Consider the following 134,222-nt stretch of genomic DNA (forward strand, 5'->3'; position numbering starts at 1 on the left):
ATCTGATTTCCTTTTGCAGGACTCTCTGCCCACTGGAACCAGCAGTTTCAGCCACCTGTTGTAACAAGACAATAACCTCGGCAAGACAATTTTCAATAAGAGTACCAATGGTCATCATGGGGTTACATTCACGTTGGTCAATATCAACAATCACCATTCCTTGGGCCTTTAATTCCACCTGCCCCACTTTAATGGTGACCTCCTTGTATCCCACCTGTGGCAAAGGCTGACCATTACTGGCAACTATGGTTAAATCACTATCTGGACCACGGGTAATGTCTGTGTCAGCCCAATAACGCTCATAAAGAATGTAAGGCATAGTTGTAACCTGAGAATCAGTGTCCAACAAAGTATTCATATGGATGCTGTCAATCACAATGGGGAGGACAGGTCATCCTCCGATGTACTTGGCTCGCCGGTTTTGTGGGCCTGGTCGTCCTGTTCCTGGGGGTTGGCCCTCTGCCCCAGGGGTCGCTTGTTTAAATGACAATACCTTGCAATGTGTCCTGCCTGGTTGCAGTTGCGGTAAATGGGTCGTCCATCCTGGTGATGGCAGTCGTCGTCTCTCCCTCTGGTCGGCAAGATCCTCTTCTGCCGTCGACAGGGGACGTCCTCCGGTCTGGAAGCCAGCTTGATCTTCTCCTTAGGGGATTCCTGTAGAGACTGTATGGTCCGGGCTAATGCAGCAACACTTTTGGTCAGCTCTTGCACCTGGAGGCGTAGTCCTGTGAAAGAATTGTCATCTAGGACCTGTGCATCGGCCTCAACAGGGACCTGTGGATATGATGCCACCTCCTGGTGGTGCACGATGGCTGGATGCTTAGGGGGCACTGTGCGGCTGGGCTGAGGTTCGTGCAGCACCCTTATGGCTCTGTCCTTAAATTGTGCAAAGTCCAGGTCAGGGTTTTGCAAGGCCAGGATGCGTAGCTGGGTCCTGTGGGTGCTGGACAGGAGTCCCTCAATGAACGGCTCCATCCTGCACGCTGTTAGGGTCAGCTTGTTTGACAGCCCGGAGTGCATCTTGCAAATTAAGGGCATAGTCCCGTATGCTGTCTTGTGCTCTCTGCTTGCACCCGAAAAATCTGCTGCACAGTCCTGTTTTCCACATCTGGCCAGGATTTTACCTCTCTTAGGGCCGCACCAATCAGTTGGCCAGTTAAGATGTTACTTTTCTGATGCTCTGTCAGGGGATAAACTTCAAATAGGCTGCAGAGCCTTTCCTTAAAGTCATTTAATGTATGGGACTCTCCAGAATACTGTGGAAGCCATGCTGCTCCAGGTATATACGGCACGGACAGGGGAAAGATGGGCGCTGTAGCTGTGGGAGTGTTCGGCCAGCTTTTTGGCGCTGCGGGCATTGCAGGGCCTGGTAGCTGTATAGGGCCTGCAGCTGCATCCACTGCGGGGCCTGGGGGCATCACTGGGCCTACAGGTACTTCCGCTGTGGGGCCTGGAGATGCTATGGGGCCTTCGGCTGCGTCCACCGCCAATCCTCCCCCAAAGTCAGACATTGCTCTTTCCCCTTGGTGCCCTGGTAAAACCCGGGGCCTCCACTCCGGAGTCTGCAGTGGTTCCTCTGGTGCTCCGTCCAGCACTTTGTGGCGCCCTCACCTCTGGTTACGCTGTACGACGTCTTCACTTCCGACGTTCCAGGCAGCACGGCACCCGATTCTCCTGCTTCACGCTCTCTTCTGCTGGCTCCGCCCATGAAGGTACGTATCCTTCCCTTGTGCTTCACGCGGCGCGGCAATGGCGGTTTTCAAACAAACTGTCACAGTCTCTGGCACACAGCTCCTGGCGATGCCAGGGCACGACATCCTGTTCGTGATGCCAAAGTTGAGTCACCCAGCCAGGGCAGTGGAGTACTCATTACTGGGTGCGGTCTTAAAGGGGAATGTCATGGTGGCTGCGACCCGGTCCGTGGCCCTGGGGCTCAACTTTAAAGGGGAACGGTCTTTAAAGGGAAAATATTCAAAGTCTGTCATGACGCCTCCTGTGGTGTTCGGTCAGTAGTGGGACCGACGCTGCATTGTAGGGGTCCCCTGGGGGATGTTGTGGCAGCACGGGTGTTGCACTTCCCACAGGTGAAGTGGGGTCCCTAGGGGTCCTATGGTATGTGGCCAAGATGATGGTATGTGCAGATGAATAAATGGAGGAGACAAGTTGTAAGTCTTTACCTGGTTTACTGCAGATGGTAGGCCACAGTCCAGGGCACAGGCAACAGGTACATCAGGAGTCCAGGCAGTCCAGAGACAAGTGGAATCCCCTTGGCAAGTCTGGTTGGGGGCATTCCACTCTGCGCTTGCTGTGTCTGAGGTTCCTGCTGCCACTAAGTGCTCCAAACAAGGTCTTAGTTGTTTCCCCTGTCTCCTGGGACAGGTACCTATATGGTAGGCAGCTTGAGCCGTCCCTTCTGGGGGTCTCTGCACGGTCACTCCAGGGTGCTGCTGTACCACAGGTGCAAATGGGCAATGTCCATGTAATCCTATGCCCTCCGGTTCTGCTCTGTGTCTTGGAATTCCACAAAAGCCTCGGGCTCCCGGTACCCGGTTTCTGCGCACTGACTCCTTGGAGGCCTACTCATAGCCTCCTTGAGTCCTGTATCTCCTCTCTGCTCCCTTCCTGTCTGTCCTCGCTCACAGACTGTCTGTACAAACTGAACTGGTCTCCTGGGACCAACTGTCTAGCTCCTCCTCCACACCAGATCTTTATCCAGTGAAGCTGCCCTAAAACAGGGTTTTGAGCTCTCCCTCCTGGCCTGGATTTGGAAGGTGTTGTGTGTGTGTGATAACCAGCCAAAGGGAATCTCACTTGCCTCCAGGCATAGCACTACCCTCCCCGAGAGGAAGGCAGCACTACTGTGGTACCCGAACTCCTGGGGTGCCACACGTGCATCATGCCGAGATGTGCGCCAATTTTTGCATGCAGATAAGACATTATTTAAATAATTTCCACATATTAAATAAGCCATGTCTTCCGATATAGCCAAATGTTGGTGAAACACATGTCAAGGTGCTTCTGCGTCACTTATCCTGCTTTGCGTTTTCTGCTGGCATACCATGTCTCTACGTATATATACGTACTATTTATGCAGAACCATGTAGTTTGTATTCAGGCATATGTGGGTTCTTTTGATATTTTGGGCATCCCTTAGGTTTATATTTTTGTGGGACTTGTCCTTACCATATTCTTTTGGGGTAATATTTAAGGCCTTTATACAATTATGGCATATGTGCTGCCCCAGCTGGGCCTCTTCTGTAACAGTACTGGGTCACGGCCAAGTGCTGGTCGAGTCCGAACAGGGGCACATGCCAGTCTTTGTCAATTGTGGGGTTAATGATAAAAATAATTAAAAGGTTTGCGACGTCAGTTGGGTTGTTCAGGCTGGTATGGCAGATGTTCAGGCTGGTATGTCCGGGCACTGATGAGGGTCCCTGGGAGTCAAGTGGTGATAGACAGTGCCAGATGATTAACCCCTAAAGGTACCTTCACACATAACGATATCGTTAACGATATCGTTGCTTTTTGTGACGTAGCAACGATATCGTTAAGGAAATCGTTATGTGTGACAGCGACCAACGATCAGGCCCCTGCTGTGCCATCGTTGGTCGCTGAACAAAGTCCAGAACTTTATTTCGTCGCTGGATCTCCCGCTGACATCGCTGGATCGGCGTGTGTGACACCGATCCAGCGATGTCTTCACTGGTAACCAGGGTAAACATCAGTTAACTAAGCGCAGGGCCGCGCTTAGTAACCGGACGTTTACCCTGGTTACCAGCGTAAAAGTAAAAAAAACAAACACTACATACTTACCTAACGCTGTCTGTCCCTGGCGCTGTGCTCTGCACTCCTCCTGCACTGGCTGTGAGCGTCGGTTAGCCGGAAAGCAGAGCGGTGACGTCACCGCTCTGCTTTCCGGCCGCTGTGCTCAGTCAGTGCAGGAGGAGTGCAGAGAAGCAGAGCGCCGGGGACAGACAGCGTTAGGTAAGTATGTAGTGTTTGGTTTTTTTACTTTTAGGATGGTAACCAGGGTAAACATCGGGTTACTAAGCGCGGCCCTGCGCTTAGTAGCCCGATGTTTACCCTGGTTACCGGCATCGTTGGTCGCTGGAGAGCGGTCTGTGTGACAGCTCTCCAGCGACCAAACAGCGACGCTGCAGCGATCCGGATCGTTGTCGGTATCGCTGCAGCGTCGCTTAATGTGAAGGGGCCTTAACAACTAGGGCTGACTCCCAGGGGAGTTGGAGTCAGCCCTGGTGCAGCAGAGAATAATCAGCGTTAGACAGGGTAATGATCAGTTTGTACCTTGTACTGAAGTTCTGAAAACAGTTCCAGAAGCTTCCATACAATTCACATACATGGTTTTGGTCAGGCCTGCATAGTGAGAGTTCAGTTTCTCTTCTGTGACATAGTGTAGCCTTCTTGCTGCTAATTATACCTCTGGTAAATGATTCCATGGGCCCCCAGGGGTCCAATGTAAGCAGTTGCTGGATACCTGATCCCTTCCAGTGATCAGGCAGATTGAATCCTGTGGCAAACACTTTCTCTTGCAGCAGTGTCCCTGATTCTATGCGCTGCTGAGCTCCTGGGCAAAGCAAATCACTGCTCGTTATGTGAAAACTGAGCAGTTGTTCAGTTTAGCATGGACCCCGGAAGTCTCTGTGCCCTAGGGACTGATACCCTGCGTCCTGTAGCTTGTTCTGGCAGGGAGAGCACATTTCTCTCCTCTGCCTGCGGTCCTCCATCATGATACATCTTCACTGCTCAGCAGTGCACATTCATTTGCAACCTCTCAGAAGCACCTCCTCCCCCTTGAGGGATCCTGCACGCTTCCTGGTTCAGGGAAAAGTGCACAATCTTCCTGTAAGGCTATGTGCACACTTTGCAGATTCCACTGCGGATTTTTCCGCAGCAGAATTCCTAAATCCGCAGTGAAAACCCGTCGCGGTTTTTACTGCGGATTTATCGCGGTTTTTACTGCGGTTTCTTCTGCGGATTTTGATATGCAGTTTTCTATTGGAGCAGGTGAAAATCCGCAGAAAAGAAGTGACATGCTGCGGAATATAATCCGCAGCGTTTCCGCGCGGTTTTTTCCGCAGCATGTGCACTGCGTTTTTTGTTACCCATAGGTTTACATTGTTCTGTAAACTCATGGGAAACTGCTGCGCATCCGCAGCGGTCAAATCCGCTGCGGATCCGCAGCAAAATCCGCAAAGTGTGAATATAGCCTTAGGGATCGGGTAAAATGCGTGGTTGCAATTTTTCCCAACAGAGAAAGCAGCCCTGACCATAGCTGGCAATACATACAATATATCAGTATATGACACATGCAGGCATTTTGTGGTGCTACAGACACGGGCGCCACACATACAGATAGGTATTTAGTCTTAATTTTGGACTTTATTTTTGCCAATGTTTTTCCATTTCTAGTTTATTCCTATGTTTCTTATACGATTAATATTTATTTGATTATTACAAAGGGGGTTGGGGGTTTCTTGTTTTGCCTTTTACATCAGTAACTTTGGGTCTAATTATAGATCATAATTACTATCTATATTTTATGATATTAATCTTTTAGTCTGATCTTTCCCTTCTACTGTGCATTTATCTTTTGCATATATTCATAAATTAACTTTAGTTATTTGTGTTTTATACTTGTTTGCCCCTGTTTTCTTTTTTCTATTAAGTACATCACTTATATCATTGTCATTGTCCCAATTGCAAAATGATTTTGCTCTTATACACAAACTCATTGTTTTTGTTTTTTTAAGTGTTTTTTTTTTAATATAACAATTCCATATATTAACATTGTAAAGTTATCATACTGCACAGTACATTTTAATTAATGTTGTTTTTATTCACGCATCCTGAAATGGAATAAAAAAACAGCATTTTTTCCATAAAAATAAATTACAAATTATAGACAAAATACAAAACGGTAAAAAAATTATAAACTGTTACCTAATATAAAATAATAATATTAAATATAGCTTTAGACAACATATGAACTCTTCAGGGAGTTACTGATCTCTTCTCTGACTGAGAAATTAAACTTTATGAAAGTGTTTATTAATACAACAGATTCTGTTATTTCTAAGAATGCTTTCTATGGTTTTTCTCGATGAGCGAGACACTAAGATGTTGGGTGAAATTTACAAATGTCTCAAAATTGTGGCCAGAAGTGTTGGTATATACAGATCGAAAGAATTAATGACAATATGTACACGGTACATATACACAATGGTGGATCGCAAACTATAAATTTGGATTCATTATGAAGTCTCGCAGGAAGGTTTGATTGTTCTCTGGCATTAATTGCACTGGCTGCCGCTCTTGCTGAGATGTGCTGATATAGTAGCCCGGGAAGGCGGCGGATTCAAAGGAGTTGTATATAGTACTGCTCGCTTTCTTGTAGAAGATGAAGGGTAACAAGTCATCGTTCTGTTTTTGTTTAATGTCGGCCACTTCCTAAAGGAAAGACACAAAAGAGAAATTTAGGAAATTCCAGGAATAAAGGCATTCATCAAATATAGAAAAAATGAAATTGAAGTGATCCATAATTCATATAACCATGCGGCAAGTGTAAAGCCCGCCATACACATCAGTTGGTTCGGCCGATCATCCGTCCAAACACGGGAGCGCTTGTTCGGTTAAGAGCTCCTGTGTTCTTTATGAGAGTTTCGCCACTAGACATGACTGGTGGAGACTTATCTCCAGTAGAACTAGAGGATCGTCAGTTCAGATTCTGACAAGCTGGATCTGTAGCTTCCCCATCAATGATCAATAAATTGTCTAAGACTACCGTATATATTAGACTGTTGACTACACCCATTGCTATCGACAGAATAGGCTAATGTGTATGGGGAGGCTCAACACCTTCGGCTTTTATTCTTACCAATCTTTGACTTTGAAGCAGACATAACCAAACACCCAACCTAAGAGATCAAACCTCCAATCTAAATTAAGTTGAAATTTTATGGATTTATATTTTGCATGCCAGTCTTGAATTTAAAGCCTGCCGGAGTAAGATGTGCCAAATTTATTAAGAAGTACATTTTTGGGCTGCCCATGTGCCATAAAATAAAACTTTGACAATCCCAATCTGGCATTGATTTCAGCTACAATGTATGTTAATTTATGGCATCCATTATAGTAAAGTTGTTGTGCGGCGATAGGCCATGATGCCTTTTTGAACAAGTTTCAGGGCTGGAGCAAAAGAGCAAAAAGCCACCAGAGATCAAGTGTGACAAATTTTACATTATGGACATTATTTTTGCCCCATAAGTGTCCAGTTTGTAACTCCAGAATATTTGTTACAATATTTATTAAAGTATTTTTCCCAACAGTGAATGTTATCATCTATCTACAGATAAAGTAATAATCTGCTGATCATTCTGGATCTGACAACTGGGACCTACACTGATCCCAAGAACATGGATTTGAAATGCTCCTTTATAATGGAACCGTGACTGGATTTTCCCATAGACAATGAATGGAGGGATGTACTGACCTTTAGGCTTAGGACTGGATCTGTCGTCCCCTCTTCAGGAGTGCAACACAAATAAAGTTGGCGTCCCGCAATACCCAACGTGACTGGACGCTTCTCTATATCAGGTTTTGCTGAAAAGTAGGTGCCCACATTTATTTTTGCTGCAAGAGAAGCCAAAGTGTTAACACCACGTAATATTTTAGACGTAAATGTCTTGTGAAATACATTTTTTAGAATATAGAATTATTATCTCTAAGTAAAGCCTTACCTTCTTGCTGAATGTTCTGCCCTTGCAAAAACAATGCCAAAAGACGGGCATTGCCTTGGAATTCTTGGAGAGTTAAGCATTTCTGTCTTTGGTCACGAATAACGTGCACTGTCGTCTTATTGTACATAAACTGAGTGCTGACTGCATTTTGCGTTTCAACTGAATTGCAAGTGATGTCTTCTGTTATAAAAAAAAATGAAGCAAAGAAGTTTTTAATTTTATCAGTAATAGACGCATGGATATATCGACGACATCTCTCTCTGATAAGAGTTACAACTTGGTAGTGGAGAACATGCAACATATCAAAATGATGGTGAACTAAATACATAGCAATTATTAATATCATATATATGTATTTTCCTTATTATATGTTAATGAACTAGAATTTTAAAAATTAATACTTTTACATAGGGTGCAGTGAAATCAATTGGCAATATGTCATTTTAAGAAATAAGATTATTATTGTTCTACATTAATAAGACCCTTATTTATTAAAAGGGACTTGTCATTTGCCTTAAATATGATTTTTTTTTAAAAACTGGAATAAATTGTGCTGTTCTCCTGAATCTGGCGATGTTACTCTTTTGTTTCTGCGCCTGTCTATTCCTGAGATATGGCACTCTCTTCCTTGTAGGTAAATTTAGTCTTGTTAGCTAACTGGGCGTGGTCTCCCACAGAGAAGGGTTCCTGACCACACCCACTTTGATAACAAGGCTCGATTTACATACAAAGAAGAAGGGGCTGTATCTCAGGAATGAAGCAGCACAGGAACAAAGGGAAAACAACTCGGGATTCAGGGGAAAAGTGATATTCACAACAAGCTAAGAAAAATGACATATTATCGGTAAGGTCATTTTTTTAATAATTGTGAATGATCTTACCATGTACAAGGATGTGATTCAACAGGTCGTCATCATTGAAAAAGCTCAGCTTATCAATTCCTTTTATTCCTTTCAGCTTTTCCACGACTACCACGAGCATTACAACTTTCTTGAAGCAGCTCATTGGTTTTTCGGGCTTTCTTATCTCAGGCTTTATTTGAGGAAGATAAGTTGACCAACATTCCTCATGGTGTTTCCATTGTAGATGCTTCTTATTGGTCTGTAGAGCAAAAATTACAGGTTTGTTATTGGATTTTCCTTAAAGATCTGCTGTCCGCATAGAAGCTCTTTCAGCTTTTGAACATTCAACACCGGCAAAATGAAAAATTTATGATGATTTAAGGATGGTCTATCAATAAAAAAATGTAGTGGCCAAACCCTTAAATCACCTAAAGCCTTAAAAAAAAATGCTGCAAAAATGGAAAAATCCTTCTTTTAGTATCAACTTTTAATTTTGAACACTTTTTGCTAAATAAAAAATAATCATTTAACTAAAATATAAAATCAAATGTCATTTACCTTGATTTTGATGGACACTTCATCAGTGTAAAAGTCTTCTACATGTTCACTGCAAGGAAAAGAAAAGACATTCAGGAGATAAGGAAATAAAATACTGCGACGTAAGACCTAATTATTCTGTAGCCTGAAGCCTCTCAAATTCTTTAGTACTCAGCTAATATTTCTCTATGTAACACGTAGGTTGGGTATAAGATCTTTTACATCTTTTCATCCTGTACAAATGACTGACTTTCTATTTTTTTTATATATATTTTTTTTTTTACATTTTTTTTTATTATGTAAAGAATGTGTGTTATGTTACATCATGGTGATATTCTCCCCTATAGTTATTACGGCAGCACACTGAGCGCTGTGCATAGCCCCGCGGATATCCTAGTACAAGCCCCAACCTTCTTTATAGAGATGAATGTAAATTATTACCTGTACTCCATTGAAATGTCATTATATTCTGGAACTTCTGCCATTATGTCTGTAGAGAGAAAATATACAACATAAATATACAGGGAATAAATCCAGACCGACACAAATATGTCAATAACACACAAAGCACGTATTAACAGAAAATCATAAAATACCTTAAATAAAAAACTGTAGAAAATAAGAAGTCCTGGAGACGACCTGATCCCGGCAGTGGAGGTGCTACTGATCTGTCTGCTGATGGGCGGCTGCTTTTATAGACAGGCGACTGCTCAGGGTCTTACGCAATACCGGGGATTTTCCTGGCTTCCTCTTTTTTTTTTTGTCATTGTGCTGTTCATTCTTCTGCCTTGTATTAGAAAACTGGATTTTCAAGATTTCACATGTACATGTAGATTTCACCAGTGGGGTTTCCTTAGTTTCAGGATAATGCCCTTTAGAATAAAGCAGGCACAGGTAGAATAATAGAGACTGACCCCCTTCACAATAAACCCTCACCCTCCCTGACCTCCAGCAACTCCTAATCTGAGGCTTCCCAGATCTCTGCTGGTATTTACTTCCTAGCATCATCTCAAAAGACTATGGGCTTCTTCACACAGATTTTTTGCAACTTTTTTTTATGTTTTTATTTTTTTGTGTTTTTTCAGTGTGTTTTTATCAGTGTGGTTTTTTTTCAGTGTTTTTTTGTGTGTGTTTTTTTTCAGTGTTTTTTTTTTTTCAGGGTGTTTTTCCAGTTTGTTTTTTTAGTGTGTTTTTTTTCAGTGTGTTTTTGTGCTTAAAAAACCCCCCAACAAAACAGCGTTTTACAGTACCAGGAAAAATGACTGAGATTTTCTGAAACCTCACGCACACTGTGCTTTTTTTCTTTTTACCTTGCGTATTTTCACCATGCGTTTTTTTTTTCAAATCTGCAGCGTGTCGATTCTTTCAGCGTTTTTAACCCGTTCAAATGAATTGGTTAAAAAAAAGCGTAATAAAAACGGATAAAAAATGGCATTAAAAAAACGTGCGCATTATACTCTGCGTTTTGCCTGCCAGTAGACGTGTTTTTTGAATGCAGAAATTTCCACTGCAAAGACTCAACGTCTGCACATGCCCTATTAGTGGCCAGGAATTTACTTTAAAGCCTTTTTTTTTTGCTTTCAGAAAATCCCTGCCTCTCGTCTGCAGTTATTAAAAAAAAAAAGCGCTTTACTCACCCCTCCCTGGTCCAGTGACTAGTTTCCGCTGCTGCTCCTAATATTGTTATTGTCTGCAGTGTTCACATCACGTTTGACGGCGCTGCAGCCAATCACTGAGCTCAGCAGCTCTAAGGGCTCGTGCCTGTGGGCAGAGCTCAGTTATTGTCTGCAGCGCCATTGATGTGATATTATTGCATAATCTAAATTACGGAGGAATAATAGGACCAAGGCTTCATTCAGACTTTCCATGAATATCTACTTGTTCTATCAGTGTTGTTTTTTTCTTTTTCTCTTTTTTTCCTTTTTTTTAGCCTACTTACTGTGGTTTTTGGGTGCATTGAGATAGGACCAAAAAGCAGAGAATGGTGGGAATCAGGTATGCATTGGACTGGGGATCAGTAACTATTGCTTCTTTTAGTTTTTTACACCAGTTTGGTCCTTTAAAGAGAATAAAAATAAATAAAAAAAAATAGTAAAAAATCTAAAGTAAAATTTGTATTAATCTTCCATTCATTATTCCAGAATTCTACTTTGACCAGAAGTGTCAAAATAATCCAATAAAGGATCAATCTGCGAATTGCCTGTTAATCTGACAGCAGATTCTGAGTGACCCAGGACGACACCATAGTACAGGTTTGTACGTAGTATTGGTATACAGTATATGTACATTCCAAAGGGTTTTTGTAGCCTCAAAAAACTTTCACTGGAACTTCACAGAAACTTTCCCACAGTGTATGAAATAACTCTTGTAGTCTTTGTGTCATTTGAACGCCTGAAGAACGAAAGGAAGAGGAAGAGCAGTGAGTGATTAACCAGATTATACTGTACAGCAGGACGGTATTTTGCCCCAGGCAATAGAGATGTAAGCCTTAGGCTACGTTCACATTAGCGTTACGCTAATGTGCGTCGCTGTTGCGTCGGCGACGCAGCGGCGACGCAGCGGCGACGCGCCCCTATGTTTAACATAGGGGACGCGTGCGTTTTTTTGGTCGCGTTTTTCGACACGTGCGTCGTTTCCGACGCTAGCGTCGGACGCAAGAAAATGCAACAAGTTGCATTTTTCGTGTGTCCGATTTTCGTCAAAAAACGACGCACGCGTCGCAAAACGCAGCGTTTTTGTGCGCGTTTTGCGCGCGTTTTTTGTGCGTCGTGCGTTGCGTCGCCGACGCACCGGCGCGCAACGCTAATGTGAACGTAGCCTTAGTGCAGCACTTCAGCGAGGACACCGCTTTATATTGGGCACTAAATATGGAGCACTATATTATACTACTATTTATGGCACCGCATTATATGGAGCACTATATTATGCTACTATTTATGGCACCGCTGTATATGGAGCACTATATTATATACTATTTATGGCACCGCTTTATATGGAGCACTATATTATACTACTACTTATGGCACCACTTTATATGGAGCACTATAGTATACTACTATTTATGGCCCCGCTTTATATGGAGAACTATATAATACTACTATTTATGCACCACTTTATAAGGAGCACTATATTATACTACTATTTATGGCACCGCTGTATATGGAGCACTATATTATACTACTATTTATGGCACCGCTGTATATGGAGCACTATATTATACTACTATTTATGGCACCACTTTATATGGAGCACTATAGTATACTACTATTTATGGCACCACTTTATATGGAGCACTATAGTATACTACTATTTATGGCACCGCTTTATATGGAGCACTATAGTATACTACTATTTATAGCACCGCTTTATATGGAGCACTATATAATACTACTATTTATGACACCGCTTTATATGGAGCACTATATTATACTACTATTTATGGCACCGCTTTATATGGAGCATTATATAATACTACTATTTATGACACCGCTTTATATGGAGCACTATAGTATACTACTATTTATGGCACCGCTTTATATGGAGCACTATATAATACTACTATTTATGACACCGCTTTATATGGAGCACTATATTATACTACTATTTATGACACCGCTTTATATGGAGCACTATATTATACTACTATTTATGACACCGCTTTATATGGAGCACTATATTATACTACTATTTATGACACCGCTTTATATGGAGCACTATATTATACTACTATTTATGGCACCGTTTTATATGAAGCACTATATTATACTGCTATTTATGGCACCGCTTTATATGGAGCACTATATAATACTACTATTTATGGCACTGCTGTATATGGAGCACTATATTATACTACTATTTCTGGCACCGCTTTATTTGGAGCACTATAGTATACTACTATTTATGGCACCACTTTATATGGAGCACTATATTATACTACTATTTATGGCACCACGTTATATGGAGCACTAGAGTATACTACTATTTAAGGCACCGCTTTATATGGAGCACTATAGTATACTACTATTTATGGCACCGTTTTATATGAAGCACTATATTATACTGCTATTTATGGCACCGCTTCATATGGAGCACTATATTATACTACTATTTATGGCACCGTTTTATATGAAGCACTATATTATACTGCTATTTATGGCACCACATTATATGGAGAACTATATTATACTACTATTTATGGCACTGTATCAAATCAGAAAAAACAACGGAAGCTTATTGCCAATAAAAACACTAAAGTTTATTAATGATACATATAAAATCTAAACAAGTCCAATAGTACTCAATGGTGATATAGTGACAGAATCTACTGTCTGCATAGGATAAATACACCACAAAAACAACCTATAGTTAATCAAATGATCCCAGAAGATACAAATAAGTAGGCAGGAGTAAACCTAAATGTGCATGACATAAATCGGCATAAACTTACACAGGCCCAATAGGAAGATCAAAAGTGCTCGTCAGTAGATTACCATACATGTGGTTTATATAGCCCATACATATATCATAATAAATCAAAGTTAAAGATACATGGGCTAAAGGTAGCATGCCTACAAGTGAATGCACAACAATTACACGCCTAGATTATAAAAAATATGCTACAAAAACCATAAGTAAATAGAGAATGCATGGCAGAGAAACTACCTATAACAAAGTCTATAGCGGTTCTAATGATCCAAAGTGGAATTACTACACTCACTTATCTGGTAGCTGTAAAGTGCATATTAGTGGTAAGGTGCACGGCATGGGGACAGGTCAAGGTGTATTTTACCTGAAATGCAGATCAATAGGAGGACCCCGACGTGCGGTTCGCGGTTAGGCTTCGTCCAGGGGGATAATCACACCAGTAGTGGCTCTGTAGGGGTTTATATAGCAGTTTGTATGCAGTGGTGGCAGCGGTTTGTAATGGCGCTCCCTTCAACACGCCGGCCCTGCACCTTAGCACTAATATGCACTTTACAGCTACCAGATAAGTGAGTGTAGTAATTCCACTTTGGATCATTAGAACCACGGCCTAGCGGCCTCGACAAATCATAGACGCAGGATTTCTACATCGATACTGTGCCCGTCGCTGATTGGTCGAGGTCGCCAGGATTTCCAGGACAGACAGACAGACGGACAGACAGACGGAAAAACCCTTAGCCAATTATATATATAGACTATTTATGGCACTGCTTTATATAGAACACTTTATTATACTACTATTTATGGCACCACTTTATAAGGAGAACTATATTATACTACTATTTATGGCACTGCTTTATATGGAACACTATATTATACTACTATTTATGGCACCACGTTTTATGGAACACTATATTATACTGCTATTTATGGCACAACATTATATGGAGCACTATATAATACTACTATTTATAGCACCCCTTTATATGGAGCACTATATAATACTACTATTTATGGCACCACTTTATAAGGAGAACTATATTATACTGGTATTTATGGCACTACTTTATAAGGAGAACTATATTATACTGGTATTTATGGCACTGCTTTATATGGAGCACAATATAATACTCCTATTTATGACACCGCTTTATATGGAACACTATATTATACTACTGTTTATGGCACCACATTATATGGAGCACTATATTATACTATTATTTATGGCACCCCTTCATATGGAGCACTATATTATACTACTATTTATGGCAGCCCTTTGTAAAGAGCACTAAATTATGCTACTATTTATGGCACCACTTTATATGGATCACTATATTATGCTACTATTTATGGCACCACTTTATTTGGAGCACTATATTATACTACTGTTTATGACACCGCTTTATTAGGAGCACTATATTATACTACTATCTATATCTATATTTTTCTTTTCAGGCCAGCAAGAGTTTATATGAGTTTTCCTTGCTGGCAGCTGCGGTGTTGCTGGTCTGCTGATGTGGATGGTGACCACTCCCTCCATAATTTAACAGTCACCTGTCGCATCAACTTACTGCTGGTGATAGAGTTTCTCTGGAGATCAGCCGATGAGTGTAAAGCTCTCTGGTGTCGGCATTTATCAGTTGTTTGAGGTCCTGGTTCCGTATTCTCTGCTGAGTGGAGTTTGCAGCAGCAGTTTGGAAGTTAAGTTTCCTTATTCCCTGTCTTTACCTGTCTCGTGCTTGTTACTACCCCCGTGTATGCACCATCTGCCGGCCAGTGCACTATCCAAGGTATAGTGAGGTGACAGCTAGAGACAAAGTTTGTGACGGCGACAGGGGGAAGAACCCGCATAGGGTGTTAGGGGAGCTTAGGAATAGGCATAGGCTGAGCTAGGAGGTGCCCCATCCCTTGTTCCCTATTGTGAGAGCCTTTCTTCCACTTTTTCCCTCCCCGCTGTTGGTGTTCGTTGTGTTGTCTGTTGGACTTAACTGAGTCAGTTCGTGACAATAATCAAATTTGCAGACTATGGAAAAGAGAAGAACGACCAGAATGTTGAATGGACTGCAAAGTATGTCCAACGAGGAACGGTGAAAGGATCTGGGAATGTTTAGCTTGCAAAAAAGAAGGCTAAGAGGAGACTTAATAGCTGTCTACAAATATCTGATGGGATGTCACAGTGTACAGGGATCATCCTTATTATCATTTTCACAAGGAAACACGAGAAGCAATAGAATAAAACTGAATGGGAGAAGATACAGATTAGGTATTAGAAAAAAACTTTTTGGCAGTGAGGGTGATCAATGAGTGGAACAGGCTGCCACGAGAGGTGGTGAGTTCTCCTTCAATGGAAGTCTTCAAACAGAAGCTGGACAGACATCTGTATGAGATGGTTTAGTGAATCCTGCATTGAGCAGAGAGTTGGACACAAAGACCCTAGAGATCCCTTCCAACTCTAACATTCTAGGATTCTATGATAATACTATTTGGATACAGAACAGTGGTGTTATTTATTAACAGTACACTATGTAGTTATAGTATGTAGTAACCGTATGGTAGTATTATTTAGCTTACATACAATATGGTTGTAGAAGCAGTATGGTATTATTCAGTTACAGTTTGGTGGTATTATTTAGTAACAGTATGATAGTATTACTCAGTTGTAGTATGGTGATATTAGTTAGTAACCAAATGATAATATTATTATACACTATAGTTGCTGTATGTATTAACAGTATGTTACTATTATTCGATTACAGTATTGTGGTATTATTTAGAAACAACATGGTATTATTCAAGTTATGGTATGGTGATAATATTTAGAAACTTTATGGTAGTATTATTTCATCACAGTATTGTGGTATTATATAGTAACATATTGGTGGTATTCACTCACAGCATGGCGGTGGTATTTGAAATCGGTATTTTTATATTCAGTTACAGTATGGTGGCATTATGTAGTAAAAATATTGTGGAGTTATTAAATTACAGCATAATAATATTATTTTGCAACAATATGGTAGTATTATTCTGTTTATTAGAGATGGATGGATTGATTCCCAGGACTCTGTTGCAGCATCCAGGTCAGAGGTATGTGATGGCTAGACTGGAGGCCCGTAAATCTCTTACCTTTTGGTGTCCCCGATGCTGCATTTGATTTGTCAGGGCCGGTGCGCCATCATCTGTGCTACCCAAATCAATCCGCTCATCTCTACACAGTATATTGGTAGTATTTCACATGTACGGGGGTATTATTCGGTCAAATTATTGTGGTAGTATACAGTATTGTTGTGGTATTATTTTGTAACGTAAAGGTGGTAGTATTCACTTACAAAATGGTGGTAGTATTTTGTAATTGTATGGTAGTATTATTAAGCTACAGAATGGTGGTATTATTTAGTAACAGTGTGGTAGTATTTCAACTACGCAGATCTGCAACCCCTATTTTATTCTACCACCAGTAACAAAAAGTACATTAGAATAAAATTGTGCTGCACTAGCATCCCCATTACATGTCCCCCTGCTAAGTCTCGCAAGTGTTACATACCCCGGATGTTGCTTTCAACACCTTTGACGTACTGTACATATATTCTTAAAATTTTTGTACGATCACTATGTGACTAGTATTATTACGCTATAATAAGTGTTAACGGAATTAAGACATTCAGTACGGTATTATTTAGAAGCAGTATGGTAGTATTATTTAGTTACAGTATGGAGGTATTTTTTATTCACTGTATGTTAGTATTCATTTACAGTATGGAGAAAATTTTAGTCATTGTAGGATAATTAATTACAGTAAATGGGGTATTTTTTAATCACAACACAAAGAAATATAGTATAATTGAGTTATGGTATGGAGGTATTGTTTGATTACAATATGGTGACTGATATTTATTATTCAGTGTTGTAACGCCATTTAGTATTATGGTGGTGGTAATTTTTCATTACTGTAATTTTTGGGACTAAACTTATGTATGTCTATAGATTTTTAATTAATTTGCAAAAAATACTACGTTTCTGTTTTTTTCAGTCAAGATGTGGTGCAGAATGTACATTAATGAGAAAAAAATGAACTTTTTTGAATTTACCAAATGGCTGCAATGAAACAAATAGTGAAAAATTTAAAGGGGTCTGAATACTTTCGTACCCACTGTACACCACTAACTTACAGTGTATATATAGAATTTAATAAAAAGATGCCAGTGGCAAAGACACTGACAAAATATCACAAAAGACAAGGAAGACGCTTTATGAAAAACACTGCCGGGATTTTCCAGACAGGTGTTCTGTTTCAAAAATGATGCTGGTTTGCAGGTGTTTTTAAGGTTCCATGTGCACAGACCCTTACAGGTTCTCTACCTAAACAAGTTTTTGATGGTTTGAATCGGGCACTTAAATTGTATTGTACTGCCACTGCCATACAGTGCATTTAAAACCGTATTGTGCTCATCTAGCATTCCCCTATAATAATTTTAATATAGTAGAAGCATTTGTGGAAAGCTGCAGGAATTGGCCACCAGACAGTTTTTGTTATGTACAGGCATAAATTGCCACTGGAAACAGATGATACAAGGGATCAAATGCGGAGGCAAAATGTAGGAAGGGAGAAGTGAGAAAAGTTTGATTAGTGAGGTGATATGATAAGCCTGGGAAAGCGCATTCCAGAGAACTGGTGCAGCACAAGAAAAGTCTTGGAGATGAGAGCGGGAAGTTTGGATTATTGAGGATCATTAGCACAACAAGGAGCATGCACAGGGTTGTAAACTGAAATGAAGGAGGAGATTTAGGGCGGTGAAGCACTGTGGAGAGTTTTGTGACTGCGATAAGATTATGTTGTGTTCTCTAGCGGATGGAGAACCAGTGCAATGACTGGCACAGAGTGGAGGCATTGGTGTAGCAGTTGGATAGAAATATGACTCTGGCTGCTGCATTTAGGATAGATTGTATAGGGGCAAGTTTATGAAGACCGGTTAGTAGTGAGTTGCAGTAATTAAGACAAGAATGAATCAAACTAGTTTTTACAGTTTAACGACAGAATGAGTTATTAGAGGTTCAAAGGTAAGAAAAGGTCAGATTCTGGAGATGTTTTTGAGGTGCAGGTAATATCAGCGTGCAAGTGATTCGATATATTGGGTGAAGTACAGTCATGGCCAAAAGTATTGACACCCCTGCAATTCTGTCAGATAATACTCAGTTTCTTCCTGAAAATGATTGCAAACACAAATTCTTTGTTATTATTATCTTCATTTAATTTGTCTTAAATGAAAAAACACAAAAAGAATTGTCCTAAAGCCAAATTGGATATAATTCCACACCAAACATAAAAAAGGGGGTGGACAAAAGTATTGGCACTGTTCGAAAAATCATGTGATGCTTCTCTAATTTGTGTAATTAACAGCACCTGTAACTTACCTGTGGCACCTAACAGGTATTGGCAATAACTAAATCACACTTGCAGCCAGTTGACATGGAATAAAGTTGACTCAACCTCTGTCCTTGTGTCCTTGTGTGTACCACATTGAGCATGGAGAAAAGAAAGAAGACCAACGAACTGTCTGAGGACTTGAGAAACCAAATTGTGAGGAAGCATGAGCAATCTCAAGGCTACAAGTCCATCTCCAAAGACTTGAATGTTCCTGTGTCTACCATGCACAGTGTCGTCAAGAGGTTTAAAGCCCATGGCACTGTGGCTAACCTCCCTAGATGTGGACGGAAAATAAAAATTGATAAGAGATTTCAACGCAAGATTGTGCGGATGTTGGATAAATAACCTCGACTAATATCCAAACAAGTTCAAGCTGCCCTGCAGTCCGAGGGTACAACAGTGTCAACCTGTACTATACGTCGGTGTCTGAATGAAAAGGGACTGTATGGTAGGAGACCCAGGAAGACCCCACTTCTTACCCCGAGACATATAAAAGCCAGGCTGGAGTTTGCCAAAACTTACCTAAAAAAGCCTAAAACGTTTTGGAAGAATGCTCTCTGGTCAAATGAGACAAAAGTAGAGCTTTTTGGGCAAAGGCATCAACATAGAGTTTACAGGAGAAAAAAAGAGGCATTCAAAGATAAGAACACGGTCCCTACAGTCAAACATGGGGGAGGTCCCCTGATGTTTTGGGGTTGCTTTGCTGCCTCTGGCACAGGACTGCTTGACCGTGTGCATGGCATTATGAAGTCTGAAGACTACCAACAAATTTTGCAGCATAATGTAGGGCCCAGTGTGAGAAAGCTGGGTCTCCCTCAGAGGTCATGGGTCTTCCAGCAGGACAATGACCCAAAACAAACTTCAAAAAGCACTAGAAAATGGTTTGAGAGAAAGCACTGGAGACTTCTAAGGTGGCCAGCAATGAGTCCAGACCTGAATCCCATAGAACACCTGTGGAGAGATCTAAAAATGGCAGTTTGGAGAAGGCACCCTTCAAATATCAGGGACCTGGAGCAGTTTGCCAAAGAAGAATGGTCTAAAATTCCAGCAGAGCATTGTGAGAAACTCATTGATGGTTACCGGAAGCGGTTGGTCGCAGTTATTTTGGCTAAAGGTTGTGCAACCAAGTATTAGGCTGAGGGTGCCAATACTTTTGTCTGGCCCATTTTTGGAGTTTTGTGTGAAATGATCAATGCTTTGCTTTTTGCTTCATTCTCTTTTGTGTTTTTTCATTTAAGACAAATTAAATTAAGATAATAATACCAAAGAATTTGTGATTGCAATCATTTTCAGGAAGAAACTCTGTATTATCTGACAGAATTGCAGGGGTGTCAATACTTTTGACCATGACTGTAAGTCCCTTTACATGTTTTGCTGCAAAGTCTGACGAGTTACATACCCTTGATCACTCTTGTGTAAAACGTATTTGACTTGTATAATATACTCGTCTTTCCATTGTGCAAAAGGGCTGTTAATGACCAACCTATGGCTAGATTAAAAGGTTATCTGTAACCCATCCTACATCCTTCAAAATAAACATTTTTTCTTTAAAAGAGTTTTGTAAGAATAAGTTGTTAACGCGGTATCCTTCTCTTGTAACCTGTAGCATTAAGGTGTAATGACTGTGGTGACAAAATAAAGGAAATCAGTGGCCAGATATACTGTAGAAATAAAATTCTGGATTGTATCACATCCTTAGTCATAGCATTTTTTTCTTTGTTTTTGGTCATTTAATTCTCCAGCAGTTCCAAAACAGGACATTAACTGTGCAATGTGCAGAAATAAAAGGTGCTTTAGTTATATGTTATGAGAGAAGATGATCTGTTCACAAGTAGGTTGTTTGAAAATGGGTTTTATCGAAACGAGACAACCCTGTTAGGAGGAAGATAAGAGAAGGGTCTGGTGTTTTTATGGTCGCAAGAAGTTGGAATGTTATGCTTCCTCTTTCCAAATCCAACTCAGTCTTCTCTTTTCTGTAGAAATGTTATAATATCAATTAATTGCATGCCCTTACTTCTGCTTTTTTTTAAATTATACATTCTTGGAATAAAAACCCATTTAAAAAGGAATTGTAAAGAGTCCGTACATTTGGTCACCAGTAAATTAATTATCAAAAGATGCCGCAAAGCTTATTGATGTAACGGGCCGTGTGGTGGAACCACTGTGCCGGAGCCCAAGAAAGACCTGGAGGTGCGTGACTCGGAGCCTCATCCAATCTGAGCAGCATATGATACCGAGATCCGAGGAGAGGCAAGGGAGGTGGTCCAGGTGCTTCTCCAGTACTGACTTTGGGTAGGTGGCAGCTGAACCCCTAGAAAGAGGTAGCTGAGGTGGCCCGAGGAAATGTCCAATAAACACAGGCAGATGGAGTAAGATGACAGAAACCACAGACGACTGGAACGTCTGATGGAGAGATGGGCACTAGCATGTTCAACTGGACCAGGTGATGTAGGGGTGAGAACTGGCAGGTGCAGCGGGACTAGATGACATTGAAATAAACACTTGCGGGTGCCACGGGACCGGCTGACATTGAGATGAACTCTGGCAGGTGCTGCGGGACCGGCTAACATTGAGTTGAGAACTGGCATGTGCCACAGGACTAGCTGACACTGAGATCAGGTCTGGTAGGTGCAGCGGGACCGGCTGACGTGGAGATAAGCAATGGCAGATGCAGCATACAGGGACCTGAGAACTAACAAGAGTGTTAGGAAACAAACTCACAACATAGCATAGGCACCTCCATGTTGGAGGAGGTGCCTTTAATAGTAAGTGTCCTCCAGCAGTTGGCTGGAGCACTTTAGGGGAATGCGAACAGCTCCTTTAAGAAATGGGAAGTGTGAGCGCGAGCCCTAAGCACAGTGCCAGGGGATCTACATGTGGTGCATGCACCCCAGGCACCTGCAGACACGGAAGAAGGAAACAGAGCAGAAGGGAGGACACGACAATGAATACGCTGGCATATCTGCAGGGAGAGATGGACCTCCAGCGCTACAAAAGACTTGGCCACCATAAAACATCAAATGGTTGGCTTGTTTGGTTGACGTTCATCTAATCTGTAGGAGGAACTTATGGGATCAGGCAATTGAAATATTTACGACCAATCCTTTTCTTTTTAGGGAAGATAAGCTTCTTCCATAGGTATCTGACAGCTGATTTCTTCCCTTTTCCGATTAAAAGCACAAGATCGCTTGGCCAAGCCAAACGTTCATGTGACTGCCTGAGTCGAGAGATAGTTGATGGAGGAACAAGTGATCAGTTGACACTAACTGTATGTAAGGTGTATGGCATGCTTTAGGTTATAGCGTTCGAGGTGAGCCGCCATGTAGAGAGATGGAAAAAGATCCTAATAACAGGTGAGACATATAATTTCTGACTGTACTGTAGCTAATACACATCTAGAGTTTTCTTTTGAATAAGTGTGGTTCTTTTCGTAATTGTATAGATAGGTATAACCCGTTTGTTATACCCATACCTTGTCTTCAGGGCCTAGAACCTTTGTTGATTTGATTTCAGAGTCCACTGTATGCAATTTTCATCTTCAGAGAGGAAGAGGACCTGAACTCTAGTGACAGGTATTGGAAGTAGCAATCCTAAAAGTCAATATCGACCTTTTAAAGGTAATTAAGTCTCCTTACGCTGGCATGTCAAGAATGTCACTCTCCATAAGGAGACATGTTACACCTTAGAACCTAGAGTCTACTATATGCATTTTGGCAACCTGTGGCTGTAGGCGTCATACCCCCAGCAAAGTTTAATAATATAGTTTGTACCCTGTAATATTTTTCCCTTTATGGAAGAAACAGCCTTAAGCAATTGTTACGCATATTTGTTTAGTGATGCAATAAGGCAATTTAGTGTGGGTATTAGAGGCTGGGTCCGATTGGCTCTCCACCCATCTACTCTACAGGTGTGGATAACACTTCACCCGTGATGTTTTTTTTTCTACAACTTCCTTGATCAATACAGATAATTATATAGTTTATTCTAGTTTTTTTTTTGCATATGTTCTATTTACAGTAAATGAAGGAGGTGGTAAATTGGAATGTGTCATTGTAATTTTTAATTAGGCAGTCTAATCTAATGAATACTTTTTTAGCGTTGTAGAGACTCAAATTTTTTGGGAGGTATAGTGTAGCAACAAACAAATCAACCCAAAACTCTCATATTTTTAAGAAGATCCCCCATGGACATTCATATTGAGTAGAAGTGCCGGATAGGTAGACCATTTATATTTGGTGGAATGGCCAACAAAAAACTCACCATTAGTCACATTTGTTGTTTTTTTATTTTTTTATTTTAAACATCCCTTGTAACTGGACCACAAAGTCTGAAAGGTTTCGACTAATTTGTCCTGACAGAAGCCACAAGTCTGTATCTGATAGAGAGGAGCTAATTGATTCAATTTGAATTTAAAGGAAACCTGTCACCCCCAAAATTGAGGGTGAGCTAAGCCCACCGTCATCAGGGGCTTATCTACAGCATTCCGGAATGCTGTAGATAAGCCCCCAATGTAACCTGAAAGAGGAGAAAAAGAGGTTATATTATACTCACCCAGGGGCGTTCCCGCTGCGGTGCGGTCCGATGGGCATTGCGGTCCGGTCCAGCGCCTCCCATCTTCTTACGATGATGTCCTCTTCTTGTCCTCACGCTGCGGCTCCGGCGTACTTTGTCTGCCCTGTTGAGGGCAGAGCAAAGTACTGCAGTGCGCAGGTGCCGGTAAAGGTCAGAGAGGCCCGGCACCTGCGCCAGAGCCGCAGCGTGTTGACAAGAAGACGACGTCATCGTAAGAAGATGAGAGGCCATGGACCAGACCGTGACCCCCATCGGACCGCCCACCCAGGTGAGTATAATCTAACCTCTTTTTCTCATCTTTCAGGTTACAGTGGGGGCTTATCTACAGCATTACAGAATGCTGTAGATAAGCCCCTGATGCCGGTGGGTTTAGCTCACCTTCGATTTTGGGGGTTCCCTTTAATTCATGTTTAATTTATAGGAATTTATTGAAAATGGTGAATTAGAAAAATTTGCAATTAGATTGCCTAAAATAAGTTCTGCCATTTTAAATATGGGCCTGGCATAATTCCTGCAAGAGAGGACCCTCATGGGTACACTTACCACCCCTTGGAAACTTATCTGTACATTGCTAGACTATGTACACTTACTCCGGACATCTGTTATGCATTAGGTTGCAGCTCTAAAATTTCCAGGACCATTTTATAGGCGCAGTTTTTATTTCACTATAGTTTCTTGGGTCCAATTGATTTATTTATATGGCTGCTACAATACTTATACTAATGTTGAGTGTCCTGTATTAGTTCCTTATATATTCTTCTTTTCCTCTTTTGCTGTTCATGATGTCATCTCAAACTATCGGACTTGTGCTTTTATCTTAAAATATTTATGTAATAAAGATTGTGTTTTTCTTAGATATTGTCTGTATTTGTCGGCTTATTGTCAGGTTTTGCTTCCCTCATTTTTTGCATTTTAAACATTACAAAAGATTGCATAAGCCAGAGTAACCTTACATTTCTTTGAATGTGACTAGTTGGGGTCTTCAAAATGCATTGTAGATATCAAATCACATGTCATAGCTCAGCCAATCAAGAGGGACTATCGTAGCCTGTATAAAAGCTGAGGCAGGGAATTCAGGAAATTTGGACAGTGAGACGACATTACAACTCGCAGCTTAGCCATAGAGATTGGAACAGAATGTTATAAAACACTAAAAAACTGTTCAGAGAATGAGACAGGACATTATTGAAGAATTAGTACCAATGGATTGAACCGATTTATAATAAGACGCTTATGTGTATCTTCACATGGGGGGATTTTCTGCAAAACCACGGCAAAGCATCACATTTTGCATACATGTTTTTGTTGCAAAATTGCCACAGAATTTACCCTATGATATCTACAGTGAAAATTTTCCAGCGTAAACTGACATGGAATGGATTCAAAATCTGCTCTGCATGTAAGTTCCCCTTAGGCTCTATAGTTCTTATCAGTAGATCTTTGGAGTGTAGGAAGAAACTCACACAAACACTGAGAGAACATACAAATTCCACGCAGGACTCTAGCGCTGCAAAGTTGTCCTCTAGTTCATCACAGATTTTCCACCCACACATCAGTGTGGAAAATCCTTAGGATATCCGCCCAATGTGAAGAAACCCTTGGGGTTCCATTAAGTTTTTTGCCATTTTGATAGTAGGATAGCACCACCAGATGGACTATTTTTGCTGTCAGAAGTAATGGAACTACTAACGGAAGCACGGACAGAGCCAAAAGGCAGATGAGGACCTAAGTATGTTTCATGGCCAGCAACAATTTGGCAAAAAGCAGAATTTTAAGTATGAGAAAGGACAGAAAATTGTAGATAAGGAATCCGGTTGTCTTGTCAATGGGGTCGGATCCATAAAGGTGAGGTCTTTATAGTTTCAGACAGTCAAAAGCTGGTACCACCAGAATGTCCTTTCTGGTTGAACGTGAGATTGTGCTTCCATATTACTATTATTAATTCCAATCCCACTCTATTGTAATCAAGATCATGACAAAGTTCGGTGACAGGTACTTCTGGTTTTTATTTTGTTTCGCAATGACAGTGATTCAAAGAAACTTGAAACATCTCCAAAAATAAAAATAATGGAAACTTGACCGTGTTTCCGAATTTTCATATTAAATTAGCTTAATCTTACTTCTGTAAATTCCCCCATTTGTGCATCACACCAGTTGCACAATAATAGAATTTGTGTTCACTGTCGGGCCTATGAGGTAAACGCCCAAAAGTGGCCACAGTCACTCTAGAAGGATACCATGACATCCATCCACCATAGAAAACCACTGTATGTTTTTTACGTTTTTTGGTGTCCTGCTGTATATTTAAGCACCGCCTGTTGTGATCTCTCACACAGGTAACAAATTGCATTTAGATGTATACCTATCAGACACATGTCAGGAATCCATCTGAATGTGAATGTAGGACTTTGAGATGCATGGGCCTTTAGGAACATTAGATAATGTGCACACTGAGTTCTTTTTATGAGCTTTTGGAGCAGAAAATTAGTGGAAATTCTCCAAATCCTCCCTTAAAAACTCAAAACTCCTCAAAAACTCAGAGGTTTTTCTTAGTTGGTACGTGCACACACTATCCAATAGTGGCGCAGCTGCAGAAATTTTCTAAGTGAAGGCATTTCAGGAGGTTTTCCTGAGGCAGCTTAGCAGGTGACTTTGCTGTCATTCTAGAAACCACCAGAGACTAGACGGAGGTGGACATGACTTGGGGATGGGTGGACCGAGAACTCCTGCAGCTTTTATTTGTATTGCGGTGTAGATTTTAAACAAGAGTGTTGTTGCTTTAAGAGGAAGGAGTTTAGATGTTTGTGCCTGGTGTATTACTGTGAGGAGGTTGGGGCTTATATAGGGGAGGCAACTCTGGCTCTCTCTCTTTCTCTCACAGGATGGACAGGAGGAAACATTACCCACCCTCCCGCCCTGTTTATAATCTCTGTCCTAAAACTTTTTAATTTTTGCTTGTATAATGATAGATGCTTTATTGTATTTTTAAATTTGTCATTGTATATCTTGTACCAGGTTCAATTGTACATTGGCTATAAAGAGTTATTATTTGCGGTAACCTTCTAAGCCCAAGGGAAGGGCAATCCTTCAGCCATGGTTCCCTGGTTTCCTCTGAGCGCTGTAGGATGACTCTTTGGGAGTCGGAGGTTTGCCATGTTTAGTCCCATTAATGCTTTTGCAGAGACTTCTAGTTTTTAAGTTTACAAAAATGATTTAATTATAAAAAAAAATTGGAATTTATAACCCATCACGGCTTTGCGGTTTAGGTGTCAGGTGGAAGTTGCAGACAAGTGAAGGTGGACTCATTTTAACTAATAGAGGATGTAAAACCTCATGGTGGTGAGCAGTCTTAGCTTTGGTGGCCAGCCTCAAGGACGTTGTAATGGTAACATCAACCAGGGGCGGGCACAGTGGTTAAGCACAGGAGTGAGAATAGGGTCATTGGTGCCCTGAAAGTTTACTGGCTCTGCTTGAATGGCAAGCCAGTGCGTGCCGCCCCTTTATGGCTGTCTGTCTTGATGCTGTATGTCAGACAGCTGGGGATATCGCAGTACTTGTGAATCCCAATGTACTAACACTCCACGTGACTCCTACTGTGATTATTTAATCCTGTGATTTGAACAAAAAGCTGTGGCCATTTTGACAACCAAAATAATGTGTTTTGTGAATTTATTTAAGTACCTAGGTTTACAGTAGTTATGGTGGTTTTAAGATGGAGTGGAGTCCATCCCATATCCAAAAGTCATGTGGCAGTGGAGTCACCGGCATCTTTCTCTCTTTACTGCCATTCTGAAACTACCCAAAAAATGAATATTTTATTTCTTTTATCCACTCCGGCATTTCCAAGTTATGCGGCCGTCTTCGCTTTCAGTTAATATTTCCTGCTACCATCAGCCAGTCTCACACAAAGCAATAAACGTGTACATATCTGGTATCCCTCCTACACTGTTGACAACATCGGTAATAAAAGCCATTGATTAGCTTAAGTGTTCCCATGGCCATAGAAAGTACGGTGTCCATTTCCCTCAGTGCCACCTTCTTTTTCAGTCCAGTCAGCACATTGTTTGGTGAAGGCATCTACAACAGCTTTCACCTGAGAGTAAATAGGAGGCAGTGGGGGGTGGGATGACTAATGAAAACCAGGATGCTTGAATGTGGCCAACAGACTGAAACTTCACTTCTCTGTTTTACAACCGGTATGACCAGCTATGGATGAATGTGTACTGTTTTCTACGTCACCTATCTAGAAGTCTTTATGGTTAGGGGTCAGCAGGGGTGACAGATTCCTTTTAAAACTCAGTTTTCTCAGATGTGTAAAATAGATATGTGAATTGCGAAACTGAGAAAACAGGAAAATCTGATAAGGAACAATACCACTACTGACAGATCTTTGTCTACAGATAAGCATGTATGGTAGCTTTCATTGTGTTTGTTTGGGTTATGTGCCTTAAAAGCTCCTTACATATGCATTAATTATATCCATAGGCCCCATTTCACCCAGAGAGTGTCCTTTCATGTCTCTGTGGCAGCTATATGTTCCTTTACCTTAAGGTACCTTCACATTAAGCGACGCTGCAGCGATACCGACAACGATCCGGATCGCTGCAGCGTCGCTGTTTGGTCGCTGGAGAGCTGTCACACAGACCGCTCTCCAGCGACCAACGATGCAGGTAACCAGGGTAAACATCGGGTAACTAAGCGCAGGGCCGCGCTTAGTAACCCGATGTTTACCCTGGTTACCATCCTAACAGTAAAAAAAACAACCACTACATACTTACCTAACGCTGTCTGTCCTCCAGCGCTGTGCTTCTCTGCTCTCCTCCTGCACTGGCTGTGAGCACAGCGGCCGGAAAGCAGAGCGGTGACGTCACAGCTCTGCTTTCCGGCTGACCGACGCTCACAGCCAGTACAGGAGGAGTGCAGAGCACAGCGCTGGAGGACAGACAGCGGTAGGTAAGTATGTACTGTTTGTTTTTTTTACTGTTAGGATGGTAACCAGGGTAAACATCGGGTTACTAAGCGCGGCCCTGCGCTTAGTTACCCGATGTTTACCCTGGTTACCAGCGAAGATATCGCTGAATCGGTGTCACACACGCCGATTCAGCGATGTCAGCGGGAGAGCCAGCGACCAAAGAAAGGTCTGGCCCTCTAGCCCCGACCAGCGACAGCACAGCAGGATTCTGATCGCTGCTGTGTGTCAAACTAAACGATATCGCTAGCGAGGACGCTGCAACGTCCCAGATTGCTAGCGATATCGTTTAGTGTGAAGGTACCTTTATTCTCCTGCTATCTGAAATATCTCAGTCTACTATTATGTCACGAGATTTGTACAGAAGGTCATGAATGAATGAATGGACCTCACCGGGTGGATTACGTCTTTTAGCGCCACGTATGTGATGTACCGCTAGAATTGTCAAACCCTATATACAAATACCAGCAGAACAGATAATACGGCGAGCGCACATATCAAGGAGTTATCTACAGCAGAATAATTCACCCATACGAAAAGCAGAGGTTTGTTGTGAATTCTGTGGTCGAGCTCCCTCCTGTGGTCATGAGTGGTACTTCGGCTGGTTCTGTCTATGAGCTTCCTCTGGTGGATGTGAGTGGGGCTGCGGCTTCTGAGTTCCCTTCCTCAGGTGACGAGGTTAAGTCGTTAGGTGCTGCTCTATTTAACTCCACCTAGTTCTTTGTTCCTGGCCTCCAGTCAATGTTCCAGTATTGGTCTTGCTCTCTCCTGGATCGTCTTGTGGCCTGTCTGCCCTGCATAAGCTAAGTTCTGCTTGTGTTACTTTTGTTTGCTATTTTTTCTGTCCAGCTTGCTATATTGGTTTTTCTTGCTTGCTGGAAGCTCTGGGACGCAGAGGGAGCACCTCCGTGCCGTTAGTCGGTACGGAGGGTCTTTTTGCGCCCTCTGTGTGGTTGTTTGTAGGTTTTTGTGCTGACCGCAAAGCTATCTTTACTATCCTCGGTCTATTCAGTAAGTCGGGCCTCACTTTGCTAAAACCTATTTCATCTCTGTGTTTGTATTTTCATCTTTACTCACAGTCATTATATGTGGGGGGCTGCCTTTTCCTTTGGGGAATTTCTCTGAGGCAAGGTAGGCTTATTTTTCTATCTTCAGGGCTAGCTAGTTTCTCAGGCTGTGCCCGAGGCGCCTAGGTCTGGTCAGGAGCGCTCCACGGCTACCTCTAGTGTGGTGTTATAGGATTAGGGATTGCGGTCAGCAGAGTTTCCACGTCTCAGAGCTTGTCCTATGATATTAGTAACTATCAGGTCACTTTGTGTGCTCTTAACCACCAGGTCCATTGTGTCTCTGAATCACCAGTTCATAACAGAGGTTCTTCTAAAATGTTGAAAAAAAAAAGAATAATTTTCATGGTCTCTTCCTGACCACAATTTCCAAGAGTGTGCTTGACATTTGTAGGCTATTGATAGTATTAACCATACACCACACACAATAAAAGTTCATTTCCAATACCAATAAAAAGCAGATGCATTTTGGACACATCTGGTCACACACATCACAGGTGCCTGATGCACCATTGGCGTGGCCAAGCAGGTCAGCTTACCTTCCCAGTTTTTTCTTTTCCATTTATCTCTACTCTTCGATGTCTCCTGTAAAGCCAGAGCTTTCAGACAAGGGGGAACCAAATGCATGTGCTTGGTTTGAACAGTTATTTTGTGGTGAAAGACTCCCCTTAAAGGGAACTTGACAGCGGATACATGTGACCTGATCCATGGGCAGCTTATATCAGACACTTGTAACACCCCAGGAAAACATAGTAACATAGTAACATAGTTAGTAAGGCCGAAAAAAGACATTTGTCCATCCAGTTCAGCCTATATTCCATCATAATAAATACCCAGATCTACGTCCTTCTACAGAACCTAATAATTGTATGATACAATATTGTTCTGCTCCAGGAAGACATCCAGGCCTCTCTTGAACCCCTCGCCTGAGTTCGCCATCACCACCTCCTCAGGCAAGCAATTCCAGATTCTCACTGCCCTAACAGTAAAGAATCCTCTTCTATGTTGGTGGAAAAACCTTCTCTCCTCCAGACGCAAAGAATGCCCCCTTGTGCCCGTCACCTTCCTTGGTATAAACAGATCCTCAGTGAGATATTTGTATTGTCCCCTTATATACTTATACATGGTTATTAGATCGCCCCTCAGTCGTCTTTTTTCTAGACTAAATAATCCTAATTTCACTAATCTATCTGGGTATTGTAGTTCTCCCATCCCCTTTATTAATTTTGTTGCCCTCCTTTGTACTCTCTCTAGTTCCATTATATCCTTCCTGAGCACCGGTGCCCAAAACTGGACACAGTACTCCATGTGCGGTCTAACTAGGGATTTGTACAGAGGCAGTATAATGCTCTCATCATGTGTATCCAGACCTCTTTTAATGCACCCCATGATCCTGTTTGCCTTGGCAGCTGCTGCCTGGCACTGGCTGCTCCAGGTAAGTTTATCATTAACTAGGATCCCCAAGTCCTTCTCCCTGTCAGATTTACCCAGTGGTTTCCCATTCAGTGTGTAATGGTGATATTGATTCCTTCTTCCCATGTGTATAACCTTACATTTATCATTGTTAAACCTCATCTGCCACCTTTCAGCCCAAGTTTCCAACTTATCCAGATCCATCTGTAGCAGAATACTATCTTCTCTTGTATTAACTGCTTTACATCGTTTTGTATCATCTGCAAATATCGATATTTTACTGTGTAAACCTTCTACCAGATCATTAATGAATATGTTGAAGAGAACAGGTCCCAATACTGACCCCTGCGGTACCCCACTGGTCACAGCAACCCAGTTAGAGACTATACCATTTATAACCACCCTTTGCTTTCTATCACTAAGCCAGTTACTAACCCATTTACACACATTTTCCCCCAGACCAAGCATTCTCATTTTGTGTACCAACCTCTTGTGCGGCACGGTATCAAACGCTTTGGAAAAATCGACTCACCGTGGTCCAGCCTATAGCTTACCTCTTCATAAAAACTGATTAGATTTGTTTGACAGGAGCGATTTCTCATAAACCCATGCTGATATGGAGTTAAACAGTTATTCTCATTGAGATAATCCAGAATAACATCCTTCAGAAACCCTTCAAATATTTTACCAACAATAGAGGTTAGACTTACTGGCCTATAATTTCCAGGTTCACTTTTAGAGCCCTTTTTGAATATTGGCACCACATTTGCTATGCGCCAGTCCTGCGGAACAGACCCCGTCGCTATAGAGTCCCTAAAAATAAGAAATAATGGTTTATCTATTACATTACTTAGTTCTCTTAGTACTCGTGGGTGTATGCCATCCGGACCCGGAGATTTATCTATTTTAATCTTATTTAGCCGGTTTCGCACCTCTTCTTGGGTTAAATTGGTGACCCTTAATATAGGGTTTTCATTGTTTCTTGGGATTTCACCTAGCATTTCATTTTCCACCGTGAATACCGTGGAGAAGAAGGTGTTTAATATGTTAGCTTTTTCCTCGTCATCTACAACCATTCTTTCCTCACTATTTTTTAAGGGGCCTACATTTTCAGTTTTTATTCTTTTACTATTGATATAGTTGAATAACAGTTTGGGATTAGTTTTACTCTCCTTAGCAATGTGCTTCTCTGTTTCCTTTTTGGCAGCTTTAATTAGTTTTTTAGATAAAGTATTTTTCTCCCTATAGTTTTTTAGAGCTTCAATGGTGCCCTCCTGCTTTAGTAGTGCAAATGCTTTCTTTTTACTGTTAATTGCCTGTCTTACTTCTTTGTTTAGCCACATTGGGTTTTTCCTATTTCTAGTCCTTTTATTCCCACAAGGTATAAACCGCTTACACTGCCTATTTAGGATGTTCTTAAACATTTCCCATTTATTATCTGTATTCTTATTTCTGAGGATATTGTCCCAGTCTACCAGATTAAGGGCATCTCTAAGCTGGTCAAACTTTGCCTTCCTAAAGTTCAGTGTTTTTGTGACTCCCTGACAAGTCCCCCTAGTGAAAGACAGGTGAAACTGTACAATATTGTGGTCGCTATTTCCTAGATGCCCGACCACCTGCAGATTTGTTATTCTGTCAGGTCTATTAGATAGTATTAGGTCTAAAAGTGCTGCTCCTCTGCTTGGATTCTGCACCAATTGTGAAAGATAATTTTTCTTGGTTATTAGCAGAAACCTGTTGCCTTTATGGGTTTCACAGGTTTCTGTTTCCCAGTTAATATCCGGGTAGTTAAAGTCCCCCATAACCAGGACCTCATTATGGGTTGCAGCTTCATCTATCTGCTAACCGGTTGTTACAGTGGTATCGCCTTCCTCATGGGGAGGGTGATGTCATGCCTGGAAGCGACAAGGATCTCTTTAACAAGTAACACGTACACACAACACTGTTCTGACTCCAGGCCAGAAGGGGGAGCTTTAGACCCAGATTCAGGGGATCTTCCCTAGATATTCTGGCCTGGGGGAGGAGTTAGGAGTTCAGTCTGTGAGGAGAGCTGGAGCTGAGCAGACATGCGGCTCTGCAGCTCCTGACAGGAGAGTCAGTCAGTCTGTAGGAGACAGTAAGGGGAGAAGGAGCAAAGGAGAGGAGAGATACTGGGAGTGGAGCTGCGAGTGGGCTCACTCCAGGATGAAGCGCAGAAACCGGAGGCTGGAATTCCGAGGTTGTGGGGGGTAACTGTATGCTCCACAGCAGAATCCGGCGGGCAGAAGATTCCAAGTCACCTGACCACCATTACACCTGAAGGCACAGCAGCACATAGAGCCCGGAGTCACCACGAGAAGGGACAACTGTAAAAAGGCTCAAGTTGCCTGCCATGCGGGTAGTGTCCACCTGAAAGGACAGAGAGAAAGAGAGGACCTTGTATGAAGCCTCAGGCAGCAAGGGACAGAGAATACAGCTCAGTAAGGAAGGCTTCCAACCCCACCTGGCTAAGGGGATTCCGAATCGCTTCCAGGCTGCCCGGTCCTCACCATCACCTGTTACCTGTACCCTGGACTGTGCCTGCATTCTACCAGTAAAAGGTAAAGAGACTGCAACCTTGTGTCCTCAAATAATTCTTTCCTGCACCTCACCATCTATCATTATTACCAACTACACTGGGAGCCCTGGGGACTAAGTTCTACTTGTGGGGAACTAGATCATCAATGCTGCAATACCATCATCCCCAGAGGACCCCTTTAAGCAGCGTTGGCCACCCCTGGCGGCCGAGTACCACAGGTGGCGTCACGAACACTACTACATCAGACATTCTTCCCATTTTCATTAACCCCTTTTACTGGCTGCCCTGGGCCACGGACCGGGTCACTGCCTCTGTGACACATCCCTTTAAGAACCGGCCCAGTTCCAAGTACCACATGATCGTAGCAGGCGCATCACACTGGCTGCCTGATGTTACTGATGTTAGCTATGTATGCTTGTTTAAAAGAACAACCCATAGTTTAAGAGATTGTATGACTAGTCTCATGTTCGTCTTGGTCCTTGGTGGCTTCTCGGTCACTGTGTATGCTTGTAGAGAGAGACCTGTCACTCCATGGCTGTGGTTGGGGACAAGCCGCTGGGAACCCGCACATCTGACTAGTCCCTCTTGTGTCTTGGTCCCCAGTGGCTTTCTTTATGTTCTTCTCTGAAAACACTGCATTTTAGAGTCAAACATATGTAAGGCGGACATACTGCCCATATTCCCCCTTGAAGAACAAGTATTGTTATAATGTGTAATATAAATTCTGATATTCGTTAATGATGTATGTTGTTTTACAGCAGAGAGAGCAAGAGTTTTTGTTTGAGACTAGCCCAGGGTTAAAGGGGCTAAAGTGAAGGGACAAGAGACGGGTCAGAAAGGTCCCAGTGTGAGTAGAGAAAAGGCCTAAAGTCTAATGTGAGTAGTGTCGTGTGAATGTCCCTAATGAGAGAGAAGAAAATAATAATGTATATTCTAATGATCTGTGCAGCACATGTGCTTTCAAAACCTGAGATAGAGAATCCCAGGTAGTGGTTTTTGTATTGAAAGAAACGTTCATCAAGATATTTACCCGCTATCTCCTGTAACAATCCATCCCAGTTATCGTCGAGTAGAAAGTTTATTTTTGACTGGTGATCTCTCTCACTGAACTGTCCAACATTTGGTCCTGGCAAACCACCAACATTGGTTACATGTGACCCCAGAGCACAAGTCCACACACCCAGCCAGGACTCCCACCTTCATGTAGCATGCCAGTGCAAAACGAGTACTTCACCCATGGCTACCATGCCGCGCCACGCTATATATGTGTGGCTGAAATCATACAGCCAATGTCTCATACATACCGCCCAATCTGCTGTCAGGCTTACTCTAAATAGTTATGGCAGGCTATTACTATTCTTTCAGATAGTGACTTTTTTGTGTATTTACCTTTATGTTTTTATTGGTGGTTCAGGGAGCCATATTGGTCGAGCACGCACAATGATTTTCCAAGTGACCCCACTCATTGTAGCTACATGAAAGTGCATTGTTGAGACTTGTATAGTATCGGCACACACACAATGGCGTTTGACTCTGGACTGATGCAGTGTTTCAGAGAAAAACATACCTTACTTTTTTTCTGATTTCTGGAATGGGACCATATGGGATGTGTAATTAGGTAAACTGCATTTGGGGGGGGGGAGAAGGTAGAAAATACAAGGGACAATACTTTTGCGGTGGAATTGAAAATTATTAGAGTAAATGGAAAACCCCTTTAAATTATTTATTGACATAATATGCCCATATAAGACCTTTATGGGGCATCAAACATTTTTTTTTTATTGTTTGCTTCTGTAGATAAGTTTGCTGTAAGGCCTCTTTCACACGTCAGTGTCTCCGGTACGTGAACTGACAGTTTTCTCACGTACCGGAGACACTGACACACGTAGACCCATTCAAATGAATGGGTCTATGCACATGTCTCCGTGTTTTCGCGGACCGTGTGTCCGTGTGCAAAACACGGAGACATGTCCGCTTTTTTCCGTCAGCACGTACCGCAATACGTCCCGCACACGTGCACACAGATAACAGTGTGCACTCTCCTCCGTGTGCACGTACCGCCCGCAGGAGAGACAGCGCTACAGTAAGCACTGTCCCCTGCTTTTGGTGCTGAAGTCGGCATTCATTCCTTCTCCCCAGCAGCGTACCCTGGAGAGAAGGAATGAAAAATCAAGTTTTTTTTTGTGTTAAAAATAAAGTTTGTGGGTCCCCTCCCGCCTCCCATCCCCTGTGCGCACGCCCGCTTGCCGAGAAATACTCACCCAACTCCTGCGATGTATGCTCTCAGTGCCGGCAGCAGGTCCTGTGTGAGCGTTCACGTGGTACCTCTCATTACAGTGATGAATATGCGCATATTCATCACTGTAATGAGCGGTACCATGTGACCGCTCACACAGTACCTGCTGCCGGCGCTGAGAGCATACATCGCAGGAGTTGGAGTATTTCTCGGCAAGCGGGCGTGCGCACAGGGAATGGGAGGCGGGAAGGGACCCACAAAGTTTATTTTTAACACACAAAAAAAACCTTGATTTTTCATTCCTTCTCTCCAGCGAACGCTGCTGGGGAGAAGGAATGAATGCCGGCTTCAGCACCAAAAGCAGGGGACAGCGCTTAACTGTAGCGCTGTCTCCTGCACGGTCCGTGTGGTCCTCAGTCGGCACACGGGCGGCACACGGCTGCCGCACGTGTGCCACACTGATGTGCCATGTGAGCACACGGACACGGATAACTCCGGTACCGATTTCTCCGGTACCGGAATTATCTGGACGTGTGAAACCGGCCTAAGAGTTAGAAAAAAATCCTTCCCTCTCAGCACCTAGAAATATAATAATAATATTCCGCAGCACTTTATAATTTTAGGGGGGACTTGTACAGAAAATATGAGAAGAACTGGCAAGTACAAATGCACAAAATACACCATCCATGGTCCACAATATTGCAAGTTGAAGTTCACAATTTCTTCAGTCCAATGTGAATATTCCCTTGTCATGTAACCCATAGGGTCTGTAAACAGAACAAATGAGGATCGGGGTCCCCAAAGGATGCCCCTTATAGACAACCCAATGCGCCGATGTGTACGGGGTCAATCTGAGAGCAGAGAAGTACATTGGAAATGTAGCAAGATCTCAAAGTGTCTGGTATAAAAGTAGAAGTTAGAAGACGAGATGTGAAATTTCTTTATTTCTCATTTTGGGGATTTTTAGGAAGCTCCTTAACGAGCACATAGGACCGAACACAGGGGAAGTCGGGGACATCCCAGGACAGGGTTCAGTCTGGCAGTCGCTATTGCGCTCCACCCCTGCTTCCACAATATGGTAACTCCAAGTGAGGCTTTATTTTAGGAATTTATATGAAATAATTGCTTAGTCAGTAATCGCTGGAAATGTATTATTGTTGGAATTGCATAGTCTGGTTCACGGATCCTTTACTATGGTTAAATTGCTTCCAGCAGACACGACACATTATATGCTGCTGTGTCATATCATTGATGCAATGCACACGATAACTTTCTCTAATGTGCAGTTACAAATGGCTCACTGTTGTGAGTTCTGTTTTTGGGCTCCCTCTGGTGGTTACTGATGGTACTGGGTGATTTGTGTTCTGCTGTCTCTGGTGTCCACCTGTTCTATTAGGATTTGGGAGTTTCCTATTTAACCGGGCTTTCTTGTCATTTCCCCGCCGCCTATCAAGGTTATCAGAGTGTTTTGTTACCTCAGCTTCTGGCTTCAGTAATCTTCAGGACAAGCTAAGTTTTTGATTTTCTTGTTCCACGTTTTGCTATTTTATTTTTGTCTTGTCCAGCTTGCATATAATTGTTTCTTTGCTGCTGGTTGCTCTAGCGGGCTGTAATTGCTCCTCATGTTCCATGAGTTGGAACATGAGTTCAAGTAATTACAGGATGGTTTTTTGAAGGGTTTTTTGCTGACCGCGCAGTTTACTTTTGTATCCTCTGCTATCTAGTTTAAGCAGGCCTCATTTTGCTGAATCTGTTTTCATACTGTGTATGTGCCTTCCTCTCATTTCACCGTCATTATATGTGGGGGGCTGCTATTTCTGTGGGGTATTTCTCTGGAGGCAAGAGAGGTCTGTGTTTCTTCTAATAGGGGAAGTTAGATCTTCGGCTGGTGCGAGACGTCTAGGATCAACGTAGGCACGTTCCCCGGCTATTGTTATTTGTGTGTTCAGGTTTAGGGTCGCGGTCAGCTCAGGTTCCATCACCCTAGAGCTCGTTGGTGCTTGTCCTTTTGTGATTCCCTGCCATTGGAATCATGACAGCTCACGTGCGAAAACGGCAGGAATCATGGAAAGGTATTGATTTGCACACTAATACCTATTAATCGTGTCACCAGGAAATTTAATGCCATATATATATATATATAGTTACTGCCAGCAGAAAATGGTAGACTTAGGCTGCGGTCACACTAGTGGATCGCCCGGTCAGGGCAGCGGGATACTCGGTACCAGGTCCTTCGGTTTATGGGGGGATGTCATGGTGGCTGACCTGGTCCGTGGCCCTGGGACGTTCATATAAAAGGGAAAGGTCTTTAAAGGGGAAATGTTCATGACGCCACCTGTGGTATTTGGTCAGGGTGACCGACGCTGCTTTAAGGGGTCCGCTGGGGTGATGTTATGGCAGTTAGATGGTATACCTTCCCACAGGTGAAGTATGTCCCCAGGGCTTCCCAGTATGTAGATGGTGGATGGTGAGAGGTGCAGAGAAGAATGAGGACGCAAGGTTGCAGTCTCTTTACCTTTACTGAAGGCTTCAGCATCCACAGTCCAGGGCACCAGATCACAGGGCAGACAGGGTCCGGTCAACTTGGAGGCAAGTCCAGTGTCCCTTTGTCCAGGAGGAAATTAGTAGCCTTCATCTAGCGCTGCAGTGTTGTAGTCCCTTACTGCTAAGCTTCTCATAAGGTCCTCACAACTGTTGTTGATGTTATGTCTCTCTCTCTCTGTCCCCCGGATAGGATAGGACAAACCCGTATGACTGGTGGCTTGAGGCGATTTATTGGGACTCTATCATGTCCCAGCCTCTTAGGGGTGCCACCATGCCTCCTGGGTGTAGAGCGGACAGGTAACGTGAAATTAGCTGTCCTGCCGGTCTCTGGAGCATGGCATAAAGGGTCGTTGCTCCCTTGGTGTTCCGGCTACCGGGATTCTTAGCCTCAGAAGGAGGCAGCCTGTGTAGGGTTGGTCCCTGTAACAACTCTGCTGGCATCACAGCATGGCCTCGCATCTCTCACACTATCTTACCCACTGCTCCAGGTCATGATGTGGTTTCTGTTTCATGCCAGCTCCATGTTCTGTGTCTCTGCTCTCTGCATGCTTCATGGCTATGTGTATAGGGGGGCGGTGCCTGAACTCTCTGGTTCTTATAGGAATCAGGTGCATCTGTCTAATCTGTTCCTGACCAATTACCAAGAGGCCTCCAGTATATAGTGCAGCTCCACCCAGTGGACTAGGCCTGTGCAATGAGTTAGCTCAGTTTGTGTTTAGCTTCTGAGTTTGCCAGGCCTTGTGTTGTGAATTCTGCTCTTGGGCTCCCTCCGGTGGTTGTTGATGGTAATGCAGTTATTCCTGAGCAGCAGTCTTGGACAGGTGTTTCTGCTAATTGCAATTCTGACTGGGGTATTTAGCTGTGCAGGACTCATTAGTCCTTGCCAGTAGTCAATGTTCCTTTGGAAGTGTTGGTCCTCTGCCTGGCCTCTCTTGCTTGCTGCCAATTCAGCTAAGATAAGTGTTTGCTTCATTTTTTAGACACACTGCTGTGTGTTTATTTTCTGTGCTTATGTTGTTTCTATTTTGCTCCTGCTAGGCTGTGCCTGATGTTTTTCTCAGTCTAGTTGGACTCGCTGGAGTCGCAGATATACTCTCCACATCTTTAGTTAGGTGGTGGAGTTTTTGTATTTTTCTGCTGTGGATATTTTGTAGTGTTTTATGCTGACCGCATAATATCCTGTTCTATCCTTTCCTATCTAGGTAGAAGTGGCCTCCTTTGCTTATCCCTGTTTTCTGTCTGCGTGTGCCTTTTCCTCTCCTACTCACAGTCATTATTTGTGGGGGGCTACCTATCCTTTGGGGATCTACTTTGAGGCAAGAGAGTTTTCCTATTTCCATCTTTAGGGATATTTAGTCCTTAGGCTGTGTCGAGGTGTCTAGGTCTGGTTAGGCACACCCCATGGCTACTTCTAGTTGCGGTGATAGGATCAGGGTTTGCGGTCAGTAAAGTTACCACTGCTCCAGCGAAGGTCTTTTCATGCTGCTCCAAGGCCACCTGATCATAACAGTACTACTGGCCAATAATGAGTTAATTGCATCTCAGAAGAAGGGAGGAAAGATCTTGAGCCATTTTTTTTCTCCAGTCTGTTTTGTCTTATCCTCCCTCTTTATCTCTGGGTGGCTGAAGAGCCTTGTTTTAGTATGAATGTTCAGGAATTAGTTTCTCGTATAGACCAGCTTGCTGCTAGAGTACAGGGTATTTCTGATTACATTGTTCAGACTCCTGCTTTAGAACCGAAGATACCTACTCCTGATTTGTTTTTTGGTGACAGGTCCAAATTTTTGAGTTTTAAAAACAACTGTAAACTGTTTTTTTGCATTGAAACCTCGATCCTCCGGTGATTCCATTCAACAAGTTAAAATCATTATTTCCCTGCTGCGTGGTGATCCACAGGATTGGGCATTTTTCCTGGAATCTGGGGATCCTGCTTTGCTTAATGTAGACTCCTTCTTTCAGGCGTTAGGATTACTGTATGATGAACCTAATTCGGTGGATCAAGCTGAAAAGACCTTGTTGGCCCTGTCTCAGGGTCAAGAGGCGGCAGAATTGTACTGTCAGAAATTCAGAAAATGGTCTGTATTGACTAAATGGAATAATGATGCTTTGGCAGCAATTTTCAGAAAGGGTCTTTCTGAATCCGTTAAAGATGTTATGGTGGGGTTTCCCACACCCTCCAATCTGAGTGATTCTATGTCTCTGGCCATTCAGATTGATCGGCGCTTGCGGGAGTGCAGAACTGTGCGCGCTATGGCGTTATCCTCAGAGCAAATTCCTGAGCCAGTGCAATGTGATAGGATTCTGTCTAGAATGGAACAACAAGGTTTTAGACGTCAGAATAGGTTGTGTTATTATTGTGGCGACGCTTCGCATGTCATTTTTTGTCTGCCCTAAGCGAACCAAGAGGATCGCCAGTTCATTTACCATCAGTACTGTACAACCTAAATTTCTGTTACCTGTGTCCTTGATCTGTTCATTGTCATCATTTTCTGTCATGGCGTTTGTGGATTCAGGCGCCGCCTTGAACTTAATGGACTTTGAGTTTGCCAGGCGTTGTGGTTTTTCCTTGCAGCCTTTGCAGAACCCTATTCCTTTAAGGGGCATTGATGCTACACCCTTGGCTAAAAATAAGCCCCAGTTTTGGACACAGGTGACCATGTGCATGGCACCAGCCCATCAGGAAGATTGTCGATTTCTGGTGTTGCATAATTTGCATGATGCTATCGTGCTGGGTTTTCCATGGTTGCAAGTACATAATCCTGTTTTGGATTGGAAGTCCATGTCTGTGACTAGTTGGGGTTGTCAGGGGGTTCATAATGATGTTCCTCTGTCTATTGTCCCTTCTCCCTCTTCTGAAATTCCGGAGTTTTTGTCTGATTTTCAGGATGTATTCGATGAGCCCAAGTCCAGTTTCCTTCCACCACACAGGGACTGCGATTGTTCTATTGACTTGATTCCAGGCTGTAAGTTTCCTAAGGACCGACTTTTCAACCTGTCTGTACCTGAACATACCGCCATGCGGAGCTATATTAAGGAGTCTTTGGAGAAAGGGCATATTCGGCCATCTTCTTCACCGTTGGGAGCGGGGTTCTTTTTTGTTGCTAAAAAAGATGGTTCCTTAAGACCCTGTATTGATTATCGCCTCTTGAATAAGATCACGGTCAAGTTTCAATATCCTTTACCTTTGCTTTCCGATTTGTTTGCTAGGATTAAGGGAGCTAGTTGGTTTACTAAGATTGACCTTCGGGGGGCTTATAATCTTGTTCGTATTAAGCAGGGTGATGAATGGAAAACTGCGTTTAACATGCCCGAGGGCCATTTTGAATACCTTGTTGATGCCATTTGGACTCTCTAATGCTCCATCTGTTTTTCAGTCCTTCATGCATGATGTCTTCCGGGATTATCTTGATAAATTCCTGATTGTATATTTGGACGATATTTTGATTTTTTCCGATGATTGGGAGTCTCATGTGCAGCAGGTCAGGATGGTATTTCAGATCCTTCGTGACAATGCCTTGTTTGTGAAAGGGTCTAAGTGTCTTTTTGGGGTGCAGAAGGTTTCCTTTTTGGGCTTTATTTTTTCTCCCTCGTCTATAGAGATGGATCCGGTTAAGGTTCAGGCCATTCATGATTGGATTCAGCCCACATCTGTGAAGAGCCTTCAGAAATTTTTGGGTTTTGCTAATTTTTATCACCGTTTCATTGCTAATTTTTCCAGCGTGGTTAAACCCTTGACTGATTTGACGAAGAAGGGCGCTGATATGGCGAATTGGTCCTCTGCGGCTGTCTCTGCCTATCAGGAACTTAAGCATCGTTTTACTTCTGCTCCTGTGTTGCGTCAACCGGATGTTTCTCTTCCGTTTCAGGTTGAGGTTGACGTTTTTGAGATTGGGGCAGGGGCTGTTTTGTCTCAGAGGGATCCTGTTGGTTCCTTAATGAAACCGTGTGCCTTCTTTTCCCGTAAGTTTTCGCCTGCTGAACGCAATTATGATGTCGGCAATCGTGAGTTGTTGGTTATGAAGTGGGCGTTTGAGGAGTGGCGACATTGGCTTGAGGGAGCTAAGCACCGTATTGTGGTCTTGACCGATCATAAGAATCTGATTTACCTCGAGTCTGCCAAACGGTTGAATCCTAGGCAGGCTCGATGGTCCTTGTTTTTTTCTCGTTTTGATTTCGTGCTCTCGTACCTTCCGGGTTCTAAGAATATTAACCCCTTCCCGACCCATGACGCCATGTAGGCGTCATGAAAGTTGGTGCCAATCCGACCCATGACGCCTATGTGGCGTCATGGAAAGATCGCGTCCCTGCAGATCCGGTGAAAGGGTTAACTCCCATTTCACCCGATCTGCAGGGACAGGGAGAGTGTTAGTTTAGCCCAGGGGGGGTGGCTTCACCCCCTCGTGGCTACGATCGCTCTGATTGGCTGTTGAAAGTGAAACTGCCAATCAGAGCGATTTGTAATATTTCACCTATTATAACGGGTGAAATATTACAATCCAGCCATGGCCGATGCTGCAATATCATCGGCCATGGCTGGAAATACTAATGTGCCCCCACCCCACCCCACCGATCGCCCCCCCAGCCCCCCAATCTGGCTGGTACACTGCTCCGGCTCCCCTCCGTCCAGTGCTCCGCTCCCCCCCGTGCTCTTGTCCGCTCCCCCCGTGCTCCAATCACCCCCCGTGCTCCAATCACCCCCCCTGCACTCCGATCCACCCCCCCGTGCTCCGTTCCACCCCCCCGTGCTCCGTTCCAGCCCCCCCATGCTCCGTTCCACGCCCCCGTGCTCCGTTCCATGCCTGCCGCGCTCCGATTCCCCCCCCCGTGCTCCGATCCCCCCCCCCCCGTGGTCCCCCCCCCACCCCATCATACTTACCGATCCTGCCGGGGTCCCGTCCGTCTTCTCCCTGGGCGCCGCCATCTTCCAAAATGGCGGGCGCATGCGCAGTGCGCCCGCCGAATCTGCCGGCCGGCAGATTCGTTCCAAAGTGCATTTTGATCACTGAGATAGATTATATCTCAGTGATCAAAATAAAAAAAATAATAAATGACCCCCCCCCCCCTTTGTCACCCCCATAGGTAGGGACAATAAAAAAATAAAGAAAATTTTTTTTTCCACTAATGTTAGAATAGGGTTAGGGTTAGGGGTAGGGTTAGGGTTAGGGGTAGGGTTAGGGGTAGGGTTAGGGGTAGGGCTAGAGTTAGGGGTAGGGTTAGGGGTAGGGTTAGGGGTAGGGCTAGGGCTAGGGTTAGGGTTTCGGTATGTGCACACGTATTCTGGTCCTCAGCGGATTTTTCCGCTGCGGATTTGATAAATCCGCAGTGCTAAAACGCTGCAGATTTATGGCGGATTTACCGCGTTTTTTTCTGCGCATTTCACTGCGGTTTTACAATTGCGATTTTCTATTGGAGCAGTTGTAAAACCGTTGCGGAATCCGCACAAAGAAGTGACATGCTGCGGAATGTAAACCGCTGCGTTTCCGTGCAGTTTTTCCGCAGCATGTGTACAGCGATTTTTGTTTCCCGTAGGTTTACATTGAACTGTAAACTCATGGGAAACTGCTGCGGATCCGCAGCGTTTTCCGCAGCGTGTGCACATACCTTTAGAATTAGGCTATGTGCACACGGTGCGGATTTGGCTGCGGATTGGCCGCTGCGGATTCGCAACAGTGTTCCATCAGGTTTACAGTACCATGTAAACATATGAAAAACCAAATCCGCTGTGCCCATGGTGCGGAAAATACCGCGCGGAAACGCTGCGTTGTATTTTCCGCAGCATGTCAATTCTTTGTGCGGATTCCGCAGCGTTTTACACCTGTTCCTCAATAGGAATCCGCAGGTGAAATCCGCACAAAAAACACTGGAAATCCGCGGAAAATCCGCAGGTAAAACGCAGTGCCTTTTACCCGCGGATTTTTCAAAAATGGTGCGGAAATATCTCACACGAATCCGCAACGTGGGCACATAGCCTTAGGGTTAGGGTTGGAATTAGGGTTGTGGTTAGGGTTGTGATTAGGGTTATGGCTACAGTTGGGATTAGGGTTAGGGGTGTGTTGGGGTTAGTGTTGGAGTTAGAATTGAGGGGTTACCACTGTTTAGGCACATCAGGGGTCTCCAAACGCAACATGGCACCACCATTGATTCCAGCCAATCTCGTATTCAAAATGTCAAATGGTGCTCCCTCACTTCCGAGCCCTGACGTGTGCCCAAACAGTGGTTTACCCCCACATATGGGGTACCAGCATACTCACTGCGCAACAATTACTGGGGTCCAGTTTCTCCTGTTACCCTTGTGAATCTAAAAAAATGCTTGCTAAAACATCATTTTTGAGGAAAGAAAAATGATTTTTTATTTTCACGGCTCTGCGTTGTAAACGTCTGTGAAGCACTTGGGGGTTCAAAGTGCTCACCACATATCTATATAAGTTCCTTGGGGGGTCTAGTTTCTAAAATGGGGTCACTTGTGTGGGGTTTCTACTGTTTAGGCACACCAGGGGCTCTGCAAACGCAATGTGACGCCCGCAGACCATTCCATCAAAGTCTGCATTTCAAAAGTCACTACTTCCCTTCTGAGCCCCGACGTGTGCCCAAACAGTGGTTTACCCCCACATATGGGGTATCAGCGTACTCAGGAGAAACTGGACAACAACTTTTGGGGTCCAATTTCTCCTGTAACCCTTGGGAAAATAAAAAATTCTGGGCTAAATAATTATTTTTGAGGAAAGAAAACGTATTTATTATTTTCACGGCTCTGCATTATAAACTTCTATGAAGCACTTGGGGGTTCAAAGTGCTCACCACACATCTAGATAAGTTCCTTTGGGGGTCTAGTTTCCAAAATGGGGTCACTTGTGGGGGGTTTCTACTGTTAAGCCACATCAGGGGCTCTACAAACGCAACGTGACGCCCACAGAGCATTCCATCAAAGTCTGCATTTCAAAACGTCACTACTTCACTTCCGAGCCCCGGCATGTGCCCAAACAGTGATTTACCCCCACATATGGGGTATCAGCGTACTCAGGAGAAACTGGACAACAACTTTTGGGGTCAAATTTCTCCTGTTACCCTTGGGAAAATAAAAAATTGCAGGCTAAAATATCATTTTTGAGAAAATAATTTTTTTTTTTATTTTCATGGCTCTGCGTTATAAACTTATGTGAAGCACTTGGGGGTTCAAAGTCCTCACCACACATCTAGATTAGTTCCTTTTGGGGTCTAGTTTCCAAAATAAGGTCATTTCTGGGGGATCTCCAATGTTTAGGCACACAGGGGCTCTCCAAACGTGACATGGTGTCCGCTAATGATTGGAGCTAATTTTCCATTTAAAAAGACAAATGGCGTGCCATCCCTTCCGAGCCCTGCCGTGCGCCCAAACAGTGGTTTACCCCCACATATGGGGTATCAGCGTACTCAGGACAAACTGGACAACAATATTTGGGGTCAAAGTTCTCCTATTATCCTTGGCAAAATAGGAAATTCCAGGCTAAAAAATCATTTTTGAGGAAAGAAAAATTATTTTTTATTTTCATGGCTCTGCGTTATAAACTTCTGTGAAGCACCTGGGGGTTTAAAGTGCTCAATATGCATCTAGATAAGTTCCTTGGGGGGTCTAGTTTCCAAAATGGGGTCACTTGTGGGGGAGCTCCAATGTTTAGGCACACAGGGGCTCTCCAAACGCGACATGGTGTCCGCTAACAATTGGAGCTAATTTTCCATTCAAAAAGTCAAATGGCGCGCCTTCCCTTCCGAGCCCTGCCGAGTGCCCAAACAGTGGTTTACCCCCACATATGAGGTATCGGCGTACTCAGGAGAAATTGCCCAACAAATTTTATGATCCATTTTATCCTACTGCCCATGTGAAAATGAAAAAATTGAGGCGAAAATAATTTTTTCGTGAAAAAAAAGTACTTTTTCATTTTTACAGATCAATTTGTGAAGCACCTGAGGGTTTAAAGTGCTCACTAGGCATCTAAATAAGTTCCTTGGGGGGTCTAGTTTCCAAAATGGGGTCACTTGTGGGGGAGCGCCAATGTTTAGGCACACAGGAGCTATCCAAACGCGACATGGTGTCCGCTAAAGAGTGGAGCCAATTTTTGATTCAAAAAGTCAAATGGCGCTCCTTCCCTTCCAAGCCCTGCCGTGCGCCCAAACAGTGGTTTACCCCCACATATGAGGTATCAGCGTACTCAGGACAAATTGGACAACAACTTTCGTGGTTCAGTTTCTACTTTTACCATTGGGAAAATAAAAAAATTGTTGCTAAAAGATAATTTTTGTGACTAAAAAGTTAAATGTTCATTTTTTCCTTCCATGTTGCTTCTGCTGCTGTGAAGCACCTGAAGGGTTAATAAACTTTGTGAATGTGGTTTTGAGTACCTTGAGGGGTGCAGTTTTTAGAATGGTGTCACTTTTGGGTATTTTCAGCCATATAGACCCCTCAAACTGACTTCAAATGTGAGGTGGTCCCTAAAAAAAATGGTTTTGTAAATTTCGTTGTAAAAATGACAAATCGCTGGTCAAATTTTAACCCTTATAACTTTCTAACAAAAAAAAATTTTGTTTCCAAAATTGTGCTGATGTAAAGTAAACATGTGGGAAATGTTATTTATTAACTATTTTGTGTCACATATCTCTCTGGTTTAACAGAATAAAAATTCAAAATGTGAAAATTGCGAAATTTTCAAAATTTTCGCCAAATTTCCGTTTTTATAACAAATAAACGCAGAATTTATTTACCTAAATTTACCACTAACATGAAGCCCAATATGTCACGAAAAATCAATCTCAGAACCGCTAGGATCCGTTGAAGCGTTCCTGAGTTATTACCTCATATAGGGACACTGGTCAGAATTGCAAAAAACGGCAAGGTCTTTAAGGTCAAAATAGGCTGGGTCATGAAGGGGTTAAGGCTGATGCCCTCTCTAGGAGTTTTTTGCCTGATTCTCCTGAGGTCTCTGAACCAGTCGGTATTTTGAAAGAAGGGGTGGTCCTTTCTGCCGTTTCTCCTGATTTACGATGGGTTCTTCAGAAATTTCAGGCTGACAAACCTGATCATTGTCCTGTGGGGAAGCTGTTTGTTCCTGACAGATGGACTAGTAGAGTGATTTCTGAGGTTCACTGTTCTGTGTTGGCTGGTCATCCTGGCATTTTTGGTACCAGAGACTTGGTTGGTAGGTCATTTTGGTGGCCTTCTTTATCGCGTGATGTGCGGTCTTTTGTGCAGTCCTGTGGGACTTGTGCGCGGGCCAAGCCTTGTTGCTCCCGTGCTTGTGGGTTGCTTTTGCCATTGCCGGTCCCTGAGAGGCCCTGGACGCATATTTCTATGGATTTTTTTTCCGATCTTCCTGTTTCCCAGAGGATATCTGTTATCTGGGTTGTTTGTGACCGATTCTCTAAGATGGTTCATTTGGTGCCTTTGCCTAAATTGCCTTCTTCTTCTGATTTGGTTCCGTTGTTTTTTTCAGCATGTGGTCCGTTTGCATGGTATTCCTGAGAATATTGCGTCCGACAGAGGTTCCCAGTTTGTTTCTAGGTTTTGGCGGGCCTTTTGTGCTAGGCTTGGCATTGATTTGTCTTTTTCTTCTGCATTTCATCCTCAGACAAATGGCCACACCGAGCGTACTAATCAGACTTTGGAGACTTATTTGAGATGCTTTGTGTCTGCTGATCAGGATGATTGGGTGGCTTTTTTGCCATTGGCCGAGTTTGCCCTTAATAATAAAAGATGGAATGCTTACCGATCACTATTGCTGGTCAGGAGGTAGAGCAGGTAACATAGTTAGTAAGGCCGAAATAAGACATTTGTCCATCCAGTTCAGCCTATATTCCATCATAATAAATCCCCAGATCTTACTTTCGACTCTGCAAAAACTCTTACTGTTTCACTTATTCATTCTCGTCTGGACTATTGTAACTCTCTACTAATCGGCCTCCCTCTTACCAAACTTTCCCCACTCCAATCTGTCCTGAATGCTGCTGCCAGGATCATATTCCTCACCAACCATTACACCGATGCCTCTACCTTGTGCCAGTCATTACACTGGCTACCCATCCACTCCAGAATCCAGTACAAAACTACTACCCTCATCCACAAAGCACTCCATGGCTCTGCACCACCCTACATCTCCTCTCTGGTCTCAGTCTACCACCCTTCCCGTGCCCTCCGCTCCGCTAATGACCTCAGGTTAGCATCCTCAATAATCAGAACCTCCCACTCCCGTCTCCAAGACTTTACACGTGCTGCGCCGATTCTTTGGAATGCACTACCTAGGTTAATACGATTAATCCCCAATCCCCACAGTTTTAAGCGTACCCTAAAAACTCACTTGTTCAGACTGGCCTACCGCCTCAATGCATTAACCTAACGATCCCTGTATGGCCTATTTATATAAAAAAAAAAAACAGGTTCCTCGCATCATGTTCTCATTCACTATATGCAGTTAATAGCCCTCTGTGTCTGTACTGCTACATACTTAGGCAGTTAACTGGTTCATGCAGCTTTACATGAACACCCGAGCCTTACACTATGGCCGGTCCGAATAACTAAAGCAATTGTTACCATCCACCTCTCGTGTCTCTCCTTTTCCTCATAGTCCGTAAGCTTGCGAGCAGGGCCCTCATTCCTCCTGGTATCTGTTTTGAACTGTATTTCTGTTATGCTGTAATGTCTATTGTCTGTGCAAGTCCCCTCTATAATTTGTAAAGCGCTGCGGAATATGTTGGCACTATATAAATAAAAATTATTATTATTATTATTATCTACGTCCTTCTACAGAACCTAATAATTGTATGATACAATATTGTTCTGCTCCAGGAAGACATCCAGGCCTCTCTTGAACCCCTCGACTGAGTTCGCCATCACCACCTCCTCAGGCAAGCAATTCCAGATTCTCAATGCCCTAACAGTAAAGAATCCTCTTCTATGTTGGTGGAAAAACCTTCTCTCCTCCAGACGCAAAGAATTCCCCCTTGTGCCCGTCACCTTCCTTGGTATAAACAGATCCTCAGCGCGATATTTGTATTGTCCCCTTATATACTTATACATGGTTATTAGATCGCCCCTCAGTCGTCTTTTTTCTAGACTAAATAATCCTAATTTCGCTAATCTATCTGGGTATTGTAGTTCTCCCATCCCCTTTATTAATTTTGTTGCCCTCCTTTGTATTCTCTCTAGTTCCATTATATCCTTCCTGAGCACCGGTGCCCAAAACTGGACACAGTACTCCATGTGCGGTCTAACTAGGTATTTGTACAGTGGCAGTATAATGCTCTCATCATGTGTATCCAGACCTCTTTTAATTCACCCCATGATCCTGTTTGCCTTGGCAGCTGCTGCCTGGCACTGGCTGCTCCAGGTAAGTTTATCATTAACTAGGATCCCCAAGTCCTTCTCCCTGTCAGATTTACCCAGTGGTTTCCCGTTCAGTGTGTAATGGTGATATTGATTCCTTCTTCCCATGTGTATAACCTTACATTTATCATTGTTAAACCTCATCTGCCACCTTTCAGCCCAAGTTTCCAACTTATCCAGATCCATCTGTATAGGTGTCAATGGCACCAGGGATTCCCAGCCAGCGTCCCACGCTGGTACTTGCCCAGCCTCAAGCTGCTTTGCATTTGCGATCTGACGAGGGTAATCACATTCAGCTTAGAGTGGCCATTGACTGCTTAGAGTGACCATTGACTGCTTAGAGTGACCATTGACAGGTGGAGAGTTATAAATATTTGGGGGTCCATTTGGATAGCAAACTGGACTGGATATCCCACTCAGAGATTGTCTACAAGAAGGGGATGAGCAGATTGTATTTCCTAAGGAAACTGAGGTCTTTTAATGTGTGTAGCAAAATGTTAGAAATGTTCTACCAATCTGTAGTGGCAAGTGCCATCTTTTTTGCAATCACGTGCTGGGGTAGTAGTGTGCGGGCCTCTGATGCTAATAAGCTGAATAAGATTATTAAGAAGGCAAGTTCTGCTGTGGGCTGTAATCTGGACTCTTTTGCGGAGGTAGTGGAGAAAAGAACTCTGAAAATGTGTATGGCAATTATGAACAATAATGCACATCCATTGTATGAGCTATTCATGAGACAGAAGAGCACCTTCAGTAACCGGCTTATACTTCTGAGGTGTAAGAAGGAAAAATGTAGGAAATCGTTTGTGCCAAATGCTATGGGAATGTACAACAATAACATTAGGGTTAAACCACCAAGGTGAATGTCTACTTATTTCTCTACATTTCAGTTCAATCGTTGTGTATGTCTTATTCTAATGTATAATGTATAATGTATAATGTTCTTCTGTCAACTCCACTGTCATGTCAACTATGTAATTCCTTTATGATTTTTATGATTTAAGTTGTGCTGCTGTGATACCATAATTTCCCACGGGATCAATAAAGTGTATCGTATCGTATCGTAATCGGGCTAGTTCGGCTACTTTGGTTTCGCCTTTTTTTTGTAATTTTGGTTTTCATCCTCGTTTTTCTTCTGGGCAGGTTGAGTCTTCTGACTTTCCTGGTGTGGATTCTGTGGTTGACAGGTTGCAGCAGATTTGGGCTCAGGGGCTCAGACAATTTGGTGTTGTCTCAGGAGGAGGCTCAACGTTTTGCTAACCGACGTCGCTGTGTTGGTTCCCGGCTTCGGGTTGGGGATCTGGTTTGGTTATCTTCCCGTCATGTTCCTATGAAGGTTTCTTCTCCTAAGTTTAAGCCTCGGTTTATTGGTCCTTATAGGATTTCTGAGATTATTGATCCGGTGTCTTTTCGTCTGGCGCTTCCGGCCTCTTTTGCTATCCATAATGTCTTCCATAGATCTTTGTTGCGGAAATATGTGGAGCCCGTTGTTCCCTCTGTTGATCCTCTGGCCCCTGTGTTGGTCGACGGGGAGTTGGAATATGTGGTTGCGAAGATTTTGGATTCTCGTTATTCGAGGCGGAAGCTTCAATACCTTGTCAAATGGAAGGGTTATGGCCAGGAGGATAATTCTTGGGTTTCGGCCTCTGATGTCCATGCCGCTGATTTGGTTCGTGCCTTTCATCTTGCTCGTCCTGAACGGCCTGGGGGCTCTGGTGAGGGTTCGGTGACCCCTCCTCAAGGGGGGGGGGTAGTGTTGTGAATTCTGCTCTTGGGCTCCCTCCGGTGGTTGTTGATGGTAATGCAGTTATTCCTGAGCAGCAGTCTTGTACAGGTGTTTCTGCTAATTGCAATTCTGACTGGGGTATTTAGCTGTGCAGGACTCATTAGTCCTTGTCAGTAGTCAATGTTCCTTTGGAAGTGTTGGTCCTCTGCCTGGCCTCTCCTGCTTGCTGCCAATTCAGCTAAGATAAGTGTTTGCTTCATTTTTTAGACACACTGCTGTGTGTTTATTTTCTGTGCTTATCTTGTTTCTATTTTGTTCCTGCTAGACTGTGCCTGATGTTTTTCTCAGTCTAGTTGGACTCGCTGGAGTCGCAGATATACTCTCCACATCTTTAGTTAGGTGGTGGAGTTTTTGTATTTTTCTGTTGTGGATATTTTGTAGTGTTTTATGCTGACCGCATAGTATTCTGTTCTATCCTTTCCTATCTAGGTAGAAGTGGCCTCCTTTGCTTATCCCTGTTTTCTGTCTGCGTGTGTCTTTTCCTCTCCTACTCACAGTCATTATTTGTGGGGGGCTACCTATCCTTTGGGGATCTACTCTGAGGCAAGAGAGTTTTCCTATTTCCATCTTTAGGGATATTTAGTCCTTAGGCTGTGTCGAGGTGTCTAGGTCTGGTTAGGCACACCCCATGGCTACTTCTAGTTGCGGTGATAGGATCAGGGTTTGCGGTCAGTAAAGTTACCACTGCTCCAGCGAAGGTCTTTTCATGCTGCTCCAAGTCCACCTGATGATAACAGCCTTGCTCTGTGTTACTCCCTATCTGGAGGCTTTTCTCCTTGCCTAGCCTTGATCTTGTTGTCCGCCCTCCAGGAGACAGAATATCCTGGTCCCTGTGTCTTTGTCCTTGTGTCTTGTTCTATTGCCTTGTCTGTACTTAGTCTTATCTTGGTCTCCTTGTCTGTGGCTTCCTTCCCTGCTGTGTCTTTCCTTGTGTTCTCAGTCTGCTTACACTCTGCACTCTTGCGGCTCTGCCAGCTCTGTACCTTTGTGGTTTTACCTCTGCTCCGCACTCCTGCGGTTCTGCTCCGTTCTACTCTGCTTCGCTCCCGTTGCTGCAGTAATCTCTTGCTGCAGCTCCTCTCCGCATTCCTTGCGGTTCTGCTCTGCTTAGCTTTTGTTGCTACACTATCTCTTGCTGCTCTTCTGCTCCTATCTGCAGTCTTGCACTTCTGTGTGAACAGGTCCCAACCTGTTCCTTCATTCTCCTTTCTTTCCTTTTGACTTGTTTCCGTACCTGCATCTCCTGTGTGAACAGGTCCCAACCTGTTCCTTCATTCTCCTTTCCTTCTGGCTTGTTTCTGTACCTGCATCTCCTGTGTGAACAGGTCCCAACCTTTTCCTTGATTCTCCTTTCCTTCTGGCTTGTTTCCGTACCTGCATCTCCTGTGTGAACAGGTCCCAACCTGTTCCTTCATTCTCCTTTCCTTCTGGCTTGTTTCTGTACCTGCATCTCCTGTATGAACAGGCCCCAGCCTGTTCCTTCATACTTCATTCCTTTCTGCTTGTTTTATTACCTGCACGTCCAGTGTGAACAGGTCCCAACCTGTTCCTTCATTCTCCTTTCCTTCTGGCTTGTTTCCGTACCTGCATCTCCTGTGTGAACAGGTCCCAACCTGTTCCTTCATTCTCCTTTCCTTCTGGCTTGTTCCTGTACCTGCATCTCTTGTGTGAACAGGTCCCAACCTGTTCCTTCATTCTCCTTTCCTTCTGGCTTGTTTCCGTACCTGCATCTCCTGTGTGAACAGGTCCCAACCTGTTCCTTCATTCTCCTTTCCTTCTGGCTTGTTTCCGTATCTGCACCTCCTGTGTGAACAGGTTCCTACCTGTTCCTTCATACACCACACCTTCATACACCGTTCCTGCCAGCCCTGTGTTCTCTGCCGTGTTCCTGCCAGCCCTGTGTTCTCTGCCGTGTTCCTGCCAGCCCTGTGTTCTCTGCCGTGTTCCTGCCAGCCCTGTGTTCTCTGCCGTGTTCCTGCCAGCCCTGTGTTCTCTGCCATGTCTCTGCCAGCTCTGTGTCTCAGCCGTGCCAGCCTACTCGCACCAATCCTAGTGTTCCTGTCTCCCAAGTGGGATCAGCAGCCACAGCCAGACACCACCCTGGAGTAGCACAGGGCAGCTGCCTGCTGCACAAGCCTGACCTCACCACTTGTGAGATGGTTCCCAGGAATAGCTAACCTCAGGCCGCAGTTAGCATCTCCACTCCAAGCACTAGGGGGTGTCAAGTGTTCCTTTCTTCTTGGCCTTAGCTAGACCTCCTGGTGAGATATGGAGACACAATTTCTACTAGTCCCAAGGAAGTACCTATTAACACCTAGGTGCGACTTGCCTTCAGGACAAATGTTACATTATCACTAGTCACACATATAACCCTAGACATATGTCACTACACACATATAGATATATATACACATATTTCACCACAGTTGACTGTACAATAAGATAGAGTTAATGTTTGGGATTAGGCCTGCTTCCTGATGCTTAGGGAGTTGAATTTTTGAGAGCAAATTGAGCAGTGCTCAGTGAGAGGAGACTGAAGACTAGGGATAGTGTGATCCTGAATAAAAATAGCAAAGGAGACAGAGAGGCCTTTCGGAGATAGGTCCTAGTATGGGATGCCTAGCCACGAGATCTCAAGCTTGTAACACAGAAGGTAACAGGTCTTAGCAGAACTGAGATACAGGGACAAGTGAAGGGTCCCGAGTTGGTGTTCCAGGGGGTCAGTATTGGAAGAAACAGGACACGGAACTGCTGAGCAAGTCAGGAGAGTCGCTGGTCAGGACTGTAGTGTTAAAGCTGAGTTGTGGCAAAGTAGGGAGAAACAGTGCGCCTTTGAAAGCCTTGGAGTAAACTACAGAGGAAGGATACTGTGTGGAAAATGCTTCATTCTGTAAAAGAAACGTCCATAAGACTTCGTACCTGCTCTCCCTTGTATATAACTCTTACCAAGTTACCATTCAGTGAAGATTTTTGAATGATCGTCTTCCTTATTGAACTGGTTGGTCCTTATGAAGAAGTTTTATACTGCGAAACGCGTTGGCTAATAAAACCACCTGAAATTGGATCAGCATCCTTCTTATTTTTTCTCCAAGGCAGCGCAGGATAACCCATTTGTTTCTCCAGTTCTATGCATTTATCTCTTCATGGGTCTGCAGCAGCTTTAAGCCTTCCTTTAAATGGTTGGGTGAACACATCCGACCCATGTGAGCGCAATTGTGCATATTTTTCTACATTACTACCCAGGTAAGACCCTACGTGTGTTTTGTCTCCTCTCCACTTTCTCTCTTATGTTGGAGATGGCACATGACCACTGCAGCCAATCGCTGACCACAGCAGTGACGAGTTGGGTCTGCCCTGTGCTCACTATTTGGCTGCAGCAGTTACGCTCTATTCACACTGGAGGAGGAAGGGAGGAGACTGATGACACTGGGGTAAAAAGGAGGTGGAGGATTGTGAGTATATTTTTACATTTAGTTTTAGATGACAATAGGTCTGCTCATAAAATAAAAAAAAAAGTGATGGATAATCCCTTTAAACATTTTGTCAAGGACATAGCATTATACATATTATTATAGTAACATAGTAACATAGTTAGTAAGGCCGAAAAAAGACATTTGTCCATCCAGTTCAGCCTATATTCCATCATAATAAATCCCCAGATCTACGTCCTTCTACAGAACCTAATAATTGTATGATACAATATTGTTCTGCTCCAGGAAGACATCCAGGCCTCTCTTGAACCCCTCGACTGAGTTCGCCATCACCACCTCCTCAGGCAAGCAATTCCAGATTCTCACTGCCCTAACAGTAAAGAATCCTCTTCTATGTTGGTGGAAAAACCTTCTCTCCTCCAGACGCAAAGAATGCCCCCTTGTGCCCGTCACCTTCCTTGGTATAAACAGATTATTATTATTATTATAGATTCTAACAAAACACCCTCTGATTGCTTATAGAGAAATAATCAGTACAACTATTTTATCAATTTTATTTGAATAAACAAAAATCAAAATTGGGTTCAAAAACTTTGACTTTACTGTACAATTCTCAAAATCATTGCATTAAATGGCAATGTACAGTCAACCTTCAGTGTAAAACAGGAGGAACGCTGAGCTTGTAATTTCATGGATTGTCTATTTTATTTGTCCTAATAGTGGCTGCCATAATCCAAGTAATTCTTGAGTCCAGACACAAGAGCAATAATAAGAAAACAGCATAACTATGTGAAATAATAAAACAGTAATAGGATACGATTCCTTAAAGGGGTTGTCACCATTCAGGAAATCCTGGTGCCTGGGTCAGTTTGTTATAAAACAATCTGGGTCTTACTTATCCTTCCCAGGTCCAACTCTGAGTTTCCTCCACTGCAACTGGAGTCTAATACTAGCTGCAGCATTGATGTCTTTTGGCTTGCGCGAAACATCATCGTCCTCGGCAGCACGTCATCCTGCGCAAAACAGGTCCTGTGCTGCCGAGGATAATGGCAAACTATGTGCATTGAACGATCTATTACATATCTGAAGTGGGGTCCGCCTGTGTGAACAGGCCATTAAACAAGCTGATTAATGCAGCGCATCGCATCAATGGACCCTTCAGCTGGGTTTACATTATCTGATTTTAAAACCTTAAATGACCGATATGTACCGATCGGCAGTCGTTTCATTGCCTGTTTACAGAGGATGACCCCCACTTTATATGCGCACTGAACAATGATTTATTGTGAGCTTAGGCTTCCGCTTTCTCGGCAGCATGGATCCTGTTTATGATGTGCTGCTGAGAAAGATGATTTTTTTTCTGCAAAATAAAAAATAATTTCAACCAACAGATGAACATTTTGCTCGCTCGTTGGGTGATCGGCAACCTGTTTATACTGCGCGATTATTGGGAATGGATTGGGAATGAGGTATAAATGCACTTTTAGCACAGCTGAGATATTAATTCTAGTCGCAGGTCCATGGGATAGCTGCATTGTTCCAAACCCCCACATCTTCACGCTGTAATCCATAAAGTCTGGAAATCCCAAGCCATTCATATGGATAGGACGCAGTGTCGGTGATATCATGGCTCCCTTTTCCTTGCTGCTGATTCTTTATCCCTTGTCCCTCACGTTCTTCTTCATGTAACCTCATTTCTATATATACTTGATTAATATCTGATCTCATCACCACGGGCTTGTCCTCAACATTCATGGTGCTGATATACGACTGGTGAGACATGATGGACTGAAACGTTGTATAGTTCAGTTTGTCTTCTCTGAGGAAGAGGAATGGTCCGATATTGTTGTCTACACTGATACTATTTTTTTTAAGTTCAGCATTTTCCTGAATAAAAATAAGCAAAACGGAGTTAGGGTTCCCACATATTGTACAGCTGACTATTAAGCATACATGTCGACTATTCCAAAATGTTCTCCTGGAAAAGGGAAGAGCTTTCAAATTCACGGCGGAGCTGACAGATCTCCTAGGGGCTACTAAATCTTTCCTCCCATGAACATTTCCCTAATGTGCAACATATGGCTGCTTCTACTGCCAGATGTTGATGCCATGAAAAAAGTCTCCACCTTCTTCATTCTGAGAGCCTGTGAAAATTCGACTTCACTTGAATGTCTTCTGAGTGCAGTCTGATTTTTTTCACAGACCCATTGACTTGCATTTCTGATTTTGTTCCAACCCGGGATCAAAATTGAAAATGTCTCCGATATTTTTCTCTGATCACGCAGTTCGACAAAAAAAATCGGACCTGTGAATGGACCGATATAATATCACAGGTACAAGTGCAATCCATAAAAAAACACTGATAGCACTCATACGTAAAAATCGAGGCCTAATTCTAAGGAGCATCAAACAAGAGCCTAAAAACTTTAGAAAAATAGCACAAACAAATCCCTTTGACGATTATTAGTATCAGGATAGGTTGTTTAAATAATAAAAAAAAAACTTTTAGAGGACTTGTCACTTGCCATAAAAACACAGAAATTTTCTCACCTGGCGTAATTGCTGCTGTTCTCCTGAATCCGATGTTGTTTTTCTTTTGTTCCTGTGCCTCTCCATTCCTGAGATATGGCCTCCTCTTCCCTGTATGTAAATTTAGTCTTGTTACCTAAGTGGGTGTGGTCCTCAAGAAGACCCCCAGAAAGGACACTTGAGGACCACGCCCACTTTGATAAAAAGACCAGATTTGCATACAGGGAAGAGGAGGCCATATCTCAGGAACGGAAAAGAGCAGGAACAAAAGAAAAACATCGCCGGATTCAGAAGAACAGTGGCAATTACCCCAGGTAAGAAAATACATATTTATAACAAGTGACAGGTCCTATTTTACACAAAATATTGGTTCATCTATATTGTCAGATCATTGCTGTATCTACTGTACTAGGCGTGTGGGATCTGATTAGTTGCTATAGAAAACATCCTAGCTTATTAATAAGAGTTCTTTATATTTTATATAGCCACTATGTTATATCTGATGCCTATATTGATGATGAGAGCGTCTTTGCTGTTATAACATGTCTCTCCTAGGCTCAATACTGCACCTTAACTAACCATAAAGAGCAGTAAGGAGTCGGACTTACCTGTAGTTTCAGATCAGTGTTATTACAGGAGAGGTAGAGATTTGTGTTTTTCAGTCTTAAGGCAACGAGCACTCTGTTAGATGTTCTATTCACTCGCATTGGAAGAAAGTGATATATTTCAAAGATGGCTGCAAAATATAAACATAAGAGCTAATGCGTCTAATAAAGTATCAGAGGATAAAAACTCTATATGGTTTAATGATAGTTAAATTATAAACTGCAAATATGTTAAAAAAAACATAAGATAGAAACAAAATAAGATGTAAGTACTGTAAGTAAATAGTAATAGAACATGTAAATGGGGCAGCATTGTAGCTCAGCGGTTAGCACTGCAGCATTGCAGGGAGCACTGGGGTCCTGGGTTCAAATTCCACCAAGGAAAACATCCTCCTGTTTGCATGGGTTTCTTCTGGGTTCTCTGGTTTCCTCCCACATTCCAAAGACATACTAATAAGGAATATACACTGCTCAAAAAAATAAAGGGAACACTCAAATAACACATCCTAGATCTGAATGAATGAAATATTCTCATTGAATACTTTTGTCCTGAACAAAGTTGAATGTGCTGACAACAAAATCACACAAAAATCAATGGAAATCAAATTTATTAACCAATGGAGGCCTGGATTTGGAGTCACACAAAATTAAAGTGGAATGTAATGTTCTTAAAACAAGACAAAATGATGCTCCCTACAGTACAATTATAGAACCAGAAACACATGGGCTACTTGCACATTGAACAAGTCTGTAGGAACCTGTTCACACACCACCAAGAAACTTGAAGACACAAAAGAGCACAGTGAGGTCAAAAATACTCTGTTGTAAAAAAAAACCACAGTAATAAGCAAGTGCTAGTCAAAAGATGGAAAAAACAGGGTATTTAGTTGATATGTTTTTTTTGCAAAAAAATGTATACTAAGCTGCTCCACCAATCGTCAAGGTATACCCATATAGAGTAGTCCTAACTAATGTATATAATCCTTATCTGATGTAGTTAAAAACCTGATCACCTGTATAAGCAGAGTTCAGAGAGGGAATATCCATGTGGACATGCTGGATGGAACAGCTTTGATGCAAATGACCCATAAGGAGTGGTGGACTCCCCAGTCTTGTAGAAACAAGAGAACAATTATAAAACCAGAAACACATGGGCTACTTGCACATTGAAAAAGTCTGTAGGAGCCTGTTCACATACCACCAAGAAACTTGAAGACACAAAAGAGCACAGTGAGGTCAAAAATACTCTGTTGTAAAAAAAAATTCAGTAATAAGCAAGTGCGTGCTAGTCAAAAGATGGAAAGAAACAGGCTATTTAGTTGATATGTTTTTTTGCAAAAAAATGTATACTAAGCTGCTCCACCAATCGTCAAGGTATACCCATATAGAGCAGTCCTAACTAATGTATATAATCCTTATCTGATGTATTTAAAAACCTGATCATCTGTACAGTACCTGTATAAGCAGAGTTCAGAGAGGGAATATCCATGTGGACATGCTGGATGGAACAGCTTTGATGCAAATGACCCATAAGGAGTGGTGGACTCCCCAGTCTTGTAGAAACAAGAGAACAATTATAGAACCAGAAACACATGGGCTACTTGCACATTGGATAAGTCTGTAGGAACCTGTACACACACCACCAAGAAACTTGAATACAAAAACGAGCACAGTGAGGTCAAAAGTACTCTGTTGTAAAAAAAAAAAATCACAGTAATAAGCAAGTGCTAGTCAAAAGATGGAAAAAACGGTATTTAGTTGACATGTTTTTTTTTTGCAAAAAAATGTATACTAAGCTGCTACACCAATCGTCAAGGTATACCCATATAGAGCAGTCCTAACTAATGTATATAATCCTTATCTGATGTATTTAAAAACCTGATTATCTGTATAGTACCTGTATAAGCAGAGTTCAGGGAGGGAATATCCATGTGGACATGCTGGATGGAACAGCTTTGATGCAAATGACCCATAAGGAGTGGTGGACTCCCCAGTCGTGTAGAAACAAGAGAACAATTATAGAACCAGAAACACATGGGCTACTTGCATATTGAACAAGTCTGTAGGAACCTGTTCACACACCACCAAGAAACTTGAAGACACAAAAGAGCACAGTGAGGTCAAAAATACTCTGTTGTAAAACACCTCACTGTGCTCTTTTGTGTCTTCAAGTTTCTTGGTGGTGTGTGAACAGGTCCCTACAGACTTGTTCAATGTGCAAGTAGCCCATGTGTATCTGGTTCTATAATTGTTCTCTTGTTTCTACAAGACTGGGGAGTCCACCACTCCTTATGGGTCATTTGCATCAAAGCTGTTCCATCCAGCATGTCCACATGGATATTCCCTCTCTGAACTCTGCTTATACAGGTACTATACAGATGATCAGGTTTTTAAATACATCAGATAAGGATTATATACATTAGTTAGGACTGCTCTATATGGGTATACCTTGACGATTGGTGGAGCAGCTTAGTATACATTTTTTTTGCAAAAAAAAACATATAACTAAATACCCTGTGTTTTCCATCTTTTGACTAGCACTTGCTTATTAATGTATTTTTTTTTTACAACAGAGTATGTTTGACCTCACTGTGCTCTTTTGTGTCTTCAAGTTCCCTACAGTACAATGCCTGGGCATGCTCCTGATGAGGCGACGGATGGTCTCCTGAGGGATCTCCTCCAAGACCTCGACTAAAGCATCCGCCAACTCCTGGACAGTCTGTGGTGCAACGTGACGGTGGATGGTGCGAGACATCATGTCCCAGATGTGTTCAATCAGATTCAGGTCTGGGGAATGGGCGGGCCAGTCCATAGCTTCAATGCCTTGATCTTGCAGGAACTGCAGACACACTCCAGCCACATGAGGTCTGGCATTGTCCTGCATTAGGAGGAACCCAGGGCCAACCGCACCAGCATATGGTCTCACAAGGGGTCTGAAGATCTCATCTCGGTACCTAATGGCAGTCAGGCTACCTCTGGCGAGCACATGAATGGCTGTGCGGCCCTCCAAAGAAATGCCACCCCACACCATTACTGACCCACTGCCAAACCGGTCATGGTGAAGGATGTTGCAGGCAGCAGATTGCTCTCCACAGCATTTCCATTCCTTGTCATGTCTGTCACATGTGCTCAGTGTGAACCTGCTTTCATCTGTGAAGAGCACAGGGCGCCAGTGGCGAAATTGCCAATCCTGGTTTTCTATTGCAAATGCCAAGCATCCTGCACAGTGTTGGGCTGTGAGCACAACCCCCATCTGTGGATGTCGGGCACTCAGATCATCCTCATGGAGTCGGTTTCTAACCATTTGTGCAGACACATGCACATTTGTGGTCTGCTGGAGGTCATTTTACAGAGCTCTGGCAGCGCTCCTCCTTGCACAAAGGCTGAGGTAGTGCTCCTGCTGCTGTGTTGTTGCCCTCCTATGGAATCCTCCATGTCTCCTGGTGTACAGGCCTGTCTGCTGGTAGCGCCTCCAGCCTCTGGACACTACGCCGACAGACACAGCAAACCTTCTTGCCACAGCTCGCATTGATGTGCCATCCTGGATAAGCTGCACTACCTGAGCCACTTGTGTGGGTTATAGAGTCCGTCTCATGCTACCATGAGTGTGAAAGCACAACCAACATTCAAAAGGGACCAAAACATCAGCCAGAAAGCATTGGCTTGGTGCTAAGATGTGGTCTGTGGTCCCCACCTGCAGAACCCCTCCTTATTGAGGGTGTCTTGATAATTGCCAATAAATTCCATCTGTTGTCTATTTCATTTGCATAACAGCATGTGAAATTGAGTGTCAGTGAGTGTTGCTTCCTAAGTGGACATTTTGATTTCACAGAAGTTTGATTTACTTCGAGTTATATTCTGTTGTTTAAGTGTTCCCTTTATTTTTTGAGCAGTGTGGATTATGAGCCCAAGTGGGGACAGTGATGATAATGTCTGTAAAGCGCTGTGGAATTAATGGCGCTATGTACTGTAAGTAAAATAAAAATAACACAGGGTACTTGGTGAACACTGTTTTTGATCAGAAAAGCATAAAAAAAGTAAACCCACCGCACCAAGGTGTACCTCAAGGCAGATGGATACAGAGCAGGGCTGGGGTCCAACTGGTCAGACACCTGTCCATGTGAAGCTATATAGATGAAATGTCTAACAAAAAATGAAGCCACACCCCTGTTTTGTACAAAGTACAAAAAAAAACTACAGCAAAACCAAATAAATGAGCCGGAGCACGAGTTGGTATTCATGCAACGTATAAGAGCATGTTCACACTGTGGCCATTTACCTGACAAAGGCAAAAAAAAAGATAAGTGACTTAAAAAAAATGAAATGATGAATCGGGGCCAGTTTAGGATTTTGAGGTGCTCATGACGAGAGCTCTTCCCTGCCACTTTGGTCAAAAGTGAACAGGCTGCGGTTTACGCGCACATTCACATCACCTGTCAGTCACTATGGGAGAGCGAAGTGGGAGCAATTTCCTTACTGACATACTATACTATTTGTCACACGGTGTGTTTTTGTCACATTGTACAAGACACTTGTATTTGTAATCCACTTTCCTTCCCAGATAACTTACCCTTGTTTTTAACATTTCCACCTTGTAGTGACCTTGCAAGGAGCTTTCCCGAAGTTTTATCATACACCAAAAACTTTCCTCCTTTGTCCTGAATGCTCGCATTCGTATTGTCAACCATATGATATTGGTCTTCAAGTGATACTTTGTCTTTGACTGAGAGCAAGGATAAAGCACAAGACAGATAAAACATTCCAAAAGCCAACTCTAAAATATAATCAGATCATCATGTTGGATTTTTTTGATATGCAAATAATACTGTCACATTTTAAAGGAAAGTTATTATGAGAAAATGTCCTATTGTTTAAATCAAGTTTTTGAGTTAAATGTATTTTTTTTAATTTTTGTTCCATATCACAATCTGTATTAAAAATAAAAATAATAGAAATCTTGCAATTTTCACACTGGACACTGGGGCTTTTTTAGACTTATACTTCCTGTACTTTCAGGAAGAGTTTTTAGCGGGCTCCATACTATCATACAACTCTATGCACAGCTGATATCATAGGATCCACCCATCACAATAGGATGTCACAGTTGACCTCATCCCCCTCCCTCCACAATGAATTTTGCACCCGCTCATTAAGTGCATAAATACAAATTATGCGGTTGGGTCTGACCACTGTGCCTGTGTACATGTGTTGTTTCCTGAAACACTTGCCACTAGGGTTTTTTTAAACTTGAACATCCGGTTGTTTCAAGAAACAACACATGTACATACAGAGGTGTATGATAGTTTGGAGCCGGTTGAAAACTCTTGAAAGTACAGGAAGTAAGAGTTTAAAAAAACCTAATGGCTAGTAAATAAAAGACAGTAAAAGGTTCAAGTGCTGTGTCGGTTAAAGATGAAAGGACTAGATTTGATCCTGCTGTGTCTTATATAATGTCCTGTCTAAATCTCTGTGTCTTATTAGTTCTATGTGTGATTTCCTGCATCTTGTGGGCAGTGTAAATAAAGAAGGATTGTGTGCCAGAGAGATGTATGTATCTCTGTCTTGAGAGAATTGTATTTTTCTGACAACCATAAGCCTAATTCATGGACTCATAGGAGCTGTATTTGTTTACAACAAAATGATGCAAATTATGAACAATTCTATCAATTATTCTTTGATGGGATTGTCTAAATTGTCATACAGAAGGAAAGACACGGATACTTAAAAGTTAATAGATTCAGTGGTACAACACGAGTAGGGTGAATCCCAGTGGTGTTTTCCCTCCCGTTGCTGCTGACCATTTGTTTGAACCTTTTAGTGTCTTTAGTGGAACGCTCAGTCCACCTCCGACTAATCCGCTATCTCTCAGATAACTCTCTTCCTGACCTTCTACAATCCGTTTTCCGCTCTTTACACTCTACAGAAACTGCGCTTACTAGAGTCTCTAATGATCTACTAACAGCTAATTCTAATGGTCACTACTCCATGCTAATTCTCCAGGATCTCTCTGCAGCATTCAACACTGTGGATCATCAGCTCCTCCTCACTATGCTCTGCTCTATCAGGCTTAAGGGCACAGTTCTCTCCTGGTTCTCCTCCTACTCCTCTGATCATTCCTTCACTGTATTCTTCCTCTCCTTTTCCCTTCACTGTCTGGGTTCCTCAAGGATCAGTCCTAGACCCTCTTCTCCTTATATACTGCCTCTGTTGGACAAACTATCAGTAGATTTGGTTTAAGTACCATCTCTATGCTGATGACACCCAGATATACACATCATCTCCTGACATCACTCCTGCATTACTATGAAATACAAGTGATTGTCTTTCCGCTGTCTCTAACATCATGTCTTCCCTCTATCTCAATCTGTCAAAAACTGAACTTGTGTTTCCTCCCTCCACTATCCTACCCATGCAACATGCCTGCTGTCATGGGGTCATATTTGACTCAGATCTTTCCTTCACTCCCTACATCCCATCACTCACTCGATCATGTCACTTGAACGTCAAAAACATTTCTAGAATTCAACCTTTTCTTACATTTGATTCTGCAAAAACTCTTACTGTTGCTCATATTCATTGTCATCTGGACTATTGCAACTTTCTGCCAATTGGTCTCCCTCCTTTTAATGTCTCTCCACTCCAATCAGTCCTGATTGCAGCAACTAGGATCATATTCCTTTCCAACTGCTACACCAATGCCTCTGCTCTGTGCCAGTCATTGCACTGGTTACCCATTCGCTGCAGAGTCCAATATAAACTTATCACTCTCACCCACAATGCTCCACAGTTCTGCACAACCCTACATCTCCTCCCTCATCTCTGTCTATCATCCTATCCATTCCCTCTATTTTGCTAATCACCTAAAGGTACCTTCACACTAAACGATATCGCTAGCAATCCGTGACGTTGCAGCGTCCTCGCTAGCGATATCGTTTAGTTTGACACGCAGCAGCGATCAGAATCCTGCTGTGATGTCGTTGGTCGGGGCTAGAGGGCCAGACCTTTCTTTGGTCGCTGGCTCTCCCGCTGACATCGCTGAATCGGAGTGTGTGACACCGATTCAGCGATGTCTTCGCTGGTAACCAGGGTAAACATCGGGTTACTAAGCGCAGGGCCGCGCTTAGTAACCCGATGTTTACCCTGGTTACCATCCTAAAAGTAAAAAAAACAAACGCTTCATACTTACCTACCGCTGTCTGTCCCTGGCGCTGTGCTTCTCTGCTCTGGCTGTGAGCACAGCGGCCGGAAAGCAGAGCGGTGACGTCACCGCTCTGCTTTCCGGCTGCCCAGCGCTCACAGCCAGAGCAGAGAAGCACAGCGGGGGACAGACAGCGGTAGGTAAGTATGTAGCGTTTGTTTTTTTTACTTTTAGGATGGTACCCAGGGTAAACATCGGGTTACTAAGCGCGGCCCTGCGCTTAGTAACCCGATGTTTACCCTGGCTACCGGCATCGTTGGTCGCTGGAGAGCGGTCTGTGTGACAGCTCTCCAGCGACCAAACAGCGACGCTGCAGCGATCCGGATCGTTGTCTGGATTGCTGCAGCGTCGTTTAGTGTGAAGGTACCTTTAGACTAACATCCTCAGTAATCTGAACCTCGCACTTCCATCTTCAAAAATTCTCGCATGCTGTGCCAGTTCTCTGGAATACACTACCCCGGACAATTCGATTAATTCCCAATACTCACAGTTTTAAGTGTGGCCTAAAAACGCATTTCTTTAGACTGGCCTACCACCTCACCTCTCTTATCTAATTATCCCCATATTGCCCATAGAAATATTTCTTTAAAGTCAGGACCCTTGTAGCATGTGTTCTCACCCCCTCCATGCAGTTAATAGCCTTCTGTACACATGCTGGCTGGTGACCAATTCATGCAGCATTATGTGAATACCTTATTATATTGGTGGATGTGTAAGAGGGTGGTGCTGTTGTGGACAGTAAGGAACACGCTGTCACTTTAAGAGACTGCACCCCCTTGTCTGGTGTGATGGAATGTTCTGCTTCTCCCCTGCAATAGATTGTGTGAATGAGCTGGACTGTGCAGATGGCATGGGTGGAGCCTGAACAGCCAGTGTGAGCTGAAGCTGCTGCAGAGAGAACTTTGTGCTGTTTTCTGCAAGAGAGGACCCACAGCCTGTAACGGAGTGGAATTGTGAAATTTGACAGATTTTTCCAGGTGCAGCGAGAGTGGCTGTCCTGTGTGAGTTTGAGAAACCACGAAGATACCGAGAAATGGATTTACAGTTTCCAGGAGCATCTCCAGGACCCAGAAGCAAGGAGAAGACCACGTTTCACAGAGCTGGCAGAAAGCCGTGCGCACCACCGTACTAGACTGTTGGGGGCTCCCCGGGACTGGATCTGAGTCCCCAACATCATCGTGAATTTGTTCCTGCTTTGTGCACATGTTAGGACGGGGTAGGCTTCAGTAGTCAGTACTCGGCAGCCATGAGGCCTGCTTAGTAAAGGCCAGGGAGGTTATACATAGAGTAGCATCATTATTTGTTTATTGTTTGCATTTACTTGTGTGACGTGTGTTGATTCTGTAATAGTTGGAGCACCGTGCTATTTTATGGACAAGCTAAAGAATGTAACTTTTGTAAATTATCTTTTGCCATTGCATACCCCTGTTTGCATCTTCCTCATCCACTTCATTCCTTGCCTTCCAATAAATCTACCCTTTGTTGTTTGCGCCTCATCTTGTGTACGGTAGTCTTCCTGCACCGTGGTGGTCCCCCGGCCATCGCTTCAGCTGCACCATACAATACAAGCACTTTATCTTTCACCTTTTGTGTCTCCCTCACTCCTTTTGGTATCTGGGTTATGTGTTATTCTGTAATGTCTTTATTGTCTACAAGTCCCCTGTAAAATGTAAAGTGCTGCGGAATATGTTGGCGCTATAGAAATAAAAAATATTATGTTTTTTATTATTATTATTATTATTATTATGGGAAATTATTTGAACTTTTGTGTTTTTTTTATTTTATTTATATTTTTAAAACTTTTTTTTATAGTTTTTACTGTATATAATAGTTCTCTTAGGGTACTTGAAGCTGCAATTGTCCTATTGCTTGTGCTATGTATAGTATAGCAGAAATGATCTCCTATGAATGCCAACCATGGGCCAGCGTTTACTGGAGTATCATAATGACAGGCACGGGGGTCTTCAGCAGACCCTCGGCTGTTATGACAACCCGTCGGCACCCTGCGATCACAGTGACAGTGGGATTTAGCAGGTTTACAACAGCGAGAGGAGCTCAGCTCCACCCGTGGCTGTTAAAGGCGCATGATGTGTTTTATTAAAGGCAATCTGTCACCTCAAAATTCACCTATAAGCTGCGGCCACCGGCATCAGGGGCTTTGCTTCCTGCCACGGCTTCTTTGCTTCCTGCTGCGGCTGCGTACTTTATCTGCCCTTTTAAGCAAAGTACTGCAGTGTGCAGGAGCCGGGAAAGGTCAGAGAGGCTCAGCACCTGCGCACTGCAGTACTTTGCTCTGCCCTTAACAGGGCAGATAAAGTACGCCTGCGCAGCGGCAGCGGCAGGAAGAAAAGAAAAGGACGTCATCGTATGAAGATGGGAGGCCCTGGACCGCGACGCCCATCGGACCCGAACAGTGACCGCCCCTGGGTGAGTATAATCTAACTTGTTTTTGTCATCTTTCAGGTTACATCGGGGGCTTATCTACAGCATTACAGATTGCTGTAGATAAGCCCCTGATGCCGGTGGACACAGCTTATAGGCGAATTTTGAGGTGACAGATTCCCTTTAAATCAGCAATCAAGTGTGGGGAAAGGTGTGGACTCAGCGTGTCAGCCTGCATCAAAGGCAGGGATACGACATATGACAAATGCATGTAGCTAAATGGTTAATTTCTCCAGTACCCCTACAATTGGAAGCTAATTAAGCATTTCTTTTGTAAGAGTTGTATTTGTAATGTCTCCAGATTTTCTTACTACAGTCATTCAGGTCCCCCACAGCATGTCGGTTAATATATCTGGATGAGGAGGTGTTGACACATCGCTTGAGCCTGTGGTATATTCACAGCCATCTGTAGTGACGACACTATCTATACATACGTGGTCCCTATAGCCAACACACATCGGTGGCGGCTGCAGTGATCACATGTTGTCTCTGCCAGGAGAGATGTCTTGGAGTCTGTTAGGGGACCCAGGCAGTGGTACAGAGAGGGATCAGTAGCTTATTACATACATTTGTAATAGTTTTTTTTTCTCAAAAAGTACATTTCAATCAATAGATCTGGGAATAAAAATAAATTCCACATTTGGATATGTTAAATAAAATGTTCCTGTCCAGGAAGCAGGAGCTGTGATCCCGTGCTGTAATGTCCGTATACTCTTTTTTGCTTCCTCCTCTGCCCAAGAGATGTGGTATGATCAGACCATGCCCCTGTATGGTCAGACATAGCCATTACACAGCAGGGGCACATTTATAAGATTATCTCGGCACAGGAACATTTTATTTAAGCACATCCAATTATGGAACTTATTATTATTATTCCAAGATATATTGATTAAAATGTACTTTGTTAATGGGAAAAGCCCTTTAAATATTTTTTTCCAGGCCAGGAAATTTGTTGGAAAAAAAACTATTGGAGAATCCTTTTCATTAATTTAGACCTCAGAGCCCTAAATAAATTCAGACCTGAGAACAGACTCCTTAATTAACCCAGCAAGACATCCACATTAATTCAACAAATCCAAAGAATGGTTGTAGATGACGAGGAAAAAGCTAACATATTAAACACCTTCTTCTCCACGGTATTCACGGTGGAAAATGAAATGCTAGGTGAAATCCCAAGAAACAATGAAAACCCTATATTAAGGGTCACCAATCTAACCCAAGAAGAGGTGCGAAATCGGCTAAATAAGATTAAAGTAGATAAATCTCCGGGTCCGGATGGCATACACCCACGAGTACTAAGAGAACTAAGTAATGTAATAGATAAACCATTATTTCTTATTTTTAGGGACTCTATAGCGACAGGATCTGTTCCGCAGGACTGGCGCATAGCAAATGTGGTGCCAATATTCAAAAAGGGCTCTAAAAGTGAACCTGGAAATTATAGGCCAGTAAGTCTAACCTCTATTGTTGGTAAAATATTTGAAGGGTTTCTGAGGGATGTTATTCTGGATTATCTCAATGAGAATAACTGTTTAACTCCATATCAGCATGGGTTTATGAGAAATCGCTCCTGTCAAACCAATCTAATCAGTTTTTATGAAGAGGTAAGCTATAGGCTGGACCACAGTGAGTCATTGGACGTGGTATATCTCGATTTTTCCAAAGCGTTTGATACCGTGCCGCACAAGAGGTTGGTACACAAAATGAGAATGCTTGGTCTGGGGGAAAATGTGTGTAAATGGGTTAGTAACTGGCTTAGTGATAGAAAGCAGAGGGTGGTTATAAATGGTATAGTCTCTAACTGGGTCGCTGTGACCAGTGGGGTACCGCAGGGGTCAGTATTGGGACCTGTTCTCTTCAACATATTCATTAATGATCTGGTAGTAGGTTTACACAGTAAAATATCGATATTTGCAGATGATACAAAACTATGTAAAGCAGTTAATACAAGAGAAGATAGTATTCTGCTACAGATGGATCTGGATAAGTTGGAAACTTGGGCTGAAAGGTGGCAGATGAGGTTTAACAATGATAAATGTAAGGTTATACACATGGGAAGAAGGAATCAATATCACCATTACACACTGAATGGGAAACCACTGGGTAAATCTGACAGGGAGAAGGACTTGGGGATCCTAGTTAATGATAAACTTACCTGGAGCAGCCAGTGCCAGGCAGCAGCTGCCAAGGCACACAGGATCATGGGGTGCATTAAAAGAGGTCTGGATACACATGATGAGAGCATTATACTGCCTCTGTACAAATCCCTAGTTAGACCGCACATGGAGTACTGTGTCCAGTTTTGGGCACCGGTGCTCATGAAGGATATAATGGAACTAGAGAGAGTACAAAGGAGGGCAACAAAATTAATAAAGGGGATGGGAGAACTACAATACCCAGATAGATTAGCGAAATTAGGATTATTTAGTCTAGAAAAAAGACGACTGAGGGGCGATCTAATAACCATCTATAAGTATATAAGGGGACAATACAAATATCTCGCCGAGGATCTGTTTATACCAAGGAAGGTGACGGGCACAAGGGGGCATTCTTTGCGTCTGGAGGAGAGAAGGTTTTTCCACCAACATAGAAGAGGATTCTTTACTGTTAGGGCAGTGAGAATCTGGAATTGCTTGCCTGAGGAGGTGGTGATGGCGAACTCAGTCGAGGGGTTCAAGAGAGGCCTGGATGTCTTCCTGGAGCAGAACAATATTGTATCATACAATTATTAGGTTCTGTAGAAGGACGTAGATCTGGGGATTTATTATGATGGAATATAGGCTGAACTGGATGGGCAAATGTCTTTTTTCGGCCTTACCAACTATGCTACTATGTTACTATGTTAATTCTGATCCCTAAATAAATTTGGCCCCTATTTCAGTACAGACACTAGTCAAGACTTTACAAAATAATGCAGACCCCAGGCTGATCTCCTAATTTTAGATCTATGATCAAACCTTTAATTTCAGATACTAAACTCAAACAGTTACCCTCCATGCTACCGGGCTAATATTTACTTTAAGGCACCTCTACACTAAAGGCCCCGTCACACATAGCGACGCTTAAGCGATCCCGACAACAATACGACCTGTCAGGGATCGTTGCTGCGTCGCTATGTGGTCGCTGGTGAGATGTCAAACAGTGAGATCTCCCCAACGACGAAGCAGCGATGCGGCGACCTGTAGCGACCTGTAGAACGATGCTATTTCATGACGATTCAATGGGACGTCCTGTCAACGAGGTCGTTGGTAAGGTGTCAAAGACAGCGATGTGTGCTACCCAGCGGGACCTCAACGATCAAAAAACGGTCCAGGCCATTCCGACATGACCAGCGATCTCACAGCAGGGGCCTGGTCGCTGCTACGTGTCACACATAGCGAGATCGCTACTGAGGTCGCTGTTGCGTCACAAAACTTGTGACTCAGCAGCGATCTCGCTAGCGATCTCGCTGTGTGTGACGGGGGCTTAAATCCTGACGCTGTCCAGTGTCGGGGGGGTGGGTGCTACACCCTAATCTGGTCGGCACAATCATCACGCCCTAATGCAAAAGGGCTTGAACTTGAAGAGGAGCTTGAGTTTGAGTAAGGTATTACTACCACAATGTTTCTAAACTGTAGCTCAATGGCAGATTACATCATGGGCCGGTGGACCTTGAGATGGCCAAACACTCACATAATCCAATACTAGCAGATATGGTGGTTAGGTTCCTTTAGCACATGTCTAATGTCCATAATGTCACATTTAGCGATGCTGCAGCGATCTAGATAACGATCCCGATCGCTGCAGCGTCGCTGTGTGGTCGCAGGAGAGCTGTCACACAGACAGCTCTCCAGCGTCCAACTATGCGAGGTCCCCTGGTAACCAGGGTAAACATCGGGTTACTAAGCGCAGGGCCGCGCTTAGTAACCCGATGTTTACCCTGGTTACCAGTGCTAATGTAAAAAAAAACAAACACTACATACTTACATTCCGGTGTCTGTCCCCCGGCGCTCTGCTTCCTGCACTGACTGTGAGCGCCGGCCGGCCGTAAATCACAGCGGTGACGTCACCGTTGTGCTCTGCTTTACGGCCAGCCGGCGCTGACAGTGCAGGGAAGCAGAACACCGAGGGACGCGATAGACACCGGAATGTAAGTATGTTAGCAGCGGGTTAATCAGCGTGATGTCCACAACGAGCAACAGAGAATGTTCATTTATTAAGAATTAAGAATATCCAGCTTAAAACATGAGAACAGGATCAATCTGGTTTCTGAGAGAGAGAGATCTGCTATGAGTCCTTCTGCTTCAGCTCCACACAAGAAATGTGCTCACAGGGAAGGGGAGGAGGAACATCCTGTCTGTAAATGAGGACTCTTTTTTTTTTTTAACTTTGTTGACATGTGAACAATATGCATGCAGATATATAAATCACATCATATTAAACAAACAATAGTTGTTGCAATACATACAGATCAATATGCATTAAGCCAACACCCCCACTCAACAACTACTTATTCTGTCAGTCCCATAGTGGTTCTCAATTCTTGGAACCTAGGTCGTGGCAATGGCTTGGTCAAAATATCAGCTAACATTTTATCAGTTTCACAATAAGCAAATTGAATTACGCCACGATCTATTAAATCACGTAGATGATGACATCTGACGTCGATGTGCTTAGTTCTAGCACTGATCTTTTCACTGCATGCAAGTTTAATGCATCCTTGGTTGTCCTCATATATCACCGTTGGCTGAGTTAACGGTTTACCAAGATCGTCCATCAGTTTTCTTAGCCAAATGATCTCCTGACTTGCATAGGCTGCGGATACATACTCCGCTTCTGTAGATGACAAAGCAACAGACACTTGTTTTCTACTAGACCAGGAGATTGAACTTTCTCCAAGTTTAAATACATATCCGCTTGTGGATTTACGATCTTGCGAATCACCAGCCCAATCTGAGTCAACATAGCCGGTGAGTTTTAGATTTCCTGCTGCAGATATTTTTAAATTTACACCTTGTGTCCCTTTTAAATATTCCAATATTTAAAAGGGACACAAGGTGTAAATTTAAAACTCTTTTAACGGCATTCCAGTCCTTTTGGCGCGGTTTCTCCACATATCTGCACAATATTCCAACTGCTGTTGTAATATCCGGTCGAGTCGTAGTTGATATATATAGAAGTGCCCCCACTGCCTGTCGATATTTCTCATTGTTAGGCAACAGGTCATCTTCTTCCAGTTTCAGGTAGGATGATTCCATTGGCGTTGATACACCTTTGGCTTCCGTCATTCCGAACTGATCCAAAATTGAATTAATCTTTGCACTTTGATTTAAAAGAAAACTTCCATCTTCCTCTCTCTGGATGTGGATTCCTAGATAATACGTCACATTTCCTAGGTCTTTCGTTTCAAAATGCTTGTTCAAAATTTTAGTAATTTTCCCAATTTCAGCTTCTTCTTGATGAACTACAATTACATCGTCCACATATAAGACAATATACATCCATTTTCCATCTGTATATCTCGTGTACAGGCATGGATCCGCTTGACCTCTTTTAAATCCTTCTTCTAACAAGACTTTGTTCATTTTAGAGTTCCATGCTCTCGCCGATTTTTTAAGACCATAAAGAGATTTTTGTAGTTTGCAAACAAGATTCTGTTCACCTTCCTTTACATAACCTTCAGGTTGAGTCATGTATAAGGGTACCTTCACACATAACGATATTGTTAACGATATCGTTGCTATTTGTGACGTAGCAACGATATCGTTAATGAAATCGTTATGTGTGACAGCGACCAACGATCAGGCCCCTGCTGGGAGATCGTTGGTCGCTGAAGAAAGTCCAGAACTTTATTTGGTCGCTGGACTCCTGCTGACATCGCTGGATCGGCGTGTGTGACACCGATCGAGCGATGTCTTCACTGTTAACCAGGATAAACATCGGGTGACTAAGCGCAGGGCCGCGCTTAGTAACCCGATGTTTACCCTGGTTACCATGCTAAAAGTAAAAAAAAACAAACACTAGATACTTACCTACAGCCGTCTGTCCTCCAGCGCTGTGCTCTGCACTCCTCCTGTACTGGCTGTGAGCCGGAAAGCAGAGCGGTGACGTCACCGCTCTGCTTTCCGGCTCACAGCCAGTACAGGAGGAGAGCAGAGAAGCAGAGCGCAGCGCTGGAGGACAGACGGCTGTAGGTAAGTATCTAGTGTTTGTTTTTTTTTACTTTTAGCATGGTAACCAGGGTAAACATCGGGTTACTAAGCGCGGCCCTGCGCTTAGTTACCCGATGTTTACCCTGGTTACCGGCATCGTTGGTCGCTGGAGAGCGGTCTGTGTGACAGCTCTCCAGCGACCAAACAGCGACGCTGCAGCGATCCGGATCGTTGTCGGTATCGCTGCAGCGTCGCTTAATGTGAAGGGGCCTTTAGTCTTCCTCAATGTCACCATTTAAAAATGCAGTTTTGATATCCAAATGTCTGACAAACATCCTTTGAACTGCATCTACCGCCAACAATGCTCTAAATGTTGTCTGCTTAGCGACCGGGGAAAAAGTAGCATCATAGTCTTCGCCATATTTTTGAGAATATCCTTTTGTGACCAACCTCGCTTTAAATCTGTGGACTTTACCTTCAGAATCATATTTGGTTTTAAATACCCATTTACACTTAATTGCCTTTTTATCCTGTGGTAACTCAGTGAGTTTCCAAGTTTGAAGTTGATGAAGCGAGTTCATTTCTTCATTCGCGGCATTGATCCACTTTTTCATGGGCGGGTAGTTTCTGCATTTCATCCCATGACTGTGGTTCTGACTCAGGCAGTGTCTTCACAATGTAGGATAAACGTTTAGCTGGTATTCCTTTGTTTGATCTTGACGACCGTCAAATTTCAGGTTCACTTAGGCCTTTTGTTGTTCCTTCAGTGGTTGAAGAGTCCAGCCAGATTTCTACATTCTTTTCTTCGTTGTCTTGTAATTGTGATTGAGATTGTTGTTGTTGCTTCATCTGGACTACTGGCATAATGTCATAAAACTTGGGTGACACGAAGTTTTCATCAAACACTACATCTTTACTTCTTGTGACCTTGTTTGTCTCTGGGTGTAAAATTCTATAACCTTTCTGGGTTTCACTGTAGCCTACCAGGATGCCTTCCTTGGCATGAGATTCCCACTTAGTTCGTTTTTCTTTGGGAACATGTGCAAATGCTTTACTTCCGAAAATCCTTATGTGTTGTAGTTTTGGTTTTGTACCATTCCATTGTTCAAATGGAGTTTTCTCTGTCGCTTTACTTGGTAGTCTGTTCTGAAGATAACAAGCCGTCATAATAGCTTCGCCCCAATATACTGTAGGCAAATTAGCATCAAATAACATACTCCTTGCGCTTTCACAGAGTGTCCGGTTCCTTCTTTCTGCTACACCATTTTGCTCAGGGTTGTATGGTACAGTAGTTTGAAATATGATTCCATTTTTCTTTAAAATGCTCTGTGTTTCATTACTTGTATACTCAGTTCCATTATCTGCACGTAAAGTTTTTGGCATTCTTCCAAACTTGTTGTGTACTTCAGCTAGATATATTCCAAGTTTCTCTGGAACTTCATTTTTGCTGTGAAGTAAATAGACAACTGTACATCTTGAATTGTCATCAATAAATGTAAGAAAATATCTCTTCTTTCCAGGGGTCTGAGTACGCATTGGACCACAGATATCCATGTGTACTAAATCTAGTGGTTGTTCTGTTCTTGTAGTACTTTTCTTAGGAAATGCCTTTCTGGACATTTTCCCTTTGATACAGCTGGAACACCTCATTGTCTGATTACATGAATCAATTGTAATATTATCAGCCAATTGTTCTTGAAATAACTTTCTTATTGCTTCTGGGTCTCTATGCGCAAGCCGCCTGTGCCATACATGAATACAGTTCTTGTGCAGTTCTTGCTTAGCTGTGCATACACACTCTTTACATTTCAACTGATACAGTTCATCTCTGATTTTTCCTTTTGCTAATGTGTGACCCTCCTTTGAGATGATGCAGCTATCTTCCTTAAATGTAACTTCATTACCTTGTTTTGTGAGCTTTTTCACAGATAATAGATTACTTTCAAGACTAGGCACATATAGTACATCCTTTACATGGATCCTTCTACTTTGTGTTGCAGAGATGTTACAATCAATATAACCGTCTCCTATGCCTTCTGAGTTCATGCACTGACCGTTTGCCATTATCACTTTCTCTGACTTATTTTGGTTAAGCTTAGTAAAGAAGTCTCTGTCATTGGTCATGTGACTGGTTGCACCAGAATCTATACACCACGCATGCTTTGATTTAAATGCATTGACTGATGTGAATGCAGCTTCAGTATTTGCCGAATCATTGTTTCCAGATACAGCACTCTTAACTCTCTGTTGGCTGTTTTGCTTTTTCAACTGACTCATTTTAGCTTTCCAGACTCTGCATTCAGCTTTTAAATGACCTGGCTTCTTGCATACAAAACATTCACGTGTCTCTTTAGGGTGGTTTTTGCTGGTGGGCACATCATGTGTTTGTAAAGCAGTTTCCTTGTTACATATCTTGCTGCTCACATTTTCTGCCTTTCTCTTATATTCATCTACAAGCTTTCCTCTGACGTATTCCAATGTCAGCTCATCATCTGGGCGTGCATCTAGTGCAGTTACTAGAGTGTCATAGCTTTCTGGGAGACCACTAAGTAATAGTGCTGCTACATGGAAGTCCTTCATATCTTCCCCAATGCCCCGCAGGCGCTCTACGGTCTCCAGAATAATTCTAATGTAGTCCTGCATGTCCTGGTCATTGTGTAGCTTAGACTGATACAGCTTTCTCATTAGATAGAGTTTATTACTTAAATTTATTCTCTCATGTACTTTCTGCAACTGCTACCACATTTCCTTTGCAGATTCACACTTACACACATGCACAATCTGATCATCCTCTATACTGAGTGATATGGTGCTCTGTGCTTTCTGATCCATTTCTAGCCATTCCTGTGGTACTGGGTCAGGCTTAGGGTCCTGAGTGTATTTCCACGTACCTTCTCTTATCAGCAGCATTTTCAACTTGAATTTCCAGGACTGATAGTTCTGGTTATTCAGGCTTGGCACTGTAAACTTTGTGGAGTTGCTGCTGGTGGCCATTTTACTTCTTCTCAGTTTGCTGTTGTCTTTCTATCTCTGTGCTCTGGAGGTTTGGGATTGCTTTGACTCCTGGGCCCATAACCTGTTAGCAGCGGGTTAATCAGCGTGATGTCCACAACGAGCAACAGAGAATGTTCATTTATTAAGAATTAAGAATATCCAGCTTAAAACATGAGAACAGGATCAATCTGGTTTCTGAGAGAGAGAGATCTGCTATGAGTCCTTCTGCTTCAGCTCCACACAAGAAATGTGCTCACAGGGAAGGGGAGGAGGAACATCCTGTCTGTAAATGAGGACTCTTTTTTTTTTTTTTTTAACTTTGTTGACATGTGAACAATATGCATGCAGATATATAAATCACATCATATTAAACAAACAATAGTTGTTGCAATACATACAGATCCATACCTCCCAACCGTCCCGGATCCAGCGGGACTGTCCTGATTTTGACAGTCAGCCCCGCGATCCCGGGCGGGACATTAATTGTCCCGCACTGGTTGGGAGGTATGTGAATCACCCGGTCAGTCAGCTGAGAGCTCCCTGCACCCGGCCAGCACAGCAGCACATAATGGCTGCTCTGTGCACAGGACCTGTGATGAGGTCACAGGATGGGAGGAGTCAGGGGTCACATGATCGGATTCGGGAGGAGGACCTCCGTGTACAAGACTTTGCTGGTTGCCATGGCGCCGGAGGAGGGTAAGGCAGCGTATGTGTGAGGTCAGGAGGTGTTTACAGGGTGGATGTAGCAGAGCCGTGTGTGTAAGGGGTGTACGGAGCCGTGTGCATGAGGTGTACGGAGCGCAGCCGAGTGTGTACGAGGTGTACGGAGCCGTGTGTACGAGGTGTACGGAGCCGTGTGTACGAGGTGTACGGAGCCGTGTGTACGAGGTGTACGGAGCACAGCCGCGTGTGTACGAGGTGTACGGAGCACAGCCGCGTGTGTACGAGGTGTACGGAGCCGTGTGTACGAGGTGTACGGAGCACAGCCGCGTGTGTACGAGGTGTACGGAGCACAGCCGCGTGTGTACGAGGTGTACGGAGCGCAGCCGCGTGTGTTATGGCTGGCAATCAGGCAACACAGCGTGCAGTAATCAGCGCACATACAGAGATCTGGCAATAACCAAAAACAATAGGACGAGCTCTGAGACGTGGAATCTCTGTAGACTGCAGTACCTGATCTATCCTCACACAACTAAAAGCAGCAGTGGATTGCGCCTATAACTACCTATGCAACTCGACACTGCCTGAGGAGCTGACTAGCCTGAAGATAGAAATACAAGCCTGACTTACCTCAGAGAAATACCCCAAAGGAATAGGCAGCCCCCCACATATAATGACTGTTAGCAAGATGAAAAGACAAACGTAGGAATGAAATAGATTCAGCAAAGTGAGGCCCGATATTCTAGACAGAGCGAGGATAGCAAAGAGAACTATGCAGTCTACAAAAAACCCTAAAACGAAAACCACGCAAAGGGGCAAAAAGACCCACCGTGCCGAACTAACAGCACGGCGGTGCACTCCTTTGCTTCTCAGAGCTTCCAGCAAAAGTTAATAGCAAGCTGGACAGAAAAAACAGAAAACAAACTAGAAGCACTTATCTAGCAGAGCAGCAGGCCCAAGGAAAGATGCAGTAGCTCAGATCCAACATTGGAACATTGACAAGGAGCAAGGAAGACAGACTCAGGTGGAGCTAAATAGCAAGGCAGCCAACGAGCTCACCAAAACACCTGAGGGAGGAAGCCCAGAGACTGCAATACCACTTGTGACCACAGAAGTGAATTCAGCCACAGAATTCACAACAGTACCCCCCCTTGAGGAGGGGTCACCGAACCCTCACCAGAACCCCCAGGCCGACCAGGATGAGCCACATGAAAGGCACGAACAAGATCTGGGGCATGGACATCAGAGGCAAAAACCCAGGAATTATCTTCCTGAGCATAACCCTTCCATTTGACCAGATACTGGAGTTTCCGTCTAGAGACACGAGAATCCAAAATCTTCTCCACAATATACTCCAATTCCCCCTCCACCAAAACAGGGGCAGGAGGCTCCACAGATGGAACCATAGGTGCCACGTATCTCCTCAACAACGACCTATGGAATACATTATGTATGGAAAAGGAGTCTGGGAGGATCAGACGAAAAGACACCGGATTGAGAATCTCAGAAATCCTATACGGACCAATAAAACGAGGTTTAAATTTAGGAGAGGAAACCTTCATAGGAATATGACGAGAAGATAACCAAACCAGATCCCCAACACGAAGTCGGGGTCCCACACGGCGTCTGCGATTAGCGAAAAGCTGAGCCTTCTCCTGGGACAAGGTCAAATTGTCCACTACCTGAGTCCAGATCTGCTGCAACCTGTCCACCACAGAATCCACACCAGGACAGTCCGAAGACTCAACCTGTCCTGAAGAGAAACGAGGATGGAACCCAGAATTGCAGAAAAATGGAGAGACCAAGGTAGCCGAGCTGGCCCGATTATTAAGGGCGAACTCAGCCAACGGCAAAAATGACACCCAATCATCCTGGTCAGCGGAAACAAAACATCTCAGATATGTTTCCAAGGTCTGATTGGTTCGTTCGGTCTGGCCATTAGTCTGAGGATGGAAGGCCGAAGAGAAAGATAGGTCAATGCCCATCCTACCACAAAAGGCTCGCCAGAACCTCGAGACAAACTGGGAACCTCTGTCAGAAACAATATTCTCAGGAATGCCATGTAAACGAACCACATGCTGGAAGAACAAAGGCACCAAATCAGAGGAGGAAGGCAATTTAACCAAGGGCACCAGATGGACCATTTTAGAAAAGCGATCACAGACCACCCAAATGACCGACATTTTTTGAGAAACGGGAAGGTCAGAAATGAAATCCATCGAAATATGTGTCCAAGGCCTCTTCGGGACCGGCAAGGGCAAAAGCAACCCACTGGCACGTGAACAGCAGGGCTTAGCCCTAGCACAAATTCCACAGGACTGCACAAAAGCACGCACATCCCGCGACAGAGATGGCCACCAGAAGGATCTAGCAACCAACTCCCTGGTACCAAAGATTCCTGGATGACCGGCCAGCACCGAACAATGAAGTTCAGAGATAACTTTACTAGTCCACCTATCAGGGACGAACAGTTTCTCGGCCGGACAACGATCAGGTTTATTAGCCTGAAATTTCTGCAACACTCTCCGCAAATCAGGGGAGATGGCAGACACAATGACTCCTTCCTTGAGGATACTCGCCGGCTCAGATAACCCCGGAGAGTCGGGCACAAAACTCCTAGACAGAGCATCCGCCTTCACATTTTTAGAGCCCGGAAGGTATGAAATCACAAAATCAAAACGAGCAAAAAATAACGACCAACGGGCCTGTCTAGGATTCAAGCGCTTGGCAGACTCAAGATAAGTAAGGTTCTTATGATCAGTCAAAACCACCACGCGATGCTTAGCACCCTCAAGCCAATGACGCCACTCCTCGAATGCCCACTTCATGGCCAGCAACTCTCGGTTGCCCACATCATAATTACGCTCAGCAGCAGAAAATTTCCTGGAAAAGAAAGCACATGGTTTGAACACTGAGCAACCAGAACCTCTCTGTGACAAAACCGCCCCTGCACCAATCTCAGAAGCATCAACCTCGACCTGGAACGGAAGAGAAACATCAGGTTGACACAACACAGGGGCACAGCAAAAACGACGCTTCAACTCCTGAAAAGCTTCCACGGCAGCAGAAGACCAATTAACCAAATCAGCACCCTTCTTGGTCAAATCGGTCAATGGTCTGGCAATGCTAGAAAAATTACAGATGAAGCGACGATAAAAATTAGCAAAGCCCAGGAATTTCTGCAGACTTTTTAGAGATGTCGGCTGAGTCCAATCCTGGATGGCCTGAACCTTAACCGGATCCATCTCGATAGTAGAAGGGGAAAAGATGAACCCCAAAAATGAAACTTTCTGCACACCGAAGAGACACTTTGATCCCTTCACGAACAAGGAATTAGCACGCAGGACCTGAAAAACCATTCTGACTTGCTTCACATGAGACTCCCAATCATCTGAGAAGATCAAAATGTCATCCAAGTAAACAATCAAGAATTTATCCAGATACTCACGGAAAATGTCATGCATAAAAGACTGAAAAACAGATGGAGCATTGGCAAGTCCGAACGGCATCACCAGATACTCAAAATGACCCTCGGGCGTATTAAATGCCGTTTTCCATTCATCTCCCTGCCTGATTCTCACCAGATTATACGCACCACGAAGATCAATCTTAGTAAACCAACTAGCCCCCTTAATCCGAGCAAACAAGTCAGAAATCAATGGCAAGGGATACTGAAACTTAACAGTGATCTTATTAAGAAGGCGGTAATCAATACACGGTCTTAGCGAACCATCCTTCTTGGCTACAAAAAAGAACCCTGCTCCCAATGGTGACGACGATGGGCGAATATGTCCCTTCTCCAGGGACTCCTTCACATAACTGCGCATAGCGGTGTGTTCAGGTACGGACAAATTAAATAAACGACCCTTAGGGAATTTACTACCAGGAATCAAATCGATAGCACAATCACAATTCCTATGCGGAGGTAGGGCATCAGACTTGGACTCTTCAAATACATCCTGAAAGTCCGACAAGATCTCTGGGATGTCAGAAGGAATGGATGACGAAATAGACAAAAATGGAACATCACCATGTACTCCCTGACAACCCCAGCTGGTTACCGACAAAGAGTTCCAATCCAATACTGGATTATGGGTTTGTAGCCATGGCAACCCCAACACGACCACATCATGCAAATTATGCAGTACCAGAAAGCGAATAACTTCCTGATGTGCAGGAGCAATGCACATGGTCAGCTGGGCCCAGTACTGAGGCTTATTCTTGGCCAAAGGTGTAGCATCAATTCCTCTCAACGGAATAGGACACCGCAAAGGCTCCAAGAAAAATCCACAACGTTTAGCATAATCCAAATCCATCAGATTCAGGGCAGCGCCTGAATCCACAAACGCCATGACAGAATACGATGACAAAGAGCACATTAAGGTAATGGACAAAAGGAATTTGGACTGTACAGTACCAATAACGGCAGAGCTATCGAACCGCCTAGTGCGTTTAGGACAATTAGAAATAGCATGAGTAGAATCACCACAATAGAAACACAGTCTGTTCAGACGTCTGTGTTCTTGCCGTTCTACTTTAGTCATAGTCCTGTCGCACTGCATAGGCTCAGGTTTACTCTCAGACAATACCGCCAGATGGTGCACAGATTTACGCTCGCGCAAGCGACGACCGATCTGAATGGCCAAGGACATAGACTCATTCAAACCAGCAGGCATAGGAAATCCCACCATTACATCCTTAAGAGCTTCAGAGAGACCCTTTCTGAACAAAGCCGCTAGTGCAGATTCATTCCACAGAGTGAGTACTGACCACTTCCTAAATTTCTGACAATATACTTCTACATCATCCTGACCCTGGCATAAAGCCAGCAGATTTTTCTCAGCCTGATCCACTGAATTAGGCTCATCGTAAAGCAATCCCAGCGCCTGGAAAAATGCATCAACATTACTCAATGCAGAATCTCCTGGTGCAAGAGAAAACGCCCAGTCCTGTGGGTCGCCGCGCAAAAAAGAAATAATAATCAAAACCTGTTGAATAGGATTACCAGAAGAATGAGGTTTCAAGGCCAAAAATAGCTTACAATTATTTCTGAAGCTCAGGAACTTAGTTCTGTCACCAAAAAACAAATCAGGAATCGGAATTCTTGGTTCTAGCATCGATTTCTGATCAATAGTATCTTGAATCTTTTGTACATTTACAACGAGATTATCCATTGAGGAGCACAGAGCCTGAATATCCATGTCCACAGCTGTGTCCTGAAGCACTCTAATGTCTAGGGGAAAAAAAAGACTGAAGACAGAGCTAAGAAAAAAAAATGATGTCAGGATTTCTTTTTTCTCTCTATTGGGAATCATTGGTGTGGCTCCTTGTACTGTTATGGCTGGCAATCAGGCAACACAGCGTGCAGTAATCAGCGCACATACAGAGATCTGGCAATAACCAAAAACAATAGGACGAGCTCTGAGACGTGGAATCTCTGTAGACTGCAGTACCTGATCTATCCTCACACAACTAAAAGCAGCAGTGGATTGCGCCTATAACTACCTATGCAACTCGACACTGCCTGAGGAGCTGACTAGCCTGAAGATAGAAATACAAGCCTGACTTACCTCAGAGAAATACCCCAAAGGAATAGGCAGCCCCCCACATATAATCACTGTTAGCAAGATGAAAAGACAAACGTAGGAATGAAATAGATTCAGCAAAGTGAGGCCCGATATTCTAGACAGAGCGAGGATAGCAAAGAGAACTATGCAGTCTACAAAAAACCCTAAAACGAAAACCACGCAAAGGGGCAAAAAGACCCACCGTGCCGAACTAACAGCACGGCGGTGCACTCCTTTGCTTCTCAGAGCTTCCAGCAAAAGTTAATAGCAAGCTGGACAGAAAAAACAGAAAACAAACTAGAAGCACTTATCTAGCAGAGCAGCAGGCCCAAGGAAAGATGCAGTAGCTCAGATCCAACATTGGAACATTGACAAGGAGCAAGGAAGACAGACTCAGGTGGAGCTAAATAGCAAGGCAGCCAACGAGCTCACCAAAACACCTGAGGGAGGAAGCCCAGAGACTGCAATACCACTTGTGACCACAGAAGTGAATTCAGCCACAGAATTCACAACACGCGTGTGTACGAGGTGTACGGAGCAGAGCAGCATGTGAAAGGTGTACGGAGCGGAGCCGTGTGTGTAAGGGGTGTACAGAGCACAGCGGCGTGTGTACGAGGTGTACGGAGCGGAGCTGTGTGTGTACGAGGTGTACGGAGCACAGCCGCGTGTGTACGGAGCCGTGTGTACGAGGTGTACGGAGCCGTGTGTACGAGGTGTACGGAGCCGTGTGCATGAGGTGTACGGAGCGCAGCCGCGTGTGTACGAGGTGTACGGAGCGGAGCCGTGTGTGTAAGAGGTGTATGGAGCGGAGCCATGTGTACGAGGTGTACGGAGCACAGCCGCGTGTGTACGAGGTGTACGGAGCACAGCCGCGTGTGTACGAGGTGTACGGAGCCGTCTGCATGAGGTGTACGGAGCGCAGCCGCGTGTGTACGGAGCAGAGCAGCATGTGAAAGGTGTATGGAGCGGAGCCGTGTGTGTAAGGGGTGTACAGAGCACAGCGGCGTGTGTACAAGGTGTACGGAGCGGAGCTGTGTGTGTAAGAGGTGTATGGAGCACAGCCGCGTGTGTACGAGGTGTACGGAGCACAGCCGCGTGTGTACGAGGTGTACGGAGCACAGCCGCGTGTGTACGAGGTGTACGGAGCCGTGTGTACGAGGTGTACGGAGCACAGCCGCGTGTGTACGAGGTGTACGGAGCCGTGTGTACGAGGTGTACGGAGCACAGCCGCGTGTGTACGAGGTGTACGGAGCACAGCCGCGTGTGTACAAGGTGTACGGAGCGGAGCAGCATGTGAAAGGTGTACGGAGCGGAGTCGTGTGTACGAGGTGTACGGAGCCCAGCCGCGTGTGTACGAGGTGTACGGAGCGGAGTCGTGTGTAAGAGGTGTTCGGATGAGAGCAGAGTGTGAAAGGTGTATGGAGTGGAGCCACGTGTGTACGAGGTGTACAGAGCAGAGCCACGTGTGTACGAGGTGTGCGGAGCAGAGCCATGTGTGTGCAAGGTATACGGAGCGGAGCAGAGTGTGCAATGTGTATAGAGCGGAGCCGTGTGTGTACGAGGTGTACGGAGTAGTGCCGTGTGTGTACGAGATGTATGGAGAGGAGCCGTATGTGTATGAGGTGTACGCAGCAGAGCCGTGTGTGTGCAAGGTATACGGAGCGGAGCAGCTTCTGCAATGTGTATGGAGCGGAGCGGTGTGTGTATGAGGTGTACGTAGTGCCGTGTGTACGAGATGTATGGAGCGGAGCCGTATGTGTATGAGGTGTATGGAGCGGAGCTGTGTGTGTATGAGGTGTATGGAGCGGAGCTGAATGTGTATGAGGTGAACGGAACGGAGCCGTGTGTGTTTGAGATATATGGAGTGGAGCCGTGTGTATGGAGCGGAGCCGTGTATGCAAAGTGTACGGAGCGCAGTCGCGTGTGTAGGAGTAGCTATGTGTGGCCATTATACGGTACGAAGTATCATGTGCGGCCAATATACAGTATGGAGCATCATGTGCGATCATTATACAGTATGGAGCATCATGTGTGGCCATTATACAGTATGGAGCATCATGTGTGGCCATTATACAGTATGGAGCATCATGTGTGGCCATTATACAGTATTGAGCATCATGTGGAGCCATTATACAGTATGGAGCATTATGTGCGGTCATTATACAGTATGGAGCATCATGTGGGGCCATTATAAAGTATGGAGCATCATGTGGGGCCATTATACAGTATGGAGCATCATGTGGGGCCATTATACAGTATGGAGCATCATGTGGGGCCATTATACAGTATGGAGCATCATGTGGGGCCATTATACAGTATGGAGCATCATGTGTGGCCATTATACAGTATGGAGCATCATGTGTGGCTATTATACAGTATGGAGCATCATGTGTGGCCGTTATACAGTATGGAGCATCGTGTGGCCGTTATACAGTATGGAGCATCATGTGTGGCCATTATACAGTATGGAGCATCATGTGTGGCTATTATACAGTATGGAGCATCATGTGTGGCCGTTATACAGTATGTAGCATCATGTGTGGCCGTTATACAGTATGTAGCATCATGTGTGGCCGTTATACAGTATGGCGCATCATGTGGGGCCATTATACAGTATGGAGCATCATGTATGGCCATTAAACAGTATGGAGCATCATGTGTGGCTATTATACAGTATGGAGCATCATGTGGGGCCATTATACAGTATTGAGCATCATGTGGGGTCATTATACAGTATGAAGGATCATGTGCGGCCATTATACAGTATGGAGCACTGTGTGGCCGTTATACAGTATGGAGCATCATGTGTGGCCATTATACAGTATTGAGCATCATGTGTGGCCATTATACAGTATGTAGCACTGTGGCCATATTTTTTTGTTTATAATTATTCTTTATGAACAGTGTGATCAGCAGTGCTAAATGGGTGTGGTTGAGACGTGGATATGGGTGTGACTAGTGAATGGGTGTGGTCAGAGGCGTGCCCTAAAATTTGCCGCGGCGCGCGTTGCGCGCCGCTAACTTTATCCCTCTTTCCCAGCTTCAAAAGTTGGGAGGTATGCAGATCAATATGCATTAGGCCAACAAAGTATGAAGTGTTTGTTTTTTTTACATTTACACTGGTAACCAGGGTAAATATCGGGTTACTAAGCGCGGCCCTGCGCTTAGTAACCCGATGTTTACCCTGGTTACCAGTGAAGACATTGCTGAATCGGCGTCACACACGCCGATTCAGCGATGTCAGCAGGAGATCCAGCGACGAAATAAAGTTCTGGACTTTCTGCTCCGACCAGCGATGTCACAGCAGGATCCAGATCGATGCTGCGTGTCAAACACAACGATATCGCTAGCCAGGACGCTGCAACGTCACGGATCGCTAGCGATATCGTTGTGAAGTTGGTCAGTGTGAAGGTACCTTAAGACACCAGCCTTATTATGAGAACATAGTAGAAGGGGGGCTCTTTTATCCATAGGAAAGGGGATAAGTTCCTAATCACTTGGGATCTGGCAACTGGGACCCCATTGACCTTGAGAACTAGGGCCCTGAAAAGACCCTCTGCTCCATTTATTCTCTATGGGAGTGCCGGAGATAGCCGAGTGCAGCCTTCAGCTGGTCTTCATCACTCCCATTAAGAGTGTATGATCAACTATCGCTCTATTCACATGGATCTTTCATAGTCAAGATCAATGGGGTTCTTAGCAGTGGGACCCCAGCAATTAAGAAGTTATCCCCTATTATCTGGATACAGGACAACTTCCAAACTTAGTACAACCCTTTTAAAGTAGTTGTCGCGCAACATTTCAAGCCTACTTACACCATATCACTGACAGATTTACTGTCACCCATCTGAAAAAAGCAAATCTAAATAAATCTGATTGGATATATCCAACAAAATCCCACCAATATTATAGGAACATAGCTCTAGTAGGAATTAAAACTTAACCTATAATGTGTACAAGGTAAAAACATCAATAACAACAAAAACAAATAGTGTCACCCCAAAGCAATCTATAATATAACGCTGGGAGCGTCACTCTGTCCGAAGCCTTAATAGACTGCGCAGGTGCGACGCTCCTAGCGTTACATTATAGAAAAAATGCCGCCGAGAGCAGGGGGTCGGGAGCACGGGGACGCCGTCTATATATGTGCGCCCTGATTATGCAAATAATTCGCCGCCATAGTAAGTTTTTACTTACGCTATTCGTTTCGGGCGCCATTGTTTTGCTCTTCCTGGTGCCGGAATCGGCGCCTGCGCAGTCCGCGCTTTCCGGCGCCATTTTCTTGAAGACACACTGCTGTGTGTCTTCAAGAAAATGGCACCGGAAAGCACGGACTGCGCAGGCGCCGATTCCGGCACCAGGAGCAAGACAATGGCGCCCGAAACAAATAGCGTAAGTAAAAACTTGCTGTGCCATGAGGCTGTGGCACTTCATGCCACAGCAATTTGTTACTTACGCCATTCCTTTCCGGCGCCATTGTCTTGCTCCTCCCGGTGCCGGAATCGGCGCCTGCGCAGTCCGCGCTTACCGGCGCCATTTTCTTGAAGACACACAGCAGTGTGTCTTCAAGAAAATGGCGCCGGAAAGCGTGGACTGCGCAGGCGCCGATTCCGGCACCGGGAGGAGCAAGACAATGGCGCTGGAAAAGAATCAGGTAGCGTAAGTAAGAAATTGCTGTGTCATGAGGCTGTGGCACTTCATGCCACAGCTATTTGTTACTTACGCCACCTGATGGGGGTCATAAACCTTTATGGAGCAGCGTATGGGGCATATGGATGGGAGCAGCACATGACAGAACGGGGGCGCAGGATGGGAGCAGCATATGACAGAATAGGGCAGCACATGACAGAACGGGGGTGCAGGATGGCAGCAGCACATGACAGAATAGGGCAGCACATGACAGAATGGGGGTGCAGGATGGCAGCAGCACATGACAGAACGGGGTTGCAGGATGGAAGCAGCACATGACAGAACGGGGGCGCAGGATGGGAGCAGCACATGTCAGAACGGGGGCGCAGGATGGCAGCAGCACATGACAATGGTGGTGCAGGATGGCAGCAGCACATGACAGTACGGGGGTGCAGGATGGGAGCAGCACATGACAGAACGGGGGTGCAGGATGGAAGCAGCACATGTCAGAACGGGGGCGCAGTATGGGAGCAGCACATGTCAGAACGGGGGCGCAGGATGTGAGCAGCACATGACAGAACGGGGGTGCAGGATGGCAGCAGCACATGACAGAACGGGGGCGCAGGATGGGTGCAGCACATGACAGAACGGGGGTGCAGGATGGCAGCAGCACATGACAGTACGGGGGTGCAGGATGGAAGCAGCACATGATAGAACGGGGGTGCAGGATGGAAGCAGCACATGACAGAATGGGGGCGCAGGATGGGAGCAGCACATGACAGAACCGGGGCGCAGGATGGCAGTAGCACATGACAGAACGGGGGTGCAGGATGGAAGCAGCACATGACAGAACGGGGGCGCAGGATGGGAGCAGCACATGACAGAACGGGGGTGCAGGATGGAAGCAGCACATGACAGAACGGGGGCACAGGATGGGAGCAGCACATGACAGGATGGGGACGCAGGATGGGAGCAGCCAGTGACAGAATGGAGGCGCAGGATGGGTGCAGCACATGTCAGAATGGAGGCGCAGGATGGGTGCAGCACATGTCAGAATGGGGGCGCAGGATGGGAGCAGCACATGACAGAATGGGGGAGCAGGATGGGTGCAGCACATGACAGGATGGGGACGCAGGATGGAGCAGCACATGACAGGATGGGGACGCAGGATGGAGCAGCAAATATCAGGATGGAGACCATATACCAATATAAATGCTCGCTACCCGGGCGTAGAACGGGTTCAACAGCTAGTAAACATATAATGGTACTAAATGATGTAACCTGTGTAGTAAAACATCATTTATGGGTGATACCAAAATAGAATGTTAGTGAGAACAGCCGTTGCTCATACAAAGTATGCTGTCCCACACTTTCAAGATACCTCTAGTTTCTAACACAAGCACACCTAGATGCGAAGATGTTAAGCCAGGTAGCCTTGTATGTATAGGTATTGGCAGGTATCAAAAACAAATTATGAACAGGCGGGAGGGGGGGTAAAACAAATAAGGTAGAAATCATACATAACAAAAATGTTTAAAACAAGAACGATCTCACCAATTCCCGTAACCCAGGTAGGTATAGCCCATGGTTCGCTGGGGTGGAGAAATCCATAAATCAGCGACATAAGGGGACAATACCCTGTCAATCCCTAAGGGGCTATCCGTAAACCTAGGTCCCCGAGCTCCCGCCCTTACAAGGGCAGTCCACAGCTACCCCTGAGCAATATCATGCCCTGCACTATTTGTTTTTGTTGTTGATGTTCTTACCTTGTACACATTAAAGGTTAAGTTTTAATTCCTACTAGAGCTATGTTTCTGTCACCCATCTGACAGAATTTTTACAATTTAAGAACAAAACATCTGTAATTTCTGTAAAATCATGATTCCATGAAAGGGCTTTCCGTCAATCTTTGCTGATTGTATAATATTTTGGAGTCAGTATAAGGATGATCTATATTTGATGGCTTTCTAGATGTGAGAAATTAGTTATTACTTTACCTCCTAGACTAAATTCGCCGTATGGACCTCCTGAGTCTTTTAATCTCCAACATCTCATGATTGGAGTTTCTGGACGAGGTCCCAGGATTTCTCGGAGTAATAGATAAGGGGGAGTCGGATATGTTATGATTAGAAGATCATTTCTGATAAATCTGTTGTAGGCATTGCTGTAATGATAGAAGCAGGTCATGGCTCCTTACACAGAACCTGAGGAACAAGGAACACAAGTAGTGTCAGAGTCAACCAATAAATCGGTGCAGCATGGTGGCTCAGTGGTTAGTATCACTGCACCCTTGCAACGCTGAAGTCCTGGATTCAAATCCCACTAAGGACATCTGCAAGGAGTTTGTATGTTCTCCCCATGTTTCCATGGGTTTCCTCCAGCTTCTCTACTGATAGGGAATTTTTGATTTTGAGCCTCACTAGGGACAGTAATGACAATGTCTGTAAAGTGCTGGACAATTAATGACGCTATATAAGCGAGAAAAATAAATGTTAATCATCTTGGGACAGATTCTTAGATTTCATCACATGTTCCTTTGTCCTGCCTCCCTATCCTGAGTGGTGGACATACAACATGAATACAGATGACCCCATTACTGAGATAGGAGATGACAGTTGGTGCTTATAAAGTTCTATGGAGAACTGTAACTGTCATTTCAGGACAACTTGCAGCAGAATGTCTGTGTCTTTCTCCAGCTCCTTCTCCTCCATAGAATTTTACAATCACCAAGTGCCATTTCTTATCTCAGTAATATGAAAATCTGTCTTCACTGAATCCAGGAGGAAAAAAAAGCAGATTTCTCTGATAAGATATTTTACAAAGTTGCTTATTTTCATGTGTACTAACCATTTATAAAATTAAAATGTTGGTTATACTTTAAGCCCTAATTTTTTCATCACAAAAAAAATAAAATTTCCAATATTTTTCTCTTTCTTCTCCACCCAATTTCCTCTCCTAGGGCCTTCCCTCCATTAATATTCAACCAGGGTTCCTGGTGGAGCATTACATAACTATATTCTTGGTAAATGCATATTGGATGAAGAGATCTACCCTTTTTTTGCTCAGTATTTCTTGCTATGTATTGGATTTTGTTCACCCTTATACCTGTTGAATAAAACTTACTGAAACATAATACTATAATAACACAAACCATCGATAGACAAATACCACAATACACTCTAGAGCGGAAAGACCGTCCCGTGCTCCCATACTACTGACGTTGCCTTCCGCTGGTGTCTGGCCGACACAGCCGGTACGTAACAACCACATGTTCAACATCACTAACTGGTAATTCTGAAAGTTATGAAAGTTGCACAAAAAAATAAGTCTCTTACCTGTGTTATTGAGCGATGTATCTCTTATTTGTCTACTACCTGGTTCGGTGTCTTTTGTGATGTGGGTGTATCTGCATATAAATCTGGAAATGTAGATATACCGGAACTGTGAAATGTTGCAGATCTCTTCTCGTGCCAAGAGTCATCAGCATTATTTTAGGTTGTTGTGTTTCCTATTTCTTGCAACATATATTCATTAATTATGACTAATGCACTTCAGAAATACCTAGCTAAATAAAGGGCAGGGTAAACCTGACAACTTTCCTATAATGACCGGGGAGCTCACCAAAATAAGGAAGACCTATTAGACCACCAGTAGGCTTGGAAAATATCTCAAAACACCACCAATGCATGCAGAAACTTCCTAGATAATATTTATTTTTAAAGAAGGCTAACCTAATAATTAATATAATGATTGAAAATGTCAGTGCAATAAGTGAAGAAACCCTTATTATTAAAAGACATATTTTAATGCGCAAGAAAAAAAAAATATATATACAAAGCACAATAATAACAATCCAATAAGGGTACATAAAAAGGGGCCTGTAAGGCTACGTTCACATTAGCGTCATGCGACGCTGCGTCGCCGACGCAACGCACGACGCATCGGAAACGCACGCAAAAACGCACCTTTTTTGACGCAAGCGTCGGACGGATGCGTCGTAAAACGCAGCGTTTTTGGTGCGTTTTTGGTGCGTTTATACAAAAAACGCTGCGTTTTACGACGCATGCGTTGTCAAACAATGATTATATCTTTAGACACAATTTAGTGTCTAGACACTAGATAACACCACCAATGAATAGAAGAGGGTGGGTCTAGTGTCTAGACAATCGATAATGCCACCAATGGGTAGATGAGGGTGGGTATTAATGTAATAGTGGTATATATACCCCGGCATAGATTATTTCCAACCATAGAGCATCAAGATGGATCGTTCCATGGAGAGTATCTACCTCAATTTTGAGCTGGAATTAGCCCTTGCTATTGCTTATGCTATTGCCTGTCATGAACAGAGGAAAAGCGACAAACTACGGAGAAGGAGTCGTCGGCGTTTTTGGCTACACCCTATAGTGGAAGTCCGAGAGAGTCGTGGGGCCTACCATTGTCTGTTTGGCGAGTTAAATGACAACCAGGAGAAATACTTCGAGTACACCAGGATGTCTCAAAACAGCTTCCGATATCTGCTGCGTCTGGTGGAAGGAGCCATTTCCAGGCAGGACACGCAGCTCCGTAAAGCAATTTCCCCCGAGGAACGTCTGCTGGTGACTCTACGGTACGTAATGGAATGTGAAGGATTTATATGTTCTTGCCATTTTTTAAAGTAACGTGTTTTTGTTTTGTGGGGTGGGGGATTGTAATTAAAAATGAAAAATTCTTTCATAACAATGTAATTAATTATATTTATTTATTTTTCTTCTTCTCAGTTTCCTGGCTACCGGAGAGACCTTGAGATCACTGCATTTCCAGTTTCGTATTGGAGTCTCCACACTGTCTGGTATTATTGCCGACACATGCCGCGCATTGTGGGACAACCTCCGGGAGGAATTTTTACCCATCCCTACAACAGAAATATGGCCAACGCCCAAAAATTCGAACAAGTGTGTTCTTTCCCTAACTGTATTGGAGCCGTGGATGGGAAGCACATTAGGATTTCCAAGCCTTCAAGAAGTGGATCTCTTTTTTTTAATTATAAAAAATACTTTTCCACCGTGCTCATGGCAATTGCAGGTGCGGACTGCAGGTTTCTCGCTGTGGACATTGGAGCGTTTGGCCGTGCAAATGATTCACGGACATTTAAGGAGTCAGACATGGGCCGAAGATTATACGAGAACAATTTTAATTTCCCCCAGCCACGACCTCTTCCCAACACCGAAGGACCGGCCCTGCCATTTGTTGTGGTTGGGGATGAGGCTTTTCAAATGAGTGGCAACCTACTTAAACCGTACTCCAGTCGGGGGTTGGACCACACCAAAACTATTTTTAATTATAGACTGTCCAGGGCCAGAAGAACTGTGGAGTGCGCCTTTGGCATCCTGGTCTCCAAATGGCGTATCTTAGGATCCGCCATAAATTTGAAAATTGAGACAGTGGATGAGGTGGTGAAGGCGTGTGTGGTTCTCCACAATTTTATTATTGATAAAGAGAGTCAACATGGAACTCGATGAACCCATACCAAATCCATTGCCTGATTATCAAGATCATCCTCTGCGGACAACTGTGGAGATTGCTCATATGAGGGACCAATTTGCTGCATACTTTGTTTCAGATGTTGGCCGTGTTTCATGGCAAGATCAAATGGTTTAATTCATCTTGTTATTATGATGTCATGTAAACACTGTGGAGTCCATGTCATTTAACCATCCTATGTTTAGTTATTGTCATAATGTCCCCTGATTTTCTAATGCGTTGTGTTTTGAAATAAAGTTCTTGTGCCTTTCCGTTTTCACAAAAAAAATCTCCCATATGTTTTTGCATAGTAATAGAATTGTAAAATCCAATTTTAGTGAAAGTAATGTGTGTCCCACAAAATTTATGTGAGCACCAGTACCCAAATGGACTGTGACAAAACAAATACATTTTTCAGCCGTGTGTACCATAGTTTGGACGTATAACATGATCGGCTCCCACCTTGTTAACCATTTTTAATCCTGCAGACTATTTTCATATGGAACCTGGCTTGACAAGGAGGGAGACGATCATGTTTGCAAAACTCTACAGAGTTAACACTATTGGACTCAGGATGCTAGTATACGTCCAGAGTCAAATAGTGGCGACACTGTGAACATTGCTTCCACCTCACCTGACCAATATTCTTAAGGTACATTAATAAAACTATTATCCAACGATACCGACCAGTGATACGACTGGACCGAGATCGTTGTTTAGTTGTCGCGTGGTTGCTGGAGAGCTGTCACACAGACAGCTCTCCAGCGACCAAAAAAGAGCAAGTCCCGTGTAATCTGGGTAATGTTATGAAGCGCATGGCCGCACTCACGATGTTTACCATTGTAAATGTAATTTTAAAAAATACAAAAAAACATTATATTCCGGTGTGTGACACGTCCATCACCGTCAGCTTCCCGTACTGTGCCAGCCCTAAAGCACAGCACAGCACAGCGTTTATTATTAAGTCAACGGTGTGCTCAGCTTTACGGGCGGGAATCACAGTGTCAGTGCGGAAAGATGACGGCGAGGGACGTGGTTGACACCTTTTTATATTTGTGGGGTATTGTTCACTTTTTATTTGAGTGTTTAAAACACTGCGCTAGTAACCCAATATTCCCTTGTTTAAAACAAAGACATCGCTGGATCGGTGTCTAACTCGCCGATCCAACAATGACAGCGTGTGATCAGTTAGGGTACCGTCACACTATACGATTTACCTACGATCGCGACCAGCGATATGACCTGGCCGTGATCGTAGGTAAATCGTAGTGTGGTCGCTGGGGAGCTGTCACACAGACAGCTCTCCAGCGACCAACGATGCCGAGGTCCCTGGGTAACCAGGGTAAACAGGACCGCGCTTAGTTACCCGATGTTTACCCTGGTTACAAGCGTTAAACTAAAAAAAACAAACAGCACATACTTACATTCTGGTGTCCGTCAGGTCCCTTGCAGTCTGGTTCCCGCACTCAGTGACTGCCGGCCGTAAAGTGAAAGTGAAAGCACAGCCGCTGTGCTCTGCTTTCACTTTACGGCCGGCAGTCACAGTGCGGGAAGCAGACGGCAAGGGACCTGACGGACACCAGAATGTAAGTATGTGCTGTTTGTTTTTTTTTAGTTTAACGCTTGTAACCAGAGTAAGCATCGGGTAACTAAGCGCGGTCCTGCGCTTAGTTACCCGATGTTTACCCTGGTTACAAGCGAACGCATCGCTGGATCGCATCGCTAGATCGCTAGATCGGTGTCACACACACCGATCTAGCGATGACAGCGGGAGATCCAGCGATGAAAGAAAGTTCTAAACGATCTGCTACGACGTACGATTCTCAGCAGGATCCCTGATCGCTGCTGCGTGTCAGACACAGCGATATCGTAACGATATCGCTGGAACGTCACGAATCGTACCGTCGTAGCGATCGAAATGTTATAGTGTGACGGTACCCTTACCCAAAAAAATTCAAAATCATTCGCTAACACCAAAAATCTCACAGCAGGTGCTCAATCGTTTTACGATTTCAGAAAAGATAACGTTGGTTACACACAAAAAACAACTTTATCTATACTGAAATCGTTGTGTGATGGTACATTTTAAACTTGACATATTGAGCAATGCTGTTTGTGTTTGTAACATCTGATAGTACACTGAGCGACAGCCCTATAAAACAATGAAAAAAAAAATTGATAACATATTGTCAGACATTGCACATCAGGTGTTACAAAGACAAGATTTGTGTATACGGCGCAAGGTGTGATTTGGTGCAAACTTTATTAGAGACAATAAAAACGAATTTTTTTAAAAAAAAATAACAGTTTTATTTAGGGACACAAAAAAAATGGGAAAATGTAATTAGGGGGTATCTACATCTGCTATTAAAGGGGATTGATATCCCCCACTTTTTGGGGGTGTTGAGGAGACCGAGGAGGAGGACGAGGGGGAGGAAGCAGCATACTCTATCACACTAGACGGGATGCCGACATCAATCCAGGCAGTTGATGGTGGCGAGACTGCCAAAGCAGGAGGTGAGGGAGGAGGAGGGACGACCAGTGTCCTTGGCTGGCTACTCCGGCTCCGGGTCGACCCAGGCTGTGTAGATGGTGTACTCCTTGTAGACCCAGCCTGGGTACTTGGTGTGCTCCGGGTCGACCCAGGCTGTGTTCTGGTGGTAGTTTTGGGAGCAGCTATAGCCAAGGTCATAGTGCTTGTCGTCGTCGTCTTCTTCTTTTTCTTCCTCCTCTCTCCCTCTGGGTGTGGGTCGGCCTCCCGTCTGTGTGCCCTTGAAGGCCTGTCATGCTCTGAACTTTGGGGCTCTGTTCTGTGGTGGCGGTGGCGGTGGCGGTGGCCCTCGGCACGCGGAGCTCTGTGGTGGTGCTCTGCAGCAGGAGTCGGAGTCATGGCAGCCAGCGATGGTACTGCGGGCACATTTGTCGCTGACTGCATGACCCGAGCCTGCTGCAGAGCAGTGACATATACATTGTTGCAGCCCTGCATGACCGAAATCTGGAGTTCCGGCGTAAGATGTTCAACCATGCCGTTGTGAATGGCATTAAAAAAATGTTTGGCCGGCCTCGAGAGATCCGTTTCGATGTTTTCAAGACGCCGTTCGATATTGGACATTTTATCGCACAGCGCCTTGAAACCATTCTGAAATACGGTGCTCAAATGTAAAAATTCGGGCATGACCGCCCTGTCCGAGGCCCGCTGACGCTGTCGGGAAGACCCGAAGGAAGGAGCGACAGAGGCCTCGGCCAGGGGAACATCTGATGGACCGGCTGCCGGTTCGCCAGATTGTGGTGGTGCAGACCTGCTCTCGCTGTGGGATGGCTGCGACAGTTCAGATGGCGCTTCACAAAGGACCGCTCCAGAGGGTCGGACAGTCTCGCGGGTGCTGCTGTGTGTTCTGTGAAAACATAAGGAAACCATTAGTATACTAAATATCACATTTCACATGGGTCATTAATAAACTTTACCGCCAGGTATCCACTGCCGCCATTAATATTAACCTATTTTTAATATTGACACTGCATATGCACCATCAATATTAAAAAAAAATGCATTTATTTATTCAAAATAGTCACCCATGGTTGCGGTTTGTAACGCCAGACAATTATGCTTACGTTGGAACTGCCATGACGTCACGGTCATGTGACCGAGACATCACAGGTCCTGCGAGCTGAGCAACCATGGGAACATAACCTGCTTTGCAGTGGAATGTATGCCGTATCTATTATATTTTACTTTTTTGTGTATAAAAAATCTTGGATACACCTGGATAGCCACTATACTACTCCACTATGAAATATTGGCTGGGCATGGCCAATCTACTATCTTTCTGTGTTCTGTATACTTCAGATTTCAGGGAAATTGCTAGTAAGTCCAGCTCACCATTGTAGTAATCCCAGAAGGGAGCCGCTGTGTCAAGTGTGAGAAGACCAGAAATGAATAAAAAATTTGAGGTCAACGAGGCGTGAAAAGTAAAAACAAAATACTTTATTCACTTCAATCAGAATCAGAGGATGAAACATCTGCACAATACAATAAAAACACTATCTACGCGTTTCAGGTCTGATGTTCCCTGTCTCCTGAAACGCGTAGATAGTGTCTATTGTATTGTGCTGATGTTTCATCCTCTGCTTATGATTGAAGAGGATAAAAGTATGTATTTTTTACGTTTCACGCCTCGGTGAACTTGCCTTTTTTCTTCATTTCTATACTTTGTACTTGCCAAAATAAATGGCTGGGCAATAAGCTACGTGGCTGGAATGTAGTATGTGAATATGCATGTTGTAAAAACTAGGTGTGTGCATAGGTACTATACTTACTCTCTGCTTTCAAGGACCGGTCGCAAGAACTGCAGTATACGGTTGTACTTGTACACCGAGGTCCTTGAAGCTGCAGCACCACTATGGGTCTGTCCCTCCTTTTTCAGGCCCCTCCTGAAGCGGTCCTTCATGGAGCGCCATCTGGTCCTCAATTGTTTAACTGTGTATAAAGATAAAAAATAAAAAAGGTTTTAGATAATATATTGAAAACGATTACGCAACCGTGTGCAATCCCAATAGAAGACATCACAGACGGTTGTGTAATCCTGGCATGATGGGTCACAGCAGCATTTTGGAAATACTTACGGAAACTAGCTTTGGCCTTGGGGGAAGCGCTGTCGAAGCCATCCCACAGCGATTGTGCCACCTCTAACCACAGACGCCGCAATATGCCCTGGTCCGCGTGCCGGGGGTCACGGCTGTCCCACAACGGGCCCCGTGCTTCAAAGGATGCCACCATCATGTCTATATCCAGTGGTTCAACCAGGGCCCGTTGTGAAACCTAGAATAAATGGAAAATATTAATGTTTGCAAGAAAAAAAACATTGTCCCTACCTCCTCCACTGCCACCTACCACAAACACCACCACCCCCTCCCACCACCCCCCATACCCGCAAAAACAAAAAAATTAAAGAAAAAAATGAATAGGTTTGAAAGAAAAACTTACTCTCCGTCCTGCAACCACAGCTTGGCCCCGTGGTCTCTGCTCCTGCTCCCTCTCTTCCTCCTGGTCCTCCTCCTCACTTGAAGAAGCCTGCAAAATAGTTTACCAAAAAGTTGAGTGACCCATCTACAAATGACAGCGAATATAGTAAGCAATAGTAGATCATGTACTCACCGGACTCCTCAGCGGTGGGGTGTTGCTCGAATCGCTGCCGCTGGCCATGACTAATGCAATTCTGAAATAAAGATCAAAATAACATTGATCCTATGCTCCTATGCACAATCCAGCAATATATAAAAAAAAAAAAAAAAAAAAAAAAAAAAAAAATATTCATTTAAACCACAAAGAACATTGCACTCCAACTGAACTAACGCTGAGCAAACAACACTGCCACATTGATTAAATTAAAGAAACAATGGCAGAGACAACCCAATGCCAGAGTACAAAAGCCTAAAGATAAGAAAACTAATCTACAACACACCCAATGTAGTAATCCCAAAAGAGTTTTTTTTTTTTAAAAAAGTACAGTATGCATGGAGCAACACAAAAAACACAATAGATTTTTGAAAGGAAAAAAATAACAACCCCCAAAAATTAAGGGCAGAAACATTAATAACACTTTACAATAAAACCGACAGGGCCGGAGACAATAAAAGGCCACACAACGCCATACATCACAACCAGAAACATACAACAATGTCTTTACACAACCACAGTGCTGAACATAATACACAACTTGCAATAAAAAATTAATAAATGTAATAAAAGGGCGCAGAATCATTCTATACTACCATACTTTACAATAAAACCGACAGGGCCAGAGACTATTAAACGCCATCATATAACGCAAGAATAAAACATCACAACTGAATACAAAAAACACCACCAAACCAAAAAATGGAAAAGAAAAATCTATCCTGGAAAGAACAATAATCAAGGCCGCAGACAATGAAACGCCATCCTATACAACGCCATACATCACAACCAGACTAAAAATACCACAATATCTTTAACAACAGTGCAGAATACAATACACAACTTGCAAAAATAATTTTAAAAAACATGTAGAAAATGCACAGAATCATTCTATACTTACATCTCTGGACAGCGGATGAAAAGACAGTATTGTAGTAGTGTAGTAGTGTGTCTAGTCTGTTGTGTAGCCTGCAGCAGAAGTGACAAACAATCCAACATTTTCTTTATATATGGGGGATGTTTTTCTCACTGTTTTTACTGTCTAGACACTGTCTAGACACTTTTTTGTTTCATTTTATCTAACGACGCATGCGTCGCACAACGCACGCACGACGCACACCCGCAACGCAAGTGCGTTGTCAATAGGTTTCAATGGGAAATTGAACGCATTGACGACGCACGAGCGACGCAAGTGCGACGCGTGCGTTTTTTGGACGCCCAAAAAATGCAACATGGTAGCGTCTCCGACGCCACCCAGGTGCGGTGAAACGACGCATGCGTCGTGCGTTTTACCGAAAACGCACGACAACGCAACGCATGCGTCCCCAATGATAAAGATAGGGGCGCATGACGCATGCGTTGTCGTGCGTTGACGACGCAGCGTCGTTTGACGCTAATGTGAACGTAGCCTTAGGCCCTAAATCATGACCCCTACCTATCCTCGGAGGTTGACCTCCCAGTAGGCAACGCATGTGAAGGGGCCCTCGCTCCTTGTCGTCTTGCCCGTTGAGCCCCTATGATGACCCTAGATAGGTGTTTTACCCTTAGAGCACAGAGTCTACCACAAGAAACACCGACATGATGATCTATAAGACACAGAAAAGCATTAGTCACCCTATGAGACAGTAGATTCGTCATTTGGGCATTTCCATAAAAATTGATGAAGAATCAGCCACACAAGTATAACAGCGTATCCCTGTAACAGTGTATCCTGTTGTGAATTCTGTGGCTGAATTCACTCCTGTGGTCACAAGTGGTACTGCAGCTTCTGGGCTTCCTCCCTCAGGTGTTCTGGTGAGCTCGTTGGCTGCTTTGTTATTTAACTCCACCTGATTCTGTCTTCCTTGCTCCTTGTCAATGTTCCAGTGTTGGATCTGAGCTTTGGATCTTTCCTGTGGCCTGCTGCTCTGCTTAGATAAGTGCTTCTTTGTTTTTGTTGCTATTTTGTCTGTCCAGCTTGTCTTTCTTTTTGCTGGAAGCTCTGAGACGCAAAGGGTGTACCGCCGTGCCGTTAGTTCGGCACGGTGGGTCTTTTTGCCCCCTTTGCGTGGTTTTTTGCTTTAGGGTTTTTTGTAGACTGCAAAGTTCTCTTTGCTATCCTCGCTCTATCTAGAATATCGGGCCTCACTTTGCTGAATCTATTTCATCCCTACGTTTGTCTTTTCATCTTGCTAACAGTCATTATATGTGGGGGGCTGCCTTTTCCTTTGGGGTATTTCTCTGAGGCAAGTCAGGCTTGTATTTCTATCTTCAGGCTAGTCAGTTCCTCAGGCTGTGCCGAGTTGCATAGGTAGTGTCAGGCGCAATCCACAGCTGCCTTTAGTTGTGTTTAGGATAGGTTCAGGTATTGCGGTCTACAGAGATTCCACGTCTCAGAGCTCGTTCTATTGTTTTTGGGTTATTATCAGATCACTGTATGTGCTCTGATTGCTGGCACACTGTGTCACTGGATTGCCTACATAACAGTATCCCAATCTAAATAACTCGATAAACTGTGTGAAACGGGGCACCATGCACGTGTATAAATGCAGCCTGTTCAAATGCTATGGTTTTAGACGCATATACAGAATTTGTAGGTGGCTACCACTATATGGAGCTGACTAAACTGCATGGCAAAACAATTGGAGAACTATACACTGCTCAAAAAATAAAGGGAACGCTTAAACAACAGAATATAACTCCAAGTAAATCAAACTTCCATGAAACTGTCCACTTAGGAAGCAACACTGTTTGACAATCAATTTCACATGCTGTTGTGCAAATAGAATAGACAACAGATGGAAATTATTGGCAATTATCAAGACACACTCAATAAAGGAGTGGTTCTGCAGGTGGGGACCACAGATTACATCTCAGTACCAATGCTTTCTGGCTGATGTTTTGCTCACTTTTGAATGCTGATTGTGCTTTCACACTCGTGGTGGCAAGAGATGGACTCTACAACCCACACAAGTGGCTCAGGTAGTGCAGCTCATCCAGGATTATTATTATTATTATACATATTTTATTGCGCCATTCATTCCATGGCGCTTTATATGTGAAAAGGGGCAGATATAGAGAAATACAATAAACATGAGCAAAAAACAAGGCACTAACAGGTACAGAAGGAGGGAGGACCTTGCCCGCGAGGGCTCACAGTCTGCAGGGGATGGGTGAGGATACACTAGGAGTGGGTAGGCTTGTCGGAAGAGGTGAGTCTCCAGGTTCTTTTTGAAGGATTCTATGGTAGGCGAGAGTCTGATGTGTTGGGGTAGAGAGTTCCAGAGTATGGGGGAAGCACGGGAGAAAGCTTGAATGCGGTTGTGGGAAGAAGAGATGAGAGGGGAGTAGGGAAGGAGCTCTTGAGAGGATCAAAGGTTGTGTGTAGGTAAGTACCGGGAGACCACAGATGTATCGTGGAGACAGGTTGTGGATGGCTTTGTATGTCATAGTAAGGGTTTTCAACTGGAGTCTCTGGACAATAGGAAGCCAGTGAAGGGCTTGGCATAGGTGAGAGGCTGGGGAATAGCGGGGAGACAGGGAGATAAGTCAGGCAGCAGAGTGTAGGATAGATTGGAGTGGTGCCAGAGTGCTAGTGGGGAGGTCAGAGAGTAGGAGGTTGCAGTAGTCAAGGCTGGAGATAATAAGGGCATGCACTAGTGTTTTTGTGATTTTGTGGTCAAGGAATGCTCGGATCCGGGAAATATTTTTGAGTTTGAGACAGCAGAAGGAGGCAAGGGCTTGGATATGTGGCTTGAAAGAGAGGGCAGGCTCGAGGATCACGCCGAGGCACCAAGCATGCAGAACTGGGGAAAGTGAGCAGCCTTTGACATTGATGGATAGGTCTGGTGGATGGGTAGAGTGAGATGGAGGAAATATGATGAATTCTTTTTTGTCCATGTTCAGTTTTAGAAAGCGAGCAGAAAAGAAGGCCGAGATAGCAGACAAACAGTGTGAATTTTGGTGAGTAAGGAGGTGAGGGCAGGTCTGGATAGGTAGATCTGCATGTCATAGGCGTAGAGATGATACTGCATACCATGGGGTTGTATGGGCTGTCCCAGGCCGAAGGTGTAGATTAGCGAAGAGTAGGGGTCCTAGACCAAAGCCTTGCGGAACACAGACAGACAAGGGGCGAAGTGAGGAGGTGATGTGGGAGAGGGAGACACTGAATGTTCGGTCTGTTAGATATGACGAGATCCAGGATATGGCCAAGTCTGTGATGAAAAGAGATGAGAGGATCTGTAGCAGAAGGAAGTGGTCCACAGTGTCAAAGGCAGAAGACAGGTCCAGGAGAATGAGGACAGAGTAGTGTTGCTTGCTCTTGGCAGTTAGTAGGTCATTGGTGATTTTAGTTAGGGCAGTTTCAGTTGAGTGATGGGGTTGGAAGCCAGGTTGTAACTCAAAGAAGGAGCAGGAGGAGAGGTGGGAGGACAGTTCAAGATGGACATGCTGTTACAGTAGTTTTGAGGCATAAGAGAGAAGAGATATCGGGCGATACCTAGACACAGGACGGCACATCAATGCGAGCTGTGGCAAGAAGGTTTGCTGTGTCTGTCAGTGTAGTGTCCAGAGGCTGGAGGCGCTACCAGGAGACAGGCCAGTACTCCAGGAGACGTGGAGGGGGTCATAGGAGGGCAACAAACCAGCAGCAAGACTGCTACCTCAGCCTTTGTGCAAGGAGGAACAAGAGGAGCACTGCCAGAGCCCTGCAAAATGACCTCCAGCAGGCCTCAAATGTGCATGTGTCTGCACAAACGGTTAGAAACTGACTCCATGAGGATGGTCTGAGTGTCCGACATCCATAGATGGGGGTTGTGCTCACAGCCCAACACTGTGCAGGACGCTTGGCATTTGCCACAGAACACCAGGATTGGCAAATTCGCCACTGGAGAGCGATATGCTGCCTGCAACATCCTTTAGCATGACCGGTTTGGCAGTGGGTCAGTAATGATGTGGGTTGGCATTTCTTTGGAGGGCCGCACAGTCCTCCATGTGCTCACCAGAGGTAGCCTGACTGCCATTAGGTAACGAGATGAGATCCTCAGACCCCTTGTGAGACCATATGCTGGTGTGGTTGGCCCTGGGTTCCTCCTAATGCAGGACAATGCCAGACCTCATGTGGCTGGAGTGTGTCAGCAGTTCCTGCAAGATGAAGGCATTGATGCTGTGGACTGGCCCACCCATTCCCCAGACCTGAATCTAAGTGAACACATCTGGGACATCACCATCCACCAACGTCACGTTGCACCACAGACTGTTCAGGAATTGGCGGATGCTTTAGTCCAGGTCTGGGAGGAGATCCCTCAGGAGACCATCCATCGCCTCATCAGGAGCATGCCGAGGCATTGTATATTTAGGAGGTCATACAGGCATGTGGATGCCACACACACTACTGAGCATCATTTCCTTGTCTTGAGGCATTTCCGCTGAAGTTGGATCAGCTTGTAACTTCATTTTCCACTTTGATTTTGACCATGCATCATTCCAACTCCAGACCTCAGTGGGATATTAGTTGTGATTTACATTGATCATTTTTAGGTCACACAGATTGCTTTGCGGCAGGCCTGTACTTCGGAGGACACAGCATGAACTTCAACCCAATATTGCGGCCAGCATGCAGCCAGCGGGTAAGGAAAGGGTGAATCAAATACCCAAAAACCCCGCCCAGATGACCGCAAACCTGTCCCGGCAAATTCAGGTGACAGGTTCCCTTTAAGGGGGTCCTCTGGGGTGATGTTATGGCAGCTAGATGGTATACCTTCCCACAGGTGAAGTATATCCCCAGGGCTTCCCGTGTGTAGACGGTAGAATGGTGAGAGGTGCAGTAAGGAATGAGGACACAGGTTTGCAGTCTCTTTACCTCGTTTACTGAAGACTTCTGCAGCCACAGTCCAGGGCACTGGATCACAGGGCAGGTAGGGTCCGGCCAGTTTGAAGGCAAGTCCAGAGTCCCCTTATCCAGGTGGAAAATAGAAGCCTTCCTTTGTGCTGTAGGGGTGTAGTCTCTTACTGCTAGAAGCTTCATATAAGGTCCTCACAGATGTTATCTCTCTCTCTCTCTGTCCCCCAGATAGGATAGGACAAAACCCGTATGACTGGTGACTTGAGCCTGTTTATAGGGTCTCTTAGATGACCCGCCTCTGTGGGGTGTCACCGTGCCTCCTGGGTGTGGGTGCGGACAGGTAACGTGCAATTAGCTGTCCTGACGGTCTCTGATGTAATTCATTTCAAAAACCTGACCGGCACATCCAAACATAGACTAAGTGTGAACAGGTGCTGAACCTAGAGTCGCCAACTCATATATAGTTAAGTAAATAAGGCAGCACACTCTGATGTAAGGCGTGGAGGTCCTTACAACCTCGGTGTTCCGGCAACCGGTTTTCTGCGCCTCAGAAAGAGGCAGCCTGCTTGGGGCTGGTCCCCTTCTGGTATCCTCTCCTGTGCTTCCTTTCCTGCACGCTCACTGCAACATATCTGGCTTTCTATGTGTCTCTTCCCGGGAGCTGCAACTCTGTTGCATGCACAGCTCCGTAAACCCTCTGTGCTCCTCAGACTATTGTCTGGAACTTTCTAACTCTCCCTACAGACTACCAATTATATATATATATATATATATATATATATATATATATATATATATATATGTATATATATATATGTATATGTATATATATACATATATATATATATATATATATATGTATATATATACATATACATATATATATATATATATATATATATATATCTATATATATATATATATATATATAGGGAATCTCCTAGGAAATAGGATCAAAAGCTCCCCCTGGTGGCCTGGAGTGTGAGTGTGGTACCTGGTTACAGTTATCCTTTCTTGCCTCCAAATGTAACACCACTCTCCCCGTGAGGAAAGCGACATTGCTGTGATGACCAGGACCCTGGGGCGCCACATTATTCTGTATGGAGCATTATATAGGGCTCATTATACTGCATGGAGCATTACATGGGGCTCATTATACTGTATGGACCATTACATGGGGCTCATTATTTTGTATGGAGGATATGTGGTGCCCATAATACTGTATGGTGGAATATACTGTCTATTGATATCACTCATGTAATGTAAGAAGTCGGTGAAGTCTTTGGCATTGTACTATACCTTGATTTCTTTGCCGTATATGTGCATCATGAATTGTAGTATGTGTTAAAAGGGCCTACTGAGAGTCTTTCACCTGAGGCCTAAGAAACTTGAGCTGGCGCTGGTTTGGAGTATGTATGGAGGAGACAGATTATGGACAGGTTTGTAGGTCAGCGACAGTAGCTTAAACTGGATTCAATGGGGAATTGTAATCCAATGAAGGAGCTCGTAGAGGTGAGAGGTGGATTAATTGGGCAGGGGAGTTAAAGGGAACTTATCATGTCCTTTTTTTAGCTATTAAACTGCTCCCAATTTCCTGTTAGTGATGCGCATTCCATCAAGTATTTTTTTGTTTGAAAGGGGTTGTGGTGAATGAGTGCCTAGGGGATACAGGTATCCCACCACCGTCACCAATTGGTGACAGAGCTTACACAGTCACAGCTCGGACAAGGGAGACCCCATTTTAATTTATTAATTTCAAGCCCAAAATGCAGGATGGGCCATGTATATGGATACACCTAAATAAAATGGGAATGGTTGGTGATATCAACTTCCTGTTTGTGTCACATTAGTATATGGGAGGGGGAAACCTTTTCATGATGGGTGGTGACCATGGTGGCTATTTTGAAGTCAGCCATTTTGGATCCAACTTTATTTTTTCCAAGGGAAGAGAGTCATGTGACACATCAAACTTATTGAGAATTTCACAAGAAAAACAACGGTGTGCTTGGCTTTAACATAACTTTATTCTTTCATGAGTTATTTACAAGTTTCTCTTTGTTTACAGCCATTGACATGTTGCAGAGGTTAACACGTGAGGAGCGGATAGAAATTGTGTTGATGTCCGTTGAACGCAGTGCCCGGGTCATTGCAGCAGATTTCAATGCAAGACACCCTACTCAAGAAAACTGTCACCATTCCCGTGTTATTTAAATGTATCCAAATAAATGGCCCACCCAAAAAAGTTTGCCTCATCACTGAACATAATGTTTTCTGTAAACTGAGGGTCCTGTTCCAATTTTTGTTTTCCCCATTCTGCAAATTCAGTGTGCCGATCTGGCTCCTCCTCGTTGAGATGCTGCAGTAGCTGGATTTGGTAAAGGTGCCATTTGTGAGTAGCGAATATCCACTAAAGGGATGTCCGGCTGATGCCAGATTGGCGTGCTGAATTTGCAGAATGGGCAAAACAAAAATTGGAACAGGACCCTCAGTTTACACAGAACATTATGCTCAGTGATGATGCAAACTTTTTTGGGTGGGCCATTTATATGGATACACCTAAATAACATGGGAATGGTGACAGTTTTCTTGAGTAGGGTGTTGTGAATTCTGTTATCGAACTCTGTCCTGTGGTCATGAATGGTACTTCGGCGAGTTCTGTCCATGGACTCCCTCTGGTGGCTGTGAGTGGAGCTGCTGGTTCTGAGGTTCCTTCCACAGGTGACCTAGTTTATTCTTAGGCTGCTGCTCTATTTAACTCCACTCAGATCGTTACTCCATGCCAGCTGTCAATGTTCTAGTACTGGTTCAGTTCGCTCTTGGATCTTTCTGGTGACCTGTCTACTCCAGCAGAAGCTAAGTCCCTGCTAGTTTATTTGTTGTTTATTGTTTTCTTGTCCAGCCTTGCTATCATGATTTTGCCTTGCTAGCTGGAAGCTCTGGGATGCAGAGTGGCACCTCCACACCGTGAGTCGGTGCGGGGGTCTTTTTGCACACTCTGCGTGGTCTTTTTGTAGTTTTTTGTGCTGACCGCAAAGATACCTTTTCTATCCTCAGTCTGTTTAGTAAGTCTGGCCTCCCTTTGCTGAAACTTGTTTCATTCCTGTGTTTGTGACTTTCATCTTAACTCACAGTCAATATTTGTGGGGGGCTGCCTTTTTCTTTGGGGAATTTCTCTGAGGCAAGGTAGGCTTTATTTCCTATCTCTAGGGTTAGTTAGCTCTTAGGCTGTGAAGAGGCGTCTAGGCAGAGTTAGGTACGCTCCATGGCTATTTCTAGTGTGTGTGATAGGATTAGGGGTTGCGGTCAGCAGAGCTCCCACTTCCCAGAGCTTGTCCTGTGTAAGTTTAACCATCAGGTCATTCCGGGTGCTCCTAACCATCAGGTCCATAACAGTAGGGTGTCTTGCATTGAAATCTGCTGCAATGACCCAGGTACTGCGTCACCAGACATCAACACAATTGGGGTTGCGCCTGCAAGGGTTAATCTATCTCCCTTCTCTCATTCCAGCATTCATTCTCTCTCCTATGTTGTAATGGAAGCATAAATCACACGCCGACCGAGGCCACACACCCACTCATACACGCTGCCACCACTCACCGAACACACGGGCGATGAGTCCCGGTAATATTACCACTACTGTCTGCCAATCGTAAGGCTATCACACAGTTTAAGGCTATGGATTCTTTAGAACATACGAGGTTCAAATTGGTAATTTTTATGCTTTAATACAAAAAAGGTTCAGTGCTAAGGGTGTTGTGAATTCCGCTCTTGGGCTCCCTCCGGTGGTTGTAAGTGGCACTTTTGTGAGTTCTGCTCTTGGGCTCCCTCAGGTGGTTTTAAGTGGAATGCTAAGTCCTTGCTTGCTCTTTTCTGTCCACAGGTTGTGGACTTATCCGTTCTGTGCTTTCTATGTTTGTCCAGCTTGTCAGTATGAATTAATTCTGTGTAGCTGGAAGCTCTGGGAAGCAGATTTACCCTCCACACCTTTAGTCAGGTGTGGAGATTTTTGTAAATTCTGTGTGGATTTTTTGTAGTGTTTTATAGTGACCGCACAGTATTCCATCCTGTCCTATCTATCTAGCTAGACTGGCCTCCTGTGCTCATCCTGGTTTCATTCTGTGTATGTCTTTTCCCTCTCCACTCACAGTCATTACTTGTGGGGGGCTATCTATCCTTTGGGGATTTTCTCTGAGGCAAGATAGTTTTCCTGTTTCTATCTTTAGGGGTAGTTAGTTCTCAGGCTGTGACGAGGTGCCTAGGGAGTGTCAGGAGCATCCCACGGCTACTTCTACTGTTGTGTTGAGCTTAGGGACTGCGGTCAGTACAGGTACCACTTCCTTCAGAGCTCGTCCCATGTTGCTCCTAAACCACCAGATCATAACATAAGGGTAAAGAAATAGGTATAAAAATATGGTAATAAAAAGACATACAACTATGCAAAACAGTATAAAAATAAACAGGAGAAAACTTACAGAAAATTACAGAAAATAGCTAACTTTGTAGTCTGCTTTCTGCTCCCTGAGGGTAGGATGAATATAGACTGGATCACATCAGCTCGGCTGCCCCCATTATGTAAACAATTTTGAATGTATACATGCCAAATTTATAGAGTCACCCTGGAGGTCAGATTTCTACACCAGCCCCTCAAGTTGATATTGTAATTGCTTGCTTTTGATTGGACTACGGCCACACCCCCAATGAATATATTATTTTCTCTGAGATTCTTTGTGTGAAGTTTCCCACAGATAGATAGTGTCAGGCTCAAATTGACATCTCTCTTCCAAAGAGCCAATGGTGTAAAGTGCTTCCTCTCCTTCCCAGCTAGGCCCCCTGGCGAGATTGGAGACAGAAGTCTGCTGTCTCAGGATAATACATATTAAACCCTGGGTGAGACCTGCAGCTTTCAGGACATTTGTTAAATCCAGAATGAAGGATGCCTGTACCTGTGTGGACCTAGAGCAGAAAGTAAACGAAAGCTGAAAAAGGTAACAAGTCACCATTTATGCATGACTAGTCCTAGTAATATTCGTGTATAGGTGTCTATTGCCTCCTGCATGGAGACTTAGATAGATGGAGAAACTGACAGTTCTGGTTTTTACACTTTACCCTAGGTAAATATGGTAAACTAGACGGTGGCCCGATTCTAACGCATCGGGTATTCTAGACTATGCATGTCTACGTAGTATATAGCAGCCATGTAGTATATTGCTCAGCCACGTAGTATATTGCACAGCCCACGTAGTATATTGCCCAGCCACGTAGTATATTGCCCAGCCACGTGGTATATTGCCCAGCCACGTATTATATTGCCCAGCCACGTAGTATATTGCTCAGCCACATGGTATATTGCTCAGCCACGTAGTCTATTGCCCAGCCACGTAGTATATTGCCCAGCCACGTGGTATATTGACCAGCCACGTAGTATATTGCCCAGCCATGTAGTACAGTTATATGAAAAAGTTTGGGCACCCCTATTAATCTTAAGCTTAATGTTTTATAAAAATTGTTTTTTTTGCAACAGCTATTTCAGTTTCATATATCTAATAACTGTAGGACACAGTAATGTTTCTGCCTTGAAATGAGGTTTATTGGACTAACAGAAAATGTGCAATCTGCATTCAAACAAAATTTGACAGGTGCATAAGTATGGGCACCCTTATCATTTTCTTGTTTTAAATACTCCTACCTACTTTTTACTGACTTACTAAAGCACTTTTTTGGTTTTCTAACCTCATTGAGCTTTGAACTTCATAGCCAGGTGTATGCAATCATGAGAAAAGCTACTTAAAGTGGCCACTTGCAAGTTGTTCTCCTGTTTGAATCTCCTCTGAAGAGTGGCATCATGGGCTCCTCAAAACAACTGTCTAATGATCTGAAAACAAAGATTATTCAACATAGTTGTTCAGGGGAAGGATACAAAAAGCTGTCTCAGAGATTTAACCTGTCAATTTCCACAGTGAAGAACATAGTAAGGAAATGGAAGAACACAGGTACAGTTCTTGTTAAGGCTAGAAGTGGCAGGCCAAGAAAAACATCAGAAAGGCAGAGAAGAAGAATGGTGAGATCAGTCAAGGACAATCCTCAGACCACCTCCAGAGAGCTGCAGCATCAACTTGCTGCAGATGGTGTCACTGTGCATCGGTCAACTATACAACGCACTTTTCACAAGGAGAAGCTGTGTTGTGAATTCTGTTATCGAACTCCCTCCTGTGGTCATGAATGGTACTTCAGCGAGTTCTGTCCATGGACTCCCTCTGGTGGCTGTGAGTGGAGCTGCTGCTTCTGAGGTTCCTTCCACAGGTTAAGTAGTTTATTCTTTGGCTGGCTGCTCTATTTAACTCCACTCAGATCGTTACTCCATGCCAGCTGTCAATGTTCTTGTACTGGTTCAGTTCACTCTTGGATCTTTCTGGTGACCTGTCTACTCCAGCAGAAGCTAAGTCCCTGCTAGTTTATTATTTGTTCATTGTTTCCTTGTCCAGCTTGCTATCATGATTTTGCCTTGCTAGCTGGATGCTCTGGGATGCAGAGTTGCATCTCCGCACTGTGAGTCGGTGCGGAGGTCTTTTTGCACACTCTGCGTGGTCTTTTTGTAGTTTTTTGTGCTGACCGCAAAGATACCTTTCCTATCCTCAGTCTGTTTAGTAAGTCGGGCCTCCCTTTGCTAAAACCTGTTTCATTTCTGCGTTTGTGACTTTCATCTTAACTCACAGTCAATATATGTGGGGGGCTGCCTTTTCGTTTGGGGAATTTCTCTGAGGCAAGGTAGGCTTTATTTTCTATCTTTAGGGCTAGTTAGCTCTTAGGCTGTGAAGAGGCGTCTAGGCAGAGTCAGGTACGCTCCACGGCTATTTCTAGTTGTTGTGATAGGATTAGGGGTTGCGGTCAGCAGAACTCCCACTTCCCAGAGCTTGTCCTGTGTTAGTTTAACCATCAGGTCATTCCGGGTGCTCCTAACCACCAGGTCCATAACAGTACAGCTGGCCCAAAGTATTAATGCATCTCAATAGAGGGATAAGAGAAGTTCTGAGACCATTTTTTTTCTCTGCAGTGTGTTTTGTCTTTCTTTTCCCCTTAACCTCTGGGTGGTTCAGGACACAGGTGTAGATATGGACATTCAAGGTCTGTCCTCTTGTGTGGATCATCTCACTGCAAGGGTACAAAACATTCAAGATTTTGTGGTTCAGAATCCGATGTTAGAGCCTAGAATTCCAATTCCTGATTTGTTTTCTGGGGATAGATCTAAGTTCCTGAATTTCAAAAATAATTGTAAACTGTTTCTAGCTTTGAAACCCCGCTCCTCTGGTGACCCCGTTCAACAAGTGAAAATCATTATTTCTTTGTTGCGTGGTGACCCTCAAGACTGGGCATTTTCCCTTGCGCCAGGAGATCCTGCATTGCGTGATGTAGATGCGTTTTTTCTGGCGCTTGGATTGCATTATGATGAACCAAATTCAGTGGATCAAGCAGAGAAAATCTTGCTGGCTTCGTGTCAGGGTCAGGATGAAGCGGAGGTGTACTGTCAGAAGTTTAGAAAGTGGTCTGTGCTTACTCAGTGGAATGAGTGTGCCCTGGTGGCTATTTTCAGAAAGGGTCTTTCTGAAGCCCTTAAGGATGTCATGGTGGGATTTCCCACGCCTGCTGGTCTGAATGAGTCTATGTCCTTGGCCATTCAGATTGATCGGCGCTTGCGTGAGCGCAAAGCTGTGCACCATTTGGCGGTATTCTCTAAGCATAGGCCTGAACCTATGCAATGTGATAGGACTTTGACCAGAGCTGAACGGCAAGAACAAAGACGTCGGAATGGGCTGTGTCTTTACTGTGGTGATTCCACTCATGCTATCTCCGATTGTCCTAAGTGCACTAAGCGGTTCGCTAGGTCTGCCACCATTGGTACGGTACAGTCTAAATTTCTTTTGTCCGTTACTCTGATTTGCTCTCTGTCGTCCTATTCTGTTATGGCATTTGTGGATTCAGGCGCTGTCCTGAATTTGATGGACTTGGAGTTTGCCAGGCGCTGTGGTTTTTTCTTGGAGCCCTTGCAGTATCCTATTCCATTGAGAGGAATTGATGCTACGCCTTTGGCCAAGAATAAGCCTCAGTACTGGACTCAATTGACCATGTGCATGGCTCCTGCACATCAGGAGGATATTCGTTTTTTGGTGTTGCATAATCTGCATGATGTGGTAGTTTTGGGGTTGCCATGGCTACAGGTCCATAATCCAGTATTAGATTGGAAATCTATGTCTGTGTCCGGCTGGGGTTGTCACGGGATGTGCGTTCTTTTGTGCAGTCCTGTGGGACTTGTGCTCGGGCTAAGCCCTGCTGTTCTCGTGCCAGTGGGTTGCTTTTGCCATTGCCGGTCCCGAAGAGGCCCTGGACGCATATTTCCATGGATTTTATTTCAGATCTCCCTGTCTCTCAAAGGATGTCGGTCATTCGGGTGGTTTGTGATCGCTTCTCTAAGATGGTCCATTTGGTACCCTTGTCTAAATTGCCTTCCTCCTCTGATTTGGTGCCATTGTTTTTCCAGCATGTGGTTCGTTTGCATGGCATTCCGGAGAACATCGTCTCGGACAGAGGTTCCCAGTTTGTTTCGAGGTTTTGGCGGTCCTTTTGTGCTAAGATGGGCAATGATTTGTCTTTTTCTTCGGCTTTCCATCCTCAGACAAATGGCCAAACCGAACGAACTAATCAGACTTTGGAAATATATCTGAGATGCTTTGTTTCTGCTGATCAGGATGATTGGGTGTCCTTCTTGCCTTTGGCTGAGTTCGCCCTTAATAATCGGGCCAGCTTGGCTACTTTGGTTTCGTCTTTTTTCTGTAATTCTGGTTTCCATCCTCGTTTCTCTTCAGGGCAGGTTGAGCCTTCGGACTGTCCTGGTGTGGATACTGTGGTGGACAGGTTGCAGCAGATTTGGACTCATGTGGTGGACAATTTGACATTGTCGCAGGAGAAGGCTCAACGTTTCGCTAACCGCCGGCGCTGTGTTGGTCCCCGACTTCGTGTTGGGGATTTGGTTTGGTTGTCGTCTCGTTATGTTCCTATGAAGGTTTCCTCTCCTAAGTTTAAGCCTCGTTTCATTGGTCCGTATAAGATTTCTGAAGTTCTCAATCCTGTGTCATTTCGTTTGGCCCTTCCAGCTTCTTTTGCCATCCATAATGTGTTCCATAGGTCATTATTGCGGAGATACGTGGCGCCTATGGTTCCCCCCGTTGATCCGCCTGCCCCGGTGTTGGTCGAGGGGGAGTTGGAGTATGTGGTGGAGAAGATTTTGGATTCTCGTATTTCGAGACGGAAACTCCAGTACCTGGTCAAGTGGAAGGGTTATGGTCAGGAAGATAATTCCTGGTTTTTTGCCTCTAATGTTCATGCTGCCGATCTAGTTCGTGCCTTTCATTTGGCTCGTCCTGATCGGCCTGGGGGCTCTGGTGAGGGTTCGGTGACCCCTCCTCAAGGGAGTGTGGGGGGTACTGTTGTGAATTCTGTTATCGAACTCCCTCCTGTGGTCATGAATGGTACTTCGGCGAGTTCTGTCGATGGACTCCCTCTGGTGGCTGTGAGTGGAGCTGCTGCTTCTGAGGTTCCTTCCACAGGTGAAGTAGTTTTTTCTTTGGCTGGCTGCTCTATTTAACTCCACTCAGATCGTTACTCCATGCCAGCTGTCAATGTTCTTGTACTGGTTCAGTTTGCTCTTGGATCTTTCTGGTGACCTGTCTACTCCAGCAGAAGCTAAGTCCCTGCTAGTTTATTATTTGTTCATTGTTTCCTTGTCCAGCTTGCTATCATGATTTTGCCTTGCTAGCTGGATGCTCTGGGATGCAGAGTGGCATCTCCGCACCGTGAGTCGGTGCGGAGGTCTTTTTGCACACTCTGCGTGGTCTTTTTGTAGTTTTTTGTGCTGACCGCAAAGATACCTTTCCTATCCTCAGTCTGTTTAGTAAGTCGGGCCTCCCTTTGCTAAAACCTGTTTCATTTCTGCGTTTGTGACTTTCATCTTAACTCACAGTCAATATATGTGGGGGGCTGCCTTTTCGTTTGGGGAATTTCTCTGAGGCAAGGTAGGCTTTATTTTCTATCTTTAGGGCTAGTTAGCTCTTAGGCTGTGAAGAGGCGTCTAGGCAGAGTCAGGTACGCTCCACGGCTATTTCTAGTTGTTGTGATAGGATTAGGGGTTGCGGTCAGCAGAGCTCCCACTTCCCAGAGCTTGTCCTGTGTGAGTTTAACCATCAGGTCATTCCAGGTGCTCCTAACCACCAGGTCCATAACAAAGCTGTATGGGAGAGTGATGCGAAAGAAGCCGTTTCTGCAAGCACGCCACAAACAGAGTCGGCTGAGGTATGCAAAAGCACATTTGGAGAAGCCAATTTCTTTTTGGAAGAAGGTCCTGTGGACTGATGAAACCAAGATTGAGTTGTTTGGTCATACAAAAAGGCGTTATGCATGGCGGCCAAAAAACACAGCATTCCAAGAAAAACACTTGCTACCCACAGTAAAATTTGGTGGAGGTTCCATCATGCTTTGGGGCTGTGTGGCCAATGCCGGCACCGAGAATCTTGTTAAAGTTGAGGGACGCATGGATTCCTCTCAGTATCAGCAGATTCTTGACAATAATGTTCATGAATCAGTGACAAAGTTGAAGTTACGCAGGGGATGGATCTTTCAGCAAGACAATGATCCAAAACACCGCTCCAAATGTACTCAGGCATTCATGCAGAGGAACAATTACACTGTTCTGGAATGGCCATCCCAGTCCCCAGACCTGAATATCATTGAACATCTGTGGGATCATTTGAAGAGGGCTGTCCATGCTCGGCGACCATCAAACCTAACTGAACTGGAATTGTTTTGTAAAGAGGAATGGTCAAAAATACCTTCATCCAGGATCCAGGAACTCATTAACAGCTACAGGAAGCGACTAGAGGCTGATATTGTTGCAAAAGGAGGATCTACTAAATATTAATGTCACTTTTCTGGTGGGGTGCCCATACTTATGCACCTGTCAAATTTTGTTTGAATGCAGATTGCACATTTTCTGTTAGTACAATAAACCTCATTGCAAGGCAGAAACATTACTGTGTCCAACAGTTATTAGATATATGAAACTGAAATAGCTGTTGCAAAAAAAACAATTTTTATAAAACATTAAGCTTAAGATTAATAGGGGTGCCCAAACTTTTTCATATAACTGTATATTGCCCAGCCACGTAGTATATTGCTCAGCTCACGTAGTATATTGCCCAGTCGCGTAGTATATTGCCCAGCCGCGTAGTATATTGCCCAGCCACGTAGTATATTGCTCAGTGACGTAGTATATTGCCCAGCCACGTAGTATATTGCCCAGTTACGTAGTATATTGCCCAGCCACGTAGTATATTGCCCAGCCACGTAGTATATTGCCCAGACACGTAGTATATTGCCCAGTTACGTAGTATATTGCCCAGACACGTAGTATATTGCCCAGTCACGTAGTATATTGCCCAGTCACGTAGGAAAATATTGCCCAGTCACGTAGTATATTGCCCAGCCACGTAGTATATTTCCAAGTCACATAGTATATTGCCCAGTCACGTAGTATATTGCCCAGCCACGTAGTATATTGCCCAGTCACTTAGTATATTGCCCAGTTACGTAGTATATTGCCCAGTCACGTAGTATACAGCACAGAGCCACGTAGTATATTGCCCAGTCACGTAGTATATTGCCCAGCTACGTAGTATATTGCCCATCCACGTATGTCACAGGTTCAAAAATAAAAAAATAAACATATACTCACCTTCCGAGGGCCATTTGTCATTCGATCACATGACTGTGACATCATGGCAGGTCCTTCTCGCGCAGGGCCTGTGATGACGTCGCGGTCACATGATGTGACATCACGGCAGGTCCTTCTCGCGCAGGGCCTGTGATGACGTCGCGATCACATGACCGTGACGTCACGGCAGGACCTTCTCCCATACCACCGGAACCTGCCACATGGAGCGTAGCGAGGAGCGGGAAAGGCGGCGGAAGGTGAGTATATAATGATTTTTTATTTTTTTAATTATTTTTAACATTAGATGTTTTTACTGGGTCACACAGGGTTAATAGCAGCGGTAACGGAGTGCGTTACCCTTGGCATAACGCGGTCCATAACCGCCGGCATTAACCCTGTGTGAGCGGTGACCAGGAGGGGAGTATGCAGGCGCCGGGCAGTGACTGCGGAGAGGAAGGAGCGGCCATTTTCTTCCGGACTGTGCCCGTCGCTGATTGGTCGTGGCTGTTTTCAGGAGGTAACTCCTCCTGAGATTCCAGCCAGCTTTATCCAGCCAATTGATTTCTGTATAGCAGTTCACTGCTCACTCCCCTATCCCTATCAGATCCTTATTAAGCTGCTGTTATCCATCTTGCAAAATCATCAGTCCTCAGTCCCCACATCAGCAGTTTCCAGAGCAGTATTCTTATTCATTGTTCACTTGAGCCATGGTTGTTCAAAGGTACTGTTATCTCTATTTGCAAATATTGTGATAACTGTGAAGACTTAAGGTACCGTCACATTTAGCGACGCTGCAGCGATATAGACAACGATGCCGATCGCTGCAGAGTCGCTGTTTAGGTCGTTGTGTGGTTGCTGGAGAGCTGTCACACAGACAGCTCTCCAGCGACCAACGATGCCGAAGTCCCCGGGTAACCAGGGTAAACATCGGGTTACTAAGCGCAGGGTCACGCTTAGTAACCCGATGTTTACCCTGGTTACCATTGTAAAAGTTAAAAAAAACAAACAGTGCATACTTACATTCCGGTGTCTGTCCCCTGGCGTCAGCTTCCCTGCACTGTGTCAGCGCCGGCCGGCCGTAAAGCAGAGCACAGCTTAGTAACCCGATATTTACCCTTGTTACCAGTGAACACATCGCTGGATTGGCATCACACACGCCGATTCAGCGATGTCAGCGCGTGATCAGCGACCAAAAAAAAGGTCCTGATCATTCCCAGCAACCAACGATCTCCCAGCAGGGGCCTGATCGTTGGTCGCTGTCACGCATAATGATTTCGTTAACGATATCGTTGCTACGTCACAAAAAGCAATGATATCTGTTGTGAATTCTGTGGCAGAGCTCCCTCGTGTGGTCACAAGTGGTACTTCGGCTCATTCTGTCTATGAGCTTCCGTTGGTGGAGGTGAGTGGTACTGCGGCTTCTGAGTTTCCTTCCTCAGGTGATGTGGTGAAGTCGTTAGGTGCTGCTCTATTTAACTCCACCTAGTGCTTTGCTCCTGGCCTCCAGTCAATGTTCTAGTATTGGTCTTGCTTCCTCCTGGATCGTTCCTGTGGCCTGTCTGCTCTGCATAAGCTAAGTTTTGCGTGTGTTATTTTTGTTTGCTATTTTTTCTGTCCAGCTTGCTTAATTGGTTTTTCTGGCTTGCTGGAAGCTCTGGGACGCAGAGGGAGCACCTCCGTACCATTAGTCGGTGCGGAGGGTCTTTTTGCCCCCTCTGCGTGGTTGTTTGTAGGGTTTTGTGTTGACCGCAAAGTTATCTTTCCTATCTTCGGTCTGTTCAGTAAGTTGGGCCTCACTTTGCTAAATCTATTTCATCTCTGCGTTTGTATTTTCATCTCTACTCACAGTCATTATATGTGGGGGGCTGCCTTTTCCTTTGGGGTATTTCTCTGAGGCAAGGTAGGCTTATTTTTCTATCTTAGGCCTAGCTAGTTTCTCAGGCTGTGCCGAGTTGCATAGGGAGCGTTAGGCGCAATCCACGGCTGCCTCTAGTGTGGTTGGATAGGATTAGGGATTGCGGTCAGCAGAGTTCCCACGTCTCAGAGCTCGTCCTATGTCTTTTGGTAATTGTCAGGTCACTTTGTGTGCTCTGAACTTCAAGGTCCATTGTGGTTCTGAATTACCTAATCATAACAGTACTGGAGGCCCAAAGTACTAATGCTTCTCAATAGAGGGAAAAAAGAAGTTCTGAGACCATTTTTTTTTCTTTGCACTGTGTTTTGCCTTTTTTTTCCCCTAGACATTTGGGTGGTTCAGGACACAGGTGTAGTGATGGACATTAAAGGTCTGTCTTCATGTGTGGATCATCTCACTGCAAGAGTACAAAATATTCAAGACCTTGTGGTTCAGAATTCTATGTTAGAACCAAAAATTCCTATTCCTGATTTGTTTTCTGGAGATAGAGCTAAATTTCTGAGTTTCAAAAATAATTGTAAACTGTTTCTGGCTTTGAAACCTCGCTCCTCTGGTGACCCAGTTCAACAAGTTAGGATCATTATTTCTTTATTACGTGGCGACCCTCAAGACTGGGCATTTTCCCTTGCGCCAGGAGATCCTGCATTATGTAATATTGATGCGTTTTTCCTGGCGCTCGGATTGCTGTACGATGAACCTAATTTGGTGGATCAGGCAGAGAAAAATTTGCTGGCTCTGTGTCAGGGTCAGGATGAGATAGAGATTTATTGTCAGAAGTTTAGAAAGTGGTCCGTGCTCACTCAATGGAATGAAGGTGCGCTGGCAGCTATTTTCAGAAAGGGTCTCTCTGAAGCCCTTAAGGATGTCATGGTGGGATTTCCTATGCCTGCTGGTCTGAATGAGTCTATGTCTTTGGCCATTCAGATCGGTCGACGCTTGCGTGAGCGTAAATCTGTGCACCATTTGGCGGTATTATCCAAGCATAAACCTGAGCCTATGCAGTGCGATAGGACTTTGACCAGAGTTGAACGGCAAGAACACAGACGTCAGAATGGGCTGTGTTTCTACTGTGGTGATTCCACTCATGCTATCTCCGATTGTCCTAAGCGCACTAAGCGGTTCGCTAGGTCTGCCACCATTGGTACGGTACAGTCAAAATTTCTTTTGTCCGTTACTTTGATCTGCTCTTTGTCATCTTATTCTGTCATGGCATTTGTGGATTCAGGCGCTGCCCTGAATTTGATGGACTTGGAGTATGCTAGGCGTTGTGGGTTTTTCTTGGAGCCCTTGCAGTGTCCTATTCCATTGAGAGGAATTGATGCTACGCCTTTGGCCAAGAATAAGCCTCAGTACTGGACCCAGCTGACCATGTGCATGGCTCCTGCACATCAGGAGGATATTCGCTTTCTGGTGTTGCATAATCTGCATGATGTGGTCGTGTTGGGGTTGCCATGGCTACAAGTCCATAACCCAGTATTAGATTGGAAATCAAGGTCTGTGTCCAGCTGGGGTTGTCAGGGGGTACATGGTGATGTCCCATTTCTGTCTATTTCGTCATCCACCCCTTCTGAGGTCCCAGAGTTCTTGTCTGATTACCGGGATGTATTTGATGAGCCCAAGTCCAATGCCCTACCTCCGCATAGGGATTGTGATTGTGCTATCGATTTGATTCCTGGTAGTAAGTTTCCTAAAGGTCGACTTTTTAATTTATCTGTACCTGAGCACGCCGCTATGCGGAGTTACGTGAAGGAGTCCTTGGAGAAAGGTCATATTCGCCCGTCATCGTCGCCATTGGGAGAGGGGTTCTTTTTTGTGGCCAAGAAGGATGGTTCGCTGAGACCTTGTATAGATTACCGCCTTCTAAATAAAATCACGGTCAAATTTCAGTACCCCTTGCCGCTGCTATCTGATTTGTTTGCTCGGATCAAGGGGGCTAGTTGGTTCACCAAGATAGATCTTCGTGGTGCGTATAATCTTGTGCGTATTAAGCGGGGCGATGAATGGAAAACTGCATTTAATACGCCCGAAGGCCATTTTGAGTACCTAGTTATGCCTTTCGGACTTGCCAATGCTCCATCGGTGTTTCAGTCCTTTATGCATGACATCTTCCGAGAGTACCTGGATAAATTCCTGATTGTATACTTGGATGATATTTTGGTCTTCTCGGATGATTGGGAGTCTAATGTGAAGCAGGTCAGAATGGTGTTCCATGTCCTGCGTGCTAATTCTTTGTTTGTGAAGGGATCAAAGTGTCTCTTTGGTGTTCAGAAGGTTTCATTTTTGGGGTTCATTTTTTCCCCTTCTACTATCGAGATGGACCCTGTTAAGGTCCAGGCCATCTATGATTGGACTCAGCCGACATCTCTGAAGAGTCTGCAAAAGTTCCTGGGCTTTGCTAATTTTTATCGTCGCTTCATCTGTAATTTTTCTAGTATTGCTAAACCATTGACCGATTTGACCAAGAAGGGTGCTGATGTGGTCAATTGGTCTTCTGCTGCTGTGGAAGCTTTTCAAGAGTTAAAGCGTCATTTTTCTTCTGCCCCTGTGTTGTGTCAACCAGATGTTTCGCTTCCGTTCCAGGTCGAGGTTTATGCTTCTGAAATTGGAGCGGGGGCTGTTTTGTCGCAGAGAAGTTCTGATTGCTCGGTGATGAAACCATGCGCCTTCTTTTCCAGGAAGTTTTCGCCTGCTGAGCGAAATTATGATGTTGGCAATCGAGAGTTGCTGGCCATGAAGTGGGCATTCAAGGAGTGGCGTCATTGGCTTGAAGGAGCTAAGCATCGCGTGGTGGTCTTGACTGATCACAAGAACTTGACTTATCTCGAGTCTGCCAAACGGTTGAATCCTAGACAGGCTCGTTGGTCGCTGTTTTTCTGCTGTTTTGACTTTGTGGTTTCGTACCTTCCGGGCTCTAAAAATGTGAAGGCGGATGCCCTGTCTAGGAGTTTTGTGCCCGACTCTCTGGGTTTGTCTGAGCCGGCGGGTATTCTCAAAGAGGGAGTAATTTTGTCTGCCATCTCCCCTGATTTGCGGCGGGTGCTGCAAAAATTTCAGGCTAATAAACCTGATCGTTGCCCAGCGGAGAAACTGTTTGTCCCTGATAGGTGGACGAATAAAGTTATCTCTGAGGTTCATTGTTTGGTGTTGGCTGGTCATCCTGGAATCTTTGGTACCAGAGATTTAGTGGCTAGATCCTTTTGGTGGCCGTCTCTGTCGCTGGATGTGCGTTCTTTTGTGAAGTCCTGTGGGATTTGTGCTCGGGCTAAGCCCTGCTGTTCTCGTGCCAGTGGGTTGCTTTTGTCCTTGCCGGTCCCGAAGAGGCCTTGGACACATATCTCTATGGATTTTATTTCGGATCTCCCCGTCTCTCAAAAAATGTCGGTCATTTGGTTGGTTTGTGATCGCTTCTCTAAGATGATCCATTTGGTACCCTTGTCTAAATTACCTTCCTCCTCTGATTTGGTGCCATTGTTCTTCCAGCATGTGGTTCGTTTACATGGCATTCCAGAGAACATCGTTTCTGACAGAGGTTCCCAGTTTGTTTCGAGGTTTTGGCGAGCTTTTTGTGCTAGGATGGGCATTGATTTGTCTTTTTCCTCGGCTTTCCATCCTCAGACTAATGGCCAGACCGAACGAACCAATCAGACCTTGGAAACATATCTGAGATGCTTTGTTTCTGCTGATCACGATGATTGGGTGTCCTTCTTACCTTTGGCTGAGTTCGCCCTTAATAATCGGGCCAGCTCGGCTACCTTGGTTTCGCCGTTTTTCTGCAACTCTGAGTTCCATCCTCGTTTCTCTTCAGGGCAGGTTGAGTCTTCGGACTGTCCTGGTGTGGATACGGTGGTGGACAGGTTACAGCAGATTTGGACTCATGTAGTGGACAATTTGACCTTGTCCCAGGAGAAGGCTCAACGTTTCGCTAATCGCAGACGCTGTGTGGGTCCCCGACTTCGTGTTGGGGATTTGGTTTGGTTGTCATCTCGTCATATTCCTATGAAGGTTTCCTCTCCTAAGTTTAAACCTCGTTACATTGGTCCGTATAGGATTTCTGAGGTTCTTAATCCTGTGTCTTTTCGTTTGACCCTTCCAGATTCTTTTTCCATCCATAACGTGTTCCATAGGTCATTGTTGCGGAGATACGTGGCACCTATGGTTCCATCTGTTGATCCTCCTGCCCCGGTTTTGGTGGAGGGGGAGTTGGAGTATATTGTGGAGAAGATTTTGGATTCTCGTGTTTCGAGACGGAAACTCCAGTATCTGGTTAAGTGGAAGGGTTATGGTCAGGAAGATAATTCCTGGGTCTTTGCCTCTGATGTCCATGCTGCCGATCTTGTTCGTGCCTTTCATATGGCTCATCCTGGTCGGCCTGGGGGCTCTGGTGAGGGTTCGGTGACCCCTCCTCAAGGGGGGGGTACTGTTGTGAATTCTGTGGCAGAGCTCCCTCCTATGGTCACAAGTGGTACTTCGGCTCATTCTGTCTATGAGCTTCCGTTGGTGGAGGTGAGTGGTACTGCGGCTTCTGAGTTTCCTTCCTCAGGTGATGTGGTGAAGTCGTTAGGTGCTGCTCTATTTAACTCCACCTAGTGCTTTGCTTCTGGCCTCCAGTCAATGTTCTAGTATTGGTCTTGCTTCCTCCTGGATCGTTCCTGTGGCCTGTCTGCTCTGCATAAGCTAAGTTTTGCTTGTGTTATTTTTGTTTGCTATTTTTTCTGTCCAGCTTGCTTAATTGGTTTTTCTGGCTTGCTGGAAGCTCTGGGACGCAGAGGGAGCACCTCCGTACCGTTAGTCTGTGCGGAGGGTCTTTTTGCCCCCTCTGCGTGGTTGTTTGTAGGGTTTTGTGTTGACCGCAAAGTTATCTTTCCTATCTTCGGTCTGTTCAGTAAGTTGGGCCTCACTTTGCTAAATCTATTTCATCTCTGCGTTTGTATTTTCATCTCTACTCACAGTCATTATATGTGGGGGGCTGCCTTTTCCTTTGGGGTATTTCTCTGAGGCAAGGTAGGCTTATTTTTCTATCTTAGGCCTAGCTAGTTTCTCAGGCTGTGCCGAGTTGCATAGGGAGCGTTAGGCGCAATCCACGGCTGCCTCTAGTGTGGTTGGATAGGATTAGGGATTGCGGTCAGCAGAGTTCCCATGTCTCAGAGCTCATCCTATGTCTTTTGGTAATTGTCAGGTCACTTTGTGTGCTCTGAACTTCAAGGTCCATTGTGGTTCTGAATTACCTAATCATAACAGATATCGTTAACAAAATCGTTATGTGTGAAGATACCTTTAAGGTACCATCACATTAAGCGATGCTGCAGCGATATAGACAACGAGCCGATCGCTGCCCCGTCGCTGTTTAGGTCGCTAGGAGACGTCAAACAACCGCAACAGCAGAACGATGCAGGAGCAATCCAGTGACGTACTTATCGTTCTCGCTGCTTGTAGCTCCATTAAAAAACATTGCAGGCATCGTTGCTTTTGCTATCAAACATGACGAATCACGCCGACCTGACGACCAAATAAAGTTCCAGACTTCTAGCTCCGACCAGCGATGTCACAGCAGGATCCTGATCGCTGCTGCGTGTCAAACACAACGAGATCGCTATCCAGGACGCTGCATCGTCACGGATCGCTGTCGTTCTTGTTGGAAAGTTGCTCAGTGTGAAGGTACCTTACAGAACAAGCACTGACACAGGTTTTTGTGTCACAGTAGCAGAATGAAGCTCAGCAGTAGGACAAAGCTAGTGAACCAAAACTGTCACTCAAGGAGGAGAGTCCACCCCTAAGCAACAAAGAAGTGAACAGACTGGAAAGTTGTGTGCTACTGAAGACAAAAATTGAGAGAAAGGGATCTCTCACACAGCACTTTGCCCTACGTTCATTGGTCCCATCGGGGCTTACATCTGAACCCCCCACAAAATGTGATTTGGGCGTATGTGCCGGCAGAGTTATCAACTATAATGGTGTAGATTGGGTCACCGTATGCTCTGTTGCGCATCAATCTCGGACGTATATGCTTACTTGGGGCCGACATCCGGACGCAGTCTACTACATCTTAGTGTCCTCCTCCAGTAAGCATATATGCCAGAAAATGATGCACAACAGAGCAAAGTTGATTCCGTCAACACCATTAGAATCAATGGCCCTGTCGGCGCATGTGCCCAAATCCCATTTTGCAGGGAGTTCGGACGTAAGCCCCTATGGGACCTCTGAAGGTGTGAAGAGCACCTTGTGAAAGGGCCCTAACTCTTTAAACTTTGGGCCATTGTTGTATCTGAGAATGGTCTCAATTGGAGATCTTCTCTTACTGAGATGGATCAATCCCGCTTTATCCTTCTACATGTCAATAAACTTTCTGATTTTGCATAAAGGGTGTGATGAAACGCTACCTGAGTGGGTTGGGGAACACTCGCTTGGCACGGGATTTAAGCACTCAGGCACGATTTCTCCACTGTGGAGGCCAGGTCATGTGGCAAACAGTCTAATCCGGTTTATTAAATATCATAAACCAGATAGCATACAGTCTATTTCATTACATCCATGAACTTATCACGATTAGATAGCAGTGTAACAAATGACAAGCTGTCCTCGGTGGGAGGTGCATCGTCTGGTCCTCTATTTCCCCGGCCATGCTCCAGTGATGCCCGTGTGCTGACCATTTGCACTAACCCTCCCACGTGCTCATCCTCAGACATAACAAGTGTTTGGGCATCAGTGCACACAATCTCTTCCACTTGTGGGGCAGGGTCAGGTGGATGGCATATGGTACCGCAGCCAGCAGAGTCCACAAAAAGCACAAGTGATGCTACATGACTTGGGGCCCAGACTGCTTGCTTGATATGCAAGGGGGTGAGGTGAAAGATAGATGCCCATGGGCCACAGGTGCAAACTCTGCGCTTTCAAGAGAGTACTGGTTGGAAAACAAAACAAAGGAACTGGAGTCACTCTCAGACATCCAATCTAAAACCGCTTCTACTTGTTCTGGCTTCACCATTCGTCCATCAGTACTCGGGCCTATGAAATTATGCAGGACGTCCTCTTGCCTGCGTGCACCAGAGGAAGGTGTTGCTTTTGGGCACATAGCAGGCACAGATCTACCATGTTATCTCCCTATTATGCAGTTACACCACCACCAGCAGCACCACGGCCACATCCCCTATTTGATGCTTTCATCATTACATGGCCTGTATGCAGGGAGAGAGTGGCCAGCGGAATATTAACCTGCCTGTATGCAGAGTACCCCCAGAAAGCCTGTTTCGTGGACTACCCCCAATGAGGCTGTTTTGCATAGTACCCCCAATGTGGTTGTTTTGCAGAGTACCTGCAAAACAACCTCCTTGGGGGTACTATGCAAAACAGTGTGATGGCTACTAAAGGAGCCATCATACAGAATGGGGCTACTGAGGGGACCATCATACAGTGTATGGTCTACTAAAGGACGACATTAAACAGTGTGGGGACTACTAATTGGGCCCTCATACAGAGTGTGGTCTACTAAGGGACAATCATACATAGTGGAAGCTACTAAGGGGGCTTTCATAAAGAGTGGGTGCTACTAAGGGAGTGGGCTGCTGAGTGGTCCATCATACAGTGTGGGATCTTCTGTGAGTGCCTTCCTACAACGAGGGACCTTTATATAGTGTGGAGGCTAATGTGTTCCATCGTACTGCATGGGGGCATGATACCATGTGAGGGCTTCTGTAGGAACCATCATACAGTGTCAGGGCTACAGTGAGGCCACCATACAGTGTGAGATCATCATACAGTGTGGGGACCATCAAACAGTGTGGGTGATACTAATGGGCCATTACTGTATATAGTGTGGAGGCTACTATGGGGCCATCATACATTTTGGGACCACTGTGGCGCCCATAGGGACTACTGTGGAGGCATCATACAGTTTGTGGGCATTAGACTAAGCAGAGGCGTAGACAGTTAGGGGTTCACCTCAGGAAATGGTGGGGTGAAGCATCTGAGTGGGCCCCTAAGCAAATAACCATGAATACAAATACGACGGTGCACCATAATCGTGGCCACGGGAGAACCTCCACAGGTGACCATGCTGGTACTGGAAATAAATCACTACACAAAGACCAACACTGATATTAGTGCCATATGGTGAGTATATAATAATAATAATAATAATAATTTTATTTATATAGCGCCAACATATTCCGCAGCGCTTTACAAATTATAGAGGGGACTTGTACAGACAATAAACATTACATCATAACAGAAATACAGTTCAAAACAGATACCAGGAGGAGTGAGGGCCCTGCTCGCAAGCTTACAAACTATGGGGAAAAGGGGAGACACGAGAGGTGGATGGTAACAATTGCTTTAGTTATTCGGACCAGCTATAGTGTAAGGCTCAGGTGTTCATGTAAAGCTGCATGAACCAGTTACCTGCCTAAGTATGTAGCAGTACAGACACAGAGGGCTAATACTGCATAAAGTGTATGAGAACATGATGCGAGGAACCTTTTTTTTTTTTTTTTTTTTTTATTATAAATAGGCCACACAGGGATCGTTAGGTTAATGCATTGAGGCGGTAGGCCAGTCTGAACAAATGAGTTTTTAGGGCACGCTTAAAACTGTGGGGATTGGGGATTAATCGTATTAACCTAGGTAGTGCATTCCAAAGAATCGGCGCAGCACGTGTAAAGTCTTGGAGACGGGAGTGGGAGGTTCTGATTATTGAGGATGCTCACCTGAGGTCATTAGCGGAGCGGAGGGCACGGGTAGGGTGGTAGACTGGTAGTATATATTGGTAGATACCAGACCTGCAGAACGTATAAGAGATCACAGAGAGACTTTTTCAGTAGCAGCCTGGTCAACTGCTGACTTTCTCCTACACCCACTATTAGAGTGTGACACTATAGCTGTAAACATGGCTACCTGGTTAGGGCCGCAGTCAGAAGTTTTGTCCCCCTCGACCTGGACCCCTATCTACGCCTTTGTTAGTACATATCAGAGGTGTTGTCCAGTTTCAGACAAAAATTCTGCAGTCACTTTGCTGCATGATTCTGCACCCTGCAATCACATAGAGGAACTACAGACTTTTCTTCTTAGGCCGGACCTTCCCTTTTACTTTGTATTTAATTTTTTTTTTGTAAATTAAATCTATAATAATTTTCACCAGCGGAAACTTTCCTCGATTTATGATTTTTTTCCCCAAAAGACGATGTAGCGCTACAACCAAATAATCAGCGTAAACACAATTCTGTTGTTGTTTTTTAAATATCCCCATGTCGATTTTTAAAAAACAAATGGGGGCACACAAAATGAAGATACACATAAACCTATATAGGGGAGGAGCCTCGGTCCCCATCGCCCTGTACGGTGGGTAAGCGGCATTACACCGCAGTGTGGATGCAGATGTGGATGTTGTTAGAAGCTTGAGATCTGTGCTGTGATCACATCCGCGCACCATCCATGACCCAAAAATTTTCTTCTGGGTCATTGAGTCGAGTGGCTGCCTCAGTCACATTGAAAATGTCCATTTGAGTTTATATTCTGCGCTCGGGGGAAGATTTGCCAGATGCGGTACTGGACTATTAAGAAATGTTTCCTCTAAACTGCGATTCAGATAGTCTAGTTCTCATGTCTCAGCTTGGCCGCGCACTTCCTGTGATAGTGATGTCGCTCTTCGGCGTCTTGACCTCACTCCTGGTTGGTGTATGACTTGTGGTGCGGATGTCTCGGACGTCCGGCAGCGATGCTACATTATCCGAGGAGCAGAGGCGTAGCTAGAGCTTTTGCCGCCCGGGGCTGTTCCCGAGTTTGGCGCCCCCCCCCCCCGGCTCAATACACACAAAGGTTACCAAAAACGGTTTTCCTGTTTTGTAGAACTTAAACTGGGCCTAATGGTGTCACCCCCACATGCCACACCTGTGACTTAATACCACCACACCATGACCAGGCCACATAGTGACCGAATAATACTACATACAAGGGACAAATACCACAACACCATTTCCAGACCACATATTACCACCACATAGTGACTGAATACTACAATACTGATCAGTAATAAAAAAAAACCCACAATACTATCACCATAAGTGCCAGTATTCACAGGAGATCTGTACTTAGTATGCAGTGTCTGTGTAGAGGTAATACAGAGATCACTGGTGACATTATACACAGGACCTCTATATAGTATACAGTGTATAGTGTCAGTGTATAGGTAACACTGACTCACCAGTGACGTCTCTAGGTGAAGTCCTTCATCTTTCAGCCAGCACAGACCGCCATCATTCCTTCCAGCCAGGACTCGTTTCTGCAGGAAATAACACAGTTATCTCGAGCTCCGCTTGCAGAACACATTACTTAATTTTTCACAACTTCTACATTACATCACATGAAGAAAAAAAGGTGATATAGTGTCACTCTGCACAGTAACAGGACCGCCCCCCCATTTAAAACAGTATACTCAAAAAATAAAATAAATACATCACTGCAGTAATAATATCCCTTAATTAGCCCCTATGGTAATAATATTCCCCACCCTGGCCCCGTTTCTCATTCCTGGCTCCAGCCATATGTTCTCGCATCCTGCCCTCATGAGTATCCATTCTACCCCATATGATCTCCACATCCTGCCCCACCAGCCTCCATCGTATCCGTCCTGCCCCATGATCCAATCCTGCCCCGTGTCTCCAATCATGCCCCGTATCTACATTCTGCCCATGCCTCAAGTCCTGCCCCCAGTGTGTCCAGCATATTACCCCCATGTTGTCCAGCAATCTGCCCCAGTGTGTCCAGCATATTACCCCCATGTTGTCCAGCAATCTGCCCCAGTGTGTCCAGCATATTACCCCCAGTGTGTCCAGCAATCTGCCCCAGTATGTCCAGCACTGCCCCCAGTGTGTCCAGCAATCTGCCCCAGTGTCCAGCCTTTCCCCAGTGTGTCCAGCAGTCTGCCCCAGTGTGTCCAGCATATTACCCCCAGTGTCCAGCATTGCCCCAGTGTGTCCAGCATATTACCCCCAGTGTGTCCAGCAATCTGCCCCAGTGTCCAGCATTGCCCCAGTGTGTCCAGAAGTCTGCCCCAGGGTCTCCAGCATTGCCTCAATGTGTCCAGAAATCTGCCCCAGGGTCTCCAGTATTGCCCCAGTGTGTCCAGCAATCTGCCCCATGGTCTCCTGTATTGCCCCAGTGTGTCCAGCATTCTGCCACATTGTCTCCTGTATTGCCCCAGTGTGTCCAGCAATCTGCCCCATGGTCTCCTGTATTGCCCCAGTGTGTCCAGCATTCTGCCACATGGTCTCCTGTATTGCCCCAGTGTGTCCAGCATTCTGCCCCATGGTCTCCAGTATTGCCCCAGTGTGTCCAGCAATCTGCCCCATAGTCTCCTGTATTGCCCCAGTGTGTCCAGCAATCTGCCCCATGGTCTCATGTATTGCCCCAGTGTGTCCAGCAATCTGCCCCATGGTCTCATGTATTGCCCCAGTGTGTCCAGCAATCTGCCCCATGGTCTCCTGTATTGCCCCAGTGTGTCCAGCAATCTGCCCCATAGTCTCCTGTACTGCCCCAGTGTGTCCAGCATTCTGCCCCATAGTCTCCTGTATTGCCCCAGTGTGTCCAGCAATCTGCCCCATCATGGTCTCCAGTACTGCCCCAGTGTGTCCAGCAATCTGCCCCATGGTCTCCAGTATTGCCCCAGTGTGTCCAGCATTGCCCCAGCCCCAGACAGTCAGACATAAAGAAAAAAAAAAAAAAGTAAAATCCTCACCTCTCCCGTTCCTAGCGCAGGTCCGGTGCAGTCAGCGTCTCTCCGGCTCTGCGACGCTCAGGACAGAGAGGCAGAGCGGCGCGCACAGTAGTGACGTCATCGCGCCCTCTGCTCTGAGACGTCGCAGAGTCAGAGGACGCTGCAGCTGCCGGCGCCGCAGGAACCAGGAGAGGTGAGTATAGAGCGGGGGGCGGGGTCCGGTGGTGGGGGGAGCTGGCCCTGGTCGTGGCGGCGGACGGCGCCGCCCGAAGATTTAAAGGGGCGTCTTTTTTCTTTTTTTTTTTTTTCTTCTGCAGCGCCGGCCGCCCCCTGCATTGTGCCGCCCGGGGCGGACCGCCCCCCCCGCACCCCCCTTCCTACGCCACTGCCGAGGAGGAGCCGTTTGTCGCCACAGGGTTACTGGATGACTCCACCGGAGCGTCCTCTGCCAGGTTATCAGTCCAACTAATGAATATATAAGGTTTAGACATTTCATAAATGCAAAAGTTACATTATTTATTAAGCGCATAGACTGAGGTAACACTACACTGAGATTTTCAGCACAGGCTCGCGGGTCAGCTTCATACATACAGTGGGGCAAAAAAGTATTTAGTCAGTCAGCAATAGTGCAAGTTCCACCACTTAAAAAGATGAGAGGCGTCTGTAATTTATATCATAGGTAGACCTCAACTATGGGAGACAAACTGAGAAAAAAAAATCCAGAAAATCAAATTGTCTGTTTTTTTAACATTTTATTTGCATATTATGGTGGAAAATAAGTATTTGGTCAGAAACAAAATTTCATCTCAATACTTTGTAATATATCCTTTGTTGGCAATGACAGAGGTCAAACGTTTTCTGTAAGTCTTCACAAGGTTGCCACACACTGTTGTTGGTATGTTGGCCCATTCCTCCATGCAGATCTCCTCTAGAGCAGTGATGCTTTTGGCTTTTCGCTTGGCAACACGGACTTTCAACTCCCTCCAAAGGTTTTCTATAGGGTTGAGATCTGGAGACTGGCTAGGCCACTCCAGGACCTTGAAATGCTTCTTACGAAGCCACTCCTTCGTTGCCCTGGCGGTGTGCTTTGGATCATTGTCATGTTGAAAGACCCAGCCACGTTTCATCTTCAATGCCCTTGCTGATGGAAGGAGGTTTGCACTCAAAATCTCACGATACATGGCCCCATTCATTCTTTCATGTACCCGGATCAGTCGTCCTGGCCCCTTTGCAGAGAAACAGCCCCAAAGCATGATGTTTCCACCACCATGCTTTACAGTAGGTATGGTGTTTGATGGATGCAACTCAGTATTCTTTTTCCTCCAAACACGACAAGTTGTGTTTCTACCAAACAGTTCCAGTTTGGTTTCATCAGACCATAGGACATTCTCCCAAAACTCCTCTGGATCATCCAAATGCTCTCTAGCAAACTTCAGACGGGCCCGGACATGTACTGGCTTAAGCAGTGGGACACGTCTGGCACTGCAGGATCTGAGTCCATGGTGGCGTAGTGTGTTACTCATGGTAGGCCTTGTTACATTGGTTCCAGCTCTCTGCAGTTCATTCACTAGGTCCCCCCGCGTGGTTCTGGGATTTTTGCTCACCGTTCTTGTGATCATTCTGACCCCACGGGGTGGGATTTTGCGTGGAGCCCCAGATCGAGGGAGATTATCAGTGGTCTTGTATGTCTTCCATTTTCTAATTATTGCTCCCACTGTTGATTTATTCACTCCAAGCTGGTTGGCTATTGCAGATTCAGTCTTCCCAGCCTGGTGCAGGGCTACAATTTTGTTTCTGGTGTCCTTTGACAGCTCTTTGGTCTTCACCATAGTGGAGTTTGGAGTCAGACTGTTTGAGGGTGTGCACAGGTGTCTTTTTATACTGATAACAAGTTTAAACAGGTGCCATTAATACAGGTAATGAGTGGAGGAAAGAGGAGACTCTTAAAGAAGAAGCTACAGGTCTGTGAGAGCCAGAAATCTTGATTGTTTGTTTCTGACCAAATACTTATTTTCCACCATAATATGCAAAAAAAATGTTAAAAAAACAGACAATGTGATTTTCTGGATTTTTTTTTCTCAGTTTGTCTCCCATAGTTGAGGTCTACCTATGATGTAAATTACAGACGCCTCTCATCTTTTTAAGTGGTGGAACTTGCACTATTGCTGACTGACTAAATACTTTTTTGCCCCACTGTATGTTCTTATTCACACCATCCATTTTACCAGATAATCTACTGAAAAGAAAAAGAATAAAATTCTTTGTGCTTTGGGATTTTTTCTAATGTTTTCATTTAGCAGTAAAGACACCTTGAAACTTTAAGGGGTGATCTGAAGGCAAAACATTTTTCCCTATCTACAGTATTTAGTCCCATAATCTAAGCTATTTTCTTATATACTTGCTTTAAAAACTCCCTTCTCTTCCCTAACTGCCCTATCCAGCTAGTTTAGCATTATTTTCTCTGCTTCCTGTCTGATGATGATTTGCTTGAGTATCCCCAGTGCATGCTGGGATACTCATCAGAGGGCATAAGTTGCGGTCATTGTCACATCCCCTGCCCCCTCCCACCATCAGTGATGCTCTTTTAGGGACAGGTTCCTACTCTGCAGCTGAGTGTCTCCTTTGTGCAGTGTCTCTCCCAGCGCCCTGTACGATGAGCGCGGCATCCGGTCTGTTGTCGGCTTAGCTGAATAGTAATATGCTGGCAGCAGAGCAGTGTCGCTATACTCGGAAGAGAGAGAGAGAGGGGGAGGGGTAGAGGGAGAGGGAGAGATTCTATGCCAGACTCAAAAACAAAGCTTCTGGGCATGCTCAATGTTTAAATAACGGATTTGGTCGCCGGAAACATTCATTCAAACATCCGTTCCATGCGTTTAGTGCTGGAAACGTCCCTTCAGGCTTTTTCGCCGGACACAAAAAACGTTGCAGGACACGTTTTTTGTGTCCGGCAAAAAAGCCTGAAGGGACGGATGCGGCACAAAACGGATGAAACGCATGTCCTTCAGGCACAATCCGACGCTAATACAACTCTATGGGAAAAAATAGATCCGGCGTAATAAAAAAACGGATCCAGATTGTGCCTGAAACTGCCGGATTGTGCCTGAAAGAAAAAACTGATGTGTGAAAGCAGCCTAATATTCATCTAAGACAGCAGATCAGACGCCATGCTCGTCGCACACGGCGCTGAGGGAGACACTGCACCAGGGAGACATCCAAGGACCAGCTCCTGAAAAAAGCGGTACTGATGACGCCTCATTTCGAGGAGGCGACGGGGCTGTGACAGTGACCGAAGCCTCATCCCCATGATGACGTTTTGTTTCAGCGAGGGGGAAGGGGCTGTGACAATGACCGCAGCCTCTGCCCCATGATAACATTTTGTTTGAGCGAGGGGAAAATGGGCTGTGACAATGACCGCAGCCTCTGCCTCCTGATGATGTTTTGTATAAGCGAGGGGGGAAGGGGCTGTGACAATGATCGCAGCCTCTGCCCCCTGAGGATGCTTTGAGTATCCCAGCATGCACTGGGGATACTCAAACAGATAGTCAGACAGGAGAAAAGTAGACATTAGAGAGAAGAAAAATGCAATAGTAGTTGGATAGTGTAGTTAGGGAGCAGTAGGGAATTTTTAAAGCAGGTATATTTGAAAATAGCTTAGATTATGGGACTAAATAGATAGGGAAACATGCTTTGCCTTTGGACCACCCAGTTAATGCTCAAGGTACAGGTGACAGGTTTATTTTTTCATTTAGTTTTTGGGGGATATTTTTTGGGGTGCGATCTTCTGTTTACTTTTACTATATATTGCAATACTTTTGTTTTGAAGTAAATAGTAAAAATGATGTTCTCCTATGAAGCTTAGTCTATAGCTGAGCTTCCTGGGAGAACAGAGATGGCAGCCACAGGAGCTTTCAGCAGACCCCCGACTGCATAGGATGTCGCAGCATGTGTCATTTCTGTGCCGCGATCAGACCATGCTTTAGCCAGTGTAGAGATTTCACTCACTCAGGTGCGACGGCTGACACTCAGGAGACACGTTCCTTTAAAAGTTCACAGGGTTTATTGCTTCATAAACCATGTGGGTAAAATAACAGAAAACAAATAGCCTTTGGCTCAGGGAAGAATACAAGTGTCCAGTCCTTCAGGCTCAGTCCTAGGGCCTTCACACACTCAGGAGGGTTTCACCTCCACACATATCTCCTGTGTTAAGCATTAGCCTGACTTATATAGAGCTAACCACACCCAGTAACCCATCACATGATTAGCCATGTGGTCTGACATCACCACAGGTCCTGAAACACATATATATACATGGTTATGTGCAACAAAGAAATACTCCGGGCTACATCACAGCGACAAGCCACCTATGTGACACATACCTCCCGTCAACTACACACCCTTTAGCCATGCTACATACCTCCCCCCTCTGCCTAAAGCCGTGGGGCTTGGCACTTTCCCCCACTAAACAAGGGATTATTGATAGGGCATCCACATTACCGTGCAGCTTTCCGGCCCTATGTTCCACATGGAAACTGAAGTCCTGCAGGGCTGAGAACCAACGGGTGACCCTAGCATTTCTACCCTTTGTTTCCCTCATCCATCTAAGTGGGGCATGGCCAGATATTAGTCTGAATTTACGACCCAGCAGATAGTACCGTAACGTGTCCACCGCCTACTTTATGGCCAAACACT

General features: G+C 44.5%; 3 protein-coding genes across 4 annotated transcripts; all 3 read right to left on the reverse strand.

The window, feature by feature from the left end:
• Nucleotides 1-5,783: 5,783 nt before the first annotated feature.
• On the reverse strand, nucleotides 5,784-9,805 carry LOC138676991 (interleukin-1 beta-like). The gene is made up of 7 exons (XM_069766755.1): nucleotides 9,733-9,805; nucleotides 9,578-9,626; nucleotides 9,158-9,206; nucleotides 8,639-8,858; nucleotides 7,758-7,937; nucleotides 7,511-7,650; nucleotides 5,784-6,468 (listed from the first exon to the last, which is right to left on the reverse strand). The coding sequence occupies exons 2-7, from the start codon at nucleotides 9,619-9,621 to the stop codon at nucleotides 6,256-6,258; spliced, it is 846 nt and encodes a 281-aa protein (XP_069622856.1). The 5' UTR covers nucleotides 9,622-9,626; nucleotides 9,733-9,805; the 3' UTR covers nucleotides 5,784-6,255.
• A 45,635-nt stretch (nucleotides 9,806-55,440) lies between these two features.
• LOC138676993 (interleukin-1 beta-like) lies at nucleotides 55,441-91,068 on the reverse strand. Of its 2 annotated transcripts, XM_069766758.1 has the most exons (5): nucleotides 90,993-91,068; nucleotides 89,655-89,861; nucleotides 62,607-62,759; nucleotides 58,040-58,167; nucleotides 55,441-56,789 (listed from the first exon to the last, which is right to left on the reverse strand). In XM_069766758.1, the coding sequence occupies exons 2-5, from the start codon at nucleotides 89,842-89,844 to the stop codon at nucleotides 56,409-56,411; spliced, it is 852 nt and encodes a 283-aa protein (XP_069622859.1). In that variant the 5' UTR covers nucleotides 89,845-89,861; nucleotides 90,993-91,068; the 3' UTR covers nucleotides 55,441-56,408. The 2 variants fall into 2 exon arrangements, with proteins under 2 accessions (XP_069622859.1, XP_069622860.1); XM_069766759.1 differs by lacking the exons at nucleotides 89,655-89,861; nucleotides 90,993-91,068 and adding an exon at nucleotides 76,699-77,031.
• A 4,430-nt stretch (nucleotides 91,069-95,498) lies between these two features.
• On the reverse strand, nucleotides 95,499-97,936 carry LOC138674626 (uncharacterized). The gene is made up of 3 exons (XM_069762441.1): nucleotides 97,783-97,936; nucleotides 97,477-97,636; nucleotides 95,499-96,554 (listed from the first exon to the last, which is right to left on the reverse strand). Exons 1-3 carry the CDS (start codon nucleotides 97,934-97,936, stop codon nucleotides 95,504-95,506), a joined length of 1,365 nt encoding a protein of 454 aa, XP_069618542.1. The 3' UTR covers nucleotides 95,499-95,503.
• Nucleotides 97,937-134,222: the final 36,286 nt, after the last annotated feature.

This window comes from Ranitomeya imitator, chromosome 4 (assembly GCF_032444005.1).
Source record: "Ranitomeya imitator isolate aRanImi1 chromosome 4, aRanImi1.pri, whole genome shotgun sequence".
NCBI classification, from domain to species: domain Eukaryota; kingdom Metazoa; phylum Chordata; class Amphibia; order Anura; family Dendrobatidae; genus Ranitomeya; species Ranitomeya imitator.

What these genes read in the sequence shown, in the direction of transcription:
- LOC138676991 (XM_069766755.1), bottom strand. Translation starts at nt 9,621, where the DNA reads ATGGCAGAAGTTCCAGAATATAATGACATTTCAATGGAGTACAG. An exon ending in GACATTTCAATGGAGTACAG is followed by an intron (nt 9,207 to 9,577) that starts GTAATAATTTAC and finishes TTTTCCTTGCAG; the next exon opens with TGAACATGTAGAAGACTTTT. An exon ending in ATCCAGTCCTAAGCCTAAAG is followed by an intron (nt 6,469 to 7,510) that starts GTCAGTACATCC and finishes TCTTTCCTTTAG; the next exon opens with GAAGTGGCCGACATTAAACA.
- LOC138674626 (XM_069762441.1), bottom strand. Translation starts at nt 97,936, where the DNA reads ATGGTGGCATCCTTTGAAGCACGGGGCCCGTTGTGGGACAGCCGTGAC. An exon ending in CAAGGCCAAAGCTAGTTTCC is followed by an intron (nt 97,637 to 97,782) that starts GTAAGTATTTCC and finishes CTTTATACACAG; the next exon opens with TTAAACAATTGAGGACCAGA. An exon ending in CCGGTCCTTGAAAGCAGAGA is followed by an intron (nt 96,555 to 97,476) that starts GTAAGTATAGTA and finishes ATGTTTTCACAG; the next exon opens with AACACACAGCAGCACCCGCG.
- LOC138676993 (XM_069766758.1), bottom strand. Translation starts at nt 89,844, where the DNA reads ATGACCTGCTTCTATCATTACAGCAATGCCTACAACAGATTTATCAGA. An exon ending in TGGAAATGTTAAAAACAAGG is followed by an intron (nt 58,168 to 62,606) that starts GTAAGTTATCTG and finishes TATATTTTGCAG; the next exon opens with CCATCTTTGAAATATATCAC. An exon ending in ACACTGATCTGAAACTACAG is followed by an intron (nt 56,790 to 58,039) that starts GTAAGTCCGACT and finishes ATTTTTATTCAG; the next exon opens with GAAAATGCTGAACTTAAAAA.